This window comes from Phodopus roborovskii, unplaced genomic scaffold, assembly GCF_943737965.1.
Source record: "Phodopus roborovskii unplaced genomic scaffold, PHOROB, whole genome shotgun sequence".
Classification (NCBI taxonomy): Eukaryota; Metazoa; Chordata; class Mammalia; order Rodentia; family Cricetidae; genus Phodopus; species Phodopus roborovskii.
The window spans coordinates 6,396,440-6,522,489 of record NW_026126424.1 but is presented as its reverse complement, the minus strand read 5'-3'; the positions used below and the strand labels follow the sequence as shown (position 1 = coordinate 6,522,489).

At 37.3% G+C, this 126,050-nt stretch overlaps 1 protein-coding gene and 1 pseudogene across 1 annotated transcript; one reads left to right on the top strand and one right to left on the bottom strand.

Moving 5' to 3' along the window:
• Positions 1 to 5,712: 5,712 nt before the first annotated feature.
• Positions 5,713 to 73,787, bottom strand: Ugt8 (UDP glycosyltransferase 8). The gene is made up of 6 exons (XM_051185554.1): positions 73,619 to 73,787; positions 43,625 to 44,448; positions 13,958 to 14,100; positions 12,555 to 12,631; positions 9,514 to 9,733; positions 5,713 to 6,357 (listed from the first exon to the last, which is right to left on the bottom strand). Exons 2-6 carry the CDS (start codon positions 44,444 to 44,446, stop codon positions 5,994 to 5,996), a joined length of 1,626 nt encoding a protein of 541 aa, XP_051041511.1. The 5' UTR covers positions 44,447 to 44,448; positions 73,619 to 73,787; the 3' UTR covers positions 5,713 to 5,993.
• On the top strand, positions 47,518 to 48,966 carry LOC127222996 (zinc finger and BTB domain-containing protein 7B-like; annotated as a pseudogene).
• Positions 73,788 to 126,050: the final 52,263 nt, after the last annotated feature.

The window sequence follows — 126,050 nt, the reverse complement described above, 5'->3', positions numbered from 1 at the left end:
GGGACATGAAGAAAGTAGACACTAGGCTTGAATCTGAAACCTGTCAGAGTAATAGAATGCACTTGGCATAAAAGAAGCTTTCATATAACCAAATGCTTAATTTACTTATTTTAAAATTAAACTTAAAATTTATTAAATTGGTGTTTCCCTCAATCTTAAGTCACTAACATCTAGAATACAATCTTCTGTCCATTAAAGTACTCACAAAAAACGAGTGGACTCTTGCTGATCCCACTGGAGTGTGTTAACTCCTTTTTCAGGGATCACATCCATTTATGTTGCGAACTTCATCTCTAGAAAACCTATTATGTAACAGGGTCCATACTTCTATAGATGCCTTCATTTCCTGAATCCCTTTAGCATCTCTGGGTCCCATGTTCACCTTTAAAGGTCAACTTGCTGTGCCTTATTTTCCATCTTCGCTATAGTGAAAAGAAAAAAGAAAAAAAAAAAAAAAAAAAAGAAATGCTGAGGTATACTGAGAGTTGATCTGAAATCGTGTTAACACTGCTTCCCTCCCAGCCTCTTTTTGACTTTCCTACAAATACCTTTCTATTCATCTTTACACACAAGTTCATCCTCATGAAATAAATGGTTTGGGTGAATTTTGAATGTATGCCTTTTATTTAGGCTTCTCAGAAGCTGTCCTGATATCTGGCTGCATTTCCAGCATTTTCTGTTAACACTATAGATAGGGATGACGCTAAGTGAGGGTTGCAGAATCAGAACAGTTCATAGTACAGGAATCTTAGAAAAGCACAATAAACATTTAAGGCGAAAGTTCTTCACTTGTACAAGGTACTGATGTCACAATCTTAAGGATAGCAAAAAGCACTGTGCATGTGGCTTGACTGTTTAGAGATCATGGAGCTATGCCCCCATAGAACTGGCATCGTGCCATATTCAAAGAGTCTCATGGAGTCCGAGGGAAAGGACATGAGCACTTTTTCCTCCCTCTATTCATGGAGCCTTAGAATGTGGGTAAAGTTTAATACGGGACCAGGCATTTTTAAATTAATGGACATTTACTAAACTCCGTCTGTATTTTTTTGAGTGTTTTAACTTATAATCTCTTAAAAGTATCATTTTTAGATGCACACATGCAATCTATGCACATTTAGGAATGCCAGAGAGTTATGGCATTTTTAACTTGTGCAAGTGATGAACTCCCAGAAGCCAGAGAATAAGAGTAAGCACAATGAGAAGATTAGGCACTATCAACCGACAGTATAGAATCTGAGCCAATCGCCTTAAAAATCTCAGAACTGGTTTCTAAAACAGCACAAACTGTCCTTTTTATTTCATCGAATCCATGAAATTTGCTGGGAGATCAAAACAAATGACTTCCTTCCCTTAATTTTCTATAAGACAACAAAGGGAGTAGGTCTCATTTTCACTTAAATTCACAGTTAAGAAAATGCCATTTATACCTAAATCTACATGTAAGTTAAATTTTAATTTAAGAAATGCTTTGATTTTAGAATAATCAGAATAGAAGGACATGGAAGAACATAATACAGTACATTAATTCTATGAGTCTTTAATTTTGTTTCTTCGATAATTTGTTTAAAAATATTCTAGGAAGAGCTTCTAAAGTTTCCAGAATATTCTAGCTCTTCTCTGTCTTTCTAAATTTAAAAGACGCTGTTGAGACAAATTTTTCACTCAAGAAAAAGCAAGCTTCATTATTATTTTGATTTCAGAAAATGCAACTCACAAAGAATTGAATTTAATGCCAACCAACAATGTATTTATGATTTTACTTCTTTAGTTACATACTATGTAGTCTTTCCTGGAGAAGTGTAAACAAATGCCCATTCATCTATCTTCAAACAGGGCACTGATGTCAAGCTTAGTCAATCAGTGAGCTTTTGGAGGTTATTAACAAATTCATGATGTCCCAAACGCATTAACCAAAGCTCACCCTAGCATGTTTTGACATGCTACCCATCTCTGTTTCCTGTAGCTTATAAACAGCTTGGTGGGTGTGTCTCTTCTCCCCAGCAAATGACATTGCTTATATTCTTGGGGAGGCATCCTGTGCACCTTGTGCACCTTATAACTTTCATGAACTTTCTGAGCCCTGCGTGTTTGCTCACAAGCCTTTCACTAATTGTTCATACTATTCTCACTGCCCTGACATTTGAAATTTCAATAGTTTGATCTACCTAGAAGACAGAATCATGATTAGAAGCAGAACTGATGGTTTGTAACATCAGGCCATTCAGGAGAGCCTCAGCATAAATAATGGCTGACTTGAATGTGACTTGCAATTTACCAATGTCTAAAAGTCTGAATTACCATTTGTGGGGAGGAAGTAAAAGTAAGGAATTACTGCTTGGAAATTCTGGGAAAACCTAAAGGGAGATTTTCATGAAAATATAGAATGCATGTTTCCAATAGGTTAGAGACTCTACTGCACACACTTAACATTCTATGCTATGTACAATTATAATAGTTCTTGTATCTGAAACTTTCGTATTTGTGTGGAGGATATCAATAAAAATCTTCTTGATTATAGTTAAAACTTATTTTTCTTTTAAACAGAAATCTGATCTTAATATTGGGACTAAGGAATCATGGTACAACAGAAGCTATCATTTGAAAAGGCGCAAATAACACCGACTCAATAAAACCAAAGTTAATTCTGCTCATTACAATAGAGAATTATCACTTATACAAAATAGGATCTGAAAAGTAAAAACTGATTGTAGAAATCAAGTTGGAATATAGTATCTACAGTTCTCTACAAATAAGTGAAAAATTCTGTATTGGTTTGTAAATGAAACAATTTTCATAAATGAAAATCTCTTGTAATATCAGCAGTGTTCTAATTCCATTAGATAAATGTTTGTATTGGACTTATATTGATTAACAAAATTTATTTAAAATCATAGTGTAATTTTGCCTGTGGTTGTGACTCGTCATTCCAAACAGGGATTTTACTCTAAATAGGAATTTTTATTACATTATTTAGATTTTCAGAAAATTTTCAGACAATGTGAATCACTCCAAAGAAAGGGTGTGATAAAACTATCATGTGCCTTTGAGTTTCTGTAATTTGAAAAACTAGATTACATACATTTGTGATTCCACCTATTGCTAATATCCCTAAATTCATTCCACAGACACACAAGTGACTAGAAACCAAGAACAGTTTGGAGAGTTTTCAGCTAAATAATGGTGTGGATGGTTGAACTGAGTGGAATTCAGTAACATTAACTACAACATGTCTGAGAAGAATATCTAAGTCTGCCAGAAATTCTCTAAGACATATTTTGAGGAGATTTCAGCAATAGAGTTCCTGTACTTCCATGCTTCAACTTCAAATTTCAAATCAATGAGATTTGAAAGATTTCTCCTTCATATTATTACTGACAATAATAAACTTTGTTAACTGTAACATTTACAAGGTTGTTGAATACTCTTGGCAGAAAGAATGAAAAATGAATTAGTTATACTTTCAATAAAACAAATTGTTAAATTACTAGTTGAGGTTGTTTTTCAACATACTTTGCTTCTCTGGGGGGATAGAGCATGATAAGAAGTTCTTGAGAAGACCAAACATAAGTTCCATGGTTCTTCTATTCTTAAACCTTTTATTTAAGTGGAGTCATTCAACTTTAGTAGTAATATAGAATTTAGTGAGAGGCTGAGATTTGGGGGAAGTGTATAGTTTCTTTCAAGTTCAATAATAGTGTTGTTTCCAACTCAAATATGGGATATTTCCAATCTGAGTTATCAAAATCCTGGCCTTCTACTATTGGAGAGATATTAAAGTTGTTGACTTAGAAGGAAAATAAACCTATCTTCATTTGATGAAACCAGCTGTGGAAACACTTGCTCTTATAAAGAATCTTTCTTAAAAGCAAGTGTGTAAATTGCTAACAGGCTTGCTTGGAGTCTAGGGTAGGGGTTGGGTAGAGGAGAACAACAACAACAATGAAATAAAATAAAAAGAAACAAGTATAATTAAGAATTGTACTTAACATTCTTAATACTTTGATAGAATTTAAAGATGTACTTGAAATAAATCCCTGCACTTAATTTTTATTAAATACATTCTCATATTTAATACATTGTTTTCACACTCATATACACATACAAAAGTAGGGAGGCCTTAGAAACATGTTTATAATCTAAACATACCTATATATAATACTGTGAAATGAAATCTTAATAAAAATTTTATTCCAACAACATTTCTCTATTTTCAATTTTGTTTATTGTTTTTAGTCTTTTCTTTAATCACAGTGGAAATTAACTTATGCTTAATCATCCAGTTAGTGCCTATAGTCAACTTCATCAAATGCCAAAATGCAGAATCAGTTCATTCATACACTCTATGTTCTACTACCCTCCCACCATTCACTGCCTGTTCTCCGTTTAATGGCAACATTGGGATAAGATTGTGAAAAGGTGTAACTAACAGGTTTGTATATTTCTATACCATATCTTCAAGTATTCAGAAAGCAGTGTACATTTTATGCATTGTGCATTAGAAAAACTAATGATGGTATTACCTCTAAGTATATGAGGGTGGCTCCTGGTGGGAGTGTCATAAAGTTGTATGTCATAGTGTATGACAAGGATTTACAGCATTCTAGATTTTTCACAACTCTTCCTTGTTAGTGAATGACGTTAACATTTCATTTCCTGGAACTCTCAAGTGTCATATATGGGATTTCCAACCACAAATAAATAAAGCACACACTCCTAATGTGTAGTGCAAATGCTCAGTAAACAGAGTGACATGGAATAGGACTATAGTAGTCATCTAGCAAGTGGCTCAAGGGAGGTCCTGATTTTGTGAAGGCTGTGTCTTGTCTCCCTGTTCCGAATGAGTACTGTCACTGTCCCATGTCAGACACAATGACATAAAAGGCTGCTGAGTTGTGGTGATCGAGTGAGGGAATGGAAACTTATTTGCCCAAATGGGTGGTACAATTCCTGTCACGTCTGTGTAGCATGTAAAGTCTGATTTGATGACAAAACTTCAAACCCCTGAAGACAAAACAGGTACCAATCAGGAGAATCACCAATGTTCTGCTTCAAAGAATTATATGTTGGCACCTATGTACTAGATTGTGTGACCCAGACAATAAAGGAGTGAAAGGTGCTACTTTAAAGTCAAAACTTTAAAATGATGACACGTGAATATTCAAAACATAAATTATGGAATATCCAATAGTCACATAAACATTCAAGTGCCATGTGACCAATAGTCTTTAGTGCTTTGAACAAAAGTAAGAGCTTTGTTGTTTTGTCTTAGTTATGTATTAACACATTACTTACTAAAATAAGACAGGAAAATTAGAAATTTCCTCCAGAAAAAAACATAAACAAAATATGAAAACCAATTCACTCACTTCATTACATGCTTTCCTCCACACGCACTCATAGCGGGTAAGAAAGGGACTTATACAGAACAAACAAATAAAAAAATCTATAATAAACAAAACTACAAAAAAGCTGTGCCAGCTGTCATTTCACCTGCCTCTTTGCATTAAATTTCAATCTTTAAAGGGAAAATTCGAAGTTCACATATGTTAAACACTGGCTGAGAAACATTTGGGTCCTGTCTTCCTACTCCGTTCCTGAATATGTTGTACTTCCAACAAATACAAGCTAAAACTCACTGGTCCAGGAATAGGAAACACACACATACATACATCTTACGAGAAAAGACATCTCTCCTCGGCTATAATGTGACATTTAAAACTAAGGTCTGACACAATCAGTTGATTTAAATCATTAAGGCTTCTAAATGGTTCAGTGCCAACTTTCTGCATCAGTATTTGAATAAAATACATTTTTGCATTTAGGTTTGTGCTCTTTGTAGATATCTTATCCATGGCATTTCATTAGTAAGGTCTGATGAGGGAGTATTAGAACTGTTTGATGACATTTAGTTTTAGTAGCTGTTAGACTAAAGTATAGCAATACAAACTCAATGACCGAACAGATTTGTTCCCATAACTTAGGCTGTTGGCTCATTTTACCTTCTTTTCATGTTTAATATGACCATTTCCTTTGTATTTGCCATTGGGAATTCCATTTTGGTAATGTCCATTAACTGTGCTATGCTTATTTCTAGACCACAGACTTTTGATTTTTCTATAGATAAATTTTGTCACACAGGACAAAATGAAGTAGAATAAGACAGCACCAAGCAAAAGCACAAAGGCAATATCCAGTAGAAAATACTGACAAAAAGAAATCTGATGTACAGCTGAACGGAGGTGATGGGCTCCATCATGGCGAAGAATGTAGTCTATCCAATAGGTAGTTCGATTGACAGGGTGGCCGGGTTGATCCTTATGAATTTCTGATAACTTCTGAGCTCTCTGTCGATAGCTGCAGTGGAAAAGCACAATATGATCATACATACACAGGTTCTGTACTGATGGCTATCTCAATTTAGAAATGGTGAATGATTGACAATCTTCTTTAAGCACCTAAGTGTGCTTCCAACACTGAGTTAAATGCTTTGGCTACTTATAGTACCTCTGTATGTTTCAGTCTAGTGAGGAAAAGCAAAATCAGAGATCCAGCATCTTGGAATGATTCCACAATGAGACTGATGTGTATTTTCTGACTCAAGCCCTTCCCATACCACATCACACAAACACTACTCATTAGAGACTGCCAAATGCTATTAATCAATGTACCTTATCAGATAATGTCAAAGAAAAAACATTGGGATTTTTTCATACCAGTTCTTAAAAAATAAAGTAGTGACATTCAGTTCTTTAAAATCACTATAAATGATGGTACAAGAATGTTACTTTAAGCAAAAATAAAAGGGGGGGTTAAGGAGCACTATGATATGATGAATGACACAACATGCATGTAGTATAGTCAGGAATGTAGGCAAACATGTACATGACTATAAACACTTTCTTAAGTGTTTAATTAAAAAGCGGGTAAAGTGATAAAATGTAAACATTTTATTTTAAATCTCATAACTGTACATTAGTGGGACAATCATACAGAGGACTAGCATCATTTTTTAGCACAGGGATCCAACAGAAGTTATACTGCTTAGACAAAAGAAAAAGTTCTTCTTCAGGAACATAAAAATATCACATATGATATGGCTCTTGGTGCCTTACCAAAGAGCAAAGTCTTAGGCTTTTGTGAAGACCCGTCATGCTAAAGGAGGAGTGTGAAGAATCAGAAAGCTGGGAGAGTAGGTGCATCCCAAGGGTAAATCCATTCATCAGCAGTGTTAAATTTCTCAAGACTGTACTGAATTATAAATTATGTAGCTTAAATCACAGAACCAAATAGCATTACATTATATTTCATGAACTCATGAAAAAAATCCCTCATAGTAAAAGCTGACCCTGAGTTAGATAAATGAAATTATGAAAATCAGTTTGCCTTTGTCTGTTGTTTTCTTTAAAATGATGTGTTTCCAGAGTTAGAATAGTTCTTCTACACAAAGAAAGTAGTGGGTTTTCATTAACAAAGGCAAGGGACTAGGTAAAGGAATAATATCATGTAGGGTTTAGGTTTTTTTAAAAAAAAAAAATCACCCAAAACAAGAATTTCTTCAGCAAGATTGGTTATTGAATATAATATTAATGAGGCAAACTAGCCTTTTAAATAATGGTTTTACCTTAAATGTGAAATGTTTGCAATTCATTTAAAGTAAACTGTTCTAATTTTTATAATGACTTTTAGGGAATGGCACATTTATGTTATATACTTTTTGCTATTTCTATATTAAGCAAGGCATCTTTCCACCTATTATGTCCTTCAAGATACTTCAGTTAGGATTTCCCTGCAGTGTAATGAGTACAGCCTGATCTTTTTGTAATTCATGCTTGCTCACACCTCAGAGAACACAGCTAAGCTGCACTTGGAATACAGCTCATGGAAGAGTGCTTGCCTGGCATGTGCAGGCTCCTGGGTTCAACTTTCACAGTCAAAACAAACACACAAACTACCTTGCTGAACCACTTTCTGCAAATGTTTCTATATAATGGCCCAATGTTAGTAGCTCTCCAACTTCCCCACCCTAGAACTTTCCTTCAGATTTTCAGACCCATAAGAAAATATGTTCCTAACAGCATGTCTTCCAATGCATGATGTCTACCAAGGGAAACTACAGATTATAGAAGGGGCAGTACACAGTTACCTGAGGAACAGAGCATACTGCTCCAAGAGCCATATTTTTGACCAAGACTTTGGTTGTTTTAAGGGGTCAATATTAGTGTCATCCCTGATCCTACTAAAATGTAGCATAATAAACCTTGGATGATTCTAATATTTTGTATGTAAGGGTCACATATTTTAAGAAACCATTTTTTTCTCATGTGACATTTCTTAGAATATAGCAACAATTCTCAACCCAGGGCTCAGGCATATCCCCCAGGTAAAAACAGAAATTAATTACTCTCTTCAGCTATTTAAAATCATTTGAAGCACATGATAAACTAAACATCATGCTTTTAAATGAAGAAAATTGCTGCTTTGTTTAAAACTACCCAGGGCAGCTGCCCACTGAGACTTATTTGTGAAGTGGGTTAACTCAGGACACATCAAGAATTTAAAAGGCAAAATAGAGATTCTAATTCATCATTCACATGAGCACACACATCTCATCACAGCAAATGCTGGGAAATCCAGCAGCACGCGTTTGCCAGGCAGGATAAAGAGCTCTGCTTAGACATCACATAGGTCTGTCTTCAGTTCGTATTTGAAAAGCTATGTGACCACAGGCAAACTACTGAAGCTCTTTGAGACTCAAGTGCCTCATTTCTATAGTGACAATAGCAAAAATTCTGATACGTGGTAGCAGCACTGTCAACTTGAGTGGGTTTAGAATTCCTGAGAAATGTACTTTTGGATATGTGTGTGAGAATAGTTCTAGGAGGGAACTGAGAAGGGGAAATATGAGTATGTTAGCATTGCTCTATGGCTGGGGACTTAGGATCAGGAAATAGAAAGCCAGGACGGTACTAGTGCTCTCCACTCTCTGCTTTTCAATCAGCAGAAGCTCATGGGACCACAGCTGGGAGCCACTTCTGCCATCAGGCCTTCCCCTGGGTCAGCAGGATATACCTTCAAATCACCACGGACCAAAATAAATCCTTCCTCTTCCAAGTCGCATCTTGTTAAGTATTTGGTCACAGCAATGACAAATATAACTAGCGCAATGAGTATCAAAGATTCAAATGAATATAAAAGATAGAAAATCTCACACACTAGAGAGATCTAATGATAGTTCCTACTGTAGTTTTTCTGACAAATCTAAGTGGCAAAAACCTTAGGATCACAACTTAAAAGGCTAAATGATTTATATGCTTAACTTTGAAATTTTAGAAAACACACATAAGAATAATAGTAATATAAGGGATATCTCCATAATGGTCTTAGAGACAACTTACTGTCAATATGATGTGTAAATAAATATGTGTGTCTAAGTGGATATGTGTGTGTATGTGATAAATGTATATGTATATATACATATTGTCACCTGTCTTATATTAGCTGAAGTCTTACCTCGGATTGTTGATAACTTTCACCAGAGCATCATACAACTCTCCTTCAGTAACTGTTTTCCATTCTAACAATATTCCCATGCCTTTTGCCTGTACACGAGTCATAGTATCATAATGGTCTCCAAAAAGTGGAATTCCCACTACAGGGACACCATGATACATAGTTTCAAAAATACTATTCAAACCACCATGGCTTAGGAAGGCTTTGATGTTTGAATGACCTAAAAGATAAAAAGGAAACAATTCACATCACTACTGTAAATTTATTCAAAATTTCTTATAAGACCAACACTATAATAAGCACACATTTTAGAAAATTAATTTTTAAAGAGGTAATTTCACATTAATTGAATTGTCTGCTACATATATCAACTGAAAGTCATTTTTGGTTACTTAAACATCTAACATTAGTAATGAAATATATGACAACATTCTCCTAAACACAACACACATATAACTAGCAACACACACTTCAATTGCTGATAATGAAGAGAAAGATATTGAGGGCATGAACTTTAAGAGATGTAGTATCATATAGCATTTACCTATCATGGGGAATAGAAAAGCTAGCCTGTCACAATTTTAATGAGGTATGCCCCTGAGATAAATGGCCTGTATTTGATCAGAGGGTTAAAAAACTTGCATAAGAAGTACAAAAAATAAACAGTGTGCTTAGAAAATGTGTTGTTGGCCAGCAAATAATTATCGATTTCAGAAATGCAGATCTACTATTTATGAACTGCAGTATCAATGTGCTCTCAGTATATTTGTGTCTCTAAGTGTTGCATAGAGAGAGCCTACCCCGATCTCAGATTAAATGACAATCAGATTTAAAAGTATTTCTTGGTAGCAGAACTCCTCGTTTTAACAAAACCTGTATTATCAAGTCCAACACTGAATAATCAAGTAGTGCTGACAAATGAAGGAAAAAGGACACTATGGGATGAAGGGAGAAGACAGTGATTTGGTGCCCACTTTTAGTCCTGGATGAATTTTTGATTAGGGAAGTCATCACAGCTCCTGCAGAGGTGATGCTTAGAGTAGTATCAAACCTTGGAAAAGTCAGAAAACAGACGAAGAGAACCTGAGGGAGCCTTGAAATAGTCCTCCTCACAGACCACTAAACAGCTGCACTATGCTGTGAGTCCCACATTTAAAGCTCACATGTTCCTAGGAAAAGTATTATATTGTTGCACTGAGCTAGCTGCTAGCTAATGGCCAGATTTCTATGAGATTTTTCTCCTATTTCCCACCTTGTACTGATTCAGATGTCGTGACAAGAAAGACAGGAAAGAGAAGGAAAAACCAAAAGTGTTGGGAAAAGAAAACTGTTGTGTTTATTTTTGCTTATTTATATTTAGAACAAGCTAGATGAAGAGGACTTAAATACAAAAGTTATTCACCATTTTGTGTGAGAAATTGAAATTGCTTGGTCTGTGGCCTGAAGATACAGTGCAATGATGCGGGACAGTCCAATAGTGCTTACTGATCATATATGAGGTCCTGGGGTCAACTCTCTATCTCTTTCTCTCTCTCTCTCTTTCTCTTTAATTATTTGTTGGTGGGACACTTCTAAAATTCCATCACTTCATTCCCTTACATATGGAATTGGGGTGGGTGGATGGGAGGGGAGGGTGGTTAGAGTGCATGTGAGAGGGCAGAGTGGGTAAAAGGGAGGGAAGGAGGGAGGGAGAGGGAACTGGGATCGATATGTAAAATAATAAATTAAATTAAAAAAAATGCTTTGACTCCAAAATTTAAGTTGAAGGACAAGTTACTGGGGAAAAGGATTTCTATTTTTGTTTCCACAGAAAATGAAAAGATGTGGATTCCTTCCAGACTAATGTGGTTTGATCACGCCAGACTGCCTGAAACAGAGTACAAGCTGATCCTACACTCAAAACAGCTGGACAAAGCAGCCTTACAGACTACAGCCAGGATTTCTGCATCTTCTTCGAATCCCCCATGAGAGTGCCCCTTACCAGCAGGAAGTAGTTTGGAAAGAACAACGCCCAAATTCCCAAATATTGTCTATAAATGTTTGTTTTCATTTAATTGGACTTTGTTATATAAAATAAATTAAAAATAAAAAAGGAGATAGAATCAAGACTTCAAACCTAAAAAGTTTAATAGTTGAGTATAAGAACAACTTGAATTACATGACAGCCTAACTTTAAAAACAATAATAATAATAAAAAAATAAAATGTCTGACTTGTAGGGTCATTGTAGCATCTAGAAAGTATATTTTAAAATAAGCAAATTTTAAAGTATTTTAAGATTGTTACTAGTATTTTAAGAGTAATAATTTTAAAATGTCATTTTATTTGACATTTATCATTAATATTATTGCATAAGTGGTGCCCAACACTACTCACATCAACAGTTTCTTATCATTTTTTAAATGAATATAAATATAAATATAAATATTCATTTTACTGACTGTACTCATTAAACTAGGTAAAATAATTTCTATTTAGGCATACTTCAAATTATCAATACTATTTTAATTCATGTTGAAGAAAAAAAATCACAAAAAACAAAAATCTAAACTGTTTCGTTATTAAAGATACATAGTAATTTAGTAGGAATTAAGCAAAGTACCAAATCAAACTTAAGTCAATTATTTCCCTGGTTTTTTGGCTTTTCTATGGTTTCAGACAATCAAATAACTGCCAAGTATCTAGGACTTAGATAAATCCATAAATGAATATAGCATTAGTTTCTGCTTTTTGATGCTTAAATTTTACTACTTTTACCAATGAACCTGATAGCTTCATTTACAGCTACAAACTTATATAATGTATATGTTACGGAAAATTAAAATTGGGAGATTGTTTAAAATTTTTAATTACAGATTCTAGTGGTTGCATTTTACAAATGATTTTCCAAAAAACAAAATTCTGAATCAGTGGTCTGATTTTTCAGACTGGAAGTACTAGCTAAGAATGAGTCCAACAGAAACCATGCACAGATATTCTAAATCATTCAAGAACTAATATCATGTTTGCATATCAGTTAAGTAAGTGCAGCCACTGACTTACCAAGCAGGTCATTTTGCGGCAGCCATTCTATGAGCTTAGTGTTGTTTCCTAGATTCTTTGGTTTGGTTCCAGAAAACCTAAAATGAATACCAGACAATGGGTCTTTCAGAAATGAAGACTGTAGGATACGGGTTGATTTTGTAGACTTACAAGTGTTATGTTATATGATGCATTACTGATGTTCTTATGAGAGAAATTTTTGTTTAGTATCAATAAAAATGTGCTTCACTTTCTTTATAATAAAACATTCCACAGACAGATAAGATCTAATTTTCTCATAAAAGTCTATTTTCCATCTGTTCTTATAAGAGAAACATAAGAGTTGGGGGTGGGATCTAAATGAATCTTTGCTGAATTTAGTTCTACTCAAGTACCCATAGAGAAGAGAATCAACCACCACAGGGCTTAGTGGCCACCACCCTTGCCACCCAGTGATAACAGTGAAAGGCAGCAGAAAGTATACTTCTAGGTTTTGGCAGTAAAGAGACTAACAGAGCAAAGCTCAGTTAGGCTCTTTCTTATGTGTTGAGCTTCAAATATGTCTCACAATTAAGAGAGTTGACAAGAATCTGATGTAAACAAACAGAACATCCTCAGTTAAAGCATAGGGATGCTCTGGGTTAAAAGCCTGATGGAAAAATCTCAACAGAACCAGAACCAGAAGGGGAATATCCTCCCTAGAAAACAGCTTGTGAGCATTTGCTAGCCCAGCCTTACACACTGTTGTGAAGGTAAAAACCTAGACAACTCAGAGAATATATAATGGCTTGGAAGATGCTTTTTCTTTATTGTGGAGTTGTATTCATTACTATGTCCCCAGAATTCTGAAATAGTGGTACATGCAAATAAATGCATGCTTGATGAATTATGCAGGTCTGGTGCACTTATGCTGTGCCTTCAGTAAGCTGGAATGTAACTCAGAGTCTATCTTAACCAGTGTTTATTATCTGGTAAGTTACTAAGAGTTTCAGAAGCTCAGTATCTCAGATTAAGGCTCTGGAAATACTAATAAAGTTGAGAAAACACAGGGAGAGTGCAAAGTACCTGAATTAATAAGGTACTTATTTACTCATGCATAATTATTTACCTTATTTTAAACTTAATTGAAGAAACTTATAACTAAATTTTTAAAGAAAAAAGGAAGCCTTAATATGAAAGAAATGTAAAACTGTATCCCATATATACTATCTCATTCCACAGAATATATTCTTTCAATGCAGTTATTTTTGATCAATCACTGACCTTTATGAATTAGTTACCAATTTCAATGCGTTTGAAACAAAATGAAACCTCAAGATCAGTGAATCAATGTTCCATGCTCCAGTGTTCCATGTCATGGAGATTAAATAAGGAGAAACTAGTACTCAACAGCAAAAAAACAACCTAAGTTACCATGACCTTACCTCCAAATCACTTTTTGAGGCAATCTCCCCAGAGCTCCAGCCAGTTTGTTAGCAATGTCTTCTGACAGGTACTTGACACCAGCTCCAAAAGACACCAGGACAAAGCCATGTTCCTGAGCACCATTTACCCAACTCTGCAGATCCTATAATAGAAACATGGAAGGCAATTTTATGAAGACCAATACAGTTCAGTCAGTGGCATCAAAAATGTTCTTTGAATATTCTTTAGTGGCATTTTCCTGTAAAAACTTTAAACTACTTTAAAAGATTTATTTAAGGGGGCTGAGAGCTTGTTTAGCCATTAAGGGTACTTTCTCCTCTTGCTGAGGACCTGGGTTCAGCTCCAAATACCCCCACATAGGTTACAACTCTCCATAACTATAGTTTCTCAGACTACAGCACTCCCTTCTAACTTCTGCCCACTACAGGTATGCTTATATAGGAAAAACACTAATATGCATAAAATAAACGAAATTAAAAGGTATTTATTTCTTTGGACAATGCTCATTGAAGTAGGATGGCATATGTTTTGTTGGTTAGTTTGTTTGTTTTCTCTCAGGTCAGGGAGTAACAACCCAAACAAACCAGTAGCTAATACTGTGAGTCCTCAAAAGTCAGAAAATTCTAATAGTTAAACCATGGTTTCAGAAAAATGTAATATAAGCACTGACTATGTGGAAAACCCTACAGCTGAATTCCTCCGTGAAGCCTCCCCATCTTCTCTGGATGGATGACCTGAGCTAAAAATGAATGTGGTCTTGGATATAAGTACCACTCCTGTCAGTTGGGTTCTACAGGCACAAGTCATGCATTTGAGAGAGGCACTCTCTCTCAAAAATATAGAAGCCGTTTACTGTGTGAACACTAACAGGTCCAGTGCATCGAGGGACACATAAGTCTCCCTGAAGCTGGGCATTGGTGGCACACGCCCTTAATCCCAGCACTCAGGAGGCAGAGGCAGGAACATCTCTGTGAGTTTGAGGCCAGCCTGGTCTACAGAGCTAGTTTCAGGACATTCTCCAAAGCCACAGAGAACCCGTCTCAAAAAACTAAAAACCAAACCAAAACAAAATAAAACCCAAAACAAACAAACAACACCAACAACAAAACTCCCTGAAGGACAGTCCTGCTGTCTAATGACTGGCATGCTATAGGCAGTCATAAGAACAAAGGTGTGACTTAGTTTTATAGCAGTGTTTTTGGTGCAGAGTTGGCTGCCAATTCCATTGCACACCCTGCATTTGTGCTCAGTATCAGTGGATCATTGCCCTGTGTCAATGTGTTTTTTACAGCTTCATAGCACTTTCTAGAGCATATCCAAAGATCACTACATGGTAAGAATCATGTCACACTGGTACCATGGCTCAGCTTGCTATAGGAAGGGAATATGTGACCTACACAGTTTTTGTCTTTATTTAATGATACTGTATAAAGGGGGTTTATGACATTTCATTCCTAGAGGTGGAAGGGAAAGACTACAGCTCATATCCCAAATGATTTAGAGAATCAAACTCTGCAAGAGAGAGTGATGATGGTACAATCCTGTAGCCAATGAAGAAAACACTATGCATATTGGGTAGACACATATCTTAAACATTATTTCTTAAGTAACTTGATTTATGCGTGTGTAAAAGAAACACAGACTATCTCAACTTAGGACCAAAATTACTATTTTATTTGTTGCTACATTTACCAAGTCTTAGTTCCCTGAAAATTTGAGCTTGATATCTGTATTTTCTAAGTAAGACGGAGAAAAAAAAATCTATTCACAATTTAAGTTTTATGCACAGCCCTAAGGCATATATACCTAACACAAGTAAAAAATGCTACATGGAGAATGCATGAAACATGGCCCCTTCTCCCTATGCCTTGCCTTGAGGTAATTCACGACCTACGATTAAATTCTAGGATCGATGCTATTTGCAAAAGGTTAATCCAGATGCGGATGGCCTTACAGTAATGATGCCATTGAATTCTTCCATCACATAGAATTGGAAGGTCCTGGAGTTTTATAAATTTCAGGTGATAAAGATTACTCCAGATTTTATTCTGCTTGATTTAAAATGAAACCTACATATCCAATTTTTTTCTCTCCCTTTTACTACCACAATTATTAACCATGGTAAGAATAAATTTGTTTAGTTTTCACTAACAGACAAGGAAGTAGAAAAAGTTTTCATTATCATGGTTACCTACAGGAAAAGTAGTCAGTATATTCAGTAGGTAATACTTCTCTTGGTTTAAGAGGTCAGTGTGGTTTCAAGTTGATATTCACACTGGGTTGGAGGTAAAATAGATGAGGGGAATGTCCAGAGTATAGATGGGGAATTAGTGGACACCTGGCTTCTACTTGATGATCTCCTCCTTTCTAATCTTTACAAGTGCACAGAGTATTTATCTAGTAGATGTACAAAGCGAAAGATGAAGGGACTGAGTTTTGCATTTGGTTAGAAATACACACAGAAAGTACGGACTCATCTTAGCTAGAGGTTACAGCGATGTTAAGGCTGCAAGTCCAGAGTAAAGACTTTGAATTTCATGAAAATTATGTCTCCATCTTCAATGGGCTGGGAAGCCCTATATGCCATCTCTTTTATGTATACACTGACTATCTTCCAGAATTTAAGAACTCATGAATGATATAGTCAAATAATTTTCTAGAAGTTCTTTAATAAAATTAATTTCAAAATAAACATGCAATATTAAAAAACTCTTACTGAAAAATTTAATATTATAAAATATAAAAGTACTTGAAACTTCCTACCTCCCTCCAAGAAAATAACAATAAAAAAAAAAAGACAAAAAGTTCATTCATTTACAACACCAACAGCATCAATAGATATAAAAGAAACTAAACTCAAACGTACAAAACATACTTGGAAAAAAAGCTTTAATAAACATAAACTTACATGATAACTTTAATAAAAGACAAATTGAAAATATTAATAAAGACAGAGTAATAATAGTAATAATATGCCTCAATTGCAAATATTAATGATAGGATGACAATTTTTATAAAAAATTGAATTTAATGTATTATCAGTACATATTACAAGGTAATTATGAGAAGTTAAAACAAAGTTAAAATTTTAGAAAATAAAATAAGAGGCTGGGAAATGTCAACTGGTAAACTTCCTGCTGTTCAAACACAAAGACCTAAGTTCAGATCTATAGCTGGGCATAGCAGTGCATGTCTACAATCCCAGTGGTACACAGATGGACCTGACCCGGGCTGTGCTGACTGCCTTTCTAACCAAGTCATCAAGAGACCCTGCCTCAAAAACAAGGTGAGGCAGGAGAGAAGAAAACACCAGATGTCTGACACTGATCTCCACATGTATGCACACACATGCATGTGTACCTGCCCACATACATGCACACATAGTGACACTCAGGCACACATGTATCACACAAACAATCATTTAAAAGAGGTCCTACATTTCCACACAGCATGAATTATACAAAGATAAAACATGCTAAATTGAATTCAATAGGTGGTTTATCTGTACACACACAAACACACACAAATGCTTTTGTCATATTTCAGAAGTGTCTTCCTGGGTCAGAGACACCAGAAGTCACAACAGAAACAGGTGATCTCACAAAGACCAAACAGACTACAGAGAATGGAAGCAACAAAATAATAATTAAGCTAGACGCAATTTACAACGCAATTACATAATAAAGGATAAGCACGCACGCACACATACACACACACACACACACACACACACACTAGGAATATACATAAATGTCTTGTGGAACGTCCCCCCAATGCTAAATTGCACAATTGTTCTGGGAAAATGCTTCACCTTACTTCAGAGGAACACAAACTCAAAATGTTCTCATATCATGTACAAAAACTCTACTAAATGCTAAGATACCACAATTTTATCCATTTAACTTTAAATGTTTATAGAACTGATTTTAATGTTCCCTTACTAAGTATTAAAGTTTTACAATTTTTTTGTCAACTTCTTTTCTCAGAAAGGATATAATCTCTTAAGAAGTTTCAGGGTTTATCAGCATCTTTTCCCACTCTAAGATTATTATTCAAATGGTATTTTCTTTCAGCGATTCAGCAGTATGAGCTCATTAGTGTATTAACTTTCCATGCACCCAGAACTTAACAACAGAATTCCATTTCAATGCATCTATAATAATGAGGCTGAGTTCTATCACCACCCTTTCATTTGCTTTGAGACACGATCTTGCTCTGCAGCTTCTGACACTCTGATACAGTCATGTAGCCCTGACTATCCTTAAGTAATCATCATCCTTTGGCCTCCTATGTGCACCACCGTGCCTATCACCATCACTTCTTTTAATCGTCCCATGAGTCAGGTTTCTCAGTACTACATACTGAATATTTCATCTCCTCAATGATTCAAAGTGTTGTTATCTCAGTTTCTCTCTAAATTCTACTATGTTCCACTTATCTGTCATCTCCGATAATTCTGAAATTTATTTATTGTTACTTTGTAATATAATTTAGCTATTTATCTGGTTTGATTTCTCTCCTTATAGTCTATTTCGTAATTAGTTTATTTTTACATTTTATATATTTTAACTACTTTTTAAACTCAAAACTTCCACTAACAACACTACTTCTTGTGTATATTGCAGGTATTTATGCACACATACAGATAACACCTATTTCATTTCATCCAAAATGTAAATTTAGAAATCATATCCATTCCTTTATATTGAGATGTAAACACAGCATTGTACTATGCACCACCAGGTGGCATGGCAGGCACAGAGCAGATGTCTGGGTTCAAGCACAATTATGTTCAGGGTTGATACTCATTTCTCAAAATTCAGGAGAATCCAAACTCCAGGGGAATAACTCTCCAATCATCTAAATGTAAAGGAAAGCAGTGAATCGAGTGTTCTACATGAACACAGTAACAAGATGTCAGATGTTACCCCACTATATATGGATAAATAACTTCATTTCTAAACAATTTAATTGCCAGATGTGTGTGCTCTCTCTCTTCTCTCTCTTTTGTATGAGTATTTTGAAAAGACTTAAAAGTAATTATATTGTTCTCTTACAATACTGCCTTTTGCAGTAAAGTTAATGTAATAAGGAAAATACATATGTTTTACATTTATCATAACCCTATTCTATATGTTAAAATGTCTGCCTCCTTTAACAGCACAATATGACTTGATAGTGATTTGTTTTCTAGATGACAGATTACTTTCTCTGGGTCAGTTATATACCAAATGACTTGACTTGGTACAGGAAGCAGAAAGCAGGTGGTTGTGTATGCTGTCTTCTGAGTAGCCCACATACTCTGCCCTGTGCTATTCTGCTTGGAGGAGTACAGTAGCTGGGCTCTGACACAGAAGACTGGGTGGAATAGAAATTAAAGAATACAGTAATGATCCAAAAGTTTAACCATTTCAGTATTTTCAGATAACAGTTCTACATGAAAGACGATGAGCAATCAGGATCAATATAAAACTCTAACTAGCTCTCCAGCCTTTCAGGAATCATCAATAAATAGTGTTCAGTTCTCCATACAAAATTAAACAGAAGCCTCCTATTAAATTTAAGATCATGGAAACCCTCAGATAACTGCTTCCAAACAGAAGATTAAGTGGTATAGTTCTTCCTCCATTCCTCATGGAGGCTTTCATTTGGGGGCTATCAGGAGCTTCTAGTCTTAGAAAGGAATTTCATGCCTGATGCCTGGGAACCGACTGGGTTGCAGTGGCTAGCTCTAGGTTTACCTTCTGGTAACCTCCTGTGATCCAAACGCACACCCCTTTCTCCACCCAATACTGGGAGCCTTGAGAGAGGGGCAGCACAGGCAAGAAAGTAGTAACACTGTGTCCTTTGTCAGCCCCATGCATTCTGAGGGAAAGAATGCCTGGACTGTGAGCCAGGCCTACACAAAGATGGCGATAGAAGACAAGGGGGAGGGTGCTGAGGCCACTTTTGTTGTTCCCAACACTGACATCAATAGGGCTTTTTTCTGCATTTTACCATGTCTGATATAAAGAATGTTCTGCTTAGGTCAGGTGGGCTGTAAATAATTGAAATATTTATCTTGTAAAATTCAGCAAAGAGAAGAGAAATATTTTGATACAAGATCTTTTAAAAACAGCTCCAGGCATCACATGATCTTTGAGTATTGACAAAATAGTTAAACAACACTTACTAAACAAAAAAAAAAAAAATCAACTGAAATATAAAAGTTAGAGCTAGGTAGAGAGCATGTGAGAAAATGCTTGCTAAATTCTGTCTCAGTGCCCATGCAAAAGTCAAATGTGCCATGCAGATCCTGAAACCTCATGGGGCCAGCAGTCAGCCTGACCAAGATGGTGAGCTCTAAACTCAGTAAAGACTCCCTGTCTCAAAAAACAAAAGGCAATGGATGTCAATCTCTGACCTCTACACACCAGTATATAGAGCACACGCAGGCATGTGTGCGCACATGGGCGGGCACACACACACACACACACACACACACACACACACACAAAGAAAAAAATGAATATATAAAAGTTACTACTCAAAATGAACATGTATCAGAACACTGTTTTCATGCTTAGGAGATTTTCTTCCAAATCCAATTTCCTAACATGCCGTGTGGATGTAAATCAATTCACTGGAAGCCTGGCTTCCTCACCTCCACAACTGCAGGCAATATATCACAGGATGTTGTGATTAAATGGGATCAAATATTTAAAAACTACTTTGTAGCCAAAAAAAATAAAGCCTGTTCTTTTTCCTAGCCAAGATTTCTAATAAGGAATATATAAATTGTGGGATGAAAAGACATGCACCCCTAGAAAAGATAAGACAGTCCTTCTAAAACAAAATATTTCTTTATACTGTTAGCATATTTTAAATTCCTTAAGACAAAGATAGTTTTCATATATAAAGGGGATGTTCAATGTTCTCATGGAGTAGCAAATCAAGTCATCAAGTCTTCTAGAAAATTCAAATCCTTTCTAGGTTCATCTGTGAGTTTAAGCAACAACTAACCCAAAAGATGTAATAGAGACATCAGTGTCAAGGTGAGGGCTGAGCCTCACATTCTGAACATCCGAGAGAATGAAAGAACACTGAAAGACACATCCATTCTCACCGAGATGCTAAAGTATCTTTTTTCCTTTCCATCAGGCTTTTAATTTTTACCAGCACAGTTACAATTAGAAGTAAGCAAAATTTGAAACCCTTTGAAGAGAGTTAAATTTTCAAGGTTCTTCAGACCTTCAACAAACTGCAGACAAGCATTCTGGACATCCCAAGGATATGAGCAGAGCAAGGTGCTGGGGTGCTGTGCTAAGTACCCACAGGATAACCGAAAGAGCAAATACTAAACAAAAAAGGAAGCTAAACAGAATAGGTAAAAGTCTCTCAAAATGATACGTTATTTTTTTTTTTTTTTTACATTATAGAAGCAAGCAAAAGTTCAAGAGATGTCAGAAGGCAAGAGTTCTGGAAACTGATTTGCAGTGACTATGTGCACTAGAGGGAAGAGACTAGACATAGGAGAGGCACCGTTTAATTCCTGAGTGAGAAAAGAGTACAGCTGTGCAGCCTGAAATACATACTCCTTAATGTCCTCTCAGAGTATATTGCAAAAGGATGCTGGGAAAAAAAAAAAAAAAAAAACCCAGGACAGGCATACTACTTATAGTCCAAAGGAGAAGGTTATGGTGCCTTTATTTGATCTCCAGGTATATTCATTTCATCAATGACGCAATCACAGTTAAACAAACTTTTATTGGCCACCTTTATATGCCAGGGACTACACACCAGCAATATAAAAGAGCAAGATATAGTTTCCTGCCTGGGTGTTCAAAGTCCAGCTCAGCTTACTGGCCTTTACTAACAGTGAATTAACACTGTCTTTGCTGTATTGCTTGCATTCTAAACAAATGGATTACCTGAAAATAATGAATTTTAAATTTTAGAAAGTATATTTATATTGAATATATGGGGATTCTATCTTAATTTTCCCTGATTCCAAAGTGGCACAGCCACAGAATTAATTCGCTTACAATTCCAGACTGTAGGCTAAAAATTTCCAGAGCCTATTAGAAACAATTTAGAGTTAATTGAATTAAATAGTTAAAATAAAAGGCATTGGAAGCATAAGAACTTAATCATAAATATTAGAAATTCTTTAATTCTTTTCTTAATATTCTGATACTGGCATTTTGTTTGTATAGAGAAAAACAGAAAAGGGAGAATTTGTTTAAAGCTAGTCTAACAAACAATCTCTGAGGTAAATCACTCAAATACATCTTCCCAGGTTGATGATGACAAAAGTCAGTTGTTTTCAGATGCTTTTGGAAATAATGCCTCTTTTGCTAGACAGAGGCCAAGTATCCACAACTGCAAGGATATTTCCATTAGCTCCAGTGTTTGTGCCTCAGGTAAACCATGTATGAAGTGGGGAGAAGTCTTTGCTCTACCTTTTTTTTTTTTTTTTTTTTTTTTTTTTTTTTGCATGAGTGACTATGTAATATAGTCACTCTCCTCTCACTTCTCATTTGGATACTAAGTGTTCTTATATAATAAAGTTAGAGACTCAGAAGGTTATCTCAGGATGAGTAGCTGATCATCTCAGGGACAGCATTTGTGTCTTGGGCAGAAACATGCAGAACTACAGTAACAGCCTGTTAGGCTGTATAATCTCCCATGTATAACCTTACATTAGGAAAGCAGCAAATCTCCCTCTTTTGGGAAGATTAAAAAACAATTGGGTTAAGAAAAGAATTCTGTCTGGATTCAGTAATAAATATATATATATATATATTCAAAATTAATTCCAGTTTCCAACATCACTATAACCCCAACCAGCAATGCTGGGTACCTTACGGAATGACTGGCAAAACCATCCAACCACAGTATTACTGCACAGCTAGTTCTATAGCACTCAAATGTGAATTAATCTGCTCTTTGAATAGTCTAAAACCAAATCATTCTGTTAATACTGTAGGGAAGATAGAGATGTATATGTGACAAATTATATTGGAGCAGTCCAAATGATATGCTAGTTCCTGAGCCCTCTCATGAAAGTTCACTTCCCAATCTAAACCAGTATACTTAACAGTTTCACTCAGCCGCTAATCCTTGCCCAATGTTCATGTTCTCAATATTAATGCCTTCTTTGAACTTCATGAGAACTCAAAATGTAGATGGTTCATTCAAGACTCACATATCCTTTTTTTCCTATTTTTAATCATCTCATTTTTATTAACTGAAAAGTTACTTACATAAGTTACCCCCTATTTGCAAAACCACTATTGTTATTAACATTAATGTATCCAACTTATCTTTTTATGTTTGTTTGTTTCAATTTGTCTCACCAGGAGTAGACACCAGGAAATAATCAATTTGAGGGCTGAAATCAATAAAGTAGAAACCAGGGAAAACAATAAAAAAAAAAAAATCAATGCAACTAAAAGTTGGTTTTTCAAGAAAATCAACAAGATAAACAAACTTTTATCCAAACTAATTAAAAAAAAATCAGAAGGAGAACATGCAAATTAACAAAATCAGCAACAAAAAGGGAGACATAACAATGGACACTGAGGAAATCCAGACAATTTTCAGGTCATACTTTGAAAACCTGTACTCTACAAAATTTGAAAATTCCAAGGAAATGGACAAATTTCTAGATTACTATCACTTACCAAAATTAAATCAAGAAAAGATAAGCAACTTAAATAGACCTATAACCCTTAATGAAATAGAAACAAATAGTCATCAAAAGTCTCGCAACCAAAAAAAGCCCAAGGCCAGATGGCTTCAGTGCAAAATTCTACCAGAAATTCAAAGAAGTGCAAATAACAATACTACTCAAATTGTTCCACACAATAGAAGCAGAAGGTTCATTACCAAACTCTTTTTACGAGACTCACATATTCTTTACTCCTTATTCTAACTGTAGTTCACTCTCTCAGTGTATTCCATCCTTGCCAACAGGCACTTTGCTTACAACTTCTCTACCCATGACAGTATTTGCATCTATCCAAATTGAACAAGTTGTTCAAAGTCAGCTTACATGTTTCCTATTATCAGTCCTTATGTGATATTGCCAAATTTAATCATGTATTCACTTTTCTTCTTTGCTACATGCACTGTACATGAACTGCTTATGTTATTTACATGCATTGTATTCCTTAGTAGACTATATTTTCTTTGAATTTCAAGGCATCAAGAATAATAAAACTTCTATAATTCATATCCAATCAATTAAACACTCATCCAAGATGTGTCTTATACCTCATATTTTCTCTAGTATTTTAAAGACAGAGTTCATTAATTTTGTGAATTTATGCATAACACTATATTTTAAAGATCTATTTGTAATTTTTTTTCAGAAATCAATGTGCATTTTCCCCAAACACTAATGCTGTTGCTGGTAATTTAGAAAAAGTTATGTTGTATGCCAACATTAAGGTATTAATTAAATTAACTAATAATACAATAGACAGTTGAGGATGAATCTCTGAACATCAAGTTTATGTTCTCTCTGCTGTCTTTTCTGGGCACCAGAGATCAATGCACTCATTGCTTCTTTGAGCAAATTCCTTTCTTAACGGGGAACATCTGAGAGAACCTGTGGAACTAAGGTATATTTGCCACAAACTCAAGGACTCCCTACTGGAGCATTTCAATAGAAGAATAAGATCTTTTATATCTATCTGTGTTATCTGCACATCTCTCATTATTTCTGATCTTGAAATTTTCTATGAAATTAAATGGCATTGTAAAACTTTTACATTGATAACAGAGAAAGATGATGAGAGAAAAATAGCTTTAGCAACATTCTAGAAGAACACTTTAAACATTCATAATCAAGACAATTTAGGTTCAATCAAAATTTTCAAAGTCTATTTAGAACAAAATGTTTGATAATTTCATGATATCTTATTTCAGAAAAAAATTCCACTGGGATGGAAAAATTAGAAGAAAAAGAATGTGTGTATGTGTGTCATGCCCCTCTAAATCAATACCTATAATAAAAAGGTATAAGGGTAGAGATGTCAATGTCTCATCACATTCTGTCATAATCATTGTCCACAAGGAAGGAATAAATGGGAATGAGCCTTCCCCATGATGAGCAAAGTTAGGAAGTTTGAGAGAGGTCAATTTTAGACTGGAAAAGATATAATGCTAAAATAGAAGGGATGGCGGAAGACTTAAAAAAAATAGCTACATAGTAAATGCAAAGTATGTGCAATGGGTAATAATAGAAAGAGCTATAGAACAGAAATAAAATACACATATTTGTGGGAAATGCCTTGCTAGACCAAAAAAAGAAATGTGCATGATCTTTAAAAAGCACTTTATAGAGAATGCGTAATCAGTTCATACAACTGGATCCCTTACCTTACATTTCTGAAAACTGAATAATCCTCAAAACAGATTTAAAAATCTACCAACAGAATTAGAAAATACCACCAGGATAGCAACTGTAATAGAACTAGAAAGTGCAATCACAATATTAGATAAGCTTTTCATTAACAGTTAAGAACACATATTTAAATGTAAAAAATGGTATCAATATATTTGCCAGATGTAGTGATGTTTCAATAATATTAACTTTTAAAATATACCTCACACAAAAGAAGTATTTGGATGTTGAAAAATTCCATGTAGATTATAATGGCCCCAGATGACACCATGCAGGTGACATTATAGGTCACTTAGGCATAACACAATTCCAAAGGCAGTAAGTGTAACCACACAGCTAGTCAGTACAGATCCTTTGGCCCCCTGGGCAGAGGGAATCAATGATGCTAACACCTGAGATCCTTAGGGCAGAACCTCTGCTATAAACTCATCTTGGGAAAATCACTGCATACCAACTGTGTGGTTTAAAAAGCCACTGGTCCAAAACACCACCACTTTAAATGAATAGTTCACAATTTTAAACCATTACTCATGGAATAAATCACTGGTCACTGAATTTAAATAACTGCATCTAAATCAGTTTTCAAAGTGGAGAGAAAAACAATGTGTCCCATGGGACACATGTTACTCAAAGGCCATTCTGAGAATAGTCATTTAAATAACATTATACAAAATAAGTTTTATTTTACATAAAATACAAAGGTATGTGTCACTATGGAAGAAAGGAAGGTAGTTGCCCAGCAATATTCATTTCTTCTACTTCCTTAGCAGTCCAACTTGTTGCTGGAAATACTACAACCCAGAAAGACCATGTTTTCTAGAAAGCTCAAGCTAACTTAATTAGCATTAACATGGCTAGTTAATGTTCATTCTAATGAGCAAAAGTAAAAGTGAGTTTTCCAATGGAGGGATAATCAAGGCTATTGAGATCCTGCAGATAAAAGCAGACCTCTAGGGAAAGTAGAGAGGATGGAGCCAACTCCCTACTCACTTTCTTGTACTGCCACACCAGGCTGGGCTATTTAATGTTCCTCACTACAATAAACTTAGAAAAACTGAACCAATCATAAGCCTTTGAAATCCATACAGTGAGAAGAAATTCATGTGTATTTCTCAGAGGCACATTCCCTACCTACTGGCAAAGTTGTCGAGAAAGCAATGTTATACAGAAGGAACTCCCAAACAGCACTGCAGTGAGTAAGCCCCTTTCATACTGATACATTCATACTGATACATTTATTATCTCTTTTTATTTACTGGTTATATTTTCAATTTTTTGCTCTGACATTTTATTGCTGTTGTTTTGTTTTCTTCTTGCTTTAGTCCAAAGTTATTTTTTTACTTTCTGCACTGCTACTAGAGTTTAAAAATTTGTTCCTTCTAAGTATTTTCTTAAGATTGTGAAAAAAAAATTGAACTAAATTTTATTAAGTAAAATTCACTTTTGTGCCACAATGGCAATATCAAAAAACTAATGTCTTTCCCTTAAACTGCTGCAGAAGTCCGAATAGCAATCAGATGAACTCTGGATCTGACTTACATGAGAAGGGGAGAGTGAGAAAGAGGATGAAGAACAGACTGTTTATATAGACTGTTGCTATATAATAATATGTGCAAACCATTTAAATACTACTTCCTCATCAAAGGAAAGGCATACATCATCTTCCTTGCATATAAATGTTACTTTATCACTTTGATCTCCTCCAACTAGCTTCAAATAAGTAGTAATGGCTTTTCATCCTAAGTAATAAAGAATAAAGGAATTCAACAAGGAAAATCAGAGGGGGTCAACAAAGGGCCTAAAAAAAAAAAAAGGTAGCATTAAGTTGTTGAAGCTACAGATTCTTCCACAAGTGAGGAAACCACCCTAGATGGTGTCTTGTTCTGTTTTGTTTTATTTTGTTTAAGTGTTACCCACTAACTGCTATTAAGGGAATCCACTGAGATGGTTCAGCAGTTTAGATCATTTGTTGCTCCTGTATAGTACACAAGTTTGGTTTCTAGCATGTATATGCTATTTCCTATTCCAGGATACCCGATGCCCTCTCCTGACCTCCATGGACTTTTGGCACACGTGCATGAACACAGGCAAAAGTCTAAGACATAAAATAAAATTTAAAAATTAAAAAAGTCTTCACTAACTTATACATGAGACAATCTGTTAAGAGTCATAAAATGTTCTCTGTGGTCAGTGGATTGGCATACAGGAACAAAGGAATGTGGTAGGAACAGTCTTACCCAGGGAGCAGGGTATTCAACAACAAATTATCAGTCCAGAAAACATATGCAGATAAGCAATATTATAAAAATTGAGCAGGCTGTATTCATGTACTTAGGAACACACACACACACACACACACACACACACACACACACACACACGCACACACACGTATATAATTAACAATTAAAATTAAAAGAGGACATGAATGTGAAAGAGAACAAAGAGAGGTATATTGGAAGGTCTGGAGGAAGGCAAGGCAAGTGGGCAAATCAATACAATAAGAAGAGTGATGAGAGAGTATAAGAGTGAAGGGAGAGTAAGGGCTAAGACTCTACAGTGTGAGTCTTAAGTCTCGCCTTCTACCATCACTTTGTGAAAGTTACTTGAACTCCTTGAGCCTAATGTTCCTTATCTGCAAAATGAAGCCATAGCAGTTCTTGCCTGATACAGAAGATAGAGAAACTATGAGGCTTAAACAAGCCAATTTATCCGTCTGCTTGGAATGGTATATTAAAATGTTCATTAAACACTATTATCATTCAATTGTTAGTTAAATAATAACTCTCTCACACAAACACAAGCATAAAAAAGAAATAAAAATAAATCCAGAAGCTATTACTAAAGGTCTTTGGGAAGGAACAGTTGATAGAAATTTGATATATCAGATGACACTCCCCTAAGACTCTCATGTATTAAAATTGATGCATTTTATGAAATCTCTACAAGTGCCAACATGATTATAAAAAAGATGATCACTGACATCTGTTTCTAAGTGTGTATTCTTAGAATGAAGAGACAGAATAAATCCTATGGACAGGAAGATGTTTCATTTCCTTAAAATCAATAGTCAAGCTCCTACACTGCAAGGAATTCTGCTGGATCTCAAACTCTGGATGCTTTGCAATGCATGTGCACAATGGTGGCAGACCTGCATTTCCAGGTGACTGTTGTGACAAGAAGTTGGCCTATAAACTTCCCCAACAACTGGATAACAGGAAGCTACCTGTTTTCTGTGTTTTGCTTAATGTTTGCTTAAATGTACTTGAAACAAAAAAACAAAAACAAAAAAATCTTTCGGGGCATTTCCCATGTTATGGGCATGATGGAAGGCAAGCCTTAATGGGAATCTTGATATAGATATTTTCTCACTCCACATTTTGGGGAAGAATTAAGGCTAATGCTGATCCAGAATATCTGACTTACTGAACTGGGCTTTCTTGAAAGCAGCTAAGATGGTGCTAGCTCCCTGCCACTTTTACAGCCAAAAAACAAAACAAAAATTAAAAAAAAAAAAAACTCTCAAAACTAAAAACAAAAAGAGTCACTCATATCATTTCCTGTAAGGTTTAACTCTCCATGGAACCCTAAGTGATAAACACTACTTCTAGGAAATGGTTTTCCTCATTAAAGCAGCAACTATTTTCTGGGTGCTGTTGTGCCAAAAAATCATTAGTTCTTCTATGCAGTGCACTTTTTAAACACACAAGTAATTGGAGCTGAAGTGTTGCTTTGTTTTGTGCAACACACATGATGTGTATATTCATTCAGTGCAATTAAATGAGGAGTACCCTTTCCCTGGTAAATTTCTCGTACTTTTTTTTTTTCATCTCTACTCTATCAGTAAAAATAAATAAAATTTTTCTCACTAAAAGGCAGTTTTGTTCTATGTCACTGATAAGCGTCATAGGATTATTTATTTTCTTTATTTTTTTTTAATATTTTGACAATGTCTTATTATTGAGTACGAAATGGCCTTAAATTTAATTTGTTGTCATACTAGCCTTAGATTCATGCCTTCCTGCCTCTGCCGCCTGAGAGCCAGGGTTATGGGTATGTGTCAGAGTCCAGGTATTGGAAAGCTCTCTTCAAGGATTATATTGCATGTTTGTTTGGTTTTTCAAACGTAGCAAAGAAAGCTTAAAGCATAGCAATAGAAATTATCAAAATACACTGCAAAGGAACCATGGGCCACATGAATGTTACTCTAGGTCCTTACCTACAAAATTTGCAAAACAGGAAAATTTAAATACATCTGCCAGAGGCGTTTCTAAGCCAATCCTTACAGAGATCCATTGTGAATCTCATGCAATATTTATTATGATGATGATGCATATTAAATATGACAAAAACAATATCTCTGCATTCATTGTGCTTACATTCATTTCTCTTACAGATAATTCTTTGGAGGAAATGTATTATTATCTCCTGTGTCCCTCAAACCCTTCAAAGCTCTAGCTCATCGGAACTTAGCAAACATTTACCAGAGAAACTGACAAAAAATTACAAATGCATTCATTCATCTAACAGGCATTTACTGAGCAGATACTAGGTATGTGAACACAGCTCAACAAGACATAAGGAGATACTGGTGTTTATGAAACAGAACCTTACTCTAAAATAACATTACCCAAAAGCCCCTCAATATTATTAGTCTCACGTGTGGTATAACATCTTTCTCTAATCCTCATAAGCTCCCTCTTATTGGCACCAAAATGAAGGGAGAGAACTCACAGACAGCTTCTTGATATTGCAGGATTTAATGCTGTTTTTCAAGGATATTCCTACCTATTGCTCCAAGTACAATTCAAGCGATTCATGTGGTCTATCACTGGCTATATATGAATAACTATTAGATTCCAAATTGTATTTTAATCATTGATTTCTGTCTTTTTTGACCATGCAGTTCATTGGCATAGAATAACATGCAGATTGTCATCATTTTGTATACAAATATCATTGTCATTATTTAATATAAACAAATCAGAAAAACTATGACTGTTACCAACAGAGTCCTGCCTTGGCAGTTTCTAACATCATATTGTAACCAAACATATGAAACAAAATATCATTGAAATAACCCCAAAGACATTAGGCACTTAAATCAGTAGCTATTATCTACCTTATAGCAAGATTTATATATGATTATAACAGGCCGCAAAACTTTACTGATGCTTTCTTTTCAGTATGAGGTTATTGTACTAAGGATCTTTAAATCATGCTTTTGATCTGTAGATATTATTTGCTCCCTTTACTTTCACCTGACTGGGCACCTGCATGTTGTTGAATCACCTACCCTGCATAGACAGCTGAGTAAACTCAGCACTGATTGTTTCAATAGGTAGAACTTCAATTTGCTCATCTGTTCTGTCAAGACTATTTAGTTTGTAAGTCTACTGCTTGACTTTCGGTTGGTATAGGATAAAGAAACTATTTCAAAAGGCACTTATTATTTTCAAGGCTCCTATTAAGGGATAAATCAAAGAAAAAAAGAGTGCAATTAATTGTTTAAAATATTGTTTTACTCTTGTGTTAAGAGAAATGCTGTTATGTTTTGTGTTTGTGTGTGTGTGATCCCATATGAACAAGGGATATGTGGAGGCCAGGGTCAATGCCACGTGTCTTTCTCAGTTCATCTTTTATTTTTGAAACAGGATAACTCATCAAAATGAAGCTCCCCTGTTGCCTACATTGGTTTCTGCTGTCTCTGCCTCCCAGAACTAGGGTTGTCGATACACACTGCTGTGGATGGCTTTTAACTAAGCATCCTCATGCTTGTGTAGCACAGACTTTAACAACTAAGCCATCTCCCCACTTGTACTATGCAACAAGAATAAGGAGCCCCGCCGCTCCCTTCAATTAATGCTTCTTTCTTCCATTTAATATGAATTTGCATATACTTAAATACTACTAAAATTCGTCTTACAACTTTTAAATTTTACTTTATAAGTCTGACTTGTGTTATTTTTTCAGTGCACAGGTAAACAAGAAATTATAACATGAATCATTCAGTCAAAATACAATGGAGGCTTAAGTCAAGCAGTGAACAAATTTAATCTAATATCTGCATCAAATTTCAAATTTGCGTGTTTCAGATTCTAAAAAAATGTAGTATAGTTCGTCTTTGTTCTTTTCAGAGTTCACCCCAGTAAGTTAATACATTAGTTTCTAGTCTACCATAGTGGTTCTTCTCCCAATTTATGGCTCACCAAAACATCTCCCAGTCTTCAAAAACAAAACAAAGCAAAAACAAAAACCAAAAACCAAAACAAACAAACAAACAAACAAAAAACCCTAAAAACTCATTATTGTGTGTTTGGATTTGAACAGGCTGTGTGCTTGTGTAGAGGTCAGAGAGCAATGTTAAAAAGTCGGTTTACAACATCTATCATGTGAGTGCAGATATGGAACTCAGATGTAATGCCTGGAGACCATTGCCTTTCATGCTGAGTAATCTCCCCAGCCCTGTGTCTATCATGCTGAGTATCTCCCAAGTCCTGTGCCTACCATGCTGAGTAATCTCCCCAGCCCTGTGCCACAGGCCTTAACACTACTGCAACACTAGTCAGTCACGTGGTCTAAGAATAAAATTCTATCTGACATCCACTGCAATAGGAAGGTGCTAGACATTATTTTTTTCTGTTTTTAAAATAGTATATGTTTGTTAGTTTAATATTTTAAATTATAAAATATCTTTTTCATTACTCCTGAGAATTGGAGTCTATGATTTATACAATCAAAGTGAAAGTATGGCTTTGGTTATAGAAATAGTTAATCCTGAACTAAGACAGGAGAGACAGTATGTACCACAGGTAGACAAAAAATAAACTATAGCCACACTGTGTTGTGGAGTAACATTTAAAAAGCTGTACTGTCCTAAAGGAGGGCTTGTGCGGTTCTTTTTTCACCATGATTATCGACTAACAAAATTCATTACAAAACAATTCACCTTAAGTACTACCCTATATTAAATTAAAATTTTGTGTGCCAGGTTCTCTCAACAATATTCTAAGATTTACCAGAACTCTTGAAGGGAATTGCTGTGGAGAGCAATGCTTACAATGTCACAACAATCCCAGATGTGTTTTCAGGATGTAAGATGCCTATCCTTTTGGTGATATTACCTGAGATAAATATTCAAGTTAAAGAAAATTTGACAACATATAACCCTGGAGTAAATTTGTATGTTTTTAACATTTAAAAAATATTGGATTTACTTTGGCTGTAGCTAGGTTACACTTGAGTCAGTAATTATAAAAGGTTACTACCCCCAAGAAATATTATGGAATCAGGACCATTGGGAATTTTTTCTCTTCTAGGAATCATCAATCTGAGACCCATGCCAAAAGAATGAACCCACCCCTGACACAAACTGGCATGTCAGGATCCAGAGGCTGGAGGTCCCAGAGACCTTGGATAGAACCAAACATGACTGGAGGAAAAAAAATGTTAGTATTATGACACCTAATGATATTCTGCTATACTCATAGAACAGTGCCCTAGTCCAACGGTCATCAGAGAGGCTCCATCCAGCAACTGATGGAAACAGATAGACACCCACAACCAAACATTAGTCAGACTCAGAAAAACTCTGAAGAGGGAGAAGAAATGATTGTAGGAGCCAGAGGGGTCAAAGACATCATAAGAACAAGCACAGAATCACCTAACCTGGGCTCATAAGAGCTCACAGAGACTAAACCAACAATCACTGAGCCTACATGGGACTGATTTAGACCCTCAAACAAATAAAGATGGTTGTGAAGCTTTATCTTCTTGTGGAGCTCCTAACTCTGGGAGCAGAGGCTGTCTCTGACTCTTTTGCTGGCTTTTGGGACCCTACTCCTTATTCTAGGTTGTCTTGCTAGGCTTTAATAATTTGCTATGCCATGTTTTGTTGATATTCATGGGAGGCCTGCCCTTTTTTCAAAGAGAAAAGGAGGAGGAATGGATTATGGGGAGGGTCAGGAGGAGGAAAGGAGGAAAGTAAAGATTCAGTTGGAATGTAAAATAAATAAGTAAATATTTAATAATAATAAATAATATGAAATAATCTGAAAATTCAACCTATGATATCTTAATAGTAACGTGGAAAATGCACTAGTATAATGTTAAACCCATGTAAATATAAAGCCATCTATTCAGCAGAACTCATCTTCTCTATCTTACAACAGAATTTTTCTTCTTACTTCAGAGATGAAAGGAGTTATAGTTCAAGAAAGTTAAATAAGTTCACAATGATGTGCAACTAGTAATAGTGAAAGCATTAAAGTTCATGTTGATCTGCATCAGTCTATCCACACTTGAGCACCAAGGAACATCAGTTCATACAGAGAATTTTTCTTTAATCTGATGCTATTGGAGAAAAGAAACATTAAAAGAGTAGAAAACAAAACAAAGAAAAAAAAGTACCTAAGTCAAAAGCTCAGGAAGAGTACCTTCGGCATAAACCTGGGAACTCCTCAGTAAGCATGGATTGCAAGCTAGAAAATCTATAGTAAGACATTTTGTGAGGATAATAATAGACTGAGAATGGATGGGAACTATTGAAGCCATGAAACTGAGCAAAAAAAAAAATCTAAACAAAACAAAAAACAAACAACAAAAACAAATGACACCTTTTTTAATATTCAACCAAGAGCTACTGAGAAAGATGCACTTTCTAATAAAATAGCAACTGCTCAGCATAACAAAGATTAAAATGAACTACAATGTCAGCCATAGCAATAAAAGGTAAAGTCCCTTGCTCTGTGTCATGGGAGAGAGATTTTAAAAGACAGAGCCTTGTACATGGTGATGTCAGTTAATTACTATAGAAATGATGGAAAAAGAAAAAGAAGGAATGAGGCAGAGAGGATCTAGCACTGTCCCTAAAACCTGCACAGGCTGGATTTTTGTTGTTATTGTTACAACTCCCTCCATTCAAACATGTAAGTATTCTATCCACATCACCTGATGAGCCTTTGTAACCTACTCTGCATGCCTACTGTTCAGCTCCAGAAGCCAAGGACATAAGTACTACAATGAACATCCTGGGACTCTCACAGAAAAAGCTCATTATGATCCCTGTCTATTCCCAGTTGTTCATGATTAACATGTCACAGAGCTTCCAAATTTCAGTTAATACGATTAGTAATGTTTGCCCTCCTCATCAGGCTTAAGCTTCTTTAGAACAAAACTAACTCTGTTTCACTAAATCTTATGTTATTGAATACACAAATGTTTCAAATCTTCTGAGTGTTATTTTCTGGTTTACTTACCATAATCAAAAGTATACCTGGAGGCTGTTTAAAATAAGTATTATACACACACTCTATGACACAGGTGACCTAAGGAAATCCATTAGAACGTTAAAATATATAATATTCATCTAGGGAAAAAATGTATAAGTGTATACATGTTAGCCTATAACTCTAAAGGCTAGTTTCACACAAACTTTTCAGTTTGAAGAGTAAATACCCTGGACCTATGTTGATGAATGAGTCTGGATATCATCACCTACTTATGAAGCCGGTGTGGACTGCCATAATCGGGCACCTTCAGTTTCCAGGAAGCCTACATGATGATTAATCTTGCTTGTCAATCTGATGGGATTTAGAATCATAAAATAGAAATAAGCCTCTCGACAAGGTCTGTGTACGGGTTTTTACATTAGGTTATTTGGGCTGGAAGATCCAACTCTAAACGGGGAATGGCACCATTGCATGAGCTGAGGTTTCAGACTGTAAAGTAATGGAGAAATTAAGCTGAGTACAAGCATTCCGCTCTCTTCTTCCTGACAGCAGAATCAATGTGGCCAGATGCCTCAAACTCCTGTTACCAGGCCATTCCCACCACGACAGATTCTATTCCCAAACTATGAGCCACAACAAGCTGTGACTTCTAGAAGTAGTTTTTGTCAGATATTTTGCCACACAAACAATTCACTACTCCATCTATTATTGAAGAAGCCCCTACAGAAGGTGTGCTGTGCTCCCTTCCTTGAATGCCCAGAGTTCCAAGATTAAGGACATAATGGTGAGTTGTGCCACTGTGGTTAATGCTTTCCATTGGGCCTATGATAATAAGGGCCCAAGACCCTTTACCCTTTTTGAACCATGTAGATTGTTTTGTTATTGCAGAGGAGTCTCTCTCCTCTGACAGACAGTTAAACTGAAAAGAAGTTGTCCCTTTTTACCACCTTCAACATGTCTCCTTTTACTATATAGTTGTTTTAATCTTTAATGGGTTTGGGAGTCCAATAAGTGAGATATTTAGAAGATAAACAATTACAGAAAAGTTTGTGGAAAAAGGTTTAAAGATAGTTATTGTGAGATACCAATTTTAGTTCTTGGAAATTATAGCATTTATTCCAGCCTTTCAAATATTATTTAGGTTTACTTTCTATTTCTTAGTTTTAATTCAAATAAGACTCCTAAAAGGCTTGTTATTTGGGCTTAGTATGAGGAACATACTTAAACTCTAGATTACTCTCCACTAAATGTTATTTAAAAACATAATATATATTTAAATAATAATACCAATTGCCATGTTATTATTGTAATAATTCTCCACAGTTTGTAAATACAAATATTACAATGGGTTTACAATTAATGTTTCTAATATTGACAAAATCAGCACTTTTTTTTTAAATAATGAAGAGCACTTGGTCTAGTAAGGCCATGTGAACTTTCTAGCCTCATGAAAATTAAAGCATTTCTTGGCGGCAGACCTGAGGCTCAAACTCCTGGATCTGAAGCTCAGGCACGCCCTCTTACACAGGTCAGGCAGTATCGATTAATGAAGAACAGCTATTCTACAAAGGCCAAATGTCAGAGAAAAACCAACAGCAGCCTTTCCTGCACACATTAACTTTTCTGTATAGCATGCTTATTTGCTTCTCAAGCCTAAAAGGGAGAGTTATATCCATTGGTCACAAGTGCTGTGGCTACCTGCAGTGACTCAAATATGTACTGTTTAAACTGAGAATTTACATCTTCGAGTAAACTCCAGTCACTGCAGGATAATCTCATCTGTAATCAGCCAGATATACTGGCATCATGGACATCCAGAGTATTTCATCCAGTTGTCCTAAACCACTATTTTCTGTCTTTTGCTAGTCAGCCTAATGATTCTGCTGGTATCGATTGTTCTGACTTAACACCTTACTGTCATTCCAACTCAAATTTCACCATAAAATATTTACTACCCCTGGAAAGGTAATACATTCAGTTGTTCTCAGTGCTTACCATATTGCAATAAATGAATTCAGTTGCCATTCCTTTTGCTACAACTTACTGCATTCAAGTGTTTGAAATAGGGTCTTTTGGTGAAAGGGACAGTGTAGTAGTTGGAAGCCTTAGACACTGTAAAATTACTTGAGAGAGGTTGCTGCTGCAGTGGGATGGATTATTTTGCTACATGGCTCTGGGTAGGAGTGACAGAAAGGAGAGGAGAGGAGATCAGGAGATAGTTTACATGCATGTAAGGGAGGAAGCTGTTGAGAGGAAAATTAAAATATTAAACACGAAGGTCAAATACAGGTAGAAATATGACTAATACTAGTTTTGTTCTGATTAGTTTTGTTTTAAAGAGAAATATGACTAAGATTGGTTTTGCTTTAAAGAGAAACCTGAATTTCTATGAAAGGTTTAAAGTGAGAAATTATTAGTAGCAGGTTAAGACATTCTGTTAACGTCTGTCTTCTTGACATAGCAAGCACAAATACCTATTAATGAAACCACCAATGTATGAAGAGTATTTATTTATGTTTCTCAAACAAAAATGGCATTGTATTAGATTCACTGGGTGTGCTTTGTCCAGTCTGAGTTTCTCATTAGAAATTCTTTGCATGATTAAATGCTAAGTACACAGCTGTGTAAAGCCTCAACTGGTAGTAACCAGTAGTGCCTAATACTGCCTTCTTAAAGTGATAACAAATTACTCAAATATTGGATGTACAACACTGAGGACCCAATCATCTGAAAGATGTTTGTGTTATCAATGTAAGTAGAGATTATGTATACAGTATGCAAATAAAGCTAACATAAAACTTTTTTGGCTCTGTTGAAATTTCTGTGGGATGAATAGCATATAACTGCTGCTTAAGACCTTCCTTTATTGCCATTACAAGTTGGCTAAGTCACATTATGTGTTCCATGAGATTCTAATTTGAAAAGCATTTAGATTTATTTCTAAGCAAATCTAGTGGGGTGAACTATATCATTTACATCAAAATGTCATTATTACTTTGAAAAATGAATGTAGATGTCTGGGGCATTCCATCAAAAGGAAAAGGAAGCCACATATAGTCTAGCAGAGAATGAATTCTTCTATCTTTACCTTCCTTGTTTCTAATGGTAATGATGTCTCAACTGTTATAAACAGCATCTTTATAACCACAACAAAAAACAGATCCAAATTATAGATCACATCAATTACTACATAAAAAAATACAAATGTCATAGACATGCCCAATTTACTTAAAACTAAACTGAAATAACTATAAGAAAAATAAAACAGTCATCAGAAATTTACCAAATGTAATTAAGTTTTTAAACGCTTGAAGCATTCCCTACATTCTGAAAATTATCTTAAAAAGTAAAACTATGAATATTTTCAAAATCTTATTCAAAAAAAGCCTCCTTCATAGAAAGATGAGACATACAACTTTTTAAAAGAACTAAATTGCATATATGGTTTATTATATTTTAAAATTTTCCTGTAAGAGAATTGGTCTTTAATGACTTGTATATCCATGTGTCTGTGTGAGTATACAGAATGTGTGTGTAAGTGTCCTTGAAGGCCAGAAGAGGATTCCCTGAAGCTGAAGTTCCAGCTGGGTATCATGTGGGTTCTCTCTGAGAGTGGGTCTCAATCTCAACCACTGAGCTATCTCTCCAGCTCCTTACAATTTGATTTACGATCACATTTCAAGAAAAAAAAAATCACAAATACTCCTTTATGTTGTGAAAAATAAAACTACTTCTTTCTTGAGTCTATCTTTATCCTATCCACTATTCTGTATTGGTTAACCCTGTGAGTTTGTGCAAATACTTCAGTGGTTCTCCACCTTCCTAATGCAGCAACCCATAAGACAGTGCTTCATGTGGTGACCCCAACCATAACACTCTCTTATTGCTACTTCATAAATGTAATTTTTCTACTGTTAGGAATCCTAATGTCTGATACCAAGATATCTGATATGGGGTCATGAGAACCTTTTGCTCTTGATTTTGCTTTATTGCATTGTGGTCAGAGAGAATACACTGAATTATTTCAATTTTCTTATATTTTCTAAGATTATTTTATGATCTAAATTATGGTATGTTTTAGAGGAGATTTCAAGGGCTGCTAGTAGAATGTATATTAATTAGTTATGAAGTTTAATACTCAGTAGAAATATGTTAGGTCCATTTGATGTAGTATGCCCTCTAACCCGTTTCTCAGTTTTTGTTTAAATCACCTGTTTGTTGAAGAAAGTAGGGTGTTGAAGCAACATACTGTTATTGAATTGAGATTAATCTCTGTCTTGAAGTGCTAGAATTTAGTGCATGTATGTTTTCCTAAATGCAGTATCTTTTTGGTTACTCCCTTGGTGTTTTCAATTTAATTAGATAATATTAAAATTAATTTGTTTTTATTTTTAAAAGTTTTAGACAATATACTTTGACCATATTTGTTCCCCTGCTCAGCTCCTCCGAATTTCCCTGTCCACCCAATTTCATGTCCTTATGTCTCAAACAAAAACAAAGTCAAAACAAACAGACAAGACATAAAAATACCAAAACAAAATAAAAATTCATACAAAGAAACCCCAAAAAACAAAACAAAAACATGACTGTTTTAAATTAGCCAACTATTTCTAGGCATGGAGGCAGTCCTGAAGTGTGATTGAGGTATACCCATTCAAGAAAACTGATTTTCTCTTTCCAAGTAGGTATTATTTGCAAGTAAGTTCTTGATTATAGGTGGGACTTGGTGTCCATTCTTCCTTGTCAGTGCTGGGATTTTATGTGGTTTGAGCCTGTGCAGAACCTGTGTGTGCTGTCACTGTCTGAGTTCACCCTAAATCTGACAGAAAAAATGTAAAGAACAGGCTTGAATTTATTGGCACAGGGAAAGACTTTCTGAACAGGACCCCAGGAGCACAGGCATAAGGACTAGCAATCAATAAACTGGATCACATGAAGTTCAAAAGCTTTAGCACAGCAAAGTACACCATCATTTGATCAGGAAAGCAGCCTAGAGAAAGTGAGGGGGATCTTCTTTATAATTTACACCTCACAGAGGTTTACTATCTAAAATACACAAAAAACTAAAACAAAAAAAAAACAAACAAAAAACAAAACCCCAAAAACAAAAAGCTGACCATCAAGAAAACATACAATCCAATTTAAAATGGTATACTGAACTACACCAAGTGAGAGTTCTCTAACCATGAAGCACAAACGGCTGAAAAGCATGGAAAGAACTGTTCAACATCCTTAGTCACCAGGGAAATACAAATAAAAACTATTTTGAGATTTCATCTTACCCAGTCAAAAAAGCCAAAACCAATAAAGTAAATGATAGCACTTACTGAATTTAATCAATGCTAGTGGGAGGGCAAACTGGTATAGCCACCTTGGAAATTAGTGTGGAGGTTCTACCAAAAGCTAAATCAATGGACCTCAAGATTCACCTATACCACTCTTGGGAAAATACTCAAAGTACTCTATAACTTACCTCATAGACACTTGCAAAGCCATGTTCATTGCTGCTCTATTATAAGAGGTAGTTATTGAAGATAGTCTAGGTATCTATAGACTAATGAATGATAATTTTAATTAAAATGTTATTTCTAATTACTGTTTATATGTTATATATAATTAAAGTTTCACTAAAACACAAATTATAAAGCAGTGGTTTTCCATTACCTTGATCATTTCCAGGATCATTTATGAACTACTGAAGGTGTGCATGCTTTTGACTTTGCCAACAAAACTCCACCAGAAGTAAGAACGCTCAAAATGTTCTCTTTTACATCTTATCTAAATTGGTTGGAGCTTTTAAAATATGGACAGATAAGTGGAAAGAGGAATTAGAAAAAAGGAAGGTGATCAGCTAGGGAGAGATGGGCTAAGACAGGGAGTTATTACATATACCACACAATGTCAATGAGAAACTGCCTTGTTGCTTGGCAATGTTAGCCAAGCCTTTAATGCCAGCATTCAGGAGGCAGAGGCAGGTGGACCTCAGTGAGTTTGAGGCCAGCCATTTCTACAAGGATAATTCTAGGACAGCCAGGACTATTACACAGAGAAACGCTGTCTCGAAACTCCCTTACCCCCATAAGAAAGACACTGTCTTGTATGTATCATAAGCTAAGACAAACAGACAAAGCAATGGTTCAAACCTCATTATCAAATCATTTATAAATTGATTATAAATAAATCAGGCCTGGTTTAGAAGTCTCAGCAGGTAATGTTATCTGGTGACCTGAGCTTAATCACCGGGATATACACAGTTGAAAATGAGAAATAACTCTTGCAAGCTGTCCTCTTACCTTTACATATACAACACAGCATATGGATGTATGCCCACACATAAACACACATATATACATATACCGAATTGTGAAATTAAAATATATTAAATACATTAAATAAAATAATTCAATCTAGAATAATAAGCTGATTTTCATCATCCAATATTCTTTCTGGAAAATTCTTTTTTTAAAAAGAGGGCTGTAAATGAAATCATTAAGTATTATAAAATAGACATTTCTTCAATTGTACACAAAGCTATCCCATTCTAAAATGTATTTAGCAGTTGCTATATTCATTGAACTATAAAATCAGGTCAAAGCGTTTAAGTAAGGTTAGTTTACTATATTATGGATATATTCCAAGGAGTTATATAAAAAAAAATCAGAGGGAAATAATGGATAAAGTTATCTATGAATTAGATTCTCCTCTTGTTTCTGAACATAAAAATTCTCTCAAGTCCCCATGTCAAAAAAAAAAAAAAAAAAACCATATGAGATAATACAATTAAAAGTTGATAGCCCCTTTAATCCTACTTAATCTAAAAGAGAGTTTAGGGACAAGGAATACATGCTTATTTGTCTTGTTCTTATAACACTTTCATTTCTCATAGCACTTTCTATGATGTATACTGTATTAACCATATTAACCAAGCAATTAACTGACCTCTGACTGAATTCTGAAATCTAATAAAAAATGTTGCCAACAAATAGTTACATATACTGCTTTACAAAATATGTTTTGGTAAGGCAGCTATGCTGACTCTTGCCTATCTTCTCAGCATTTAAGAGACTGAGGCAGGAGGATCACAACTTTGAGGCCACTCAGAGCTAGGTTCTATGCCAACAATAGAGTGAAATCATTTCTAAAAAAAAAACCACTACATCACAACAACCAACCAAACAACAATGACAACAACAAACAACACATTGACACAGAGCCAAAAGTAAATACCTATAAATGAAGACAAGTGGAGGAATTAAAAGACATTGGTCCTAAGGGATCATCGACTTGGCTTAACTTTGTCTTAACATAAGAGTTGACAATTCAATGTCATCATTTTAGTTTCAGAAAATAGAATTTAAGGTCAAAAGCTTACAGTACAGCAAACAAACCATGCCAAAAAAAAAAAATGGTTTTTAGTTCTTGACATCTAGATACATACTTTGGTGTATCCTAAAGCAAAGAAAACTTATGTCTACCAGAAATAATGTATAATGTTTCAGCATAGAATCAGTAAATAATGTGCAGATTATATAGGCTGTGGGAAGCTAAAGCGCTGGTTCTTAAAGAGTAGCTTGTAAGCCTGACCAATAGTTTTACACCACCAGGGAAACTGAATAATTGTTTTGGCCATCCCAGACTTAGTGAGTTGTCTATATTCTGTTCTGACATGAACCTCACAGGATTCTGACTGACCAACACTAAGAGTTAATGAGAAGATAAAGAGTACAAAAAATATAATTAGTGTTTCTAAGTTTTCTGGATTGGGGATATCTGAGAATGAGTATAATGGAGAATCTGGGTAGGATTCCTGTTACAATGAAAGCATCATGGATCTGAATGAAAATTTACCTCTGCTCCCTCATGGACTGGGAATCATAGAAATATAAATAAACATGTGTGGAGCCAGCTGAGATAGGCTACGGTTAATTCTCGTTCTCTACAGTAGCTAGTGCAATTGTGCCCTTGACAGTACAGGGACTGCATCAATTCAAACTGCTAACACTGCACTGGACATAACGCCAGGTATTTCTGCGAATCCATGTCTCAGAGACCATACAACGTATTACTTAAGTATCATTCCAATGGGTCTATCAGAAAAACCTTGCATCTATATTCCAGTAACCTAATTACACTGTTAAGAAAATACTACCCAATGATCATTTTTATGTTAATACCTACAGGAGACAATCTGGGTTTTCTCTTCATTGAGGGCCTGGCACACTTTTTTTATTTAGTGTCTACAGTGAAAATCAACCATTTGTGCAGGAGGCTATTTTCAGAGATGAGAGAAAATAAAATTATATAAGCTTTACTACTCTTGTAAGTGGTATCAAGTACTAAGCTACCATAAAGTCAGAAACTCCTTTAATATATACACAAATGATTCATGTGAATTTAGGTTAATCAACACAAAATAGGAAGGAAAAAAGATTACTTAAGAACAATGTATTTGCTGATGGTTCAACTAGCCAAAAAAAAAAATTCATGAAAATTTGAGAAGCCAAAAAATTTTAAAGTACCATTAATTCTGTCTTTGAAATGAAAGTGCACTAAGGCATGCTTTTCTTAAAATGTTACACTTGTTGTTAATTTAAATTAGTTTCCTACTTTAAAATTAATACTTATTTGTACTATGGGATGGAAATGCTGTAGTCATAAATTCCCAAAGGAATTACCTTTATTCTCTCTGATTTTACTAAGTTTACAAAACACAATGTTCTGTATACTATTTGAGAACAGAGTGCTTGATTAAAAGCAAAAGAAATTCTGCTTGTTAAAACTAAACAGTTAAGTATAGACAATAGTTGTTTCTTAAACATCTATTTTCCATTCAGTCTATTGTCTGCACATGACAGAGAACCTCTTGATACTACAGATATGCTTACCCAAAGCAGATGAATTCCAGGGAGGAGAAGGATCCACAAATAAAAGGGCTAATCATCTATGGGCTCTCAAAATGATACTAACCAATACTTTTTCCTTCAGAAATAAAAACTGACCCTTATTTTTAAAAACAAATTACCAAGGAGTTCAGCAAACCTTACTTCTGGCAGTGGGCCGGCCGGCTTTGTGAGGATTCCTCCAACGTACACAACGTTAGGCAGGGTGGGTCTTGGAAACTCCAGTGCTACATCAGTACACAACATCCATAGGCTGGACCCATGAACCAAATCATACATGGACTTCGCAGGCAGCAGGTTGTACTTCTGCATTATCCTCTCGTATTTGGGAAGAACCAGAAAGCTAACCCCTATTCTGGAAATGAGGTAAACACCGGTATTTTTCATCCTTTCCAGGAAGTTCATACGGTCTGTGAGGAGTGAGTTAAACTCTGGGACATAAGCTAAAGGAGCAGGCGCTCCTACTTCAGCAGGATACCAAAGGCCGGTAGAAAACACAGCGTATTTAACTCCTAAAAGATGAGCGATTACAAATCCACACATATCATTGGGGTCCACAAGTAGCAGATCAAACTTCTCCTTTTTCAAACCTTGGATTAGGGCTTGGTTGCCAACCATCATGTCACAATTCTTAGTATAGTGATCCAGTATGTCAACCAGTTCAACTGCTGTCAATCGTCCAGAGAAAATATTCCGCATTTTAGACTGCAGGAAAGCATCTGAGGTGGTACTGTTGAAGATCCCTGGGTATCGCTGGAGGCTGTAGTGATTAGATGGGGCAATGTCTCTGCCTTCTGAGAGAAGGAACACAGTGTGATGGCCTCTCTCATGCAAGGCTGATGCTAACGTCTTGAAAATGTACAAATGGCTTTCAAACATAATTGGCGGCACGATGATGATTTTGGCAGCCCTTGCTATTCCAACAGCACTCCATAGGAGCATGAAATATGTAGTGTAAGACTTCATAGCTGTGAAGACAACCAGAAAATAACTTAAAATGGTATAGACACCTAGCTACTCAAAACAATCACAAAGATTTTATTTTCTAAAATATATGATGGTCAGAATCTTTTAAAAAGTAGCCTAATGTATGTTGTATAGAAGTGTTCACTAAAATAAAAGTTATTATTTAAGAAGAGAATTGGAAGACATATTACGACAATCTCAAAATACATGATTTCACCAGTAGATGAGAACTCTTGAAAACAGATAACTTTTAAAAGGCCTAGAGACAAGTAATAGAAAGCCTAGAGACAAGTAATAGCATGTTTTTGAACACTATCTATGAAACAGTATTAAATTTTCTTATTTTTAATACATGTCAATGTTAATTCCAGGAGGAATGACAATTTTTAATTTTCACATGCATCAATACACAATTGCTACTTAAATCATTTTAATTTAATGGTAACTTTTCCAATTATGACTAAAGGTTTCCAATGAGAGGTCACACTTCAAAAATAATTAAGTAGTAGTTCAATAATTCTGTAGAAAATTTATTTCCCTCACAGGGAAAATCATCTTCAGTATGTTTTCTTGTTTGTTTTTTTTGTTTTTTGTTTTTGTAATCAGCAAGTACACCAAATATCCTGGCAGTCTGTATTTATGTAACATTTTAGTTCTTATACAATGTATTATTCAGGGCATCACCTGAGTGAATGACTTCTAAAAGAAAAGCCAAAGTGCACTACATATGGGAGAAGGATTTTTTGAATGAGTATGCTCTAGACACGCTTTCTAGATCCCACCTTCAACTAGAATGCTAACCTCAAGTCACATGTATACCTCAACACAGACACTCCTTCTAGCCTTTCATGGTAATAGGTTATATACAAGTCTTACTTTGACATTTGTGATAAATAAGTACATTATATGTAGGAAAACTAGTAATGGTGCACACGACCTACTGAATATAATCAGGCTTTAGGTAAGACCTCCAAATAGAGAATTTGTCAAGAGAGATATTCATGGGCACTTTGATTTCAAGGAACAACTCAAAATATAGACATGCATGGTATACTTGTATGTTTTTGCCCAAGATTGTATATTAGCCAAATTCTTTGGGCAAATTCCCACAATTTAAATTCAATTGAAACAAATATACATTCTCAATATTCAAACTCTAAAAGTAACCTAAAATAATCACACACAAAATAAACAGGATTCATCTAATAGTAAATACTGTATATTTTCAGGTGTTTTCCCCTTTCTTACCCCAAGCAGAAATCAAAACAATGCATAATATAAATAAACAAATCTGTAAAAACAGAAACAAAAACACGGTTTCACAGCAAAATTTTCTCTAATTACAAAGTCAATATAGGGTAAAATAAGTAGTCAAACTTGGAAAAGAAAAAAGTTTTCTAGATTCTTAATGTACTATACTTTGACTTCATACCAGTGTATGTCTTAGATGTTAATTTCTTGCAGTTCTAAAGAAGAAAAACATTAGAGATTTTCATGCACGTGTATAAATTCTAGGGATGAGACTTATGCCATAACAGGTATAACATAAAACTATTGTCTACTGTCACTATGTCACCCAAGATCTACTTAATGATGGATCCATGGCATAAAGCTACTCTCCTACTCTGCTAGATTGACAATTACCAAGCACTTCAATTACACTCAAAGACATGAATTGATCACAAATAACTGGATGATGATGATGATGATGATGATGATAATAATAATAATAATAGAAGGAGGAGGAGGAGAACTAGAAGAAGAGAAACAAACCCTTCCTCTGTTTCTTTCCCTTCTTATCTTAGTATATTATTTTAGGCACTACTAAACATTAAAAAGAACTAATATAAAATACTTGGTTTCAATGAACTTCTTATGCTCTACACTAACACTGTCCAGGAGAATAATCTTGAGATGAAAAATGAGAATCTCTGTTTTTCTACTGTGCATCTTCTACTCACCAGTAAATACTGAGCAGTTTTATGAGGCTAGTAAGAGAACTGAAATCTAATTGAATTAATAGTTCAGCTACATGTAGCTACTGAGTACTGTCCATGAATAAACAATTTAAAACTATCTATTCTATACAATGATTCTAAAGATTACTACTTAGAAATATCAACATTATCAAGGCAAAACAACTTCTAGGAATAATGTCTACCATGCTTTCCACACAAAACTGACTAAAGGAATGTAGAATTGTTTAGGCCATGGTGTTCTACTACTTATATATAAAATCAATTATGAAAATGTATGGTAACACCCAAACACAACCCCTATAAGCAACCCTTGGTGAATAAGAAAAGAAGGACCACAGCTGGCAAGAAATGCTGAAATTCTCCTAGACCATGGCCATCTGAGCACATCCCCTGGACTATTATTTTCTGGTAATTTATATTTATCTTATCCTAATACTCACTTGTGTTTTAGGAAGACTATTTATTAAAAACTGTATAGGTAAAAGTGGACTGGAGGGGATAGTGATAAAAAGAGATGAAGGAGATGGATAGAGGCAGGTGAAGAGAGATAAAAGGAAAAAAGGGGAATGAAAAACCTGGGAAAGGCTCAGGGAGCATAGAGAGGGAGGGCTAGAGAAAGGGGATGAAAGGGATGGTAGGATGAAAGGGATGGTAGGACTCATGTGCTTCCCTCTGGAACTAGCTACTGGAAGAAGTATAAGCTTATGTCCTTATTGGGCAGAGGGAGAGGGTGCCTGCGGGGCTTGAAAAAGCAGGAGTTGAGTTGATAGAGGCCATTGCTGTGGGGGCTGGGGTTGGCAGGTGTAATGGGAAAGGAGGGGACTTATGAGGGGAAAGCAAGCAGGACAAGACTACAGGTGAGAGAGAAGGACAGATGAAGTGGAAAGCTAGGTGAATTTAAAGCTCTTCATGGTGCAGGGGCCTGGGCAGCAGTTGGAGGTAAAGGGCGGTGCGGAGAGTCCCCCAACAATGAGAGGCTAGCCACTGACCTCAGCCTACTGACAAAACCAGAGCAGGGACCCAAGCCCTGGGTTTTCTATTAAGTGCTTCTATCCACACCATCCCTCTGCAGCTCCAAAAAAGGCTGACAAGATGGGGAACCCTGAGGATGTCAGGATTAGAAATCTATTCCCAGACCACACATTGAGCTCCTGAGATACCCCAAGAAGCAACGCCAGCTGGGTCATCTATGAGAACTCAGCACCAGGACTTAGGGTCTTGAATACAATACTCACATGCCTGTGCTGGCTACCCACAGCCACTACTTCCAGAAGCTCCTCATGGTGTGTATGGGGGGAGGGAGCCATTATGGTAACAGGGGTGGCAGGACAGACGCTCAAAAAGCAGGGGCCCGTGTGTGTGAATGTGAGCAGGACTTTGTATGGCCTGAGGACCTGGGTGCCCTGCTGCAATTTGCCTTCACAGTCACACTGAACATCAGCAGTGCCAACATTCTTGCTGTACTCCAAGCCACCTGATGGCTGGAAATCCCTTCTGTCATTGTTGTCTGCATGGAAAGTCTACAAAGTGGAGGGTTAGAAGCCCCCAACTCAGATGAGGACGAAGGCTTTTGCCATTGCCACCACCACAGCCTCAACTTCAGTAGTGCTCAATGTGAAGATTGCCTCCACAGGTGACCCCTAACCACCACCAGCAGCTTAACCTGTTGCCAGCCACATTAGCAAGCTCCCCCCAAAACCGTTATTCATAACAAGGGGGCCTGGACAAACCATCTGGTTCTGGATACAACCACAGTACTCACCCATCCCGTGACTTACAAAGAAGAGATGGTTGGTAAAGTAGGCAATGGTGGGAGCAGTGGGTTTGGGAACAGCTACAGTTCTCCCATAGGTACTGCCCTACCTCTTGAACAGTCCCAGAACTATGAGGTCTTTGAGGGTAGGAAGAAGAGGAGTGGGTATATCCCCCAGCAAATAGGCTAGCACAGAGCAATGAGTCCCCAGTACCACCAAAGGACTCAGATGAAGAAATCGCTGATCCTGACCTGATGGCCTACTTGCTGGGATGCCCTGGCATCACACCTGGATGGCCAAAACTTGCTGGTGCATAGATACCATCCACAGATGCCCCGACAGTGCCCAATCTGCATGCAAACTACCATGCCACACGAGAACCCATACTGGCGGGATGACCTATGCTTCACCAAGGATGACAAGATGAAGATTCCTTTGCGGAAGCACACAGGAGAGTGCCCTACTCATGCCCACATTGCCCAGCCAGCTTCCTTCGTAGCTAAGACCTCAAGAACCACATGTGCCTGCACACTGTGGACCTGTCCTATGAGTGCCACCTGTGCCACAATGCAGCCCCATCTCAAGGGACGGAACCATCTGGGGAACCAGATGGTTTTGACCTCTCCGGTGGCCAAGTGGATATCTTCCAGTTATCGCTAGCTCAATTCTAGAAGCAACAGGTTTCCCTAGGACCCCCAGTCACTATGTAAGGGCTCCCCGAAGAAGAGGGGACACTACCACACCACAGGCTGAAGGTACCATGAAGTCCTCTTCAAAAAAGGGATGAATGGCCAAGTTGGAGCAGCCCAAGACCAGGGACATTATGTTAAGCAACAGGGAACACCAAAGACAAGTGGCGCTTGGGTCAAGACTGAGCTTGGTTGGCATGGGCACCAACAGCCCCTCCCACCAAAACCTTCATTCCTGTTCCAAGCTCTTAGACTGAGGTAATCACCAACCCAAGGAGTAATACATGAAACGCACACACACACACACACACACACAAGTATGTACCTGGGTTTGTCACACATGCACTGCATACACATACACACATAGAGAGGGAGGTAAAGAGAGAGGGAGAGAGAGACAGCCAGAGAGAGAGAGAGAAGGTGGGGTCCTTTTCTCCAACTGCTACTGGAGAATTGAAGAAATAATCTACCCCTGGGTTTTGGCTGTGTATGTGAGGGGGTGGACTGCTCCTCCCTTCAGAGACAACCCCCCCCCACTTCCGGGTTTCTATTCACTTTTCCCTATAGTAAATTATGCAAAGAAAGATGACAAAGGAACAGTAGATTGGGAAACAAGGAGGGAGCTTGAAAGGCTGGGGTGGGGACAACTGAGCCACCCCTGTATCCTAGTACCGCTCTACCCAGCTCCAAGGCTGAGTCATGGGATCTGAAGAAGGGGGCAGGGTAACCTCTTTGGTTTACCCACCCTGCCCCTGGGAGTAGCAGCAGGGCTCCACCCAGCTAAGGGAGCTCTCCAACTCTTCCCTCCTGCCTCCAGGTCAGGGAGGGCTGGCATCTTACTGTTCTGGTGGAGGTGCAAGCCAGAGCCCCTGGTGCTTGTTTCCCCTTACGCATGCCTTCCCTGGGATGGTGGGCACTGGGTGTGGGATGGGGTGAGGGACTGAGGTAGCCTTTTGCCAGGAGCTGGAGAACCAGCACCATCTGGAAGCCATTCCCTGTAAGGGTGAGAAGCCACAGTGAACTAGGATCACGTTCAGCCACCCTGGCCTGTGAGTGGGTGCCCCCTTGCCAACAAAGGTGCTAGGCAATGCACTTGCCCCTGGGGAAAGCGAGCTGGAGCCGACCGAAGGGAAAGGAGTCCTTTCCTTGAACTGCCCTGTCACTCTTAGGATTCTGTACATAGCCTCTTCAGATAGTCCTGTTGAAACCCAATTTCATATTTCTAAATACCATGTCTCCTGGGGTGGTGAAGAATCATCACTCCTACCTACCCCTTCCCCAGTGGGTGCACGACACCCACTGCAGCCTAACCTGGGATTTACCTTGTACTATTTCCCTTCCTGGCCTGGCGCCCCCGCCACAAAGCAGCAGGTCCACGGGCCCAGGTCTCCCCTCCCTCCCATGCACCTCCATGACCATCTGCACAGCTGCCCAGGTTACCCCCAGCAGCAGTGGGGAGAGGCCTGTATCTATTTTCACCACTGTCTGAGAATTTTAGATTAACTATGACCCACCAATTCCAATGTGTGACTCCTGACAGCACCTGGCATTGCATATGGCAAAGAATAGTGATTTGTTTTACATTAGGTGAAACAACAAGCAAGCAATCACACCACAGCAGGTTTGAAAGGGGCTGTAAAGCAGTACTGCTAACTTCAGAAGCCACTCAAATGATACATATGGTTGTTGTAGAGGCACGAAAGGATGATCTCTCCAGAAGCCCACAGCCACCCTTGGGTTTGTCTTACACTTTTTTTCTCTGGCACCTATGAAAACTTGTGCTTAAATCATGTTAAAGTCTCTTTCTGGTAAATTCCAACTCTGCTTCATCCTGACTTGTCCTGACGTTTTCTGGGGAGCAGTCAAGAACAGCAGACTCGTCTGAGTAAATATTTCTGAAGAGAACTCCTAGGGCACTGAGGCAGTGTAGAGCTGTTTCTCCAGCCAGTGGCCACACTGCAATTGACAAGAGTTTCCCCTTGAGTTTGGAGGTTCTACTTTTCTTCCCTAGATAACCCCAATAATCACATCACTGTTATAAATAACTAAGAGAATTACCATTACTCAATCACAACAGCAGCAAATATACTAAAGGATTCTGTGATGTGCTAGGCGACATCGCGAGGTATAAGAAGGTGGCTGTGGCTTCTGTTCTCTTTTCAAGCAATAGTGTCCTCTACTGCAACTTGGTTCGTGGCCAAAAAAAGAAAGAGAACACGTCTAGCCTCTAGTTTCAGTCAGTAAATAAGGAGGCAGAGACAAGAGCAATGCAAGGGCCTAGAAAGCTTTTGCAAAAAAGCACCGACCCCTCACTGGGGCCTGAAGCAGGATGAAAGGCTAACATTATTGTCAGTGTTTTGTCTATCTTCTTTATTTTGGCTTAAGGTGCTATGTGTGGGTCACTTTATTCCTGTATAAAATAAAGACCTCTCCCAAATAAAATGAGGGCAATTGTCTGGGACTGACAACCTCACTGTGGAATGGAAGTAGCCATCTGAAAAGCCCTTCTACCCCTCCAGCGTGAATTCTTTCTGAGACTGCCTTCCAAGACCTGATCAGAGATTATGTCAGCAAGGACTCTTGTCTTCTAAACCCAACTTGACCATGAGTTTCCTCAAGAAGTACTTAGGGTCGCTGCACCCCCTTCCGGTTCCTCTTCCCAGCACGGCCACATAGAACAAACCTCTGCCTTTAATTTCTGTCTCTTTAACTGATTGTATGGGACCTGGTGGCTGAGCCCAGGCCTCTGCCCTGAAAGCTCTGGTTAGGGAAGGAGAAATGCTGTATGTAATTTCTAATTTTCACCACAATTGTGCCTCATAGCTGGTGTGAGACTGTGGTAATTATTAACACTCCAGGCTATGCACTCCAAGAGTAAACCTGGAAAGGTGTAGTCATGAAGATGCTTACAGCCAGAAACGCCATCCCTCCATGTTTGTGCCAGATTACTGTTTAAGAGGAGTTAAACTACCTGCTCTAAGCCACTATGCTGCCTCTGTCTGTAGCATCAGGGTGATGAACCATCACGGTCTTCCCAGAGTTGAGAGATCTACCAGGGGATGGGCATTTCAGCGCTAAAACTGGGAAATCCCTGAGAAAAATCAAGCAAGTGGCGCAACTCATGAGTCAGACCTTGTAGTCCTTTTCCTGTTACCGAGGCTTGGAAGTATTACTTCACTTACTTACTAAGACAGATGCTTCCACTTTATGAAACAAAACCGAAAAGATAAGAACCTGAGAAAAGCTAACACCAAGTAAATTAATCCATTCTATCCCACTCTATAAAGAGAGCTTACACATATGGATACAGGCATCTACTTCACACACACACACACACACACACACACACACACACACACACACACGATAAAATGCAGCTGGACTTCTATGACTACTACTTTCACATGAAAACAATAACTGGTGTTCTACAGTAAATTAGGACTAGCAGTTTGCAAATAAGCCACTGAAAGTAACATTCCTCTCATAGAACAGGAACTACTCAGCTTGGGGAAGGAAGTGAATATAGCATTTGGAAAAATATGGTCCCATGTTTTCAGTTAGCTCCCACCTTAAAGAAAAAGTGATGGAAAAGGGAGGGAGGTCTGGAGACATGGCTCAGTGGTTAAGTGCTTAAGAAGTTAATGACTCAGGTTTGATTCCCAGCACCTGAATGGCGGCTCACAACCATGTATAACTCCAGTTCCAGGCCATCTGACACCTTCTTCTAACTTTCAAGGGCACCATGCATGCATACGGTATATAGACACATACATATACATAAAAACTAATACATAAAATTAAAATGAATAAAGTATTCCCTGTACTCTGAACTAACTGGACTGTCATACACTAAAAATCTCAGGATGGCCGTCAGAAGTTACTGAATAGATAATTAGATATTCAATATAAACCACTTTACTAAGTTTTTGGTTTTGATTTACTCAGAAAAAAAAAAAAAAACAACAAAAACCGTTTCTATGCTGTTTTTGCACATGATTTGCAGGTATTCAGTTTACCTACAGAAGTAAGACAAGAATGAATGAATGAATGAAAAGGAAGAATGTGGTCTATTTTACAAATTTAAAAGATAAAAACTTTTGATTCTCCCAGTCAGAAGTTTCTGGTCAAAATTTCTAACAAAATCACTTTAAAACAATTACCTGTGACTAACACCTAAATTGAAAAGACATGATAAAAATATTGTATTCATTTTGTATTATTGCTAATGTATTCCATTAAAGAAATTGAGACTGTTATAGATGTTTGGGAGTACTAGAAACAGACAGATCTTGCTTTATAAAAATGAAATACCAAAAGAAATTAACCATTAACAATATCTTCAAAAAGGTGTAAGGAATGCAGTTATTACTGTTGCTTTTGTAACATCCCAAGCTCGGCACACTCACACTCCTAATTACAATCAGCCATAGTTATCCCCTTCCTAACTAACATCTGCAGTATAGGTGGCAGAGCTGTAATGAGAAACTCAACCCTTTTCCTTTATCAGTAAAACTGGCTCCTGTCCACACAGAGAGTTTCTCCTTAACCAACAAGTGTAAAGTAAAACAAAAGCAAGGTCAGGAAGAAGACAGAAAATAGGACAATACAGATATCAACAAACACTGTACTCAGACGTCCATACCCACATATGCCTAATCATGACAAATTTGATTTAAAACATCAAAGCTGGATCTGACAGCCTGTAAGCCTAGCATTCAGGAGGCAGAGGTAGAGGGATTACTATGAATTCCAAGCTAGCCTAGGTACAAAATGAGACCCTATCTTAAAAAGAAAAGGATGATACATGGTATATATGATATAATTTTATGTCATAACAAATAATAAAACACCAAATTTAATCACCTAAATAAAGTGATCCTCAAATATTAGGGCCCAAACATCCCACTTCAAGTGCTAAGTAAAAGTAAAGATTCCAAGGTCTCTTCAGCAAATGGCCCGAGACTTGGGTAGAAAAGAATCTGTATTTTAAACAAGCAGCTGAAGATTTCTATGTCATTCTCCACCACACTGACTTGTAGGGATCTAGTGCCTGACACTTCAGTGCAGAGTAAAGGTACTGGAGAGACTGCAGGTATAAGCTAGCAAGGCTGCCTGGGGATTCAGCAAAGCACAGTGTAAAGCCTGGGTCTCCAGGAACACAGGAGCAGCAGCTGAACAGTCAAAAACATTTACAAGTTTCTTCCTGCTTAAATTACCTACAGCCTCCAAGAGTACACGAATAAAGCTTTCAGTACTAAGCAGCAGTTAAGCACCGGCGGCCATCCTGCTTAATATCATTGCTTTTACGACTGGGTTTTCCGTCTCATCAAACTCATTTCACAAATTCTAAATCATTTTATGTTGTTAGGGATGGGCTGGGGCTTGGAGGAGTTAATAGAGTAGGATGTCAGGGTGAAGGAACTGGGATTGACATGTAAAAAAAAAAAAAAAAAAAAAAACTTTGTTTCAAATTTAAATTTAAAACGGAAAAAAATTATGTTGTTGGTGCATTACTAAAATGGAATTTCTTAGTAAAATATAACAAGATCAACTCAGAAATACAATTAAACAGTTGTTAATGAATACTTAAGATTTTGGTTTGAAAGCATATTTAAGAATCCAAGATTGCTTTTTCAGTTAGTTCCTTTTATGATTATGTAAATTTTAAATGATTTATAATAAAAGAAAAAAGTAAAAGGAAGCACACATACGTAAACCCTGCCATTAGTAATCTTTGTAAATGAAGCCAAGTATTTTTATTTCTTTGAGACTAATTACTTAACCTGCCAAGTGAAACTACCAAATTGGAATGTCTTGAACATCCTTCACTACAAAACCTGCACAAAACCTGCAGAAGAGCTTAAAGTCAGGGATAGTGATGCCTCCTGAAGTTCTTTTATTGTACAAGGTGGTTTTGGCTATCATGGGTCTTTTGTTTTTCCATATAAAGTTGATTATTATCCTTTCAAGGTCAGTAAAGAATTGTGCTGGAATTTTAATGGGGATTGCATTGAATCTGTAGATTGCTTTTGGCAAGATTTCCATTTTTACTATATTTATCCTACCTATCCAAGAGCATGGGAGATCTTTCCATTTTCTGGTATCTTCTTTAATTTCTTTCTTTAAAGACACAAAGTTCTTATTATATAGGCCTTTCACTTGTTTGGTAATTGAAAATCCTGATATTAACCCACACACCTATGAACACCTGATTTTTGACAAAACAGCTAAAAGAATACAAAGGTGGGAGGACAGCATCTTCAACAAATGGTGCTGGCACAATTGGATGATGGTATGTAGAAGACTGCTTATAGATCCATGCCTATCGCACAAAACTCAAGTCCAAATGGATCAAAGGCCCCAACATAAATCCAGCCACACTAAACCTCTCAGAAAAGAAAGTAGGAGGTACCCTTGAACAAATTGGTATAGGAGACCGCTTCCTGAACATAACTCCAGGAGCACAGACACTGAGATCAACAATTAATAAATGGGACCTCCTCAAACTTAGAAGCTTCTGTAAGGCAAAGGACACAGTGGACAAGACCAAAAGGCACCCAACAAACTGGGAAAAGATTTTCAACAATCCTACATCTGACAAAGGGCTGATCTCCAAAATATACAAACTCAAGAAACTAGTCAACAAAACACCAAATAACCCTATTAAAACATAGGGTACAGAACTGAATAAAGAATTCTCAATAGAGGAAATCAAAAAGGCTGAAAGACACTTAAGAAAGTGTTCAACATCCTTAGCTATCAGGGAAATGCAAATCAAAACAATTTTGAGATACCATCTTACTCCTGCCAGAATGGCTACAATTAGAAACACCAGTGATGACTTATGCTGGAGAGGATGTGAGGAAAGGGGAAGGAACACTCCTCCACTGCTGGTGGGAGTGCAAACTCCTACAGCCATTTTGAAGATCAGGATAGCGGTTCCCCAGGAAGTGGGAATTAGTTTACCACAGGACCCAGAAATTCCACTCTTAGGCATATAGCCAATTGATCCACATCCATGCAACAAAGACATGTGCTCAACTATGTTCATAGCAGCATTATTTGTAATAGTAAGAACCTGGAAGCAACCTAGATGCCCCTCAACTGAAGATTGGATAAAGAAGAAGTGCAACATCTACACAATGGAATACTACTCTGCAAAAATAATAATAATAATAATAATAATAATAATGGAATCTTGAAATTCACAGGCAAGTGGATGGCACTTGAAGAAACCATCCTGAATGAGGTAACCCAGTCACAAAAGGAGGAACACAGTATGTACTCGCTCATATATGGATTTTAGACCAGGGCAAAGGATCAACAGCCTATAATTCACACCACCAGAGGAACTCGGATACAAGGAGGACTCTAAAAGATTCATATAAGGTCCCTCACAGAAAAGCGAAGAGACAAGTCCCCAGAGCACATGGGAAGTGGGGGGGGGGCAATGAATGGAGAGAGAACTAGGAGAAAGAGAAGGGGAGGAGACGAAAGCATGTGCGACTGGGAAGATTGAATCAGGGTAGGAATAGAAGACAGGAGACAGAAAGAGAGAGATAGAGAGAGAGTGAGAGTGAGAGAGACAGAGACAGAGACAGAGAGAAACAGAGAACATAAAAGAGGGACCCATTATTGGTTTGAAGAGAAAACTGAACCTAAGGAAATGTCTAGAGACCTATAAGTCTGACTCCAATTAACAATTTGAGCAACTGTGAAAACCTACCATAAACGCCCTTCCTGGATAGTGAGATCAACAACTAACTTATCCACCATCATGGAGCCCTCATCTAGTACCTGTTGGAAACAGAAGCAAACACCCACAACTAAACACTGAGTCTAACTAGAATCCAGATGCAGAGGGAGAGGACAAGACCAGGTTGCAGAAATACATAGACAGCTGACCTGAACGAGGAGGAACTAAAGGGGCTCCAGACTGATAGCTGGGAATCCAGCATGGGACTGACTCAGCCCCCCCCCCCCCCGAATATGGGTCTCAGCTAGAAGGACTGAGCAGTCTAAGGGACCTCAAACAGTGGAACCAGGACGTATTCCTGGTGCACAAAAGGACCTTGTGGACACATCCCCCATGGAGGGATACTTCCTTAACCTAGAGACAGGAGAGAAGTCCTAGTCCCTACTTCAAATAACTTGACAGATTTATATGACCCCACCTGGATGGCATTGCCCTACATGTGGAATTGGGGGGGATAGATGGGAGGGGAGGGTGGTCAGGGTGCATGTGAGGGAGAAGAGTGGAGAAGAGGGATGGAGGGAGAAGGAACTGGAATCAACATGTAGAATTTAAAAAAAAAAAAAGTGGATTTATGAACAGGCTTACAAAGAGCTAGGGAAATAACTTAAAACCTGGGGAGGGGTATGGAAAGGAGGAAAAAAAGGATAAGTGTAATGAGATTGATGTAGTATGATCATAAAACAGTTAAGATCAGATCAATGGAGTACTAAATTATAAAAAAATGAATTCAAGTTGACTTCCAAATTAGGTTACAGAGACTCCTCAATTGACACAAACTTCATAAGACAATCTAAAACATAAATTAGGCTTTGACAGATTAGGAGTGAGAATCCCCAGTTTATTCATCTCTGAAACAAGCTCCCTAGGGACATGGAGTTGCTAATAGTCATATAAAGTAACTGCCAACACAGGTCAAGATGTTTGCCAACATTCTGACAGTCCTAAAACAAGCAAGAGAAGATCATGGTCAAGCAGTTAGCAATGCAAAACTGCAAGGAAGCAGATTATTTTTCAATCACAAATACACAGAGACAATTTCCTTAAAATATTGTGATCATCTAAAGAACTTAATAGGTAATGTTTTAATTGGCTTTGTAAATGGTTGATCTTTAAGCATGTGGCTACAATTTAACTCTAAAACATCTCTAGCTTTTAAAGTCTAAAGATGCTTAAAATCTTTATTGCTGGGTTCTGTTGTTGTTTTTGTTGTTGTTATTTGTTCATTTGTTGTTATGTTGGTCTTTGGTTTTGGGGTTTTCTAGACAAGATTTCTGTGTAATAGTCCTAGCTGTCCTGGAACTTACTTTGTATCACACTAGCCTTGAACTCACAGAGATCTGCCTGCCTTTACCTATGGGGTTCTGGGATTAAAGGTTAGTGTCACCATATCCATCTGAGATCTGGTTTTAACTACTGTTATCCAGATAATAAAACTGGGAACTACTAGCCCTACTGGGTAACTGTATGATAGCATCAGAGCATTCTGTAAAAAAGACAAAACATCTATCATAATTTTAAAGGAATTAATGAGTATGTACATTTTAACTGAACTAGGAATACCTAACTTCACTTACACACCCAATTAATTACTGGAATCATTGTACCATGAGTTTATTATAAAACTAATCGAGGAACTGTTGATCAAAAAAATCTGAACACCTAAGCCAAGTTGTTCATCCTCGAAATGATCACAAATTTTCACCATATGAGAATATGAACGAACTAGGCATCTGGTATCACAGATGTGTGAGCCTAATAGTAGCAAATATTGCACATCTTTACTCCCAGCACTTGGGAGGCATAGGCAGGCAGATCTCAGTGAAATGGAGGCTAGCCTGGTCTAAAAAGCCAGGTCCAGGACAGCTAGGACTATTACACATAGAAACCCTCTCTCAAAAAAAAAAAAAAAAAATATATATATATATATATATATACATACAGTTGGAAAATGATGTTCCTTTAATTAAAGAAACACTTTCAGTGTTTATCATGTTTATCATATCCTAGCTAAAAAATGTACACACACACACACACACACACACACCCCTTAAAAGACTTAGGTTTCTTTTTCTGCAATTCTTCCAAGACCTGAACAGCTTGGTACTAATTATCTCCATGTCTCTGAATCATGTGATCAACATCCAACAAATACAAAAATTCTTTGTTTTGAGTCTGACTTCATCCAAGTCCTAAGCTATGCAACTGAGACTTTCTAAGGTTCAAACTTCTAACAAGTGATTATTTTTTTTAAATCATGCTATTAACATTTTAGGACTCTTTTATTGAGATCTTGTTGATATAATCAGATACATAAAAGTTACAAAATTATACATTTGTTTCTGTTACTAGAGGAACATCAGAAAAATTCATTGGGCCTTATGAAGGACCTACACAAGACTTTGTCCCCTGGGAATTAATATAACTTTGCTGTTTTTCACTCTAATAGTCTATATTATTATTGTTTTCAGACAGGTTTTCACACATTAGCCCAGTCTATCCTGAACCTCTATATATTTGTTTTGTTTATGTGGAATACAGCAGGTTAATCTGAAGGAATTGTAGGTCAAACTTTGCTCTCCCACAATGCAATGGTATTCAGTTAGTATCTGTGGCTTTGGAGGTGGTCCTGTAACTAGCTCTTGTATACCAGACTGGCCTCAAACTCATAGAGATCTGCCTGCCTCTGCCTCCTGGTGCTGGGATTAAAGGCATGCTTAAAGGATTACTTTCTGTAAAGTAATACAAAATACATTTAAAGTTATTTTCATCTAAAAATCAATTGGAGTCCTAATTTAACTACTAAATATATCTGAGTCCAAATTCTGTCCTTTGACAAAGGGACAATATCTCTAACGAATAAGTTACCTATTATCACAAGCCAAGCCATAGCTACTCACTGGCAAAGTCAAAATTATCACTCAGGTTTCCTGATTCTCATCCAATAAGTATATCCTGCCCTTGACAGGTAAAGACTTTCCAAAGCTGTAAGTAGCACATGTCAGATAACAACAGGTCAATTATTTTCTTGAATTCTGGGACACACAGATCACAACAGCAGAAAAGCCTTAGTACTAACCTTTTAAAACCTTTATACTGAAAAACCCTCAAATACTCATCAAAAAAAAAATACAATACTTCTTACTCAAAGGTAGATTTCTATCATGCACCTGGCTGCTTGTTGAATGAGTGGCTGGATTGCCTCTTAAATTTCTCAGATCTCTAAGAAATCAACCTTCCTAGTTCACCAAGACTGTCCTTTGTGAAGACAGAATGAGTTGTAATAGAAACAGAGCTGCACTTAGGCAATTAAACTAAAATCCTTTAACTAATATCTATATCTATACCTATATAGAGAGCTTACTGAAAAGATTTTAGTATATATTTATATTCTTTAGTGTTTATATAACACACACACACACACACACACACACACACACACACATATATATATATATATTACAAAGATTACATAATGATTATAAAATATCAAACACATCTCAGACCATGTTCTTAGCCCTACCTTCCACCTGTAAGCCCTGATATCTGACAGATCCCTGTATGATCTGACATAAGAAAGAGGAGAATTTCATTTCTAAAAGAATACACAGGGCAAGGAGAAAGAAACAAAGCAAAGTTGTCCAGAAGAGCTTGTGTCTATGTTTTGTGTACAGTTTAAAACACTGGACAAAAATTCAAGATAGGCTTACTTAAAGGATAACTGTTTGAAGTAATACACATATACCTCAAGGTATTTAAGAATGATCAAACTGAACTGAGTGATCATTGGTGGCTCATGCCTTTAATCCCAGCATTCAGAAGGTAGAGGCAGGTGGATCTGTGTGAGTTGCAGGCCAGCATGATCTACAGAAAAGTTCCAGGACAACCTCCAAAGCAATACAGAGTAACCCTGTCTTGAAAAACAAAAAAGAAAAAAGAATTATCAAACTGTTCCAGCACTTTGGAGGCAGAGTCAGGCGAATTTCTGATTTGAGGCCAGCCTGGTCTACAGAAAAGGGTCCAATACAGCCAGAGCTAAACAAAGAAAATATGTCTCATTAAAAAAAAAAAAAAAAAAAAAAAAAATAAAAAAAGATAAAACTAAACTGGCACATAACATTTTTGTTGTCTAATCACTTAGCCCAGTTATTGCTGCCTATATGTGCTCAGGTTTGCAGCTATCCACTGGGGTACCAGTGACCGCTCCTTTCACCAAAGAAAAGTTACTCTCTATCCAATAAGCATCAACTTCCAAGAGCTCCCCAATTATGGTTTGGTTATGAGGAGTCCATACTCCATCCATTTTTTTTAATGGTAAGCAGGTCTTAACAGATGTGACCACATCTTCCATAAGTTCATATATGTTACAGACATAACCAAACGAAAATTCTCAGAATTCCTTCCCATTCTCTACATCTGCTTCTCTCTTCCACCCTATTCCCTGAGCTTTATGGGTAAGAAGTTAATCCAGAAACAACCCCAACTATGGCTGAGCATTTGTAGTCATTATTCTCAGCACTTTGAATAGCTTGGAATCTCTGCATTAACCACTACCACTGCAATAAAAAGCTGCTCTGACCATGGGTGAGAGTAGCACAAATTTATGGACATAAAGTATTTAGAAAGAAGTCCAACAAAATGATCATTTACCAATAAAAGAACAGTAGATCCCCCTGGATCCTATAACCTCCCTAACTGTAGGTCTTAACTATGTTTGCAATAACAAGCATGAACTCCCTCCTGTGGAAGTGGCCTCAAATCCAATCAAGAGAGCTCCTTATTACCCCGGTTGCCAGTCTTCCCACTACTGCCTCAGTGCCCAAATCTTGCCTTCCTGGTTGCTGCAGGGGTCAATATGGAACCACATATGTTTTTTTTTCTCTTGGTAGCCTGCATAGTACCTTCTAGAACTATGGGAACTAGTTTGGAGGGAAGGTTTCCTAGTCACTTCCAGCTTGCTTTCTCTATGTCCTATAATCAAGCTATGTGGTGTCTTTAGCATTAGGGTCCTGCCATCCATCTAAAGTAGGCAACTAAGAACAGTGATAATAATCTAGATTGTTCTGAGTTCCTATGTGAAGTTCCTGATTATAGACAGGTAACTTGCATAGAGACTTTAATAGTTTTCATATTTTCTTTCTCTCTTTTTATTCACTTTTTCCCCTGGGCTAAAATATATTAAAACGTATCTTAATCTTGATTATATCCTTATTACCTTTCTCCTATGACCCTGTACAGACAGAAATGGGAAAGGAGTCATTTTGAACAAGAATTTTCATAATTACCAAGGGATAAAATAAAATAAAGGATGAGAAAAAAACAAAAGCACACTACCTGAACAGCATTTTCAACATCTGTAGCTACTGTAAAATATCCAAGTGAGGGAATTACGAAGCTTCCAAGTCTTCTTTCTGGTATATATAACCCACCCCAACTACTATTTTATGACACTGGGCACACTCACTCTCAAACATAAATCTGAAACAAAAACTAAGTACATTCAATTACTGCTGTGGCTAGTTCTTGTTATTAGTCTCACTCAGAATTACTTGAGAATGCACTTCTATCTATTAGAAGTCCCAGGTAAATAATAAAAAAAATACTCCCACATGAATGTGATCTTTAAAGAGTTCTGCAACAGGACTTTTCTGCAGATCAGATCTTCCCACTGTGCTGACTACATGGAACAGAGATCTTGGTAACCCTTGAGGTAACTACGTAGACAACTCCAAAATCCAAAGTACGAAACATTTCAAATTTGAATGATCCAGCTTGGGAGAAAACAGCAAAAGCATCAACACATGTGTAGAAAACTAGAAAAACTGCACTACCATGTGAGGAGCTAAAAATAACATTTAATGAGGCTTGACTATAGTATCTTTGGTGAGAACTGTTTATCCAAGGTGGTATATGGATCTGTGCTCTCCTCAGAGGGAGAAAGTGAATAGAAGTAAATGAGAACTGTTTATCCAAGGTGGTATATGGATCTGTGCTATCCTTAGAGGGAGAAGGTGGGCAGAAGTAAATGTTAAACTCTCATCAATATATGCAAAGGGTAAGGTGAAAGAAAAGTTTAAAGATGCACGGATACAATAATCTGAGGTGTCACTTGGAAGTCAAAGGCTAGTTGGGAGAATATCTAAAATGAGAGAGTAAAGACTGGGGATGTAGCTCGGTGGTATAACACATGTCTGGAACAAAGATGAAGTCTTTGCTTTTGCCCCCCAATCTCTCTCTTTATCACTCTTCCTCTCTCTCAGTCCCCATTCTCCTTACTTCATTTATTGCCTTGTCACCCACCTCTCCGTGGAAAGCTAGGGCACTTTAGGACTGAAATGGCCTGAAGCAAATGCCTCAAGAGATGGACATTGTCACCTTAATGGGTGTAAGCCTAGTAAGGGTATTGAGTGCACAGCTAGACCATGTGTCGGCATGAAGGTTGGCTAAAGACTATGCATTTCCAGAAGAAAATAAGGGGCACAGTTACATGGCCACTAAAAAAAGGTGAAGGGTGCAGCAAGTAAGCAGTGATGAAAGCGGACCCAAGGCAAAGGCGAGAGAGAGGCAATATGCGAGGTTGAAAAGAGAGAAGACTACACAAAGACCTCACAATGTGAATGGATGTTTCAAGCAATGTGAAGGGAGGGTTTTACTAAGAATTAAGCATAGAAGACTGGGCCAGACTAAAGCATTGAGACCTTAGAAAGATAATCCCATAGGTAACCCCAAAGTCTGTCACTTGGTTGGTGAAGACACGTAGATGAAGACCTAGTTTGCAAGTTGAGTTGGAACTCTTAAGCTTTCCAGAGAGTAGATTTAAAATGTCATAGCTGGAATTACAGGCGGGATTTTTAAAAAGAAATCTAGTCTGTAAGCATAAATAACCCTCACCAAAGGAATGAAGAAAAACTGTGAAGGCTCAAGAATGTTTTAAAGTTCTGAGAAATGTGAGAAAAGACAAGGGCACAACCAGAGAAGCATACGAAGAATACTCACAGCGTATGGGTGGGAGACTCTAGCAAGAGAAAAAGGGATTTACACTATGGTGGGACCCCAAAGTGACTTTATTGTAGAATTTACACAGGACTATGGAAAGATTTCAGAAAATGAGGTGTTTGTTATACCTCCAGCACCTGGCTCTCAGCAAGAAACCAAGGTCCTAATCTTGAAGTGATTTAAAACCTCAAGAAGTGATTTAAAACCTCAGAGCTCTCAAATCATGCTTACAGGAAAATACTACCTTATAACCAGAGATCAGTTGCAGATCAAGAATACAATGATAGAACATGCATGTAAGAATTTTGTAAACTATAGAACGGGGTAAAAAGGCTAGTTTAGGATGGTTATACATAATCCTTTAATCCTAGCTCTGCAGAAAATGGATACTGGAGGATCAGCAGTTCAAGGTCATCCTCCACTACATAGTAAGTTCAGCTAGCCTGAGCTACATAAAACCATGTCTCAAAAATAAAACAAAAATCTGATCACCTATTTCATTATTTTCTAAAAGATAGTTATCATTCCTTTTTTTTTCTCTTAGCAGCAATCATATATGTCTTTCTTTTTGTTGTTGTTTTTGATAAATTTTTTAATTTAAATTTGCAACAAGCTTGTTTTAGATGTCAATCCCAGTTCCATCGCCATGCCCTCCTCCCCTGTCCCTCTCCCAACCCTCATCCCATCCCCTTTCTGCTCCCCAGGGAGGGTGAGGCCTTCCATGGTGATTTTCAAAGTCTGTCATATCATTTGGAGCAGGACCTAGGCCCTCCCCCATGTGTCTAGGCTGAGAGTGTATCCCCCTATGTGGAATGGGCTCCCAAAGTTCATTCATATAGTAGGGATAAATACTGATCCACTACCAGAGGCCCCACAGACTGCCCAGTCCTCCTAATTAATACAACATTCAGAGGGTCTGGGTCTGTCCTATGCTGGTTTCCCTGCTATTAGGCTGGGGTCCATGAGCTCCCCTTGTTCAGGTCAGCTGTTTCTGTGGGTTTCTCCAGCCTGGTCTTGGCCCCTTTGCTCATCACTCCTCCCTGTCTGCAACTGGATTCCAGGATTTCAGCTCAGTGTTTAGCTGGGGGTATCTGCTTCTGCTTCCATCAGCTCCTGGATGAAGGCTCTAGGATGGCACATATGGTAGTCATCAATCTCATTATAGAGAAAGGACATTTAAGGTAGCCTCTCCACTATTGCTTAGATTGTTAGTTGGGGTCATCCTTGAAGATTTCTGGAAGTTTCCCTAGTGCCAGATTTCTCTTTGTACCTATAATGGCTCCCTCTACTATGGAACCTCTTTTCTTGTTGTCCTCTATTCCTTTCCTGACTCAATTTTCCTGCTCTCTCATGCCCCCCTCCCCTCCTCTTCCAGGACATCTGTTCAACTATGTTCATAGCAGCATTATTTGCAATAGCCAGAACCTGAAAGCAACCTAGATGCCCCTCAACTGAAGAATGGATGGAGAAAATGTGGTACATTTACACAATGGAGTACTATTCAGAGAAAAACTAAACAATAACAACAAAAACAATGGAATCTTGAAATTCACAGGCAAATGGATGGAACTAGAAGAAACAATCCTGAGTGTGGCAACCAAGTCACAAACAGACAAACTTGGTATGTACTCACTCATATATGGATATTACACATAGAGAAAAGGATCATCATCCTACAATCCACACTGCCAGAAAAGCTAGGAAACAAGGACGACCCTAAGGCAGACATACATGGTTTCCTGGAGAAGGGGAAAGGGACAAGATCTCCTAAGCAAATGGGAGCTGGGAGAGGGAGTAGGAGATAGTTATTATTTCTAAGGTAAGATTAGAGTCAGAGAAAGTAACTACATCCTATTCATAAATATCCCTAGTATACAGCTCAGCTCTGGGACGACAGTTCTCATGTATGATGCCAATGCCACCGCAGACAAGTCTTCGCTTTAATTACATTCACTTCCAGATCAATACTCTGGTTTCTTGGCAAGTTCATAGAAAACACAACCCTGGGTCTAACACTGAAGCATGGCTGCTTTTCTTTGAATGTTCTCGTGTTCCAATAAGGGTTTCTCTTTCTCTGTTGTTCTCACTTTGTTCTTAGTCACTGCTTCTTATTTCCCCTTCTAGATTCCCTAACCCTAATCATATCTCTATTAAGACATATTCTAATAAATGTCTCCAACATATTTTCAAATTCAGGAGAAAACGTACTTAGTGATTAGCATTAATTTCCTTAAAACAGCTTCCATTGGCCTTGCCTTTATCCATAACTTTCCCTGCTTCCCCCCAGCTCTGTCAAATAAACAGGCAAACCTGTTTGACCAGTTTGCTGTAAATGCTACTCTGCAAAAAGACCAACCGGACAATGGATAAAGCTATGGAAAGCACAGAGACCAATTTTTTTTTTTAAGTAAGTTGCACAATACCTGCAGTGTAAAAAGGCCTTTTAAAAACTAAGTCAGCAGCACATACTCGTTTATGTCATTGTCAGAAATACGTAAAAAAAAAATCCTCTTGGTATACTCTCCTATGTCGCTATGGCAACAATGCAAAATAATAGTAAGTCTGAAATGCTGTTTAAAATTTATAAAGGAGCTAGGTATGGGGACTAAAGCATTACAAATCTGACACCAGTTGTGCCATACATAAAAACTAAAAAATAGCTGATGGTTGAATTTCATTCAATTATATAGGTGTGCACACTTAAGCAGAATAAAAAGTTTTGAATTTTGCAAAACAGGTTACTCAAATGAGGATTCTTCCCATGGATGTCCTTTGATGTTGCTTTCAATAGCAAAGCCCTTTAGTTTAGTTCATTTAAAATATGAGACACTTTTAAACAATTAGTTTCTTTTACTGATAAAAAGTATTTATATGATGCAATAATGTGTGCAATTAATATAGCAAAATATCAATTATATAACTTTACAACTCTGTGTGTTATGCATATATGTAGTTTAGCATATGTGTGCCTCTGTCCTGGTAGGTCAGGCACATCTGTGGAGCTCAGAGAACAACCTGGAGTTTTAGCCCTCACTTTCCACCTTGTTTGAGACAAAGTCCCTTGGTTTTTTAACTGTGTAAATCAGGCTTCATAGCCTGTGAGTGTCCAGGGATTCTCTTGTCTCCACAGGAATCCTGGGATTACAGACATACTCCTATGTCTGGCTGTAGACTAATTTAAAGACCCAAACTCATATGCTGAGGCTTGTAGAAGAAATTCTTACCTTACTGAACTATCCCCTAAACCTTAAAAATATTTTTTAAAAATTTTAAATATTGCCCCTATTCCTTCAGCTGTTTTGAAGTTTTATAGTTCATATGATTTAATTTGTGAAACATAAAGAAAATCTTACAGCTATTACATCAGATTTGCACAAATAACTTTACTTTTCCAACACTTGGGCACACACTTGGACTTTTCACACTTAGAGAAATATTAGTCCCATAGTTTCTTCTCATTAAAACAAGGTACATTTAATGCAATATCTAAAACAAGACTTCAGATCTAGAAAATATTTTATGCATTAAAAATTCACATAATAATCTAAGGCCATAATGAAGATCTCCAAAATGTCCCTACTATGCAGTCTTTCCATCTAATCAAATACTTTAAAACTTAGGCAACTTTCCAGTCTGAAACCAGCAGCTGTCTTTGAACCTGAAGCCTAGACTATCCTAGATACTCTACAGCTCACCAATAAAAAAAAAAATTGCATTTTTGTTCTATTATTCAGTAATTAATATCTATCTACATGAAACAATCCCACCTACTCAAATTTCAATTTAGCCTTGCAGTCTCTCTAAAGGAGTACTGAGAATAAATATCTAATGAAAATAAAACTGAATTTGTGCACACACAATGTGGAATAGAACAAAAATCTGAAACTGGAATCACACAACTCTCTACGCTTTGTAAGTAATAGGACCGCATACTGTAAAGCAAAGAATGGAAAATAAACCACAGAAAGTCGACTCTGCCAAAGAGAAATACTGGTAACAGAAAGTATCATTACAGTCTCTCAAAGCCATCAGCAAAGCTAACCACATTTCACCTTTAAATTGCTAAACACTATATTTCATTTTTTTCACTAAATTCTTATATTTTCTAAAGCTATGCACTACTGAGAGTACTATACAAAAAGAGTATGAATTAACCATAGATAGGATTGACTAATAGACTTACTAATTTGAGCTAAACATAATTACATATAAGCAATTAATCACTATTATGCCTTCCAATTAATGTGTAAATAACATGTACAGTGTTCAGGTATTGGCTAGTTACCAAACAACTCATATACATAAACATTTACTCTCAAAATATTCACTAGTCACAAAAAAAGGTATTTATTTATTTATTTATGGTGCACATTTTAAGTATTTGTTGTGGATATAAAATATCATCACTTCATCCAAATAGAGAAAAGAGATTAAGACAGAAAATAAGGGATATTTACACATCCCTGTAATAAGCTTCAGGGGAGGAGGGGAAGAAAACAAACTTCATGATCATCCTTCCACTGCTGGCTGTATGGGTTAATCATTACTTGTTCACAACGTTGAGTTTAAAACCCTGGATCAACATTATAGTTTGTTTGGCTATGGGTCTCTGCATCTGTTTTCATCAGTAGCTGGTATACAGTCACTCATAAATGGGCATTAGTTGTAAGGAAAACCATGCTACAACCCACATACACAGAGAAGCTAAATAACAAAGAGTGTTCAATGTAGAGATAAGTGAATCACACTGTGAAGGGGAAATACAATGGACATTGCCAACAGAAGGGGGAAAGGGGCTGGAAGCTGGGGTGGGGATAGGTAGAGGAGGGATCAGGTCGGGATGAGCTAGAGCAATAGAAACTCCCAGGAATCTATCAGAAAGATCCTAGCTAAGACTCCTAGCACTTGGGGATATGAAGCCTGAACCAGCCATCTCTGTAACCAGGTAAGAATTCCATGAGAAAGACTGAAACACTAAACCTGCCATAAGCCCTTCAACTTACAATTTGCCCTGCCTACAAGATGTGCTGGGGGAAAGATGATGCAGATATTGTGGGAGTGAGCAACTAATGACTGGCACTGGTGAAGACCCATGCCCTGAGGGCCAGAATTCAGAGGTGGGATACCCCAAACACCTAGGAGCAGGCATGGGGGGAAAAAGTAAATTAAAATGATTCATAATCACATTCTGCTATACTTGTAGATTGATGCCTAGGCTAAATGTCATCAGAGAGGTTTCACCCAGCAAATGATGGAAATAGTTTGTTAACTTTTGATATATACCTTCAGTTTTGTTTGCTTCGGGCTCTATTAAAATGAACAATCAATAGCTTGTGAGATCATCCAATACATAGAGTACCAACAACATCAGTTTGAGGAATGGTTGGTGTTTAGATAGAGTTCAGCTGGAACAGAGGTGTTCTGGGAGTACAGCATCCCCCAGAACTCTGAGCTGGCTTCTCTGCTCCCTTCACATATTTCAGTGTTTGTTAATCCACTGGCTTCTCAAACAAAACACTACAAACTGGATCACCTCATAAATTTCTGAAATAACCTCCAGACCCAGCCAGCCAGAACTTTGGGAACTAAAACATCTAATCAAAAACCCAAGGGCTGTTTGTATTAAAACAGCTCCCACTTGTTAGTAACAAACAGGTAACCTTGTAGACACTATGCTTAAGACTATCTCTTTTATCTCACAGAAGCCTTGTAAAACATGTGCTTTATTCCCTATTTTGCAGAGTAAGGATAGAAAATGAACTGCAAGCTCCAGGACATGGAACTTAACTGAGGGAAGGTAGAGCAGGAATGTCTAATATTCTTCCCTTCATCACCTAATGACTCACTTCTTGAAGTTCCCTCCTTTCCCCTCATTCTGCCTTGCCCTATTGCTTTCCACTGTCTTTCTCTCTTTTTTTTTTTGTTTTCATTTTATTTTGTTTTTTGTTTGTTTGCTTGTTTCTCCCTCTTTCTCAAACGAGTTGCCAAATTTTTCTTCTATTTTCCTACCATCTCTTGGTACCTTTCCTGGTAAGCCCATCAACTTTCAATGTTCACACTTATGCAACATGCTATATCTGTCATTCTTGCATTCATCAATCCATTAATCTACCGACTTACTGTCTAACCTAGGACGTCTCTTCACAAAACTGAATACAGATCTCTAATGAACTTTCTATATCGCTTCAGATGCTGCATGCCCCCAAAGGGACCTGACTTCTTGACTTCTCATATATCTGTCTCTTATCCCAAATTTCTGTATTCCACTAGCACATCCATCACCTGCTCTTGCAGACTCTATCCCTTGGAACACATTCTTCTTCACTCAAGCAACACTTACATATTAGGTCCTCTTATCAAGGTCATCCCAATACATAAAAGCTGTTCCTGTCTCAGATGTCTGAGGTCCATCCTTCTAGACTGCTGTGCAAGGTGACCTCTCACCTCTTTTAAAAAACAATTCTGCATAGAGACCCACATCCCTCAGGGGGGCAAACAAACTTCTAGGATCATATGTCTGCTAAGCTTGATTTTATGTCACCTTCCAGGAATCCTTTAAAGTCTTCTTGAATTAGTAACTAGCCATTCCCAAATACCTGCTCAGGCACTCTGATCACACTTCCACCACAACACTAAAGGACAGTTCTCTTCTATTTATTAATAGTAGTTCCTTATGAATGTGAAAAGTACCCTGTAGTGTATTGAGCAGCTGTTCAATGTCAAGACACTGTGCTTCCCCATAATTTAAAAAAAAAAAGTTCCTATAATTCTAGATCACACAGCACTAGACTTCCCTCTTAGACCCAGAAACTACCTCAATTAGAATTGTTTGCACAATCTCAGAGCAGAGAGACTGGCAATTGGTTTTGCTGTTAATAAATGCTTGTTAGAGGAAAGAATATATGTTCATGAAATGCTTCAGATTAAGATCATATGACTAACACAGTTTTCAAAACTAACAGACTTTTTTCAAATTTATTGGATTATGTAGCTCCTCCTTAGGCAGTATGCAAAGTGACATTTAAATAATTAAACCAGCATCCAGTATGGTTAGCAGGATTATCAAATTACACTTTTACTTAGCTTCCAAGATAGAGGATTTTAACACTACATTATACTGGCTGAAAGAAGTATATAAAAATCTATACTCCTATACCCAAACCCACACAATTCATTTTAAAATGAATTTAATTTAATTCATTCAATGTAATTCAAAATTTTAAAAAAAAGTCAAATTGTCTACAGTGAAGATAGTCTTCTAAAGATCTCACATACAAAGTTTTCTGTATATAAACATATTAAAACCTTGCATACACAGGTCAAACCACTCAGCACAGCAAAGAGCACATTAACAAAATTTATCTCTCGCAAATCTACAGGCTTTGTCCTTGACAATGGATACATCATTTCACTAGGATGAGAGAGAAAGAGAAAGAGAGAGAGAGAGAGAGAGAGAGAGAGAGAGAGAGAGAGAGAGAGAGAACAGATAATAATACAGCATCAGGACCTGCTCCCAGCCTGACAGCAGAAAGTGATAGCTGATAACAGAACGGACACCCACACCCAGACAAAGCATATAAAGAAGAATGGCACCTCTGTCTCCATTCTAACACTTCAGCCAGCAGGCAAAGACTATGAAGTGTAAGCAAAAACTAGTTCTCTACCCCTCAACAAATGGCACTGTGGAATCTTTATAGATTCATACTTATCACCCAGACACCACAAAAGAAAATAGCATATCCAGTAACTTCTGAAGAAGGTTTACAAACTGCTTATCTCAATGGCTTTCTTTGAAGTTCTGGTGGTTAATACAGGGTGAACTACCCAGATAATACCTATAAAAATAAGCACCAACTCATGTTGCCCGTATAATGCATATTGCATAAGCAGGCAAAAGTTGACATTGTGTGTGTGCCTTGGCAATTTTCAGGTGTACTCCGGAATTTCAGATTTAATTAATCAAGAAATCTGGTTTGGGATGCAACTCCATAAATTATTTTGAATGGAGTCTGAGGATTGAGGTTAGGTTTAACAGCAATATTTAAAGGATGACTAAGTCCAGGACCACTCATGGGTACCTTGAAATATCCCAAATTAAATAGCTAGAAAAGTTAACTATGGAAAACTTTTATTAAAAAAAAAACTTACAAAATCTTGCCATGAAATGCATTTATTGAGCTTTGGGCAGTAGCAGTACCATGGCCAAATGAGGCTTATTTGAGCTCAGACATGATTATTCCTAATTGAAATGTATTTATTGAACTGTTTGTTATAACAGCTGTTCTAATTGTCATTATAAACACAAAACTGAAAAAAAAAAAAAAAAAGCAGAAGCATGGCCAGTAGTATGTCCAGTCATTAACACGTACCAAACAAAGCTGACCTGGTGTTCTAAATGCCAACATTCTTCCTCACAGTTTAAAAATGTTCCTATAGCACAGACAACACTAGAAGTGCACTTAATCTTGCTGGTGGCAGATAAACTGGTCATTCTCTCTAATACTATCTAGAAGAGTTCAGAGTTGCTAAACAGACATGGTCAGAGCAAGGCCTCAAGCTACCAAGAAATAGTTTCTTCAGGAAAAGTTAACTTCAGACTCAAATTTAATTTGATTAACAAAAAGTTCTGTTCTTCCTTACCACATACTTAAGTGTATGATTTTTTCCCCCGGTTAATTAAAAAAAAAAAAAAAAACAGCCTAAGGACAACCAAGGCATGACTGTTAATGCTATTGGAATGACTAAGGAAGAGTTTCTAACGTTTTAACCTTTTTAAGACAATTGCTTCCCCCCCCTTCCCCCCCCTTCCCCCCCCCCCCGGGCAAATGATTTAAGGAAGCCTACATCCAACAGGGTTATTTGTATATGTTTGTTTGAGGGAACATGGGATTACAGATAGAAGCAACAGCATTTGTGGCATCCAGCCAAACGGCCACACCTTCCTGTCATTAATTTTTTGAGGAAAAAAAAAAAGCAGATGTACAAAGTGATGGCCTAAGATGACAAAAAACTTCAATGCTTTCCTTTGAAAATGTTCAGAAAGCAACCATGTGAAACAGAAGCCTGTGACTTGTCCTGACACTGTGTCACAATTGTGACTTTCCAGGGAAGGTGAGGATCAAGAAAGTCACCCCTTTCTTCCCTTGTGACAACCCCTCCCCCTACCTAGACTTTTCACATTCGTTAATTTCCTGAACTGTAAGCACTTTCCTGCCTCCGCTCCCTCCTTCACGTCCTTCAGAACTCTGAAAGATGCTGATGACTGGTACCAGACACAGGCACAGCAGCGATCCTGTCCCTAAGAGCTGCAGAGTGACATGTTTTCAGTCCCCAACTTTACAACCCTTCAAACCTAGGAGCTCACAGATCAGGTTCTGCCTCCAGACACCTCTGGGTGTCCTTTTGCCCCGGACAGACGGACGCACTGCATCCGCCAGCGCTGGGCGATGGATGCGCTCTCCTCCTGCACCCCCCCCCCACCCCGCCCGCAGACAGGCAGCACCCATCCCGGGCCTCGCGTCTCCCTCACAGCAGGCAAGCCCTGGGAGCCCTCCGGCTCACTCCGCAGAGCTCTCACCTCCCAGCCCGGCCGGCCCTGCACCCCCGTCCGCCATCCCCGGGCCACTCGCGAGTCCGCCGCTGCGGTCACCGAGAGAGAGGTCCCGCGTGTGCGCGAGCCGGGGCAGCCCCTTCCCCGATGCACCCGTCGCGCACCTCCCGCGGGAACCCGCGAGCCAGAGCGTCCCGGGCGGGGCGGCGGCTGCAGGCGACCACCCCGTCCCGGTCAAGCGCGAGGTCCCGCGTCGGGACAGGCGCTCCCGCCGGCGCGGGGGACACCTCAGGGGTGACAAACCGAGCTAGCTGTCCACGGCGCCGCGCCAGAGCCGCGGGGGGCGTCCGTCCGTCAGTCCGTCCCTGCCTCCCTGCCGGCCTCGGACAGCCGGCAAGTGGGCGATCCCGAGCCCTCGGTCCCCACGCCCGTGCGGGCGCCCGCCGCTTACCGCGTGCCCCGGCTGCCTGCCGCGCGGGAGTTGGGAGAGCGCCCGTGTCGCGCGCGGGACGGTCGCCTTCCGAGGCTGGCCCTGAGGGGACGCTGCAGCGCGCCTGTCGGCTTAAGACGGCCGCTCGCGGCCAGGCGATGCTGCACCGTGCCCTCCCTCGGGGCCGCAGCGCGCCTGCTCCCCCGCCCGCCCAGCCCCGCGGGCCCCGCCCCCTCCCTCCCTCCCTCCGCCCGGCCGGGCCCCGCGCGCCGCCCCGGGAGCTGGAGCGCGCTCAGGCCCGCGCGCGCCCGCGCTCCCCCCGCACCCCTGCACCACCCCCGGGCCGCCGCTCGCACCTCCTTGCCTCGCGCTGCCTCGGCCGGCGGGGACACCGATGCGCACGCGCCTCGACGGCGGCGGCCCGGGATGCTGCGAGGCTGCACCTGCCGCAAGGTCTCCCCCTCGAGGCGCGCCTGCGCCCCGCTGCTCCTCGCCGCCCGCCTTTTTTTTTTTTTCTTTAATCTCCCGCCCCCCCCCCGCCGCCGGCGCTACAGAGGAGCGGAGCCCGCGGGGCGCCGGCGCTCGCCCCCTCCACTTCCTGTGGGCCAGCCTGAGAGTCGCTCTGAGAGGGGAGCCGCGGGTCCGAGCGCACGCCTGCGCACACGTGGAGAGCGCAGAAAACGCGGGCCTCGGCCGCCTGGAAAAAGCCAACTGGGGCTGCTCGTGAAAGGGCCATTTAAAGTTTTGCTTCGTTGGGTCCGGCTTCCTGATTCTGACTGAAAGTGTTTGCTAGCCGCGTGGCCGCCAAGTTGGCTTCCAGGTCAGGAAGCAACACTTCCCAAAGAGTTTGTGACCTCTGGTGCCAAAGACACTGGAGACCAAATGTCGGTGGCAGGCTACAGGCTGCAGAAAATTCAGGCACTATTTTCTACACACACACACACACACACACACACGTGTGCTATGATGCAGCCATGAAAAGTTTGTGTTTAAATGTTCAGACACACACACACACACACGTATGTGTGCTACGATGCTGCCATGAAAAGTTTGTGTTAAACTGTTCAGAGATGAAAAAAGAAGGATGCCGTTATTGCTGTTTTAATGCACCAACTTAAGCAAAAAAGAAATTTGTGTAATGATATGACCGATTATTCATTGTTCTTATTAACAGTATATTTAAAAACTATAGTGCCCAAAGGTCATAATCCCAAATCTTTGCTCTAATGGAGTTTTCAAATACCTACAAAGGCGATAATGCACTTGTCTTCTTTGTAAGTTAGAAATCTCCATACTTGACCTAAGGAGATTAATATGGTGTACATTTATTTTTTTAAATTGCAATAGAAAAATGATAGAAAAATGAAAGCAAGTATCAAATATAATATAATAAATAGAGAATATGAAAAATTTCTTTAAAAGCTTTGTTTTCTCAAAAGTCATGTTCTAGTTGCAAGTAATTGTCCTAAAAAAAGTGTACATAAATTCTTGACATTAGAGATTTAATAAATAATTTTGACTTATCTTTTCTATAATTTGTGTCACATCCATGTGCTTAATAAAATCATATTAACTAATAATACTGTATTTTTGTCATACTTAAAAGATGTTGAAAAATGTTGAAATTACTGAATATTGTATGTAGCTATATCCATGAATTTTGTATCTATGATCCAGACATTATTCGACATGTTTACCACAGCCCAGCACCAAAAGGACGTTCCTCAACTTAAGCTGATTATGCCTTTGCATAAATTAGAATGGAATTATGTGTCTGGGCTTTGAAACAATAAAGGAAATCATAAAAGTAAACCTCACTCTCTTCATTTTAAAATACCATAGCCACTGGCATTTAATATAACTGAGAGGATAGTTAGATAACATGAATAACATTTACTTTATTACTTCCCTTCAAAGAAGGGTGCATAGTTTTCACATTCAATCCGTCTTTTAAGTTCCTATTCACACTAACAGGAATTGCTCCGGTTACAGAGTGTTGCATTAGATAACATATCCTATCCGTAAAGGATGTTTCAGCCTAGGTAAAATAAATTTGGTGTGTTTTTGCTACATACCACATTCATTATTAGTTCATATAGTTTAATATAAAAAGGCTTATTATAATTCTAGAGACTCTTGGACCAAAATGATTTCAGTGGAAAATATCAATACTTGTGAGACATAACAGCTTCGCTAGTAATCATTAACTATTAATTTTGTGACACAACTGAGTTTTACTCTTTATTAGCTGTGTTACCAATTGCTGTCTCTCTTGATATTTTTGACCAATAAGATAGTCATGATGTGGTGCTGGAGAGAGGGCTCAGAGATTAAAAGTTAGCCCTGCAATTATGGATCTTGCCCTTATTTGTAGAGAGTAATAGCTTACAAACATTTAAGAAAACACATGTGTGTATACAATTAGATTATTTAAGTTAATTAACTATGAGGCAAATCATAAGGAGAAAGGAAAAGGTGAGAAATTAACTTGTGCAGGACTTGATATAAAGGGTCTTGGAAGTGATTCAATTTGTTTCAAGACAGTAACAGAGAAAGTCTATCAAGTATTGAGGATTACTTTGTGTGAAAATAGTATATTGTTAGTTCTTCCTTGACAAATACAATAGCCTACTTCGTATTATAAATAAAAAGTTAACTTTTATATCTCAACATTAAAACCTATTGCTTTTTTTCCAGTGTACTTTTCACCATTTTGCTCCTAATGAACAAGTGAGTGCCCATAGGTGCAGAACTGTCAGTCCTGTTTCAAATGTGAACATACCCTGATCCTCTACCCCAAGAAGAACTGAGAACAGAAAGATCAAGTTGCAAATTCATCCTTTAAATATGACGAAAGTGATATGGAGGAAGTTAGAACTGAGTAAGAACACATAGGAAAGCTTCACAAACACTTACTTGAAAGCCCAAATGTTGTGAACGATGAATAAAATTCTCAGTAGGTCAACAGGTCAACAGTAGAGGACACTTGACTAGAAAGAATAGAAAGACTGATCTAGCTATGTTTTTCTCCTTTATTAAACTCACCCATTATTATCCACAGTGTGCCACTGTTTCTGTTGATGTTCTTAGATAAAACCACTCTTTTTCCGATTTCAAGTAGAAAGAACAAAGACAAAACCACACACAAAATACATAAAAGAAAAAGTAGGCAGTGAGATGTCAGGATCCATATATGGTATGTAACAATTTGAAAAAAAAAAATTCAGAAGGGGTAATGGAATTTGAATAAAGATCTCTTGGAAACAATACTAGAGAAGAAAAAAAAATGCACCTAAAAAAATCTATGAGTTTTGGGCTTTTCATAGCAAATGCCATATGACTTAATAAGTTTTATTGATGTATTGAAACACTAGCAGGGATACGAATATATAACGGCATTATTACTTATGTAAAATCAGTGTGTTCTACAAATATATCCTTAAAGTCTTTAACAATAGTTCTTTCTACAACCAAGTATAAAATGGTATAGTATAGACAGATACATAGATGTACATCTGTAATCTTAGCACTAGAAAGTAGCAACAGGAGAATCGGAAGTAAAAGGTCATCATAGTCTACATACTAACTTTGGAACCAGTCTGAACTACATGAGCAAACCTTTAAAGAGACAAAACTAAATAAATAAATAATGACATATTTTTCTATCGTTCACCCCTGTAATGTTGATCATGCAATAAGGAGCACAGCAGAACAGATTTAAGTTCAATTGGGGGAAGAAGAAATGGGTGGCTATCCATTCCAATGTCCCTTTATTAATAATCTCAAATGTTTGAATATATTGCCTGGGAGGACATCTACAGCTTCCCATACATTGAACACTTCATAAAGTACCTCTGATGGTCATTCTTCCAAATGTGATTATCTGTTTAAAGATAATAATAGGGGCCCGATGTCCACAAAGACTCAGTAAGTCTAATTTAATGTTAATAATAATCATTTAAAGTCAAATGATAATTATGAAAATTGTGACATCTATTTTGTACCACTAGGTCTAATTTGACACCAGTAATAATAATGATCAGTGAAATTATAATTATCATGAAATACATGTTGTTAACTTTGAATCCTTAATATCAAGTTTCAGACAAAATATCTCATTTACTTCTCATGAAAATCCTACAAAAGTGTGTTAAGTATTGTCCTTGTTGAATATAAAGTAGAGGTCGTGGGATAAGACTTAGCCAAATTCACTAACAGAGCAGCAAAATGGAAAGTTCAGTTGAGCTATGTTTGAGTCAGTAGTAATGTTCAGGATTATTTTTATTATTGGGAAATAGCATGGATAAAACTCTGATTCTTGATCTAGTGTCCAATGAGTTGAACATTTAAAACACTTTCTAAAATTTTGTGATGAACCAGGTTTAATCAGTTATGGGAAATATATGGTAACATCGAACCTTTCTTACATAATCATTGACAAACTTCAGGCCTGGGAAGGGTCATACACTGGATTCCTACACTGCCTATATCTAGTCTCTGACAGTGGTTATTGCCACAATTTTATCAGAGAGTACAACCATGTCACAGGACATTAAAGCTAAGTCTCAGTTCAGCAAATGCCTTCAGGTCTATTCCCATGCACTTTCCAGATACTACTTATTATTACACAGCTTGTTAGACTCATCCTGTAATGCCTTCTGGCAACAAAGAGTTTTATAATGTATTAAATATTGTACTAATGCTTATTATAAGGACTTGAATTTATTGTAAGCCTTAGGCAATATCAACTAGTTCTGAAATCCAATCAGCAGGCAGACGATTACATGATCATCGTATGCTTTAAGTTTTGATAAAAGGGCTGCTTGACTAAATACATCCATAGCAGCTTTTAGATTCAGTAAGCATAATTAAAATGTCAAAACTTTCTGTCATTTTTTCCATGTGTCCTTGTATTGATGAGCATTAGTGAATACTTCCTTCTTAAATGTTAATTTGCCTGATAATGTTACTTACTCACACTGGGCAGTTAAGGAAGACTTTGATTCTTTTCCAGATATTTCCTTCAGTATTTTCACACTAAGAACAAATTGCATTGCTTTTAAGAAAGTAGTAAGGAAGCTGGGCATCGTTGTGTATGTTTATAATCCCAGCACTCAGAAGGCAGAAGCAGGAAGACCTCTGTGAGTTCAAGGCTACCCGGGTTTACATAACAAGTTCCAGGATAGCCAAGACTACATAGAGACATAGAGAGACCCTGTTGGAAAAAAAAAAAAAAAAAAGGAAAATAAATCTTCAAATTTGGTATAAACACTAATTTGTTGCCCTTTGATTTAATTTTCTACAAATCCTGGTATTTAAATGTCTCTTTATTAGGTTAGACTTTTTCTCCAAAGTTAAATTTATAATTGCTTTTTCATAGTGCCAGTCTTCATTTTGACCCTTCCAATGTCTACAAAGGAACTAGACTACTGTACAAGGGAAAAACAAAAAGGTTAAGTCTTTTTGCTAATACCCAAACCTATTATTGTTTTAAAAGTGCATGTTTTTATTTATATTTTGGAACTGTGTATGGAATAACTCTATTGCCTTGCCTTCCTCCACTGCCTTCGTTATATTGTATTGTAAAGAGCAACAGTGTGCAAATAAACTGCCTAAAGGCATATTCACTGCAAGAAAAGTCCCCAGTAGTAGTATACCACTGTCATGTGAGGAACCCTGGGTCAAGAGGGCATTTTCTCTATAAAATTAGAATTTGAGACTCTTACATAAACCAGATAATGATTGCTTTAAAAAAAAAAAAGTCAATGTCCAGAGAAAGTTCCTTGCATGTGTGCTTAGAAATTATCCTAACACACCAAATTAATCCTCTCTACCAGATCATCTTTCCTATACAACTCAAAGAATTTCCTAACATGAAACACATGTGAGGGTTCAGAATTTGTGCCTAATCTCAATCAAGTTAAGTAGTTCTGAGCCCAGAATAACTGGTAAACTATGAAAGAAAATGGACAAGACAGAGAAAAGTTTATAGCCTGATAAACATTTTTATGAAGTCGAATTGATAGGATACAGAGATGAGACCAAAGGCTAGAATCTCGAAAACTTCATTCAGCTGCATCTGGGCTCTAATGACGATCCCACAATTTCCAATCCCTGAAACTCCTGTGACTCCAATTCTCACCTTTTGTGTGAAGAAATCTTGTGATTTTCTTCTTAGTCACTACGCACTGGGAAAATAAGTGGAGATTTCCAGGTGGTTATGAAAATCTTGGAGAGAGGAAGAAGACTGTTATACTAAAAAGGAAAATGTAACTTTCCGAGATTCAGGGAGCTTCTAAAACCAAAAGGTCTCTCCCTACAGTTAAATGGCTAGACAACTGCTGGAGAGAAGAGGCTTCCGTGGAGGCTGAAGGCTGCCAACATATTAAGCAAATAGCTCAGGGATACAGATATTGTGAGCTGTCATACATTCTGAGCTGGAAGTTTTGGCATTGTGAACATATTTGAGTTTTCTATGCTCTTATCAGTAATTCCAGTAAGTTTATTAGTTATCTAAAAATAGATTTTGGTGAAATAATTTCTTTGTGTTATTATTGATGTCCTATCTATGGTCAATAACTATTTTTGGTCATTCCTCCTCAAGAAAAGTAACATAACATAATTGGCATTCAAACAGGAACCAAGAGAGTCAAAGATGATTGGGAAAAGTATGGTTACATGGCCCCTGTTTGAAAGTGGGGCATCCATGGGAGGAAATCATAGTATGGCTACTTTCTTTATAGTGATTGCATTTTAGTGATTGCATGCTTCCTGTGATTGGTAATATGATATGCAACAAAGGCCAATCTAAGAGCATAGTGTTCTTGGGAACCAAAAGTAGACACCCTCCTCTATATGATATTGATTTGCAGGCCTCCTGGATGAATATGGTGTGTTATGCAAGTATAGATAAATCCCTTAAATAGCTTAAATTGCTAAGTTAATATAGTATTAAACCAACTGCTAATGACATTATTACACCTATAGACTAGTGCATCTCTCAGTAATAGATGGCAATTAGAACAAAGATTCATGACTGGTCAAAGTGGAGAGATTGAGAAACCATGGAATGTGCACGTACATGTGCATGTGTGTGTGTATTGGTCAGGAAGATATCAGCAGGTATCTTTGGAAGTTGGCATTCTCCTTCCACCTTTTTGAAGCAGGAGCTCTTGTATTTCTGCTCCTGTAATATAATTATATCACATCTCCCTCCTTCCCTTAAATCTTTCTTGTGCCTCCTTTTTTTTATTAAATTATTACCACACACACATTCATACTGGCATTTGTAATAATTTATGATTTTTTGCCTTATAATGTTTTTCTTGTTTTGTTTTTTTTATCATAGCCATATCACACAGAAAAATAACACTGGTACTCAAGTGGAACACTCATCTTGTCTGGCTAGATTTCATAGTGCTGAAACACCGGCCAGGATAAGTAACTATCAGTGTTATCCTGTTGTGAACCTTGAGAGCTACAGTAACAACCAACCTGGCAAGACCTGTCACTTGTTTAATAGTGAAAAAAAAATGTCATGGGAGTAACCAACTACTTTCTGTTCCTAGCATTGAAACCTATATCTGTGACCATTTTTAAGACCAACAACTTGTCTAGATCAGTCATAGACCCAATTACTATAACTTCTCTAAATGGGTATGGCATTAAACCAACTCCTAATGACTTACTGTTATAACCATAATAATAAGTAATAGATGATAGCCTGGAGGTCTGTCCTACCTTTAACACAGAGGAGGAGAAAGTATGTAATTCAGCATGCAGGATGAATTAGCCAATGCACAGGATATGGTAAGCTTGTAGTATACAATACAAAATAATAATGTCAGCTAGAAGCATCTTCTATGAGTAGCATGACTTATTCACTAGAAAGAATTCTAAAAGGTGACTCCAATCCTACTTTGAAGAATGTAATTAAAGGTAATATCAAACATAGTTGAATAACAATGTTATTTTAGGTCATTATATTTGAAAATATTTATGAAATTGGGGGTTACAGAGATGGCCCAGCAGGTAAGAGTGCTTGAACCTATATCAGAGAAACCAAGAACAGTTCCCAGAACCTATATCTCACAACTACCTGGAAGCAAAACTTCAGGGGATCCAGGACCTTCTTTTGTTCACAGGCTCTCCTACACATGTAGCATTTTTTTACACAGATACACATGTTAAAATAATAAAAATCAATCTTAAAAGAAAAACTATTATGAAATTATATATATATATATACATATATATATACACACACACACACATATATATATATATACACACACACGTGCATTCAAGTTACACTCATTTTTACTGTTGTATATAAACTTTTTATGAAATAGAAAACTTGTATTTTAATATAAATGAAGTGAGATACTTCATTATTAAAGATATTTAATCTAAATATTTCAGATATAAAATGTGGTTGATGAATGTTGCTGGGAAGTTGAGTTATATAATCAATCTCCAATAAGCAATAGATTAAAGAACATTTTTGGAAGTAGTAATTTATAACATAAGAGAAGATGTTCCCTTCTTATTAAATAAAGAATGTTTGTCAGCTCAGTCAAAAAAAATATTATCTACTTATAATAAACCTGTGTTTTAACCTGCCTTCTACTGTCATTTTCAAGATTCTCTTCTCTGTGAAAAGCTTCACTAGTTTTTATAAGCAATGTAAATCATAGCTACCCAGAATTACATTTATGTGCATGGAGTTGACATGCAGGAGCAGCAACATGATCATAGAACACTTAATTACAGCCTTACTTGGCAGAGTTATCATGAGTTAAGTGCATTCATTTCTCTGAATTGTTTATGTTGTAGTTACTTAAGTAAGTGATTAAAAGGCCATGACTACTTAGAAGTTTATGTATCCAATTACAAGTCTTACTAAATATGTTTATTTGCCAGGGAACAATATGTATACTATATCTAAAAATATGGTCAGGTTCACTTGTAGATACTCCTGCTAGAAAGAAACTCATTCACAAAGACACAGATGGAACTATATTTGAATAACTCCTATATGTGAAGCTATTTATGTTCTTAAGCAAATGTATGATTCAAAAGGTGAATATAAAATTGTTAGAATCTGATATTTTGAGACTAAGTATAAGTACGTAGTATTTGGAGAGAATATGATTTTATTTTTGGAAGAATGTAGTATTTGGATGCATTCCTTATGATAGTGTGATAGTCTTTCTATCCCAATATAAAATTTTTCTACAATAGATTTTAAAGGATTCTCTTAATTTAATGTTCTTTCTTTTACTTTACATTGTATTGTGAATTAGTTTCCTACAGAGTTATTTTAACTTTCCTGTTTATATTAGAGCATACCATATCTTTGTATAGCACATCAATCTGGATGCCTCAGAATGGTGTAGATTCGTCACAAGGGCACATAACAAAAAGTAAACTAATGGAGAGTTCGAATCTATAATAAATTGTGCACTCCTGAGAACCTGAACTACATTTCCTAGATAGGATTCTTGGCTCATGCTGAATATTTGTTGTTGTTGTTGTTGTTTTTCCTTTGCTAGAAGATGAGCCTCTTTGTGCCATCTGTCAACTTATGGTGACTTTAAAAATAATAACTTCAGTTATTCAGTTATTCAGACTTTTCTTCATTTTTTTTTTTTACTAAATAAATTGTTTTCTGAGGATATCATAATTAGTTATTCTTTGCAATTTTATATAGTCTCTGCTAAATTTAAGACATTCATAATCTCTGTGTTTTACAGCTATTCATTCCAAACTAGTTTTGGCTCAACAGGTGCTTGAACACAAATTTAAACTACCTTTATTTGTTGACATCCTGCCCTTTTGATAGAAAATATTGTAAATTATGTTTGTGCTTTCTTAAGGAAGTTCAAAAGAGCTGAAAATATGAAGGATCACTGTCATTCATTCTCATTTATATAATGGATGCAGTCTCTTACTTAATCAATTAGTACTAATTGAAATCTAGATAACTTTGAAAACAATATTTCACTGATTAGTTAAAGAGTCATTGATGGTAGCCTGATGACAAATAGTATGTGTTTCTTAGTTGGACACAATGGTGAGACACAATGGTCTAGGTAAGAACATGATTCACTGGCTCAGAGAATAAGAGATAAGTAATGATGGGTCTGGACTTGACCAAAGATACCATATTTCCTACCGGTAATTTGGAAAATCACAAAGTGTTGCATAATATTGTATGTAAAAACAAAACACATAAATTTAATCTACTCATTAAATTAAGCTTCTTCAATAAAGAAAGAAGCAAAACAATGCTAGTCATGTCTAACATTGAAGTGGTGACTCTGTTCGCGCCAATAGTTCTTTCGTCTTTGCAACATAAGATGCATAATTACAACTACAAGGTGTAAGGAGTAAGGTTTTTCTGCCCGCCAGTTGTATTGGCAGTTTGTCAGTCACTTTTCTCTGTGTCCTGCATACTGTCTGGCAGACTCTTCCATGAAGCAGGAACTCTGTAGCAATGTCCATCTTGCATCAGCAGTAACTTTTCTGTGGGTCCTACATGTCCAGTTTATACAGCATAAAGTCAAACATTCCAGAGAAGAGCAGTATCTTGTCCAAATGGCTAGTCTTGCCATATTGGAAGTAAATTCCATAGTGAGTTTCTTTGATGTCCATCTTTCTTTTTGATGTAGGTAGTGTTGTCAGGAGTAATTGTGCCTCATTGTCAAGAAAAACCCTAAATCATTTTAAATGCCATATTCTGTAGGTCTTTCAAAGGTTTGAAGAATTCCTATCTATTTCAAATACATCTCTGTGTATCTTGAAAAACTTAACTAACTTAACTTTAAGCTTTGACTATCATAGGTAATTATCTATAATCTGTACTACATTATACATTACATTTCTAAATACATTTCTCTATATATATCACAATATTGACCGTAAATTGTATCAATAAATGAAAATTTATTCCAAAACAAAATATCCATATGTATACCATAATTTCCTATTTACCTTTAAAAAGATATTGGTTGTGATCATCAACCATTTATAGGCAACCCCATTTAAATGAAAACAAATATTTATAAACAATATTTGGGAATTTGGGTGTCATTCTTTCCAAACTGCTTCCTGCTGATAGGGGGTGATGTCATGGGGAATCCTAAGAAGATGTAGAAATTCTGGGTGTAGTCTGTAAGGCTGCTTTGTCCATCTGTTTTAAATGTAGGATCTCTGTTTCAGGGGGTCTGGCTTGCTCAAACAACATTAATCTGGAAGGAATCCATAGTTTTTCATTTTCTATGGAAACAAAAATAGAAATCCTTTCCCCAGTAACTTGTCCTTAGACTTAAATTTTGGCATCAAGGCATGTTTAAAATATATAAATTGAATTAATCCAGCAGCATTTCTTTTATCAGTTGTTATTTCCTCAGGAGTCAAACAATTAAAGACAACAAGAATAACATATAGCATCCATATTTTTTCTGTGCTTTCCATCTTTACATGGCTTTTTTATTACTCTGTTTATTTTATTATATTTTTTCATTTTTTTGAGACAGGGTTTCTCTGTGTAACTTTTATCTGTCCTGGAGTTCACTCTGCATACCAGGTTTACTTTGAAATCACAAGATCTGCTTGCCTCCGTCTCTCAAGTGCTGGGATTAAAGGTGTGTGCAAAACACATAAATTTAATCTACTCATAACATCAAGCTTCTTCAATAAAGAAAGAAGCAAAACAATGCTAGTCATGTCTAACATTGAAGTGGTGACTCTTTTCGTGCCAATAGTTTTTTCGTCTTTACAACATAAGATGCATAATTACAACTACAAAGCAGCAGGGGGGGATGAGGCACAACCAGGTTTGAACATTTATCCAACTACTACTGATATCAGAATGCACAGCTTTTAATTAATGTGGTATAAATTATACATGTGTCATACGTATACCTGACATATAACAGAATTCTGAAAGTACATCACAGTATATTATATATGAACAATTTAGTCAGTTAGTGGAGTCCTGCACAGAGCAGAACATCATTCAGGGGGATTAAAAGAAGGAAAAAATAACCACAGAAATGTAAAAAATTTCAAATCATGGCCCAAAAAGCATTCAGCAGCATGCAACTGGGAAAACTGAGTCAGTTAGCTCGGGTTCCTAGTTGAGTTTTCTCTCCATGGATGAGTTTTCATGGGAGAACTTCCTACTTTTGCTTCCTCTGGTAGACATTTTTATATCATAGAAGAGAAAAGCAACAGTAACATCTGCTTGAAACAGTTTAGTTTCTGGCCATTTTCAAGGGCTCAAACGGCACATGATAATTCATTTATGTATATGCATTACATAACCTGAACCATAATGGTGAAAAACCATAGAATTGCACTTGCCAGCAAGTATAGATTTGGTTTTAACTTAGCACCACATTCAATCCCCTACATAGCTTGAAAGAAAGCATATGACTAAGTGTTAGCCCTGAACAACATAGATTCTCCATAGTCCCTGATGTCACTAAACTTGTACATCTTTCCATTTTAGTTTATAAAAGTCTGAGTAAAGCTGAGGACGTGGCTCAGTGAGTAAGAACATTAAGAAAACGTGAGGTCCTAAGTTAAAATCCTCAACATCCATGTGGAAGTCCTAGCATAGAAACTGAAATTCTTCTAACCCCAGTGCTATGGAGGAAATACAGAAATGGGTGGAGCTTGTTGGCTGCCCTCCTAGCTCCATGATAAGTAGGAGATCTTCTCTCAAAGGGATAAGGAAAACTGTGATTAAACATATGCATGGCATGAAACATCCTACTCTAGGCTCTGCACATATGTTCATGGGCACGTTCACACTTACATAAACATGTTCTCAATACCATAGATATATTCTCTCTCTCTCTCTCTTTCTCTCTCTCTCTCTCTCTCTCTCTCTCTCTCTCTCTCTCTCTCTCACACACACACACACACACACACACACACACAGTAATGTGTGCCTTTCATTTCAGCAATGTTTGCATGAGTGCTTATTATTGTCTTAATGTAAGTTTGTCTTTCACTGAAAATACCTAAAATCCATTGCTGCGACTGTGTACATTCCTATTACACCATGATACATCCCAGAACATATACCCTAAATAAACTATTGAGTTTGAAATTTTAGTTCTCTATTCCTCCATCTTAATGTCATGTTTTGTATTGAGAACACTAAATGCTAACTAGGGAATATTAATGTTTTGTATTGATAGGGATATGAAAAGTAAGATGATGAATTAGTGAAAAATGAGTGCAGTTTCGTGATCTAGTTGTTTAAAATATACATATTAAATAGAATAAATGCTATTATAAACCAAAAATTTCCCAGGCAGAGAATGAATGATGTACAATATAGTCATAATTTTTTCTTAAAAAGAAAATCAACGTATTGTCTTGCAAATAAGTGAATACTGGTTTGCACCTCAGATTTCTCCTAAGTTTATCACTTAGCAAGTTGTATTTTTGCAACTCCATTTTATTAACAGTGTTCTAATTTTACAAAGACAAGTGACCCTCTGAGATATAAGCAACCAAATGATACACATACTAAGTGATAGCATCTGAATCAAATACAGACCGTTATACTAATCTCTGTGAAAATATTTTTGCTTATATTGCCTAATCAATAGTTTTCATAATGACACCAAAAAGCAAAAACTAAGTAGACAATGTTGTTCTTAGAAGCACATAGAGAGAACATTTGAAGTTTGTTTAATTTGACACTTCAGAGTCAAATTCAAATGACTTAAGAAAAGAATCATGCTTGAAAATTTAGAATATATACTACAAAGGTTTGGACTTCTGTGCTTGTGAATTGATTTTATAATATTAATTAGCTCAAACTGTATCTCAGTTAACAACTATATCAAATGCAGAAGCATGAATGCACACACAAAAAAAAGAAAAGATGAAGTTTATTTGGATATAGAAACTGAGAAATACCACAATCCATGTTGTAGATACATTAGAAGTTAGAAAGCCAATTACATACTTGAATATAAACTCAAAGACCTGAATATAAGAGGCCAATATATTAGTCCTTTTCAGAGCCCATACTCTGGAAAACCAAGAGACACTACAGGTAAGTGTCTTAGTTCAAAACAGAGCCCAGTAATATTTCCTTTACCTTTGGATATATTTTAGGTCAGCCATACAAGATAGGGCTAGCTTCTTCATATGACTCACAAAACTAATTGCTAATCTATTAAAAAATGCTTTCACAGCATACACATCTACAAATACACGCCACACACTCTAGATGACTGGGTTCCCCCCCACACACACACACACTCTGGATTACTGGGTGTACCATACTCCAATCAACTATTGGCAAATGGACAGAAACCAGAAAATTTATAACATGCATGATGAAATAATGCCGAAACATAAAATGACTACCTTATTTATCCCACAGAATCTCTTACTTGATTTATTTTCCTGTCCTTTCTCTGACTCACATTTAGGCTAGTTGCTATTAAAAACTGGGAACTCAATGAATTTGGAAGACCAAAGAGCTTTATTTATTTACTTTGGTGAAAGCAGTCCTGAAATAGGTATAAAGCAACATGCAAATCTATCTGGAGGAGCGAGACATGTTCTTTGAAGGGTAAATTTCTTTGTGCTGTGTTTCTTGAATGGCTTTATACATGTCTATTCTTGGACATGTTTCTGAGTAAGATTGAGGCTCAAGTCTTAAACATAAAGACATGAGCTATCATTGAGCTATACTCTAACTGTAAAGAAAATTTTCTGTCTTTTGACCAATATTTTATTATTTCTGCTTGTCTTGTTTCTGTCTTAGCTCTAGTGATGTTTAAGCCCGATAAAGATTGTATATGATCCTGGGAATGGTATCTTTTCAACCAAACCTGGAAATACCGAAATGATATGTATTCTTTGGTATCCAAGATAAATTGTAGGAAGTTAAAGTAGATTTTTATTCAGTCTATAGCATTGGGATGGCAACCTTTCATCTCGGTTTCAGTCTACATTTGTTCACAGGTGTGTTTCATCCAGTGAAGGACACACAACACACTTTGCTGGAGGAAGAAACGATTTGTACCTGATCAGAAAAATACCTAAGTCAAAATGCAGGATGTATTGTTTATTCAGTTGCATTTTTATTGGAATTGTTTTTTTTTTCTGGTTTGGACATGAGAAGAAAAGTAACCATAGGCAAAGACAAATAGTGAGAACTGTATTTACTAGGAGACTCACAAATTCAGGAGAGCATTGTTCAAAACTGCAATGAGCAGAGATTTCAATAGTATTGCCCGTTCTGAATTGGGGTAAGTGCCATCAAAATGACTTAATTCTCATTATTGACCTAAATTCCCTCAACTGCATAGTGCAACTACCACCAAGACATTCTTTCTGAAAGCTGGAATGTTTTCCTGTGGTATTACATCTCTGAGTCCCTGCTGTGTCAGGTATGTTAAGGCCCTTAACAGGGCATTTGAGCTTTTCCACTCTTGCTGGAAAACATTAAGTTATGACCATACTACCTCACATTCCTAAAAAAAAAATGTTTCCTTATTCATATTTTTCCTTTGATTATGTAATTCCCATTATTTGCTCCCTGACTCCCAATGCAGATGATGTAACAGAACAGATACTTAGCAAACAGCCCCTGACCGATAAAGAAAAGCTGGCTGCTGCCACACACAGAACCGAATGCTTAAATCTTGAAATTTCTTCCTTGTCCAAAGGCCTCCAGATTTCAGCCCTGTATGGGTTAATCATTTGGTTAATTACACCTTACTCACTTATAAGTGAGTAAGCTTGTACTTCTCTTTTCTGAGACAAACTAGAAAGGAGATTGATAGGGTGAAACCTCACAATATGGTATTTGCCTCCAATGGAATGTCAGCCCCACTCACACATGAAGGACCAGAACTTCATGTCCTTATAATTTGCTTGATATTAAATTCATAAACCTAAATTAGTACAATAACTCTAAAACAAACTTGCTATGTCACCAAAGAAGTACATAGCTAACTTTGGAAACTACTTCCAAAGAGGAGGCTTCCTGGGGACTAGTGGTAAGATTTATGAACCACTCCACTTATAGTGACATATGCCTTTAATTGCAGCACTCATTAGGCAAGGACAAACAGTTCTCATGTAGTGAGTTTCAGGCCACCTACGCCTTTATAGTGAGACTGTGTCTCATAAAATAATAAATAAATCATTGGGAATGATCCTCCATATTAGAGTCAGTAGGTAAAGTCGATTATGTAAAAGGAGATAGGTAAAGTTCATAACTCATTTTTGAATCCAGGTGTGTCACAAGTAGGCCATCTGATGATGCAAATTATGCTACCCACTGACAGCAGCTTAAACAAATGGATACAAACCAACCTGCTTTCATTTTTCTTGCATTGCTTCTTGCTTTACTAATTCTATCCAGGTACCAAGTTACTACAGGACCCACATCCCTGGCATCTCTGAGAAATCTTGGAGTTCTGGAGAGGATCCCATGCCAGGGCTGTTGCGCCTCCTCTACTGTGTTCTACTGCCCAAGCAGAAGATTCATGGCTGCATGGGCAGGCTCACAGAAAAACCCTCCCCTCCTGTAAGGCCTATGATACATCTTACAAAATGATAAACCAATTCATCCCAAGGGAATAAGAATCACATGGTGAAAAGGCAGAATTTAGCTTTCTCAGATTACACTTAGGGTTATAAACACAGTTGTGGTGCAGTTGTTACTAAAGCAGAAGCAGACACACGTAGAGCAGAACGGAGAATCACAGCTCCCAGAAGTTCCTTACTAAACTTAAAGCTACTGTTCATTCTGTGTCTGGGCTTTGCAGGGACGAGGAGGGGGGCTTGGAGCTGAGCTACAATGATGACGAATGAAATTTTCATTCTTTTCAGTAAGAATGGCTTCAACAATTAGGCTGTGTTATCATGAAACGTTCATTTGTCCAAAGTCTGATTCCTGGCCCATCAATACGTCTTTGTAAGAGGTACGTCCCTAAAACATGCCTTTGTGTGAAACGGAATGCAAACAGAGGCGTTTAGTCAAGGAGTCAGTGAAATGAACAATGGGGCTTCAGAAACCTAAAAACCAAGATATATATATCTTATATATATATCACCATATGCTATTCATTATCTGTTGAAAAATCACTTCAAATGATGAAAAAATTTCAATTTAATATAATCACAGAACTGATGAAAATCAAAATTATAAGTGAAACACATTTTGTATCCTCAGTGGGAGGATAAAGGGCATGTGAAAGCTACTTTCATGTATATTTTTAAATAACTTAGATTGAAAACTCATTGCTGCCTTTATACATCTCCTGCCCTCCAGGTAACATTTTAGTGTTCTGTTTTGATAAGAAGTATCTACATCTTTTAGCTGATTGATGTTTGCAATGTAGCCCAAACCAGTTGGGGTCCAACTTTAGGGTTGTCATCTTGACCCTTTTCCACTTAATCTTCCTTCATTAACATTTAGGAATCCAACATCCAAAAAGTTGGATACATGATAAGCACAACTTTAGTGAACTCATATGTCCAAGATGGGGAGAAGCCACCACAATATGTAAAGCATCTAGGTATTATAGAAATTTTAATTCAATATTTAAAAAAATAAAACATAATTTGGCTCTGTTTGTATGTGCTGCCTGAGTTGTACCCTCCCCCCCGCCGAATGCTGGAGGAAAATACTGTCAAGGGTGTTATTTTTATGAAGCACTGTGGAACCTGAAGGCTCTAGAGAAGGAAGACATAAAATGACACACAGGCTGAAGGATGAGCAGGTGTGAAGGGTCCACAGCACCAGTAATGTCTTTTTTTTTTTTTTTTTCAGTACTGCACAGTTGGTCCATGGATTGATGGACATCTAGTGAGTCTTTAGCCTTCATTCTCTCATCTTCCTCAACTTGCCACCCAAATTACTCTGTATGATGTGGTACTGGAACCATTGGCTCTATTGCAGTTCCAACTCATTAACAATGCAGTTATTTACCAATATTCTATTTTCTTGTTTCTAGACTATGATGCAACATTTTCTGCCTAGATAATTCTGATTATACCTTCTTTCCTAAGATTCCAAGGTTCCAATTTAAAGTTCTACAAAGGTCACCTGTTCGGACAAAGCAAAGCAAAACAAAACAAAACAAAAACAAAAACATTAGGTACCCACAGTCTTAATCAAATGTTCCTCATTTAAAATCCTATAGTACATTGGGCATTCTAATTCCTTTCAGGATTATTTGTTATGTAGATTTTGCTTCAGATTTAGTGAGGGATAATGGATATCCTGATCAATTTACATAGCTGTCTTTCATGTGTGAGAGAAGTAAATATATGAAGCCATTCTCCAAGGTGTTTAATCTTGGTAATCAGCTAGAATCACTTAGGACACAAACTTCTGGGCCTGTTTGTGAGGGCATTTCCAGAAAGATTTGACTGAAATGGGAAGTTCCACCCTGAAGATAGACAGCACCACCCAGACAGAAAGAGAAAAGTTAAACAAGCTGAGCACCTGCAGATGTTTATCTCTGCTTCCTGAGTGCTGGTGCATTGTGACCAGCTTCCTCATGCTGCCCCCCCTCCCCTAACTTCCCACTGTGGTAAACCCTTACTTCCTGATGTTGCTCTCTTGTCAGGCACCTTGTGACAGCTGAAAAGTAATTGATGCATCATCTTAGCAAATTTCAAGAGCATGTTATCATTTATGGCCATCATGATGTAATATAGGTCTTTGGAACCATTTGTCTCATAATTTCAAATTTGTGAGCAACAGTGGCTCATTTTACCCATCCTCTACCCCTTTTACATTCCACTCTATGAGCTCAGCTTTTGAAGGTGACATATATAAGTAAGATTTTATTCTTTGTCTCATACTGTATGTGGATTTTACAGTATTCACTTAGAATGCTGCCCTCCGAGTTCATCTCTGCATTAAACAGAAGGATTTTTTTTTAAACATTTAAGAAGGTTTGTTTATTTCTGATTTAATTTAAATTAGCAACAATCTCATTTTACATATCAATCCCAGTTTCCTCCCCCTCCCATTCTCCCATCCCATCCCTCTTCTGCTCCATAGAATGGGTGAGGTGTTCTATGGGGGAATCATCAAAGTCTGTCACATCATTTGGGGTAGGGCCTAGACCCTCCCCCACGTATCTAGGCTGAGAGAGTATCCCTCTATGGGGAGTGGGCTACCAATGTCTATTCGTATTCTAGCCAAGCCTCCTAACTGTCATCCACTTGCAGGGGCTCCATCCTATGGTGGTTTCCAAGCTGTTAGTCTGGGGTCCATGAGCTCCCACTTGTTCAGATCAGCTAAAGCAGAAGGAAAAAAAAAACTTTTCTCCATTTCATGTTTTCCATTGATCCATTTGTTATGTTCATGTCTTGATTATCGTCACTAATGATGCAATGAACATAGCAATGAAGATACCCCTTCAAGACTGACTTGTCTGTGACAAGATCTCACTCTGTAGCTCAGTGGACCAAGATGTAATTCATGTTGGCCTCCAACTTGCAACAATTCTCCTGACTCAGCTACCAAAGTAGCAGGTATTACCGAGGCAGAGATTTGGTTTCCTTTGAATAAATGCCCAGATTTCATTATTTTAAGCTACCTCAAATTATAGCAATTGTATAACAATGTTCAATATTCTCTACACACCAAAGAGAAATTGTTATTATATTTTACTTTTATTTTATTTATTCATATGGGGGAGGGGGTTGGAAACAGTGTGCCTCTGTGTAACCTTGGCTGTTCTGGAACTCACTATGTAGACCATTCTATCCTGGAACTCACATAGACCTGACTGCCTTTGCTTTCATAGTCCTGGGGTTAATGGCATGCACCACCACTGCCAAGCTCATATTTTTTCTTTCTATAATGTCCATCCCAACAGATTTAAAGTGGTGCCTTACAGGCATTTTTATTATATTCCCATTGTGTTTAATGTACAATTTAGACCCATTTTTGAATTTTTATTTATCATTATTAATATTGTATACATGTATTTTGGGAGAGAGACAGAGACAGAGAGAATAAAGATAAGGAGGAGAGAGAGTGTATGATGTTTATGTGATGATTGTATATCCCTCAAGTCACAGAATACATGTGTACATCAGAGGACAACTCTCAGGAGTTGTTGGAGGGATTTTATACCTGATAGAGGTTTTAGTTTCAGCATGGCCAGACAGCTTACCTCAATAGTTCAACAACATGCGGCTCCCTTCCTCAATCTGCTCTTACCTGGAAGATATTTCTGGGTCTGAGGACTGGCCTTATTTGAAAGCTGTCTCTAAATCAGATGCTGATTCATCTTTGGCTTGACCCTTGACAGATTTCTGCTAAGAAGACTTGTGCTAGGAGCTCTACTATAGTAACCTACAGCCAAATACAAAGCCTTGTGATAAGAACATGCCACTTAGTGCTGCAAAATAGGGATTTTCCCCCAACTTCCCCAATTCTTTTTGATGTTCAGTTTGAGTTTTGACAACTACTCTCTAAATATTAGTTTTCTAGAATATTCCAAATATCCATTAGATATTTGTTTGTTTATTATTTATTAGTTTTTGCTTCCTGATAGGAAATTTATGAGTGCTGATTTGGTTTTATTTATGATCAATTTGTTTAGATTTTCTATTTCTTATGGATTTAAATTGATTCTTAGGAATATGTGAATTGTTTTTTTTTTCTAGATTAACTATTTTGAAGATGTATTGTTATTCACAGTAATCACTTATCACTATTTTTATTAAAATTTGTGTGTATGTGTATTTTGTCTGTATATATATCTGTGCACCATGTCTATGCAGTGCCAAGGAGATCAGAATCCAGAATTGCCTGAAAATACATCTACAGACAGTTATTAGATGCTATGCGGGTGCCCAGAATCTAACTAGGGATCTTTGGAAGAACAACCAGTGTTCTTAACTATTAAAGCTTCTCTCCAGCCCCACTTGCAATTATTTTATTATCAGTTTTTTTTTTTTGTCTTCTTTTGTCTCTGATTTTATTTGTGTCTTCATTCTATTTTTTCTTGGCTTAGGTAAGTGTTGTCAACTTTTTCAACTTCTCAAAGAAACTATCTTTTTTATTATTTCTAGTCTCTCTTTCATTTACTTCTGCTTTTATTTTAGTCGTTTCTCTTTTTTTCTTCTGACTTTGAGATTGGTTTCTTTTGTTTATTTAAAGTGTTGCATTATATATTCATGTAGACATATATTGCCAGAAACTTTCAGTATATCTTGTACTGCTTACATGTGTTTCATCTTCATCTTTAGATTGAAAACAACTTTTCTTTGGGACATTGGATGTTTGATAAAGTGTTGTGCCATTAAAATTTTGAGACATTTTTCCCTTCTATGATTGATTATATATCACCATAATTGAAAAGGATGCTAGATATAATTTTAATCTTACTAAATTCATTAAGACTTTTTTATGGTCTATCATATTATCTGGCCTTAAACATGCTCCATCAAAATTTAAGAAGAAAGTATGTGTTGCCTTGGGTAGAATTCATTCCCCACTAGTCTCTCTTATATCTTCCTACTTCTGCTTGCTTAGTTCTTAAAAATTAAATTATTTGTCATAAAATTCCTAAACCACTCTATGTTTAAGTTACTTAAATTCATCATCCTTTGGTAATGTGTTTTGTTCCACCACTCAGTCTAATGTGCAATTACAGGAAGAGATAACACAAATATGTTACCTATTATCACTGAACCCAGGAAAAGATTTCAAGTGACTGCTCCCTGTCAGGGGCTATGAGAAACACAGCAGGTGATAGCTAATTCTCAACAGGCTAACCTACTAGTGTTTTTCTGATAGGAAGCATTATCTGGAAATATTGTACAGTTGTGTAAACCAGTTGGTTTGAGTGTTTTCCCTTTGCTTGTATGTTTATCTCATATGAACACTCCATATACTGGGCACATGTATCTGTGGATAGTCAGGAAGATGATTTTTCATATATTTGTATAATTTTGATATATAGACTAGATACTGGGATATGACTTATAACTGGATCTATTTGTCCCACAAAAACTGTGAATATTTAAAAGCCTGTCTTGTTCTTTTACTCAGACTAAATATGTACACTTTCACCTCAGAGCAAGTTCAAAATAGACTATAGACTAAAGGCTTTTTGTAAACAGAACATAAGCTTAAAACTTTACAGCTTGGACAATTTCAGAGATGCAGATGTTCAACCAAGGTTACTATGGAAAGTGTGCCAATTCTTTGCTTGCCAATCTGATAACAAAAGACATATGTCTCAAAGTTTATCTTGCTGGGCTCTGTACCCCTGCCCTCTGGTCACAATCTAAGTCCTGTAACTTTGAACCCTTGTGTTGCCATGGCAACACCTCAGCTCCTAATTGCTTACCCTAGATTGTGCTTTAGACCAATGAAAGACAACTCTTAAAATGTCTTTATCACTTCAAGCATTCTGAAGAGAGCTTTTAGAACAGAAGAAGAAGCTAGAACAGGATGCTAGGAGATGTGAGAAGTAGTAGGAAAGGAGAATTAGAACAATGACTATAGAATAAACAAGCACATGTGGAGAATTTCTAAGTGCCCCATTTGCTGAGGCATTCTCCCTGAACCATGAGGGGACATTGAGGCTGGTCTTCAAATGACTACCATAACTTTCTATGAATGCTTTAAAGAAAAAGTTGAGACAAACTATGCAGTAAACAAAGACATTAACAAAATCTCAGAAACTTTAGTTTATTTTAAATTCAAATTTTAAACTATATAATTTCATATCTTCAGACATACTTGAACAGATAATTTTTTGCAGTAATTTAAAGAATACAATGAATGGTTCACAACATAAACTCAGAAGACCCCTGCGTGAGATAGTTCAGTAAACAACCACCACAGGCAAAGGGAAATATTTAAAGCTGATAACTAGTATTCAATAATGGAGTAAATATTAATATATGTCAACTTCACTCATTTCACAAATCTGCCTAAAGCTGAAAAGAGGGAAAAGGGAAACAGAGAGAAAACTGAATGACAAGTACAGAAGTGTGTAACATTGAAATCAGTTACAATCCTAAAAAAAAAAAAAAAAAAAAAAAAAAAATGCAATAGGCTTTGTAGTCTAACATCTGTGGTAGTAGTAGCTCCAGGAAAAATGGAAGAAAACAAGACACCAATGTTTAAGTTTTACAAACACACTTGCCAGATTTAAGGGAGAGTTAGTTATAGACATTTACAGCAATAGTTGGCTTTACATGAAATTTAGCAACAGTAATAACTAGTAAATATCACTCTGCTGATGGGTGCCAACTCAGCAATTATTTTATCTTCATCAACATTGTATGGGCACAATTTATTCTAATCTGCATTCTACTGATGTCCAGGGAAATTAAACAACCTGCCCATAGCAAATAAAGCATATTTTAGACCAGGCAGTTTGGTTCAAAATGAGGCTTAATTTTTTTCCCATTATGTTATTCCATGTCACTAAAAATGTTTTAAGAGGAATGCCCATTTATTCACAGAAACACAGTTTTAAAATGTAACAGAAGTTCTTTAAAAGATCATTATTTTTGTACTGATGATTTTGGAAAGATTTTGTTCAAAATGTGCAACAATTCTGTTTGCTATGGAAATGTCGGTCAGTCCTCTCCATTACTATTAAAACATCTACGTTCATAACATGCCAACGGGAAGGCAGTGCTGAGAGCTGCCATGGAGTATACAGCAGGTGACAATTAGTGTTCAGCTGTTTGGCCCATCAGACACATGATTCCCTGGTGGGGAGCCCCACTTGGCAAGGTCATGGGGTCACTGGCTATGGAAACCAGTTGAGCCTCCTGTCTGTACTTTCTCTCATGAGTCACTTCATTTCTTCCCTAAGAACTTCATTTCTTCCCTTATAACAGCTTTGGGTGTATTCCCACTACATGTGTGTTTCATGAAAATATTCCATTTGGGTACACATATAACTGTGGATAGTTCACAAGATGATGCTTAGACTGTATAATTTTGATGAACAGAAATAGTACTAGGATATTTTGCATTACTCAGACTGGAATAGGATTCTCAGTCACACAGACAACTTCACACTTCAGAGCAGATTCAAAGCAGGCTGGTTGCCCCTGGAGACAGTATCTGTTTGCTGCTAGAGACAATTATTCAGAGTCATTTTCCTAGGTGTTGTTATGTTGATTCAAAGCCAGAGCTTGAAGCAACTTTAGTCTGCACGTGCCCTCTACCACTCAAGGTCCAGCTAACTAATTTTTATTGTTGAGTTTTTATTTGTAATGTCATTTTCTGTCAGGGAACTCTCACCAAAATACAGCTACGCTTACGCATCAGTGTGACATTCCTAGCCTGAGAGAAACTACATGAGTTAACATGTGTTATGACTATGGATCCAGCCCTGAAAAATAACTTACATTCATCCAGAGTTTGGCTGTGAGAGGCAGAGGGCAGCAGAGAAGGGAGGCAAAGAAAGAGAGGGAAGGGGCACGCGAGTGTGGAAGCATCGAAGCTGGGATGTGCAGCAGGAGGCTGCTGGGAGAGAGAAGGAGGAGAAGGAAGAGGAGGAGGAGAAGGAGACAAGCGTGAAAGACAGAGAAGAAGAGGAAGAAGAAGCACAAGGAAAGTGTGAGGGAGTGAACTGTGAGTGAGTGAGCAAAGAGTGAATAATGTAGAACTGTGCGCATGTGAGTGAGTGTGAGAGTGGGAGCTGTACGAAAGGGCTGTGCTGCACAGAAAAGCTGTGCCTAGGAACTGTCTCAAGTGCTGTATGTAAATGAGATGCATAGCTGTGGCTGTGTGGAGATTTGTAACTGAGGGAAGGCAAAGAAAATACAGCTGTGTAGAGAAGAGATGCAGAAGAGATGCAGAAAGAAAGATGCGTGGCCATGTGTAAAGGGATGTAATTGAATACAAAAATATGTGACTGGGGAGGGGAGAGGTGTTATGGATGTAAAGAGAGGATATCTAGAAAGAGATTATTTAAGTTGAAATAAAGACACTGTTACCTCAGATAAATATGTGTTTGCTACCTTTTTTTTTTTTTTATGTTACCAACAGAAAGTGGGTGCTTGTTTATTTTCCCATTCATATGAAAATGTCTAGCAAACCTCAGACAAGAATCTTTCCTAGCCCTCTGCCACCTTTGTGGATTTTTTTTTTTTTTAAATCTGGTGCTGACTGGAGGCTGGATCCATCTAAGTCTCCAACAAGGTAGGCTGTATAAATGGGAATATTTTTCCCATCTATTTCTATGATGCAGGCCTGCAGTGATCTCTAGGATTAGTAAGTCAGACACCATCTTCCTCCCAGTGGACCTGGTAACTTCATGTGAGAAACTGATAAGGACAATAAGGACAATCTGTATTTCCCTGCATCACCCAAGCTTCCTGACAGAGGATCTCTCATCATTACTGCAACTGCCTAAATCAGCTCCCTGGATAGATTTGACACCCAGGTTATTTCTCATGTATACCCAGTCAGTAATTCTTATCTTTGTCACAAGCTGTATTTGGCCTGTATTTGGAGAAGATAGAATCTATTTTTCAAGAAAATCCTCTAGTCATCATTAGAAATTTACTCAGGAAAAAAATTCCTATAGTCCATAATCCTAAAAACAGCTGGGGTCTGTGTTGATGCCCATAGCACATGTTGCCACCAAAGGTTACACAGATATCTGGAGTCTGGGACATAATCTATGGTCATGCTGATGTCTGAGTGCTGTTGTAAGCTGGGGCCATACCAAACTATGTGGCCTGGGCTATTACCCAGGTGTCATCCAAATGAGGGCTGTTACCAATGATTATGTCTAGGTCTAGGTCTGTGGTGCTACCACATCCAGGATCTGCATTTATGTCTATGGCTTCTGTTACCACGGAGTACAATGCAGAAGCCTTAGGTCTGGTCAGTTACCCATGGCCATCTTGTGTCTAAGGGCCATGCTCCTGCCTGGGCCAAACTACTCTGGGTGACCTATGCTGCCACATGGAATCATGGTAAAATCCAGGGTCTGAGCTGCTGGCTAGGGCCATATCTGTGTCCTTGGTCCTGATGCGGCTAAGGTCTGTGTTGATGTCCATGGCCCCCTTTAACCACTGGAGAGTGTAGGAACCATATGTGTTGAAATCCAAGGGCTCCATGCTGAGCAAGGCCCACCCCTTACAGGCCCTAGGATAGCTGATCCTGCCCTTCAGTGGACACTGCAGCAGGAGAGCTGGCCCCTACCCTCATGGGAAAGCTACCCTCCAACCTGCATTCCAAAGAGCTGTAACCATTGAAGAGCTGGCCCTAATGACATGGACCTAGGAGATCTGCATGAACTGCTTGCCTGAGGGAGGCAGCCACCCAGTGTCTGAGATGGACCAGCTCTGATACTACCCAGACACACATCCTGGATGGCCACTTTGACATCTACCCTATCTATGACCCGCTGGAGCCTGTGAAGGGACTGGTCCTCCAGAATGATAATGACAGGATCTCCATAACTATGGGAAATAGCACAATATTTAGGGGAGTTCCAGTGAGGTCCAGAGATGATGGTGTGCCAGAGTCCTTGAATCAGAATGATGACTCATCTCAATGAGCATTTGTGGGCTGAGCTGATTGTATAAAAGGGTATAATGCATGACATCTACTTCCTAATGCCGCTAGGACACATAAAGAGGTATTGGAAAGATGGAGGAGCAAGGATTATTTTGTTTATTTATGCTCTCTTTGTTCTTCATTAATTTTGGCGGGGTTCCTTTTGAGAAAGAGATCCTCCAGAGATGAGGGTTAGATATGTAGGGATTGGGAGTTGAGGGGAGTTGGGGTGCATGATGTGAAATTTCCAACAAATCAATGATGAATTATGTCAAAAAAATGTCACAAATAAGGTACAGTTAAAATATCAATTCGCTACATCATTCATTTAAAAGAAGACAGAAACTTTCACTAGAATCTTCACTCACCCTAATGGTAATTATGTATAAATTAGGAAAAAAAAAAAAAAGAAATTCTATTGCAAGTTTCTGCATTCCTAAAATTGTTGTAATAAGTGCTACATTTTTTAATGACCATGATGGAAATATGTAGATAATTCTCAACTGGTACCGTCACATGTGGCACCTCTACCTGATTTTACTTTTTTTCAATCTGTTTCTTTGTGTAGAATTTCCTCCCCTTGCTGCTTTGGCAAATTCACACTCATTTTCAAATCTCAGCTAAACACTCATTCAGAAGCCATTTTCTCACCTTTATTATAACATTGGTCCATCTATCTATGTTCTTTCTACTTTGTTTTAAATTCATTTTTTTCAGTACTTCTTTTCTTCTCCCTAAATTACTTCATTAGAAAATATTATCTAATAATTTTCATTGGATCAGCTCTTAACAGCTTTCAGCTTAAAAGAGAGAATGACATTAAGGGAAGGAATTATGAAAAAGAATTTTCAATATTTCATGTCACATATGTCCTGATTTTGATCTTATATTCTGGTACAGTGCCTAATATATTTAATCTATGGCATAATAATTAGATGTTGGCCCCATATTGAATATTGTGTATGGCTAAAATAAACCATTGGTCTCTAGAAATTAAATCCATAAAAGAAGATGGTTATTAATATTCTATGATTATAGCAGCATATTACAGGTTACTTTTTATGAACCATACTCATAAAATAATAGTGCTTTAGAACTGGAAGTCTGTTTTGTTTGTTTGTTGCAGTACTAGAAATCAAAGGCAGACCAATATATATGCTAGACAAGTGCTCTCTCGCTGAGCCATGTCCCCAAATAAAAAGGATCTTAAGAATACTAATTCACTTGGCAGAGGTGGTGCACGCCTTTAATCCCAGCACTCAGGAGGCTGAGGCAGGTGGATCTCTGTGAGTTTCAGGCCAGCCTGGTCTACAGAGTGAGTGCCAGGACAGGTTCCAAAGCAATTCAGAGAAACCCTTTCTCAAAAACAAACAAACAAACAAACAAACAAACAAAGACCCAAAACCAAAAACTCCAAAAAGCAGAATACTAATTCTAAGATCCATGGTATGAATTTTAATAAGCACACAATTTGAAGTTACCCATTTTTTACTTGTGTTGACATTACGTTCTAAAATAATGAAATTTTGAGAAAGAAATGTGAAGATTGAAGTAGAAATAATGATGTATGTTCTTTTACTCTATCCAATTGTCAGGTGTCAACATGGTACTTTCAAAAGTCCAGCTCTTTATCCACCTTTCATCCACGACATTGTTCCCTACAGAAAGAGCCCTGTCCCATGATGCTAATGAATTCTGCTTCAGAAGCCATCTGAGCACTCTAGTCTAGTCTAGCTTCAGACTTCTCTCTCTAACTCACCCAAATTTAATCTTTTAAAAATCAGGCTTAGTTTGATGTATGCATGTGTGTCTGTGTGTTTGCATGTACTCATGTGAGTCTATATCCATGGAGGTCAGGATAGGGCATCATATCCCCCAGAGCTGGAGTTACGGAGTTCTGATCCACCTGATGTGGGTGCACAGAATCAAATTCTGGTTCTCCAAAAGAACAGTAATGAACTGCTTTTGACCAAGAAGGCATTTCTCCACACTCTCCAAGTTTTAATATTAACAATCAGAACTTCAAGTTAGTTTCCTGAGTATCTTTTGACTGACCTACTTCCCTCTGTTTACCACTTGCAATTCTCAATATGCTGAAAATGCAACAATTTGAGGAAAGGACAATTTGCTAGGGCCTACAGTCCCCTTCCTACCAGAAGCACTTTCACCCAGCATGCTCTATGATTCTAGTGTACAAAAACCATGACGACCTGCTTCTAATGGTTTCTAGGCTATGGATGCAACTCCATGTTTTCAAGGTAGCTTCTTAGAGCTCTGGAGAACAGATCCCACAGATGTTTGCTGGAGTCATTGACCCTGTTACCTCTCTCAGAACTGCCTACATAACTAATTTTATTTATGAGATTCTGCCTCCCAGGATGCCACCATGTTAGCAATCACTGTAAAATGAACTGTCTTTATAATTACCACATCTTCTGTTTTATATAAACACCCTCTTAATGATATCATATGTGTATTTACAAAAGACCTGATTGATGAATACCATTTCCTTGACCAAGGCTATATCCATAACCTTTTATTTGCCCAAGTTATTTCTGTTTATAGTTACTTCTGGTCTGTAAAACAACTTCTTCGAAATATCAAAGTAAAACAGTTCTTCACAAGTAACCTATTCTTCTCTGCCTGTTATGGTCCCTAAGTGAATCCAGGTACTTTCTTTAATTCTTTTCTGACTTTTTCAGCTTCATATTCAATATGACCCCAAGCCAGTATTCCCATAAACTTACTGAGAAAGCTCTCCAGCAAAAGGGCCTTCTTTCTGTCCAGAGCTTTAGAATGATCTCTGGAGCCAGTAGTATTTTACTCTTCCTGGAGCTTGCTTAAAATGAGTGATGTTGATGCCACAGCAGACACACCTTAAAGATGTCTCTCCCAGAAGAGAAACTCAATGAAATTCTATATGAAATACTAGTTAGACTTAAGGGATAAGGAAATGGAATGTTTCTTTATCAACTTGTAAATCCAGCTAGCCCCACCTTTTTAAAATCCTGCTTGTATTATTTTGAACTGAGCAATCAATCTTCATTTGTGACTTTTAAAGCCTTTAAAACCTACAACCACAAGTTATGCAAACTTTAAAATGAGCCATCTTTTGCTTGAGAATTCTTTTTTATCATAACATCTCACTGTAATATCTATTTACTAATTCAGTATGAGGCCAATATGATAAAAGTGTAAAAGGAAATTAGGGGATTAAAAAATGTCTGGATAATTCTTTTTCACTCATGAAATTTTGCTTAGAATATTTCCATGGTTTCTAGAGTAGCTTGAAATACAACAAAACTGTAAGGATTTTTTCCCATTGAACTTGAAATCTACCTGTAAGCACATCCTCTTACATACGGTACAGATTTCTATCCAATGAAGACTCAGTTTTCACAAGTCATATCAAATCAGGAGCAATATGGCCCCATTGTCCACAGGGATGTAGACTTTCCAAAGAGGCCATAACACATTTAAATAGTGAAAAGTTTTTAAAATAGTTTATACTATCTAAATAAATTTTTTAGAGAATACTTTGGGATCATCAGTGTGTCTCTCAAACCTCATCAGAGAAGCTCCTCTTGCAGTAGACACTAATTAACAGAGACCCACAAGTTTTCAACATGAATAGAAGAAATTGTAGAGTACTTTGCCAAAAATGGAACATCTATATCACATACCTTCTCCCAAGACTCAGGAATGTTTGTGGAAGAGGAAATAGAAAAATTGTAAGATCCAGACCAGAACATGCATGTTAACATTGAAGAAACTGTGTTTTCCAGACACATCAGGATAGGGCTGTTACACACAGAAACTCAAAACCCATTATGGCAACATAGATAAGACTAAGCTCAGGAGAGCAAAAGATCCAGCATTGAGGGGTGAAACTAAGATGAAACAGCACTAGCTGAGAAGCAATCAGCATTTGATAGCTACTGAAACAGGAAAAGTCAATGTTGCTTATTGATCTGACCATCTGGTAGATTGAACACACTCCAGGTCAGGCCCCACACAAAGAGGAGCATGGCAACATAAACTGAATTGGATTGGGGTGGGGGAGTATACAAAGAAAAGCCAAAGTTAGGTGAGTGGAGAAGGAAGAGTATATTATGGATATGGAAGGAGTTGGAGGAAAGAGGTGAATATGATCAAGATACATTGTGTGAAATTCTCAAACAAACAGTAAAATAGCATGGAAAATATCTGAAAGGTTTTGGGAGTTATGAAAAATGTGTTAAAATAACTAGGCAATAAACATGCAATTCTAAAATCCCTTCCCAAGAAGAGATAGAAGCAAAGTCTAACCCTCCTCCTGAAGTCCCCATGGAAGTTAAGGCATGGTTCTGAAAAATTACTTAGGGGAGCCAATGAGTTTAGAGCATAGGTGAGGATGTGCTTACTGTGGGTGCTCTCCCTGTCATAGACTAAACCTGGAAAACCTTTACTCAACAGGGATGAGGGCTCTCATGTAGCCACAAGGATGGAAGCCCCCTCCCCATATCTTCCCTGTTGTGTATACTTCACCCCATCCTCCAGGCCTAGTGTAATTAAGGCAGAATTGTGTACTACTTGTGGTAAGGAGTGGCTGGATACTCAAGGGGGTGTCTCATGACTCTCCGCTACCCTCCATGAGGTGATGTAAAGTGTTAAGGAAACCAACTGGGGTGATCCTTTGTAAGAGGATACAGCTGAAGTGCAGATGGCTGTTGCCTGGTTAAGAGGACAGACACTCAAGGAAAAATTCTATTCAGTGAAATGAAGATCACATGACTTAATAGAGTACAAATAGGCAAATATAGCAGAGGGTTATTATGTTTATTTTGAGCTTATAATATAGTTACATTTCTCCATCTCCTCCCATCAAACTCTATGTACCCTCCCTCCTTTCTCTTTTTCAAACTCAATACCTCTTTTTCCATTAATATATATATATATTATTCCTAAATAATTCCTAATATATATATATATATATATATATATATATATATATATATATATTCCTAAATAGCTTGCTCAGTCTGTAAGATGTTATTTGTAGGCATGTTTTCATGGCTATTTGGTATTGTATAAGCAACTACTGTATTCTTGTGTAGGGAGATATCTACCCCACCCACACCTTTTGTGGTGTGGTGCCCAAGCAAGGGGCAAGGGACAGATGTGGGCATGACCTGGGGGGATTAGGTCTAGGATCCTGAGTCCCAGCTCTCTCTCTTACTTCCTGGTCAGAGACAGAGAGCATCCAGAGGCATCCTTGGAACAGGAACCTGCTGACTGTCATCTGTTTCTGGTGTAATTGACTTCTCCCCTACAGTTTTCCAAGATTCTTATTTATACACTCTATATTCTTGTCTGGGTAGACTATCCCTCCCACTCTCAGCACTCCTTGGTTGCATGTAGCTCTTTTACTATGATTAAATCCCGATGGGCTTTTCTCTGTCCACTTTAACATGCCTATTGATGTCTTCCTTGTTCAGTTTATTTTTCAGGCAATGATGTGGAATATTTCATGGGAGTAGCTTTTGACTTTACTTACTAAGAGACACAATCTCCCAGAGAACTCAATGATCTTTTGACTCTTAGGTCGTTCTACTCTCTCTTCAGTGATTTTTCCTGAGACTTACTTCATACACATATTTTATCATATTCCTTCCTGTACTCCATGTCCTCTGAGATATCTCACTACCTCCTTACCCACCCATTTCATGCTCTCTCTTCTCTCCCTCCCCTTCCTTCTCTCTATGTCTAACAAAAGATACAATCAAAAGACCCAAAAAGACAAATTCACTAAACTATAACAAAGAAAAGCACATGCAAAAACAAACAAACCAACCTACTCCTGAACATGAATGAGGCCTACCCTGGAATGTTGCTGAGACACTTAGAGTCACTCCATTGGAGACAACTGATTTTTCTCCCTCAGTCATGTCTGATCCAGCATAGCTCCAGGGACACACTTGAATAGGCGTGGTGAGAGAATGAAGGAGGGAGAAAAAACCACCAACAGATAGTTTGGGTTGGGTGGTCTGGATTCTTGAATGAAGAAATACCACAGCACCTTAGAAGCTCAGCATATTTATAACATAGAGTTGAAGAGAGTCAGGGTTGTTGCATACAGCTGAACAAGGAGGCAGGGTAATAGTTGAACATGGAAGCAGGGTTATTATATATAGATGCTAATCTCAATAGGAGCAGTCTCTATAGGGGAACAGTATTGAGGACATAAGCACTAGGGCAAGAGGGATATGGTGGACATGTTTGCACACATTTTCAACACTGATATGTTGACCAGATTGTAGGACTTTTTCCATTTCCTTCCGAGTCTTACTCCAGGATAAAGCTTTGTCATTTTCCTGAGTCTGAGGTGATGAGGACCTTGGCATGGGTGAGCTCATGTGAACTGCAAACACTCAGGGCTTCCGCTGCAGCAGCTGTCTATTGTAAATACCTTCTTGGTTAAAGGTAGGACTTTGCATCCACTTCACTGTCTAGCTTGAATTTGTTTAGGTCTTGTGCATGTTGACTCAGTCTCTGGGAGGTTTTATGTGCATCAGTCCTGTTGTGTTTGAAAGATGCAGTTTCCTTGGAGTTATCTACCAACTCTAGTTCTTTTGTCTTTTCTGTTGTTTTTTTTTTTTTTTTTTTTTTTTGTTGTTGTTTTTTTTTTTTTTTTTTTGGCCTTCTCTCCCACATAGATCCCTGTGTCCTGACGAGAGAGATTTGATATAAACATTCCAACATTCCATTTAAAGCTGAGTGCTAAGATGTTTCATGGACTATACCTTGTCCAGTTGTGGATCTTTTTATTAGTTTCTGCCTATTGAATGAAAAAGCATCTCTGATGAAGGCTGAGTGATGCATTAATCTATGGGTATAAAAATACATCACAATGAATTATTTTATCATTATGTTCATCCATCAGAATTAGTAGTAGCACCTATCTATCGCCAGATTCTTAGCCTTATTAACAGTGTTGGTGTAGGTTCCATCTCATGATTGGGTCTTAAATCCAGTTTTTAAAAAGCAGTTTATCATCCCCATAATATTTATGTCACTATTACAGCAGCATATCTTGTAGGCAGGTGTCTATTGAAGGTCATAAGGTTTGTAGCTGAGTGAGAGTGATAATTACTTTTCTTCTATGGTAGTGTATAAATGCTCTCCATCTCTATGAATGCTAGTCAGTAAAGGCTTTGGGAAGCCTCTAGAAGACTTTACTTCTCCAACCTTTATTTCATAGGTAAGATCTTCCTCATCCCCCTACTCAACCAACTTATGTTCCCTCTTTCTCTTTGACTCGCTTTGCTATCCTTTCCGCTTCCAGCTATTCCCTCAACATACATGTACATTTGAATCAAGAGGAATGTTTCATCATGATTTTCCACTCAGCATACTTTCCTAATTATTCCATCTTTTTCTTCATTCCTCCTTTTGTGGAGGGAATCTGCTGTAGTTTACTTTTTGGTTATAAATTTAATAAGATGTTTTTCACAGATGCAGTAGCAATAGGATGTAATATAAAATAAGCTAGGTTGGAAAGGAAACAGGTAAATGTAAATGATTTGTGCTTTTGAAGAATTTGCCTTGAAATTGTTACCATAGTTGACTGAATCTATGCTCATGATGGGAATAATGGTGGCTATTTGAGTAGTTAAATGGTTTACCCATGTAGGGTATGTTCACTTTTAAAAACATAATAGAAATTTTGCATTCTTTTTTGATGAACAATGTAACTGTTCTTCTTTGTTGTGGTTTTCAAGAGTAACAGAACCAATAGGATGCATATATAATATACCAAAGGTTTACCAGAATGGCCTGTAATTGATCAGGACTGGGTATCCCACCAATGGCCTCTTGAAGATTGGAGAAGTTACTGAGTCCACAATACTGGAAGCCTATGCCTCATCATTCTAAATATGGTGCTGAGTGCCTAGAGGATTTTTCGAGAGTTGCTGGTCCTCAATCCACATCGGAACTCAGAGAAGCTAGATTTGGATGTTGATAAAGAAAGATAGTAGCAGCACTAGGGAGGCAGAGGCAGGCAGATCACTGTGAGTTTGAGGCCAGCTTGGTGTACAGAGAGAGAGTTCCAGGCCAGCCTCCAAATAATAAAGAGAAACCCTGTCTCAAACACACACATGCGCGTGCGCACACACACACACACACACACACACACACACACACACACACAAACACACACACACACAAACAGAGAAAAAAAGAAGGAAAGGAAGAAAGGAAGGAAGGAGGGAGGGAAAGAAAGAAGAAAGGAAGGCAGCAGCAGGGGCCAAAGACACACTCACAAGGAAGAAGGAAAAGCAGATAAGAAGGATTGCTTTTCTCTGGGGACTTCTTTGTATCTGGGCTATCTCTCTGAGGGAAGGCTATCTTTCTCCCATTAACTTTTCCTCTCAAATTCCCTCATGTATCTACCCACATACCTGTCTCTCAGTCGATTCCCAATGAAATCAAATTAACAATATTAACTATCACAAGTCTATCACTTTTGAAATTTACAATCAAGCATATCACTTTTAAGTCATATCCTTCTCCCTGTCATTGTAGATTTATAGTCTCATAACTCAGAATGTGTTCAGTCCAACATTAAAGTTTCAAAAGTCTCTCACAGTTCTTACACTGTTTAAAAGTGTAAGTGCGTATTTTCTTCTGAAACTGAAACTCAGATGATCTCTGTAGTGTAAGATCATAAAAAAACAATCAAAGCCATAGTGTATAACTTTGACAGTCAATGGAACAAAGTAAACATTTCTAGTTTTAAAGGGAGGAGTGGCAGAAAAGAATAGAGAGAATGAAGCAATGTAAGACTGCAATTCAGCAGGTGAAATACCAAATCTTATAGCTTCTCATCAGTCATCTCCTGTTCATGATGGAATCATGTGGGCTATAAAGATCTTAAATTAGTTAGGTCCACCCCTCCAGCTCTGCCAACCACGGGACACACAGCCAATCCCATTCTGTGTCTTCAACTTTCCATGTGAGATGTATCATGGCTCTGGCATTTCCAAAATCCTGGGTGGGGCCTCCACTAAAACTTTGTTTCAACTTCACAGCTTAATCCAGTAGTCCCTTCCCAGTCTTCATGAAAAGCCTTGTCCTACCATATATTTGTAGGACACAGTAGTCTTCTGAAACTGTACCCATGACTACTACTTCTCATTCTTTCATGTATTTCGTTTGTAAAAGCAGTATCACACTGACATCCCTGCTGGCAGCTTGAGATGTAGTTGTCCCCATTTGACTTCAGTTGAATTGGGCGGTGTTCCCATTCAGTCTTCCTGGAACTTTGAATAACAGCATAGATCTATTTCTCAGGTTCCTTCTTGCTTTTCTAATGAATTAGTATTTTTTACAAGAAAGGTCTAATGGATGGAGTCTGGCCCACAGAAAGCATTTCCTATTGTCCCAGTGTAGGTGTGGGGGTTTCTCTTTAACAGTGCTAACTTCTTTGACAATTAGAGTTACTTTCTCCTCACCTGGCTTGTCTTCATTATTAAACTTCGTTCCTCTGCATTTTTTGTAAACCACTTTTTGCTGCTTTTTTTTTCTTTTTCTTTATAGCCTGGCTGCTAACCTGTCTTGAAATTTCTACCAAATTAGTCAACTGATTTTAAAGTCAGCCTCACTCAAGTTTTCTGGACAGTGAAGTGAAAACAGCCAGATTCTCTGCCAGCTTAACTTGAATGGCTTCCATCTCAGTTGCTAGTAGAATTCTTATTTGCCTTTGAAATGCCATGATATAGAACTTATCTGCATTTCTCTCAGCATTCTGGTCTCCCAAACTCCCATCAGAATGACCCATTCAGCTCTACTTAGGTCTCTTTCAGCCCAAAGTCCTGAAATCTTCTACATTCTTGCATCAAACCATTTCCAAAAACCTAAAAATCACATGGTCAGCTTTATCACAATTGTAGCCTCACTTCTCTGTTTCAGGTTCCTACATTAGTTAGCATTTATCATTGCTATGCCAAAAATTTAGATCATAGTAACTTAAGGATAGATTCGTTTTGGCTTACAATATGATGTTATAGTCCATCATGTAGGGGAAGGCATGAAGGCAGAAGAAACATGAGGAATTGCAACTCATCACATTGAGTCTACAGCCAGGGAGCAAGGGGAAATGAACCGTGATGCTCAGCTTTGTGTTTTTGTACATAGTTTGGGACCACATTCCATTCAATGGTATCACTTGCATTTTTACTGCAGATCCTTCTATGGCAACTAACTCAAGTCTACAAAGTCTCTCACAGATACAAATAGAGCTTTGTTTACTAAATGATCTGAGGTTCTATAAGTTGAAAATGAGCAATAATCATCAAACTTTTCTTAGAGTTTATTCATAAGTGTTATCACATCTAAGAAAATTGATTAGAAATTCAGCAGTAATCCATTATTAAATCCATTTTTATTTTTTCTCAAATATATTCATGGTGAGTTGATTTCCTAAATTCAGGTGTGTGAAAATAAATTTGAAATGTCAGAGTTTGTAAAGGGTATATCTAAGACTGTCTTTTGAAATGAGTCCTGTCCCTACCTTCACAGAAATAAAAATTTAAAATGAAGGTGTGTGAGGCCACAGACTGTTCTTTCTTACCACTCTGAAGGCCATAGTGAACTTGGGACTGAAGTCTCATGATAAAATGCAAGCAGGCCACCTCTAGACTAGCTCTTCTGACACAAATGAACCACTATATTCTTCATTCTTCCACTAGTGGTCATGGGGCATGCTCATTGACTTTCAGGATACAAATGATGACATCCTGGAGGAGACAGTCAGTCTGTGGGTGATTTGGAGCCTAGACTGCCTACTATTCTTGGATGGTTACATAAGAAAAAAATCAACATGCAGCTAATGTAATAACATATAATGCATTAAGTCAACGGAGACTGACATGAACTTATATTAGTGTTTTGTTTTCCATTTATGTGCTACTAAAATTAGGGAGTCTCGTGTTTTGTCTTAGTCATGGTTATATTGTGGTGACCAAAGCAACTCTTATAAAATACAGAATTTAAATCAGGGTTTGCTTATAATATCAGAGACTTAATCACTTATCATCATGGTGTGAGATTGGTGCCAGGAACAACAAGCATGGTGATGGCGAAGTAGCTGAGATCTACCTCCTAATCTATAGGCAGAGAGAGAAGGGGGTGCCTGGTAAGGGTATTGAAACCAAGTAACCTACTTTATTTACAAGGTCATATCCCCCTAATCTATGTAATCCTATTGAAGAGATCCATCCCCTAGTGACTAAGCTTTCAAATATGTGAGTCTGTGGGGAACATTTATTCAAACCACCACACATGTGGTGTGCTTAAAGAAGACTGGATAAAGTTCTTTTAAAAAATATTTTATTTTTATTTGTACAAGTGCTTTGCCCACATGTCTAAGCACCACATCCAAGTCTGGTGCCAGCAGAGGTCAGAAAATGGCATCAGATCTCTTGGAACTGGAGTTACAGATGGCTATAAGCCACCATGTGGTTACTGGGAATAGAAAAGTGGTCTTTTCTTCAAATCTGGATAAAATTTTTATCCATTAATCAGTTGGTTGGTATTAAAGAATTAAAGAAATGCTCCCAAAAGTAGGTATATTTTGCTAATGAAGCAATCCTTGAGGCCAACATTTATAATGGCCTGCTATACTTTTTGGTTCAAATTTCTCCATCATTTAAGTTTGAGAATGTCCAGGTCATGTGATCAGATGGAGCATTATTCTCAAAGATGTTCTGGAACCACATAGAGAAAGAGTGTAAAAGTGGCCTAGATTAAAAGGCAACACAGTGTCTCACTGTCCCACAGAGGTTGTGACCTAGAAATCCTCTCTTATGATCATGTATTTCAGCCATTTGAATCATGTACTACCTGGTAACAACTTCTGACAATGAACTATGAAACTGGAAAATGACCTTTGAATAGTAGATTTTATTTCCCTCATTTGTGAATGGACATTAAAGCATAAACTTTTCCCCTTGAGGGCACTGTAACAAGTCTGTGTACTGAACAATGCCCAGTATCTTCTTTCTCCTGACATATCAGCTATGCCATTTAAATGCTCTATAGAAAGCTCTCAGGGTGGGCCTGGAATGTCTAACACTAATCCCATTGAATTTTTAGTGTTTCCATCAGACAGGCATTGAGAATATTCAAAATCTTGAGCCAGGTAGTCCTGGTGTGGGGAAAGGACCTTCTAAAAAGTTACCCTTTCTTATACTCACTGTATGCAAGCATGTATCTTAATATCTTCAGCTGCTACTGTTAGAAATAAATAGAGTATGGAAATGTGGGTTAACCACATGGAATGTGATGAGCCACCTTATACAAACTTGGATAATAAGGGACTTTCTAAGAGTTGGATTGATGGTGGTTGTTGGTTTGATATGTCAACATACTTTTATGTATGTTGTCTGACATCATGAATGATTAACCAGCCCTTATTGTTATTTTGCTTTATTTGTCTGCTGCTATCTTCTACAGCCTGACTTTACCTCTCTTGGAACATTGCTTCTTATTTATAATTATTCAAATTCAAACAATAGAAACAATAGCTGGTGTCATGCAAGTTCAGCAGTTTTATTTTTTTTTCTTTTTTAAAATTTAAAATAAGCTTATTTTACGTGTCAATCCCAGTTCCCTCTCCTTCCCTTCCTCCCTTATTTACCCCCAGCCCTTCTCCATCCCTTCTCCATCCCCCAGGGAGGGTGAGGCCTTTCATGGGGGATTTTAAAAGTCTGTCATATCATTTGGAACAGGGTTCAGGCCCTCCCCCATGTGTCTAGGCTAAGGGAGTATCCCTCCTTGTGGAATGGGATCCCAAAGTTCATTTGTATACTAGAGATAAATACTGTTCCACTACCAGAGGACCCTTGGTCTGCCCAGTCCTCCTATCTGACACCCACATTCAGGGAGTCTGGGTTGGTCCTATACTGGCTTCCCAGCTATCAGTCTGGAGTCCATGTGTTCCCCTTGTTCAGGTCAGCTGTCTCTGTGCCAGTTTTATATGATTCGGTGTTCTTGTGCCTTTTTAACATTCATATATCAATAATGATTCATCAGAGCCTGACATCTGATAATGGGAGGCTACTTTAAACAATTTAAATGTGAGCATCATGTTGAGTAACATACATTTGCTCTAGATATTAAGACTGATCCTCTATCACAAATTATGACTACATATATATGTTACATTGTCAAAGAATAATGTCTTATTAATTATGGCCTTATTTTTCCTTTGATTTTTTAAAACAATTATAAACATTTTGAATTATTTGATACTATTTTAATTACTTTATCAACCTTAATCTAGGTCTGCTTTGGCATTGCTTCTTGGTGTACTATGTATATCTAATACATCCATTGTAACTTTTGTTGAAGAAATTTTGGAAATAATCATATCCCAGTCATCCCAAAGGTTTGCTCTCATTTTGATATGCTTATGCACACACACACACACACACACACACACACACACACAGAGAGAGAGAGAGAAAGAGAGAGAGAGAGAGAGAGAGAGAGATATCCCTGTCAATAGACATGTATTTGGTCATCTACAATATTGTACTCCAGTGATTTCTACGAACTTCTCAAGCTGTTAGTTTTTGACACTTGGGGGCAGGTAGCATGCACAGCAGTGAAGAAGTAACCAATTTTACATTTCATATTTTATAAGTTGCTCCAAAATACTATTAAAATGAACAAATACAAATAAACCTAAACAGTAGGTTTCTCACATAACTCATTCATGAGTATTTTTCAAACTGACTACAAAATGTTCAAATGGTTGCATATAATTATAATAGTTCTCAGTTGATGTAAGTATAAGTTGCCTAATTTTTCTCTGCTGTACTGAGTTCTATATTGAACATGCTTTTATATGAAGTACTACTTTATTAGGATAAATTTTAGGTCAAAGTTTTTAGAGGAGGTATTGCTGAATTCAAAGTTATTTTTAACAACAAATTTAAAAAAATTGTATGGTTATACATTATCATCAACAATGTTCTCTTTTGTAGTATTTACGAAAATTAAATGGATAACTATGAATTATATTTTTATTACTAATTTTATGATTTTATGATTGTTTTTCCATTTACAATCAGTCTTCTTACATTCAGGCTGCAGTAATAAAATGATAGTTGTAATTCTTAAATTAATATAATTTTACTATGTATATTTGTTTATATATATATATGTATATATATATATGTATGTTTATACATGCCATACATGGTACATATTTGGAGGTAGGAGGACAACTTGAAATAATCTATTTTCCCTTCTATTTGTGGGTCCCAAGGATTGAACTCAGATCCTCAGGCTGGGCAGGAAGTACCTTTATCCACTGACCTCTCACTTGAGGAATTTACCCTATATACATATATTCACAACAGCAATCACTTTAACTTTTATTGTGTCTTCTTCTTTTTAATTAGTCTTTGAGAATGGCTATAAACCAGGGTGGCCATTCATTTCTCAGGACAATCTTGACAGAGGAAAATGTGGCAGAGGTAAGTCACACGGAAGTAGTGAAGCCGTGAAGTAGGAGAAGCTTAGTAGTCAGGTTCTCTCCCAGTGGAGCCCCATGGGAAATCCAAAGGTATCAGGAAGCTCAGGTAGTGGCTGGGAACTTATAAGAGAGTACTACGAGATCACCAGTTCTTTAAGGTAATGAACATTATACTATAGGGTTTTTTTTTTTTTGTTTATTTGTTTGTTTTTGTTTTTTTATAGAGCTGTAGATTGGCTAGTTTATAGAAAAACAAGTTCTAACACAATGCCTTTTGACAGGTACATAAGTCATTTTTTTATTTATTTAGAAGCATAATATGTGAATGCCAGCTATGTGCCAAAAACAGGCAGTTACTGATAAGACTAAATTTATGTTGTTAGTTTGTTACCATAATCCACCAAACAAAAACTTCATAGCTAGGTTTGCAGAAATAGGTTGAAGCAGGCTAAGAGTCTGTATAAGTAAATGAAAGGCCCAAAACAACTTAGGACTTTTGTAATCTCCTAAGATACCATGGTTATAATATATGCTTGTGTTAATTTTTAATAAGCAAAGTCTATACTTTATTCTCAGATTCGTGGTTAGAATTTTGAAGAGTTTCTTATTTACTAATTGTAATTTTTCTATGTGTTCTTCAGTCATTTTTTATTATGTTCTTAGTGCTTTATTAATTAATACATATTAACTAAGTATATATCTGTATATAAATGATATGTAGATAGATATATATCAAAATATAGACATATATTAGTTTTTCTAATATTTGCATAATATAATTTTACAATTTTTGTTTTAAAATTTGGTCACAAATAAAAATTCAAATTATCTTAGCAGATAGTATATTATCTTCATATTTAGTAACATATAAAAACAACCAGTGCAAGGTTGTATTCAGCAAACTTTTTTGAACATGGAACTATATTTGATTCATCCAATGTATTATGGGACTTACTGTAATAAGTATTGACTGTTCAGCAATCAGTAAGATAAAAAGGTTTGATAAAGAACACTTTATATTTTAATTTGAGATGGATCTTTTAACGGCATGTGCTGAAGCTTTTATAATCCCAACATTTGGAAACAATAATCTATGCCCATATCTTCTGTTAATATTTTCTTTTTTTCCAGTGGGTTAATGCATATTTCCACATAATTGCTTTTATATGGCTCTGAGTTTGCTTTGCTATTGTCATTTGGTTATCATTAGAAAATGGTTAGCTGAGCTGTGTTTATGCTCTTCCTTAAATTCTTGAGATATGCTTAGCAAATTTACTTTCACCAATATTTCTTGATTCATTGAAGGTCTTTTTATGACAATATGATACATGTTGGAAGAAGAATTTTTATAGAAACTAGTGTAAGTTTAGTTAATAATTTCCATAAAGATATCTTAATAAAATGTGTGAAAATATTAGTGGATTCCCTGATATAAGTAGATACAGAGACATAAATGATATTATCTTCTGCTAATATTTTGGTTATTAGCTCTCGTGTGCTACAATTTATTATGGTTTATATAACAGCCTAAGTACTTTTATTTTTTAATATGGATTTAGCAACTTATATATAGATATAATAATCAAAAATTATTTTATGTATTTTGAGTCATTATTTAATGCACATTGCACAACTAATAACTATATATGAATTTAAATTCAGTTCCAGGGCTTAGAGAGATGATTCAGCAATTAAGAGCATTTGTTGTCTTTATAGGGGTTCAGAGGTTAAGTCCCCAAACCCCTATCCTGCAGCTCAGAAGTGCCTTTAATTCCACCTCCATGGGACCTGATGTCCTCTTCTGACCTTCACAGTACCCACACTAGCTTGCACATGCACCACCACCACACACACTCAAATAAAGTTTAAAAATAAGACAGAGATAATAGTACAGATTATTAATCCCAGAGAAAAAGGAGCCAGAGGTGGGTGCCTTAAGTCTCTTTTCTAAGTGAGTTAAGAACTGATACACCAAACACCCCTAGACCTTGCTTCTGGCCCTCTATCACCCTTATAGGAAGAAGAAGATGATTTGGACTCATGTCCATACCATCTCACTCCTTTCTGTAACTTACTGATGTTTTTCTATCAATGGAACAAATTCATAAAAGACCAGCACTTTCCATGGGAAATCCACCAGTGCCACTGGGAAGCCACAGGCATTATTCAGACAAACTAAACATCCTTGTTTTATGGCCTCTGAATAAAACTCAAATAAACAAAAACAAAACAAAAATGGGTGATTATATTCATAAAGTTTCCAATGGGAAAGAATTACAATGTTTTCCTATCAAATCCATTTTCTGGGCTGGAGAAATGACTCAGCTGCTGCAGAATAATTCTTCTGTACACTGTGAATATGCATTACTCTTACTGGTTAATAAAGAAGCTGACTGGCCAATAGCTGAACAAGATAAAGTAATTTGCGAGAGCCAAACTGAGAATGCTGGGAAAAAAAGAGGGGTGGAGTCTGGAGTTGCCAGCTGATGTGGAGAGAATTCTGCAAAATGGACATGCTGTACTGAGAAAAGTTACCAAACCACAAGGCAAAGCATAAATAAGAAATATGGGTTAACAAAAATTTAAAAGTTAGCTAGTAACAAGCCTGAGCTATTGGCTGAACATTTACAATTGATATTATCTTTCTGAGTAGTTATTGGAGAGCTGGCACATAAAAACTTCACTTGCTCTCACCAGATAAGAGCACCTGCTATCCAATCCTGATACCTTGCATTCAATCTCTGGAACCTATAATTACGGATACTGAGAGAGGGATAATCTGGGAATATTCTGTCTCTTTCAGAGATGAACCCTTAATTGATTGTCCAACAACAGCCAAAAAACAAAAAACAAAAAAAGGAAAATAAAACAAAAGAATATTTATTATTTGCCAGACTCTAGCCCAACTACATGGTATAGATACACAAATGACCTAATGCTGCTTCCCAACAAAGGTCTACCCAAACCTGCAATCTCTTGCCCTCAGTTGCTTGTGAGAGGTACATCTTTCAGACCCGTTTAGGCCCACACATCCTGTGTTCTGGTCTAGCTTGAGAGTCTACCTGACCCAACCCTAACTGCATCCTCCCCAATTTCCATACCTATGCCTGCCCCTACAGACACAGCCCAACCCAGGCTTGTAAGCCTCATCTGAACCTTTCTTAATCTTCAGGTTCAAGCCAAGTGGCATATCCTGTTTGTCAATCAGCTCTGCTATGTGCACATTAGACATACAACCCAATACAATGTCCTCATACCAAAATTTCATTATAAGAACAAAGTGAAAGATAACACAGTATGTCCTCCAAATTCACCAGTTCTATGGAAATTTTCTTCATGAGAATTACCTACATGAGCCCCAAGAAACAATAACTTAATAATAATAATAAACATCAAATAATTCAAGTTTAGAAGGCACAAAAGACAACTGAATAAGCTTAAAGAGGATGAATTCAAAGAGAATAAATGCCAGAGAGATATTCAAAGCTTAATGGAATGACAGAGACAATACACAATTTGAGAACTTAATTTAATAATAAGAAATATTGAAAAATTCAAACTAAGAGAAAAAGGTTGAATTGAAAAACTCAGTAACCTAGCTAGAAAATGGCCAAGAAAGACAAGTAGATAACATCAAGTAGAAGAATAATAGGACTCAAAGATAAAGTAGAGGGATGAGACCAAATGAGCAAAAAAAATATAAAAAGGTTTGAAAGCATAGGAAAGGAACATAAAAAAAATTGGGGATCATAAAAAGACTGAATCTCAAATTGTAGTCATCGATGAAAATGAAGAATCCTAGGACAATGGCATAGACCATATTTTCAACACAATAATAGAAGAAAACTGTTCTCAAATTAGTCCAAACCTTAGAATGAAAATATAGAAAACTATTACAATCAAATGGGACCAGGAAGCAAGCAAGTGTGACTTTCCTAATATCTGACAAAATAGATTTTTAACTAAAGCTAATCATAAAAGCAAAGGACAACTTATTTCAATAAAAGCAACAATCAGCAACAAATTGCATCCCAAAATATATGTGAACAAAACTGTTCCACCCAATTTTATAAAAACTCTATTACTGATACTAAATACATATATTACCATCAATCCACTAACATTAAATGATTTTACAACTCAATTTTCTCCAATAAACAAGGCATATAAACAAAATGATGAACAGAGAAACATCAGAAATAAAGGAGACCATGAATCAGATATACTTAATAGGAGATATCTGTAGAATCTTCTACCCAGATACCAAAGGTTACACACACACACACACACACACATACGCATGCACACACACACACACACACAAAGCATATATAACAATATACACATAACATATAATATACCATGGGATACATGTTTCATACCTGTATATCTATAATCTCCATATGTATGCTGCATAGCAGCCCAGCTTCTCTAAATATACACCGCATCCTGGGACACAAAATAAATCTTATATGCCATCCTAGAGCCTTCATCCAGTAGCTGATGGAAACAGAAGCAGACACGCACAGCTAAACACTAGACAAACTCCTGGTTGCATAGAGGGAGGAGTGATGAGCTAAGGGGTGAAGACCAGGCTGGAGAAGCCCACAGAATCAGCTAACCTGAACAAGGGGGAGATCATGCTCCCCAGTATGATAGCTGGGAAACCAGCATAGGACTGACCCAGACCCCCTGAATGTGGGTGTTAGTTAGGAGGACTGGGCAGTCTATGTGGCTTCTGGTAGAGGATCAGTATATATCCCTAGTATATGAATGGACTTTGGAAGCCCATTCCACATAGAGGAATACTCCCTCAGCCTAGACACATGGAGGAGGCCCTGGGCCCTGCTCCAAATTATATGACAGACTCTGAAGACTTCCCATAGAAGGCTTCACCCTCCCTGGGGAGCAGAAAGGGGATGGGCTGGGGTTTGGTGGTGATGATAGGGGAGGATGGGAGGGTGAGGGAACTGGGACTGACATGTAAAACAACCTTGTTTTAAAAATAAAATAAAAAGCAGGAAAAAAGGAGATGTTCAAAAAGACTGAAACTATTCAGTGTATCCTATCTCACCATAATAGAATAAAATCGGAAATAGAGAGAAAACGTTTAGACCTATTACAGAGTCAAATGTAACAAAAGCTATATGACACTGGAAGGAAACAGACATATAGAACAATGTAACCAAGGCAAAGATCCCATGTTAGTGGGTTGATGGTAATATACGTATTTAGTATCAGTAGTAGAGTTTTTATAAAATTGGGTGGAACAGCTTTGTTCACATATATTTTGGGATGCAATGTCTTGTTGCTAATTGTTCCTTTTATTGAAATAAGCTGTCTTTTGCTTTTATGATTAGCTTCAGTTGAAAGTCTATTTTGTCAGATATTAGGAAAGTCACACTTGCTTGTTTCCTGGTCCCATTTGATTGTAGCAGGAAGCATTAGAGAGGAGAATACCAAGATACAAGTTATATGAAGGCATAGGCGGGGAAAACTGGGGGAAATTAGGTATTGACAGGGAAGTCAATTTAAGCCTCTTTTTAAATTACTTTCAATAGCTACCATATTGAACAATAAATACCTTGAACTTATTCTTCTCGTGTAATTGAAATTTTCCATCTTTTCAAGAGCATTTCTTTATTTTCCCCTCTCCCTCTCTCTGTTTCCTCTCCCTCTCTGTCTCATTGTCCTTCTCTCTGTCTCCCTGTCCTTCTCTCTGTCCCCCCTCTTTCTGTCTCCTCTCCCTCTCTCTGTCTCCTGCTTCCTCTGTCTGCCTTTCCCTCCCTTTCTCACTTCTCTCCCTCTCTCATCTTCTCCTCTCTGCACCTCTCCATCTGTTTCCCTCTCCCTTAGGAATAATTTTCTCCTGTTTATGAGTTCAACTTTTCTTAAGCTCACATATGAGTGGGAACATGCAGTATTTGCCTTTCCATATGTAGGTAGCTTTACTTAACATAATTTTATCAAGACTTAGTAATGCCAGTCATTACCTCCTCACCACATTACAAACTCCTCTTTCTGCCCAAACAAAATGTCTGAAACTTTCAAATATTCTTAGCTTTTTTATTCTGTGCATTCCAAATAAATTTCAAGATATATGATCTTACTGTCAGAGGGGATAGAGTCCAGCCTGCTATAAAAGGACCTCATGTGGCAAGAGCTAATGTTCCTTGAACATAGTCTCAACCTTAGTAACTCTAGAATCATGAATAAATGGTGAACACCATGAAAGCATCTGTAATAGTTTTTGTCAACTTTACACAAACTAGAGCTATTTGAGAAGAGGGAACCTCAGTTGAGAAATTCACTCTATCAAATTGAGTTGGAAACATATCTGTAGGACAGTTTTTAAATTGCTAACTGATGTAGGATGGTTTAGCCTAATGTTGGAGGTAGCATCCCAGGACAGGTGGACCTAGGATGAATAAGAAAAGCAGGGAGCAGGAAGGGGAAGGAAGCCAGCAAATACCATTTCTCTATAGCTTGTTTTCAATTCCTGCATCCAGATTCCAGCCTTGAGCTCCACCCTTAGCTTCCCTGGATGATAGACGGTAAGCAGTAAGGTAAAGGAAACTCTTTCTTCCCCAGGTAACCTTTGGTCATGGTGTTTATTAGGCAACAGAAAAGCAAACCAGAACAATGCCTATGTTAAATCCATCCTTATGTGTTCTGATATAATTGTGTGTTCTCTCTGCCATGACTTTGTTATACCATGACTTCACTTTGAAAACACTGGCCCAACCACTTCACCAGGTAAACCCTACCCACTGCTGGAGTATATGATTTAGTAGTGTCATAATATGAATTTTTCTCAACTTCCACCCATGGGTTACATACAATCCTAGTAAAAGTCTGAATAAGTTATTTTGTAAAAATTAGCACATTGATTGTAAAGTTCATCAGCAAAGGCAGGTGGACCAAATAGCCAACATAATTTTAAAATAAAATGAGTCTGCAGGCAGAGCACTAATACTACATCTTCAAGAAAGTATAAATAAATTCAAACTACCACTACGTACCACTGCATGCTTATTAGAATACCAAAATCCAAGTCACCTTAAATACTGGAGAGGGTATGACATAATAGGAACCACTTTTGAAGTCAGTGTGGCAATTCCATACATAAAAAATACTAAATATGTATTCATAAATTTGTATTACTTGTAAAAAGGAGTAGAAAACTTATATTTGCACAAAAAACCTGAACATTTTTGGAAAGCAGTTGTAACCTAAAATCACCCCCAACATGCAGGTAACCAAGATGCCACCTTTTTGTTAATTTAATACAGTTGAAGCTCCAGCATTCAATTTTTTTATTATTTGTTTTATAATCATTATTTTTATTATAATTTTTGTTTAAATTTGAAACAAGCTTGTTTTACATGTGAACCCCAGTTCCCTCTCCCTCCCATCTTCCATCTACTCCCCAGGGAGAGTGAGGCTTTCCATGATGGATTATCAAAATCAGTCAAGTCATTTGGTTCAGGGCCTAGGCCTTCCCCTGTTTCTCTAGGCTAAGAGAGTATCCTTCCATGGAGAATGGACTCCCTAAGTCTGTTTGTACACCAGGGATACATCCTAGTTCCGCTGCCAGAGGCCCCATAGAGTCCCCAAGCATCTTTGCTGACACCCACTTTCAGGGGGCCTGGTTTGGTCCTATGTTCGTTTCCCAGCTATTAGACCGGGATCCATGAGCTCTCCCTTGTTCAGGTCAGCTGTATCTATGGGTTTTCTCAGCATGGTCTTGACTCCTTTGTTTGTCACTACTCCATCTCTAAAACTAGTTTCCAGGAGTTTGGCACAGTCCTTAGCTGTGGATCTCTGCTTCTGTTTCCATCAGCTACTGGATAAATGCTCTAGGATGGCTCAGCATTCATGTTTAGTTTGGCAAAAATATATGAATACTGTCAGACTCCAACACCTTTGACTTTTTACAAATCATTCCTTCCCAAAAAACACTTGATTCTCACATCACAAACTTAAACCCTTACATAGTTCTACAGAATTCCTAGCTGCTGGCCCTGACTCCAGTCAACACTCAATAGCAACGTCGGACAACATTCCTCAATTTCTGAATGCTTTCTTTAAATGAGCCAGTTCATGGGCTCTTGAGAAAGCCTAAGAGATGCTTTTCCTCTATAGATTGCAATAAAGAGTCACCCACATCCTGCCCATCTTCATGCTTGGCTCCACGTAGCCTCAAGCCTTCCTCTTGCTAGGTAGACACTGTAACCCATCTGACGTCTGAAGGCCACACAATCTGTGTCATGAGTTTTGGTTTCACTTCCTCATACTGTGCCACCTGAGTGACATATTGGAATGTAGACTTCACCTGTGTCTATAGCCATTCCTACCGAAGACCAATTATAACCAGTGCTCACCTATGTTCATAAGAACCCAAAAATACAGTTAGAGTTGTAATAATAATAGACCCTCCCTCCACAATAATCCCCCTGGCCTCAATCACAGGCATACTCTCAGAATCAACTGATGGTGCTTGGCTAGCTTAGCTCTAAAGAGCTAAAATGGAAAACTGCCTTCTGAGAAGGCACTTATAGAAACTGATATAGAGCAAGTGAACAGTTTGATGCTCCATAGAACCAAATATCACATTAAGAAGAAACTGTAGTGATTGTCTGGGACAAAAGCAGAACAGCAAGCTCTGTTAGGCATTCAGAGCACAGAAAAACCCAAATGTGCACCAGGAAATTCAGGAAGCTACACACACAGAACTGGAGAGTTGGCTCATTGGTGAAAAGCACACACTGTTCCTGCAGAGGACTCCTGAGGTTCCCAACACCCACAATGGGCAGCTTTGCTCATAATCCCTTGTAACTCCAGTTTTCTCTTATCTAACACTCTCTTCCAGCCCCTGTGATCAATGCACATACATAAACAAACCCACACTCAGACACAAGCATTATACACTTAAATAAAAAATAACACAAAGTTGTTAAGGCAAAGACAGCTACACATACACTGGGGAGAGGTACGTGTGCAAAGCAGAGCTGAGAGTGAGCCAAGGTTTTAACCCTGGTGGAGTTATAGGCTCATCACCATCAGAAAAGATGGATTGAAGTAGAATTAGAGGGAATGTGTCTTCACCGTGAAGGCTCTTCCCTGCATGGAGCCAGTCTGCAAATACTGGAAATGGATTTTCTTTTATTTCTCTAATTTTTTTAACTGAATTGTCTTCATCCCTCATTGTAAGTCTAATATCTGTTAAGTGAATAATTCAATAATTCAATGAATCATGGTTCTTTCATATATATATATATATATATATATATATATATATATATATGTTACTATTAACATTACCTCCAAATTGAGTGCTTCTACCTTGCCTTAGATGTATCATTCTGCATCCAAAAGGGCAAGACTTACTTATTATTGACTTGTTTCAAATTATTGATGAAGAAAAGTTATCACCATTATATACTGAAACTTGCAATCAGATTGCTCTGGAAAGTGGAAAATGTCTCTGCATTTATGTTATAGTTTAAATCCATATGCTCAAGTAAAATGTGTTGTCCTTGGATTTTTACAACAAGATCAATCAATTGTAATGTCATTCTATACGAAAGATTTAATATATGGTTAACAAGCCATGTTCCATCATCTCAAAAAATAAGGTAAATTGAAATAGACTTCAAGGCATCTTTTTAAAAGAAGAGGCCAAAAAAAATCAATGAAATGATTCCTAATTATATTCTGCTTTACTCATAGGTTGGTGAGAGACTTCACCCAGCAACTGATGGAAGCATATGCAGAGACCCACAGCCAAACATTGCACAGAGGGTCTAAGCTGGAGGTCTCTATTGGGTTCTGACCCTAGGAGATTGGAGAATCCAAAGAAGAAGAGGAAAGATTGTAGGGGTCAGAGGGGATGGAAGACACCAGTACAACATGGCCCATCAAATCAACTACTACAGAAACCGAAGTGGCAAACACTACACAGGGCCTGCACCAGGTCTCTCTGTATATGTTATGGCTGTTAGCTTGGTTTCCTTTTAAGACTCCTAACAGTGGAAGCAGGTGTATCTCTGACTCTTTTGCCTGCTCTGGGGATTCATTTCCTCCTATTGGGTTGCCTTGCCCAGCCTTGATATGAGGGCTTTCACCTTGTTTTATTGTATCTTGTTTTGTCCTGTTTGGCTGTCATCTCTTGGACATCTGCTCTTTTCTGAAGGGAAACAGAGGAAGGGAAAGTGGATTTTGAAGGAGAGATGGTGGGGAGCTAGGAGGACTGGAGGGAGGGGAAACTGTGGTTGAGATTATTCTTTGAGAGAAAAATCTATTTCCAATAAAATTAAATACAAAATTAATGAAAAGGTTATATAGCATGCATCATAATAAGATGTTTTATTCAGTCTGGCATGTACTTTGATTCCCCTAAGGAATTAAAATGCAGTTAAAGTATAATGATTCTTTCTAGTAACCACAGCATAGGGAAAACAGCAGATAAGCATTGATGACTGTAAGATTTTTCAGTCCAGATGATTAATGGTTTTGAGAGGCTAAGAAGATCCTAGGACATATAAAACATATGGACAATATTCATCAATATGTTGTTAGTAGCAGCAAAATTATTTATAAAGTACAAACATCAATACTAATATGATTAACAATGTAAAAAAAGAAAAATGATGGAATGAGTTTTAGGAGCTATGCTCTATGCTGTGAATATGTCGGTACAAAGCTCCAGTTTAGTAACTGGAAACTGCCATTATGTGTAAGGCTTATATCATATTTTCAAGAGAAATACTTTCTCTCATAGCTTGAGAAGAATTACGTTACAAAAATTAAATGGTGTGGATTTTCAGCCCTGTTATTGTTTTCTTCTCAGGCTTCATTTTAATATTATTGATATAGATAAAATAAGCAAATAATTCCACAAAAATATCAGGCTTTTGGAGCTTCTCATCAATTTTTAATTGTCTTCTTATCTTTAAACTAGAAACCTAAGCAAAATAGATCATTATCAGCTAGAGAAACAAATTATATGAATACTGTAGGTGCCCAAAGAATCAAGAGGTTGCTATATATATTTCATTGCTTTGCTAAATGTCACAGAAGAACACTTTAATTTTCCTTATACTCAAAAACATGCAGTGTCAAAAATATCTGTCCTGTTACAAGTATTCACTTGTCTAAAGTGATTGTAATTTAGTGACAAAATGTCAATGAGCTTTCATGTCAACCTCTTTTTAAACCTATGCATTATGTTAAATCAAAGAATTATTGCCTGTATCTCTGGACACCTGTCATTCACTTGCCTTTGTTTTTGCCTAGGTTCTTACTACAATGTCTTATTCCAACTATTTCCTAGTAAATTCAATCCTTTCTAAATCTTCCTC

Coding starts and splice junctions, on each gene's coding strand:
- Ugt8 (XM_051185554.1), bottom strand. CDS start 44,446: ATGAAGTCTTACACTACATATTTCATGCTCCTATGGAGTGCTGTTGGA. Junction 12,632..13,957: donor CCTCAAAAAGTGATTTGGAG/GTAAGGTCATGG, acceptor TATTCATTTTAG/GTTTTCTGGAACCAAACCAA. Junction 6,358..9,513: donor AAAGTTATCAACAATCCGAG/GTAAGACTTCAG, acceptor TTTCCACTGCAG/CTATCGACAGAGAGCTCAGA.